Here is a 144,179-nt window from a genome sequence, read left to right on the forward strand (position 1 = left end):
CAAATCAAGTCAGAACCACTCCTTTACTCGAGAAGTCATTTTGGCCCTACAATCTCTCATCTCGGCCTTATATGAGACACATATCCAACTCTTCATCAGCATAAATAGAACGTATTTCTGAAGGAAAAAGGGTCCTGGCGCCAACCAGACTTTAATATTTGTTGTTTCATCTTATACTTTCATTTACACTTAATTTATGTTTATGGCCTTCATTTCAAACTTGTAATATTTATGTTATGTTTAGGAGTACTGAATCGGTGTCTTAGATTTGGAATTAGAGAAATTTTAGTTCAAACTTTGTACTAAATTTCCTCAAATTCCAAACTCAATGTGCTAACATTAATGTAGGTCACTCTTTGTTTTCATGTCCTTCTAACATTAGCGTAAGCTTGTAGCACCTAGCTTGACCTTTCCATGATAGTTATTCCTTGTAAGTAAGGGTGGCAAATGGGCGGGTTAGGTCGGGTTTGAGTTGGATTGAAAATTGATGGGTCCATATGAGTCAAGATCCATATTCAACCCGTTCACAACGGATTAAAAATGGGCAGGGTCAATCAGTTATGACCCGTGGACCCATTAATTATTATTTTTAATTTTTAATTATTATTTTAAAAATTTTAATTACTTTTTTAATTTTTTAATTTATTTTTATTTTTTAATTAAAATTATTTTTTATTTTTAAAATTTTTATTTCGAAAGTTTTTAAAACGAAAAAATTAAAGATGATTGTGCATTTCTTTGTATTAAATTCTTAGATGCTTACATAATTTATTGTTTTTTTTTTATAATAAATTCCTGTAAAATTTTAGAGTGCATGGCTATATGCTATATACGGCTACAAAATGATTTTTTTTTTTTTTACTTACTTACCAAAGATATATATATTTATATATACATACAAAATGGTAAGTAAAAGTAAAAGTGGACTTGTTTTTGTAGGTGCATCCCTTATCTAATCATTTAAGACGTGGAAACTGCAAGATATGGGGGACTAAATACTTCGATATGCATGGTTATCTGGATGAGTCGTCTTATAAGAATTCCATTTTGATAATATAATGCAAAAAGATGGAGAAGGAAATTTATTTAATTAATTGTATTTAAAGTTTCTTGATTAATAAATATTGTGTCAAACTCATACCACGTGTAAGTCCATGTACATATTCAGCACATATTATTTTTATTTATTTTTAATTTTTTATTTATTTTTAATTTTTTTTCTGAAGTTTTTAATTTTTAATTTTTTAATTTTTAAAAATTATTTTTAATTTTTTTAATTATTTATTTTTTTTAGAAGAAATTTTAGAGAGAGGGGATTGATGAGATACAAATTTAGAGAGAGAGAGGATTGTGAATGAGAGAATTTTAGAGAGAGAAATAAGTTGAGTGCAATATAGAATAGATGTGTGTTATGTGTTTATTATGTGATGGGTGAAATATACCATATTCAATCCATTTTGACCCTCAAATTAAGTGATTAAAAATTACCCAACCCATCTTGACCCTCAAATTATATATAGTTCACCCATAACCATTAAGAAGCGGGAGGATATGGACGAGTTGATGGTTTCTGACCCATTTTGTCATCCCTATTTGTAACACTCAGTTGTTTAGGTTATTCTTCCATTACTCAAGCTTATAATTAAGAGTGACAATTCATATTTACAGGTTATAATCATGTCATGTCGGGTTAAATGATATTTTACTAAATAGCTCAATCCGAATATAACCCATTCAATATTCATGTTCGGATTGAACTATTTAATAAAATATCTTTAAATTAACACGAAAAAATTATAACCCGTCACCCCTACTTATAGCCAATAGTAACTAGGAACTTCAGATACTTGTTTGTGTGGTCAATCATCAATATATTACGTTAGTTAAAGAAGAAAAAGCTACATTTTCCTTGAAGGAATTGCAATGCTCTCTTTGTTTTCAATTGACTTGCCTATATTGCTTTCACTAAAAGTCGTACACTTTAAGAGTTGGTCATGGTCCATGCAATAGGACAGAAGTGAACCAACCATAAGGAGGCTCATATCCTGCCCCTCATTGTCAAAGATTGGAATATTTGCTGGGCTTAAAGGCTCTGCTTTAGCTAGTCCACACACAAACTTGATCAACTTTAAACACTGCTGACAGTGCCATCATATAAAGACCTAAAAATACATTTGGATTGAGTCTTGAGCCAAACACTGATGTAGCTTTTCATATCATTATTTCGACGAGCCTAAATCCTCTACGGTGAATTTTGGTATTATATTTTCAACACATTTACTTCTATTTATTTCGATCAGATTTAATATGTTAAAAATAGTATAATAGAATTACAACAGAGAATCCACGCAGTACAATATCATTACAACATGAGGGAATACAGCAGAGAATCCACTCGCTCCTCTCACATCCTTTCTCATACAAGATTCAACATGAGAGATCCACACGCTCCTCTCACATCCTTTCTCATACAAGATTTTGTAGTGTACGTTCCGATGTATCGCAATATCACTTATTTTGAAGATGCAACACGTATACTTTAAAGATATTGTACTTTCAAAATAAGGGTGTCGAGAATTTAACTAAAAGTGTTACACCCTTGTTTTGAATACACAACCACTTCGATTGACAACCCCAAATCTTCGAAATAATAGTATTGCACATTCGATACAAGAGGTGTAACAACACTCTTATTTAGAAGATTTTGTACCGGAGAGGATTCAGATCCTTACTTTTGGCGAAGCAAGTTAACAAACCCTTATGGCCCGCTTGGCAACCACAGTTGCTTTGTGTTTTTGCTTTAACCCGAAGCAGAAACAATATTTCTGCTTTGGAGTGTATTCAACACTATTTCGAAACTTGTTTGATAACGTAAATTTGTTGCAAGATTTTTGAAAGTAAAAATATGAGAGTATGTTTGGTAAAAAGTGTTGCAAGTTTGAAAATTTGAATGATTAGTTAAAAAAGTTAATTTAGATTTTTTGTTTTTTTGTTTTTGAACAATGCTTTGCTACGGTGCGGAAACAAACAAAAACATCATTTTGATGATTTTGATTTTGGCCTCAATTTTGGAAGTGCTTCGATACTATTTAAATGGCAGCAAACATTATGAAACATATTTCATGCTTTTGCTTTACTACAATACACTAGCAAAAGCAAAAAACACGAAACAAAAACATTAACCAAGCATGCCCTTAATTGAAATACATTTTCTTTTATATATATTGATTGCTTGGTACTCCAAATTTTCTTTTAATTTTATATAGACCTCGTTTCTATCTTATTGTCGAATAATCAAATGGAGCAGCTGTTAAATGTTCATTCAAACTCAAAAGTAGCTGGTTCTTTCCAGAATGCGCCAAGGTATAGCAGCTGACAGTTTGGACTTAGGAGTATAAAAGCATTATTTTAGGCTCAGAGAAGAAAAACTTTAAATACTATACATGACCTCGACATAAAATAACATGAGGTCAAATAATGTGACACAAACTACATAAATTAATCAAATAATTAAGTATTGACACAATTTCCTCATGATTAGACAAAACAAATTAATTAATGCATAGAAAAACATATAAATTGCGCGTCTTTCTGATAATATCTCCAAAATCCCCCTCTACACATAAATACTATTTTTTTTTTTCAAGAAAAATAGAAAATTTTATTTATCCACCGGACTCGAGTTGTTTGCTATAACAATTATTAATTCCTAAGAATTTTGTTATTAAATATTAGTCATTCAATACCAATTGTACATCTGAGCTACAAAGATTTGGATGGCCATGAAAAGATCACACAGTAAATATTTTTAGTAGCCAATTTTGTGAGAGTCAGTGTACACAGCAAGAGAGATGTCACAATTGATGAAAGAGTGGCAACCAAGCATGTTCTCTCTCTCTCTCTCTCTCACACACACACACACACAAACACAAGAGGAGGAAAAAGAATTAAGGGGTTAGTCATCAGAAGAGTAATTCCGACTAGCAGACCTTCTCTTGCGTCGATGGGAATGTTTACTGCTTTTGTGTCGCTTGTGAGAGCGTTCTTCTCTCTCCACAGAACTTCTTTTCCTTCTGGGTGGTGATGGAACCTACAGATTTTAAATAACAGATGAAATAATTTGCCAAGTTAAAAAGGGAGGTTCAGAGTTTGGCAAGAAATTAATTTGAAGTTGAAAACTAATGAGAGAACAAAATTTCAAAAAAGCAACAATTAAGGGAAAATTAAGGGACTCTTGAGAAGAGTAATAAGAATCAGAAACGAGTTCGTATGCAACCACCACAATTTGTTCAATGGCAATCTGATAATTTGCCTGCAGACATTTGAATGGTAATAACTTGAAGAGAACGTTACCTGAAAGCGTGATATGTATCTTCCTTCTGGAGGAGGTGGCATGTGTAGCCTTTTCAAATCATCGTATGGAATTGGTCGTCTGGTTACCAGAAGAAAAAAGAAAAACAGTTATCGCTAGTGTGTGTGGCAACCAAAATGCAAGTTGTGGTAGATCAATAGATGTTCAACTAGTTCCAGTTTTTACGAAACAAAGATGGCCTTGATGTATCTTCTGTTTGAAGAACAATGCCTAGGCAGGTACCTACCTATATCCAAAACAAGAAATCTACTAATGCATTGTGTTGGGTGAGAAGACAGAGAAAAAGAAAAGACATATCGGCAATTTTAGTCTTTGAGAAGATGAGACCGACATATTATGGAAATAGCAATGCATTTATTACACTAGAGCTATGAATTGGTCAGGTTCGAGTACAATGAATTCAGTTGAACTGCCAACTCGTGTACGGTAAGACTGCTGCGCCAAGGGAAATACTTCTCTATACAAGTTCTCAGATGAGGTTTTTGAACAGAACTTCGTAAGCAAGAGGTGTAAGCACCATGACATGTGAAGTGATCTCGTACTAAACGAAACTACTTTCACTTTCCATAACCAAAATGAAAGAAAGTTAACCTATTCTTGCAATTACTGTTAGTCTCTCTACCTCTAATAAAGGGTGTTGCCATCTCCCTTGGGGAAAGGACTAATCACTTTGGGTACTTGCTATCGCCCCAAACCACGGTATTAGGTAACCTTTTTAGTAAGCAAATAAAATAACTATAAATAAAAGAAATGCATTCCCTTAATATTTTGTGTAACAAGGTGAAGGAAGAAACTTCAAATTCTTTTTCATTTAATTATATTCATTTCACACAGTCTTTCAACATTCAACTTTTCCATTCATATAAATTTCCAACTTTTCCACCCTAGTTATCCCATGCAGTCCTTCAATTTCATGCAAAACCCTAACACCATATTCCCAACAATGTGAAGTGAAAAATAACAGAAATGAGAACATCAAACTTCTAGGTGATACACATTTCACATAATATTACGCTATTACATCTTGTATGTGGCTTTCAAAATTGATCAGAAATGAAGAAAATATGGCAATTTGTATATGTTATTGCCATCTTTTCTCCAATCATTTAATGTAATATGAAAGTAAAATTTAGAATGTATGCGTAATATGAAACAACAATTTAGAAGGCGGCATGGGACAAAACAACAATTTTATCCAATCATTTAATGTAATATGAAAGTACAGTAAATGCTTACAGGGGAGCTCGAAATGGTCTTTCTCGTCCTCCAAAACGAAGTTGTCCTGATTCCTTCTTACCACCAAGGCCCCCTCCTGTCAAAGAAAATTATATTAAAACTGATCTGAGCAAGCAACAAATCTTCAAGGAGGAGAAAATGTACTTCACCTAATCTTCTTGGAATCCACCCTGGCATCAACTGCTGTCTATTGTAATCAACTATGATTACAGAATCATCTATAAACGAATGATGAGCCTCCTGCACAGCAAAGGTATAAAAGCATAAGCAACTCAATTAACAGTTTGCACCAGTAGATCCTCCACAGGCAGCGGGCAACTAGGATTATCTGATCACAAACCCTAGGGTCAGGGCTAACAGTAAAGTAAATAAATATAAACAGTGTAAATAGACCACAGAATATACATACATATATATATATATATATATATATAGAGAGAGAGAGAGAGAGAGAGAGTGGCGACCTCTCTTAATATTTGTTACGACAAAACTGCCACTGCAACGATAGGATATATTGGATGACAGACACCTCAAAGTTAGAAACTAAATGCATTTAAAAGAGCGTCATATTAGAAGGACTAAGAATCTGATAACTTCTGACACACACGCAGAAAAGGAACCTATATGATTTCATAAGCAAACAAATTACAAGAAGAATGATAACCTCAGTAACTAATTTAAGTTTGCATTATCATATGTGGAAAAGTATCATAATGGAAATAAAAGGAACAAGCACCAACATGCTAGCATATCTGAACTAACTAAAATAATTTTGCATTATCCTATGTGGAAAAGCATATGCTACTATTAGAGGCTTTAAACAAGTATCCCAAGAACAACCTAGTTGACCCAAAGGTTTTGACCTATGGGCAATCTAGTAATTTTGATGATTACAAACCATTCATGGTGTTTATGCAGTAATGTCTATAATGAGTGTTGTGCTAGATGATCACATTTTCAAGATAGCATTTAACAAGGCAAATATGAGCAATGACATGTAACAAGCATTCCAATATACAGGACGAAGATGCAAATGACATGGAAATGACTTGAATTTGCAAATGGTCAAAGCTAGAGCATTCAAAATTGACAAAGTCAAAAATGCACCTCAATGATCAAGAAGGAACCTCAAAGCTCAAAGATCAAATGCCAAGCATGAAGAATGGAGTAGTATATGTTGGTGAGTGTTTAGGATTCAATGTCAAAGTTATTTTGAATCTTTCTTTGAAGCTCACGTCTATAGGATAACTGTTCCAAATACCGAGAGAATGATGATGTAAACATGAAAAAATAGTAATCTGAAGCAAGAATAACCTAAAGGTAAGAACTAGAAGTCTAAGTATCCTAATCAACACAGGGTCTCTTTTTTATTGCCAAGCTTATTTTGCAAAAGAACAGAGATATTCCTTATGATGAAAATGATAAAATGCACATCTTCAGCACCTAATCTTTTACTTCTATGAAGAGATGGAAAAGGAATAAGTAACTCAGATCAGTTTGACAATAATAATCAGAACAGGATCACCTTTCAAATACATAAAATCATCCAAATGGTTGCCAAAACACCCACAAAACTTTCATTTGCATGGTGCATGAATGCTAAATTCAGAAGACTGACACTAAACGTCCGAAAATTTCAACCTTCTCTTTAGTGAAAGCATTATCAATTCTAATCTAGTTGACCAAGGAGCACAATTAGAACGTAATATTTGTATAAAATGTTTGTTAATTATCATCACCTTCATAAAAGGTTTCTTTAACAGTTATAAATTTTCTAGTTAACAGTTCCTTATAATTGGTATGATCTCACATCCTCAAAGAGGCGGTCATAACTTCCAAAAATGCCAGTTTAATGAGCTGGTAAAGTCTTCGTATGCTGTAATGCTTTCTTGAATTTTTTCTAAGTTCTTCCTAAATTTCAGTTTGTATAATACAATGAGGCATGATAATAACCCATTTAAGAAGTGTCACCCTTAAACATTTCATCCTCAAGTAATACTGACTCCCCAGTCCCCACTATAATTGCTTCACCGTGCTTTGAAGTTCAGAAATAAGGATGTAGATTCACACTCCCCATTTAATATTACTGGATATATAGGTAATTAGAGCTTCCTGTGTAAAATACTAAGACTAATGGATAGAGAGGCAAATGCCCTCAATTCTCAATGACAAGATCACCAAATTTGTTCTACGTAGCCTAATTATAGGCAACACAATAATTCAGTAATAGCTTCTTACAAATCCGGAAGCATTTTATCCCTTAGTTCCACGTCATATGCAAGTTTATGTTATAGAGGTTCCCCTAAACTATCTCCAGCTCTCCAAAAGCTTTCATAACATCAACCCACTCTCATATATACACCCTTGCAGATGCATTACAACAACCCGATATTGTTTTATCCACTATAAGGTATAACATGCATCAAAATTCATATATTGTTAAGCTCCAGTAAATCAACTCTTCTATTTTACTTTTGGGAACACATAAAAGCTTCATAATATCAAAAATTTATAATTATTACCTAAACCTTAGTCTCACCTCAAAAACTTGGTCGCCAAGCTCTTAAACTAAGATCACGTGGGAAGCTGACAGAAACCGAGCTACTGCTTGCTCTCTAAACAAGTCTCTTTAATGTCTTCTTCCTCAATTCGAAACATGTTCCAAGACCCTTTTTATTCTTTCTTTTCTTTTCAAGGCCAATAAATATGAATTTAATTCTTATCCCAAAGACATGCAATTTACAGAGCCATGACAGTATTAGGATACTAATTCCAATAACAAGCATGGTTCACAGTCCTGAAAAGGTGAAAGTTGAAATCTGTAAAGCAATGTGTTATTGCTGAGGGAGGGGCCAGATGTCAATCTTTCTTACTTTATGATGAACACGAAACTATTAAGTACTTAACCATCTCACCTCATATGCTCGCCGCATCTCTCTTTCAGTTTCAAACTCAACAAAGGCATAACCACGTGACGCACCAGTTACTGCCAACGAAGCACCAGCCAAATTAGAAAGGCAAGTAATCATATATAAACTCAAATGATAATTTTGCCAATGCAGCTAGTTTGCAGGAATAACATAAAACCAATACAGACTCAGACCAACATGGATGACCACGAGCATAACATCTTATCCTATCTTTGAGACAAATTTCGTACGAGCTACCCAAATTCAAGAAAATAAATATTTAATAACATTATGCATATACTGATAGGGATGCCAATACAAGTATTCATAAGATTGCCACACCTCTGCTAGCACTTGGAGAAAGAAAATTCACACATACTATGTTTGGAGAAAAACACAAAATTTTCTATAGGCATCTGATTGAATTGCATGACCACCTAATCTAATTGGACAGGAATTTCAAAGTTTCTCGAATGCAGATATAAACCTAAAAAAAAAAAATAAAGTCCAAAATTTACAAATTAACGGTTTCATCATAAATCTATTGAAAGCTTCTTGTTCTCAACTACTAAATTCCACAAGGAAAAAAATTTTAAGTTAATTATTTGGCATTCTATAGTAGAATAAATTAAAAATAAACAATACATTATCACACAAATCAAATTCATTAAAGAGTAAGCAAATAAACAGTGAAAATGAATTTACAGAATTCACAATTTGGAAGGAATCTATAGATTTGTTTGACAAGGGACAGCTAAATTCCAACAGGGTTAACAATTCAATTTCGTAAAAGAAAGAAAGAAAAAAAGAAGAGGGATTATAAAATATTGGTTGACTAAAATTTGGTTTCTGAATAAATAATTTCTAGTTATGGTTTTGCTTTACAATAGGGTAGGGTAGGCTCTAGTTAGTCTTTGAATCAATATCCATGTTTTATATATCATATAATAGCTCCAATTTATAACAATTATGTGCATCTTTGGATCTAGCCTGGTACTTTAGTTTATTTAGAAAATTATTTAAACATCTGGTGAGAGACTAATAGTAGGTCATATGGTAAATAATTCTGCAGTGGCAGACTGGCAGTGGCAGTGGCAAGTGAATTCAATGCCCAAAACACACTACAAGATTTTATGTATTGTATTACGTAGAACAGCATAAAAGTGGTTTGTCTTCTTCAAAAACAAATAATTAGATAGACATGTCAATATCTTTGATAAGTAGATAAACATTCACAATCATATAAATGAAATGCACTACCAAAATTGAATATCACCATAAAATAAAAATAAATAAATAAATAAAAGAGATGAACAAGATTCAAAACAATTGATGGTGACTCTAGTGGAGGAGGGAAAAAAAAGAAGAAAAAAAAAAGAAAAAACGAACCGCAAAACAAATTCTAAAAAGAGAATTTATAAAAGCAACAATATTTTACAACCAATATGAGATTTCCAATCATTAACGTCAGCAAGTGCATACGAAATTGAAATTTTACAATGAACACACAAGCATATACCACTTCGTTACCACAAAAGGGAGCAGAAAACAGAAATTACCAATGTGTCTGACCAATCGCAAGTTCTTCACCTTCCCATATTTGCTCATAGCCTGAAATACACAATACCCACATTTCCAATTCACCAGAAAATGCGTTTGGTCGCTGAGAAAAGGAGTGAAAATATCAGAAAACAAAAGAGAGTAGAGAATTATCTTAAGTAATACCTTGTGAAGAGTCTCTTCTGTGGAGAAGTGAGAGAGACGATCTACGAAGATAGTGCAATAAGGATCCCCTGTAACCTTCGGATCACCAAATGGGTCATCTGCAAAACATCAATTTTCCAAGCATATTAAGAAGAAGTCAAGTGGGTTGATAGTGGAATTTGGTTTAGAGAGAGAGAATTATGGGTATTTTACAGAGGCCAGCGGAAGAACAGAGGAGAGCTCTGTAGACGGCGTTGTCGTGAGGATGAATGTCGGTACCGTCGATGCTTCCCGTCTGAATCGGATGGTATGTGTCGGCGTAGAACACAGAGTTTACGTTGCCGCTGCTCTCTCTACTCTCTCTCATTCTCTCTACTTTCTCTCTCTATCCTCATCCACCTCTATGCCAAAAACAATCTCTCTTCAAAGAAGATGTAGCAACAGTAAAAATAAGACTATTTTTATTTTCTTTTTTTGGTCTGTTCGTCTCCTAAATAGAATTTTACAAATGAACCGAGTTGTTGGACTCGGATCCTCTGAAACTAGGTTCGGGTCGTGAAGCCCAATTTGTGCTTTGAGTTAGTAAATGAATTGGCTCGGTATGTTTCGATAAAATATTTTTTTATTTTATTTTTTTTTTTATATTTGGTAAAGATTTACGTCGAGATTGAGGTCGGATTTATCAGATGGATATGTAAAATAACTTGCTGAAAATTTATGAATAAGTTATTTTTGTTAAATTTTAATATATTTTTTCTTCGGAAATATTTTACGCCAACCAAACACCAAAAAAATAAAAAAATATTTTCTAAAATTTATTTTATATATAAACAAACTGAGCAACAATGTTGGATTTGAGTTGCCTAGGCTTGTGAACACTACGTGAGACAGTTATGTATTTCATGAGAAGCTTGTATTTGTTTGTGAACACGTTCAGATGAAAATGTATAAAACATATTGTATATGTTCATAAACATCAATTTACGAATATATATTTAAGAACATAGGCTTTTTGTAGACTTATATGAATTTATGAACAAGCCTAAACCATCTTGAATATGAGTCCAAATCTAGAGACTTTTGTAATTAAATGAGTGAACCCCAAGCTTTTCAAAATAATGACAGGCCAAATCTGAGCCTAAGTAATAACAAATGTAATATTAGGAGATTCACATAACACTCATCTAAATGTTTAGTAAGAAAATATAGATTAATTAATTACATCATATATCTTACTTATTTTACATCATATATAGGCCGTTGGCTTTATTGTAAAATTTGTAATTCAGAAACATTTTGTACAAATAATTCAATAATATTTCACATAACTACCAAAAGTTTCAAATTAGTGAATTTATTAGATTTGTCATTCAAAAAACAGTTTCAAAACAGGCTTATTTCTTAGCTGAGTCTTCAAAAATTGTCAACCAAACGAATTTTTGTATGGTATTCTAGTTGTCAGTTTTCCAAAAACTTAAAATTATTCACAATGTTGTATTTTCTCATGCTTTTATTTCTGTGAATTTTTTTACCACAACACAAACAATTTTAAAAAGCCAACCGCAGATACTTCTGTTGAACAAAATAAATCAGGGGCTGATTGAATCAACCATTATGCCTTCCCTCCAAAACCTGAAAAAAAATGTAGAAGATAGACCAAACAAGCCCACAACTTTTCACTGTACACACACATATGTGAATGACAAAATGACCCTCGTTAAATGGAATGGTTTTGAAAATGCCTCGTACGATTTTGAGGGAGTAAAAGGTAAAAGTGCCCCAGCCAAAAACAATCCTATACTCATACATTATCAACACAATCACATTCTATAGTCACTAATAAATCAAACTACAATAACATCAACTCTTCAAGAGCTCTGGAATATAGATAACTCACTTTGTCAATAATTGTTGCAACCGGGCGGGAAAAGTCACTGCAAAAATATTCTAAGCTCCTTATTGTAAATGGAAAATAATGGACAACCTTTTCAGTGCAAATGCAGGTACACCGCCATGATATTTACACGTGATTCTAAATCATTAATATCTGTATGTATTTTTTTTTTTTTTTTTTGATGGTGAAACAAACACACACATACTTTTTTGCCCACGCCGGGGATCGAACCCCTCTCCTCTTCTTTGAAGATGGGGAGGTTATACCATTGGGCCGAAGGCCCTTTGGTATGTATTTTCCGGAAACTCTGTTCATATAATTATAACCGCTATAATAACAACTATAACCGCTTGCATGTATCCCTTTGGAAATCATGTGTTTCTCTTTGTTTAGCCCCTTCTTTTTGGTTATTCTTCCAAAAAAATAAAGATTTTGAATAATGTAAAACCAGCCAGTGAGATAAAATCACTGCAATACATGTCCTAACAGCACGTCCACTGCAGGCTGCTTTTCAATGCAATCAACCTTAATCTGTAAAAACGCAGGAAAATATCCAGAAACCAAGAAATCAACACTACATTGGAGAGACCAACTTATTTTATTTTCTTATATATATATATATATATATATATATATTGTGGCAAGGGTTAGCAAAGCATTTAAAGTTCCAAGGAAAAAACAAACCTTTCCATTTCCAAGTTGAAACTCCAACTTTAAATTATGGTGTCCCTTGATAGCAAAGCAGGTCTGGCCAATGTGATAATGAATTCTAAATTAGAAATGCTCTTGAAATTCTCCTCACAAAGGATCACCTGCAATTTGCGCAGAAGAATGTATAAATTACAAAGTTGCTTGAAGAACCCGTAAAAATTTGAACAGTAAGTGCAGAAACCAGAAAACCAAAGCAACATACAAAGAGCTGAGAAACCTTTACAATTTGTTCCACATTTTTCTGCGAAGTATAGATTTCCAGATAATCACTTTTAGTGAGATAAAAGTTGGGAGACGAGACTAGGGTACAAGCTAACCCTACAATGAAGGCAATCAGTTGATTATATGATGCAGTACTATGTGGCGACATGGTCTTTGATGTTGTTGATCTATATATGCAAACATATGTATACATGCCTTCACTTCTTGTTAAGGGTTATTGCATGGTGAAATCGAGGTCTCAAGCTATGAAGTGCGAGAATGTGTAATTAAGTCTAATAAGGATCATTTTGACGTGTAACTAGTACACAGTCCACCACTCCAGCCAATTCCAGAGAACACGACCAATTTTGTTATTACAGTCAATTCAGACCAATTTGGCTGCTAAAAAATAAGGAAAATATTGAGTCAATATGGTCATGAAAAGAAAAAGGCCCGGCACCAAACAGACGATTTTTTTATTCTGGCTCACTCAACAAATCTGGAACTCTGAGCTTATACAAAAGAACTCCTTCGGTTTCTCTCTCTCATTTAGCCAATTTCTGAACTACCAATGCCCTCCTATCATATGTTTGTAGGATTATCAAATAGTCTATCAAAGATCAGTGTGAGAAAGGAATGTTTTTGTGCCGTGCTATCTGTTTGGCAAAAAAAAGGACATGCAATAAAACAGACAAACATGTGATTAAAAATAAATTGGCATTTCCCCCCCTAAATGCACTTCATTAAAACAAGAAGAGAGCTACAACCAAACATCAACAAAACAACAAGAGCTGGAAAAACAATTTACAGACAATAACAAAACCAAAGGACCAAAAAAAGAACAGAGCAAAAGGAAAAGCACACCAATGAACAACAGAAAACGGAGCCCACACAACTAAATTAAACATCAAAGCAGTAAAGCCCACAACTAAATCAGGATAAGAGCTTCCCAACAGGTCCTCGAGATGCATCCTAACCGATTGAACAGCATTATTAGAGGCTTCATTGTGAAAGGTCTGGTTCCAGTTCCACCAAATACGCCAGAGGATAGTGGCAACGGAAACTTTAACATACTTGCTTCTAACTGATTTAAGAGAAGATTGGAACACCAGAGAAATCCAGAATCAGTACGTCCCATTCAAATCGGATAAATGAAAGGCTTCCAAATCGATTTGACAAACTATGCTCCAAGTACCACCGTACTGGCAAGGGAAACACTTATAGCTTTCTCTTTTCTTTTTCTTTTTCTTTTTCAACAACCACCTTTATCTGAAGTGGCCATTATTTAGTGCTATCACAAAAATAAATTGCCAAGGATGAGATTGGGCTTTGAGTTTAAAGCAGTCACTTGGTGCAAAATAATGCCAAATGTAGGACAAATACTGCATCTTCAGTCAACCTAGAAAGTTATGCCACAAATTAATTACAAGGTCTTCCTTTGACTTGTACTAACTTGACCATTGGAGTGCACCCAGCTGGCACCACACCGGTCATCCGTTCTCTTGTCTTGCACTCAAGGCCCCCAGTTCCGGATCGTGCTGAATTTTGCATCTATTGCCAAGCATAAGAACATTGGTTCGAACTTGGAATTAAGCATTTTGGTTCATAATAATGTCAAAGGTCACGGGTGGACCCAGAACTTTTTATTTGGGGGGACAAAATTAATTGCATGAATATAAAATTTTAAAAACATAATATATTTTTTCTTCACTATAGAGTTAAAACTCAAAACCCATCTTCACAATACAATAGGTGATGTTAAATAAAAGATCAAAAATAAAAAATCAAAACTAGAAATATAGAACAAAAATCACACTGGCAGTATAAAAGAAAACAAAAATCACACTGGCAGTATAAAAGAAAACAAAAATCACACTGGCTAGCTCAGTTAAAAGAAAACAAAAAAAAAAAAAGGAAAAAATCATACCTATGTTCAGCCCATCTAGCTACTGAATTTGGAGGAGATAGAATGCACTTTTTGTAAATTTAAGATCTGTATTTGGTTCCATATTTTTTCCCAACATTTCTCAAGCTTTCCTAATAGTCAATGTTTCAATTAAATGGGCATGTGTATGAATTGGCAGGTCTGAGTGTTGCAACTTGCAACCACTGTAACAGAGGTAAGGGTTTGGCTTGCCTTGAACGAGTTGTTTAACTTGTTTGGTGAGTAAAATGGTACTTAAATTACCCATTTCGGTAGTGACTAGTGGGTAAAATGGGTGAGTAAAGTGGCTATATTATTAGTAGTGTGTAAAATGGTTATATAGACTTATGTGAGATTTGACTTTTGATAATATATATACAAATATTCAATGGAAATTTGGTATATACAAATATTCAATGGAAATTTGGAAATTTGGGCGGATAGAAAATTACAAAGGAAGGAGTGATGAAGCAACACTCCTTGCTTATCACTCCTTTCCCTTCCCTTCAACCAAACACAAAAAACTTCTTTCATCCCCCTTCTCATCCATCCCTCCTCAATCCTTCCCTCCAACCAAACACAGCAGAACTAGTTTAAAAACTTACTCCATAAGCAACCTGTAAAGTCTTACGGCCAAATTCTATCATTGTTGAATTACTCAACTCGTCACCAACTTAAATGCATCATGATGTGGTAAGGAGGGACACAGTTGAGACTAATACACTCGAACAATTATGAGATGGAAGCTCTAGTGAATTCTCTATAACAGGTAGTAAAAAATTCCTCCAACCATAGAATAATGCCGAGGTAAAGCTACTGGAATTCGGATCTTCCAGGCATTTATTTGAATGCAGTGAGCCACATATGAAAGTTAACTAGGTCCACTAGATGAGTACCTTACACATTTGACTAGAAATCAAAACCATAAGGGTGATTTTGAAAGCAATTCCAGTTTAAATAGCAGGAGGGGACCAAAATTCAGGATTCAATTATTTGACAGAAGCCACTGAAGAAGAAAAATGACAGCTGCTAGCCTAATTTAATAGCATTATTTGAAAGGACTTACAGCATGTGGTGGAATCATGGAAGAAGGAAGCAAAGAAGAACCAATTGCATCCCTAATTTATTGTTCCTGCACAAGAAAAAAAAGAAAGAAAGAAAAGAAATAGTTACTTCTACACATCAAGGTCATAGCTTGAGAACACAGGTTCAAATTTGAAATCCGTAACTTTATGTATCAATAATATCTAAGGTTCAATTCATACCCATTCAAATTCTCCTAGCACCCCACATTAGTGGGACCAACAGTTGGTTTGGCCTTTTTGTTTAGTTTAGTTTTTCTTTTTCCTCATTTTTTTTTATACTTCTAGTTATCACTATTGGTAGTGTAAAAAATTAATAGAATGACTGTAAAAAAATGTTACAATACTGTTAGTGCATATGATATATAGTTTCCGAATGCCCAGGGCAAGTAACATATTGTTTGAAAAAGCATAAAAAATAAAAATAAAAAAAAAAACCCCTCAGTATAGCCTCATCAATGCCCAGATGCAGGAGAACTGCTTTATCTGAGAATTAGGATTTAGGTCCTTTAAGAGAGCCATGTTCATTGTTTACCATTTACAACATATCTAATCTGAGATTCTGAAATTCACCTACAACTCAACTCAGCAAAGGCTGTCACCAGCTACTTGAGGTCGGCTATTCTGAAATCCATCTTACCGTCAACAATTGTTGACAAAGGCAACTTATACATTAGTTTAGCAACACGTATTCTTAAGTATCAACTATGAGATTTCAGCATTATCGACCCAAAAAATACACTAAAATATTAATATTTACAGTCATAAACAAAAAAGAATGAGGACCGGAGTCACCACTCCCTAGTATAAGTGTCACACCCTGATTCCTATCCACTTGAGGGGCGGAAAGCCCTTTCAACAACTGAACCTAGTTGGTTATCCGAGTGAAGGGATATAACTGCCACTTCCAGATCCCTCTCCCAATATGTGAACTCGTCACTTCACCACGCAGTAAATGAAACTAGAAAGAGATGATTTAACCAGCTTCTCTTATTTGAAGATAGCATTTCGTGTCCAGACACGGAGTCAATTAGCATGTATAAGCTACTATTGGCATGGGGTATTCACTTAATGCATATAGCACTAACAATTCAATTAGATTGAAAATATTATCAATAGATATTAACATGATGCTAATCAGTCTAAACCTAAAGACGTTACCTGTGAATCCAAAATTCTTTGTGAGACTGATTTATCTTTATCCAGTGATTTAAAGCAAACCTCCACCATGTCAGTAGGCTCAAGAGCAGCTTTCTTCCGCAACTTCTGGATCCTATTAACAACCTACAACATTAAGTTTAAAGAAAAATTATCAGAAATGCTCATTCTGGTTGGAGTTAGATAACCTAGTCATCAAGGAATGAGTGCAATAACAATATATTTGAGAAGAGGCCCACTACAAATATGTTGCCCCCAAGCTTATCAAAAAATTTGAATATCCACACATTTTTTCTCTCCTTCGAACCCAATAAAAAAAAAAAAAAAAAAAACCTTCTTCCCCCCCCCCCCCCCCCCCCCCCTCTACAAATATGTTGCCCCCAAGCTTATCAAAAAATTTGAATATCCACACATTTTTTCTCTCCTTCGAACCCAATAAAAAAAAAAAAAAAAAAAACCTTTTTCCATATATGATTCTAACCCCCCCCCCCCCCCTCGGATTTGTTGGGCCCAGGAGGATTTGAACCTTATACCCGATGCTTCCTGAGGCACCAGGGCCAAGTTCTCACCCACTTGAGCCCAACCCCTTGGGGTTAAAAAAAAAAAACCCATCCCTACATTCCATAAATGAAATAAACATTTTACAGTTTACCTCACGAGCAACACCAGCCTCAAACAATGACTCGTCAGGACGGAAATCCAAGATCACCAAGACATCACCTAAAACAAGTAATGAGAAGACTGTGAGAGATGACATATCTATATTGTATATGTAATGTCATAATGTTATTACAGATCCTCACCATCTCCTGCCGCATCAAAAAATTTTTTTGATAAGTCTCCTGCCGCATCAATTTCCTCTTCTGTCATTTTTGTTTTTGATAAGTCCTCTTCTGTCCATAGTTGTTAAAGGCACCGGAGGCGCAAGGCGCCACCTTGGCGCCTTGATTGACTTAAGGCGAGGGACTTGATATAGGCGAGCGCCTTTTGGGATAAGGCGCTGGGCTACAAGCGAGATGCAGGCGCGCCTGTTTGAAAAATAATTTTTTTTTTTAATAGTTTGTTATTATTTTGGTTGTGTAACTTGTCTTACTTGTATATTTTATTATTTGTTTATTTCTATTACAAAACCTATATACAACTTGCAAGTTACAAAGCAAAAAAAAAAAAAAAAAAAAAGAAATCAAAAGGCAAAAGGAACGAAGAGACTCCATAGACAGAGAAGAGAGTAGAGACAGAGAAGTACGACTGTACGAAGCGCCGAAGCCTGGACTCTGACTCTCGGATCTGCCGGATCTGCGTCTGCGCCGAAGCCTGGTAAGTTCTCCTTCCCTCTTTCCTTCTTCTCTCCTTCTTGCTTCTTCTTCTCTTGTGTCTCTTCTCGGTACTTTTTTTTTTTTCTCTTTTCTTCTTCTTTTCTTCAGTTCTTCTTCTTCTCTCAGCTCTCTTGAGTCTCTACTCCCTAGTCTCTTTTATTTTTTTCTTCTTTGAGCCGATACCTCTTCTTTTATTTATTTATTTTTTTTTTCCCTCTATTCTTCTTCTCATGTCTCTCTTGCTCTTCTTTTATTTTATTTTATTTTATTTTTCTCTATTCTTCTTCTCTCGACTCTCTCTGCTCTTTTTTTTTTTTTTTTTTTTTATTCTTTTATTTTATTTTATTTTATTCTTCTTTGAGCCAAGTCTCGGCTCTTCTTTTATTTTTTATTTTTTATTTTTTATTTCTCTATTCTTCTTCTCTTGGCTCTCTTGCTCTTCTTTTATTTTTTCTTCTTCTCTCGGCTCTCTCTGCTCTTTTTTTATTTTTTTATTTATTTTTTTAGGCTGGTCCTCTGTTTTTTGTCCTCTATTTGTTTGGTCCTCTGTTTTTGGTCCTATATTTGTTTGGTCCTCTATAATATATAAAAGAATTAATTGATGCATGTGAGATACAATTGGAAGTTGTATATGGACTGTTGGGACTTTAAATTGTGGGCTGTGACCCTTGTGAAGGAAATTGGGCAGTGCTGTTAAATGGAGTAAGGGCTGTGTCTATGTATATAAAAGAGAATTGTTGCATGTTAGGTATTAATTGATGCATGAAACAAAATGCTTATATAGTTATATACATAACATTACTATGTCTCTCTCTCTCTCTCCACTGTTAAAGTCTGAGTGACTCATTCATTTACTATTGCATCTTTAATACTTTATTAGGTGGGTTTTTTTTTTTTTTTTTTAACGTGCGCCTTGCTTCAGTCGGGGCGCGCCTCGCCTTGCGCCTTGCGCCTCAGGCTCCAGGAGGCATTTGCGCTTTTGTGCACCTTGAGCCTTTAACAACTATGCTTCTGTCATATTATCAGGACATTTGAAACTTTGAATAATCTAGAAGTTCAAACAAGGAGACAAATCAGTTATACAAGTAAAATAGCATTTCAAGGTGTCATTTCATAGTTTTATGTCCAATGCTCCAAACATAATTGCACTTAATTAAAAACACGGCTAGTTCCACCCAAAATTAATCAAAGAGTTACCGCCATAATGCCATTAAATAACCATCAACCAATAACAAATCGCAATATATTAGGTGTGATCCAGCACCTTGGTTGAAATTTTCAACAGGAAAGCTTTACTTCTAATACCTGTTAGAATGTTTATGTATATATATATTTATGTTGGGTCATTATGTAATTATCCATAGTTGTTAGGATCATTGTGTAATTAGGTAACCTTGTATAATTAGGTTATTTGTTTTCCTTTATATAAGCCACTGTAGGCTTAAAGGTTAGGTGTGATATATACAAGATACATATAGAGTTTTCTCTCTCTCTCTCTCTCTCTCTCATGAATTTGAACATGGTATCAGAGCTATATGAATTCATGGGTGTGGGAAACGACAATTGTGTTGTCCTTGTATGAGATTGGAATCGCGATCGGAATCGCGAGTGTGTTATTGGTGTCATCGCCGGCAGGTTGAGAGCATCATTCGTCGTCGTCGTTGTCAGATCTGAAGCCTCCTTCATCGTCGTCAGATCTGAAGCCCCGTTGGCCGCTCGTATTGTTGCCGCTTTGGTCGTCAGCAAGCTCGCCAACATCCACCGTTGTTATTTGCAGAGGTGAGGCTTCATCGATTCGTCTTTTCTCTTGGTCGGAAGTTGCAGAGGTTCTGATTCGGGGTGCTGTCGCTGATTTTTTTTGCCGTCGCCGCTGCGTGCTTGCTGGCGTCTGTCAGTGGGTGAAGAAGAACAGCCGTGTTTAGCTATGCGGTTATGCTATTCCAACCCTGGTTTACTAAAACCGGGATGGCAGAGACCTGGTTTTGATCTGGCCCGATTGCCCAGATCCGGCTCGACTGCCGATTCTGCAATTTTTTCCCAGGTTCGCTTTTTTTTTTTTTTTTTTTTTATGTTATCTTCTCCATGGCTGCCAGTCCAGACCTGTTATCTTCTACCTCCTTCAATCCTCCCATGACTTCAATCAAGCTTAATGGCAAAAATTACATTTTATGGGCCAAGTCAGTAGCCATTTTCCTGAAAGCCAAAGGCTTTGGCACTCATTTGGTTAAGGATAAACCCAAAGACAGTGATGCTGATTTCAGTTCATGGGAACAAAGGGATGCTCAGATCATCTCCTCAATGCTGAATTGTATTGAACCTCATACTAGCTCCAACTTGTTATATCTGGACACTGCCAAGGAGATATGGACCCGACTCCAACAGTTATATTCAGGTACTGGTAATAGAACCAGAATTTATGACGTGTGTAGACAATTTTTTGACCTCCAGCAAGGGACTCACAGTTTAGAAGAATACCTCTCACGAGCAATGGGACTTTGTGAAGAAATGAACTTGTATCAACCCATCACCTCTGATGTGAGAAGCATGAAACAACAACGTGAGGATTTTAACGTTATTCGGGTTCTCACAGGATTGTCACAAGAGTATGAACCTATTCGTGCACAGATTTTGGGTAGCCCTGCACTTCCCTCTCTTCCTGATATGTTATCTAGACTCTAGCATGCTACTTTATCTAGTAGCGTTTCCGGGGGTGCTTCAAGTGGTGTCACTACTCCTCCTAGCAGTGAACGTTCTGCCATAGTTGTGAACCAGGGTGGTTTTCAGTCTTCTTGTGGTGGTGGTGGTCGTTTTACTCGTGGTCGTGGCCGTGGCCCTGGCAGAGGCAGAGAATCAAAACTTTGCACTCACTGCGGTCTTACTAATCACACTGTCAATTACTGTTGGGATCTTCTTGGGAAACCACCACCTTCTTCCTATGCACATCAAGTGACTTCTAATGATGGGGATTCTTCTTTCTCTGCCACACCCACTGCTCCACATGTGGCTGTTGAGACTGCTATGGTCATGATTCCCTGCGATGAGTATGCTCAGTTTCTGTCTCAACAACGGCCTTCTACCACATCTTCCATGGGGTCCCTTGCCCAATCAGGCAGTGCCCCTGCATGTCTTTTGTCCTTTAGTTAGAGTCCCTGGATTCTTGACTCTGATGCATCCGATCACATGACTGGTAGTTCTTATCTCTTCTTTGATTTTCAGTATGTTTCTTCCTCTCAAAGTGTTACTCTTGCTAATGGATCATTAACTAAAGTTTTGGGTTTGGGAACTATTCATCTTACCTCTTCTATGTCCTTCTCCTCTATGTTATATGTTCCTCAATTCCCTTTTAATTTGTTGTCCATTAGTAAGCTTACTAAATCTCTTAACTGTTCCGTTCATGTTGTCTTTTTCAGGATCTCAAGAAGAAGAAGAGGATTGGTACGGGACATGAAGTAGGTGGCTTGTATTACTTCGATCTTGCACCATCTCCCACGGCTCTTCAATCATCTTTGTCTTCTTTCCAGTGGCACTGTCGTCTCGGCCACCCATCATTATCAGTTTTGCAGCGTCAAGTCCCCGGTCTTAGTCGTATTGAGTCCATGTCTTGTGAAACATGTCATCTTAGTAAGCATTGTCGTGTATCTTTCAAACCGCGAGATAATAATCGTGTTGCTAGTCCTTTTCAGTTAGTTCATTTAGATGTATGGGGACCAATAAAACATATTTCTATTAATGGACTTTGTTATTTTGTGACTTTTGTGGATGATCATTCTCGGATGACTTGGTTGTTTTTAATGAAAAATCGTTCTGAGTTGTTCTCTATTTTCCAAATATTTCGCAAAGAAATAAAAACTCAATTTGGGTGTTCCATAAAAGTTTTACGTTCTGACAATGCCAAAGAATATTTCTCGGATCCTTTTGAGACTTATTTTCATGCTAAAGGCATCATTCATCAATCATCTTGTACTTATACTCCGCAACAAAACGGAGTAGTTGAACGTAAAAATCGTCATCTCCTAGAAGTCTGTCGTGCCCTTTTATTTCATATGCATGTTCCCAAACGGTTTTGGAGTGATGCTGTTCTTACGGCATGTCATCTTATTAATCGGATGCCCTTGTCAGTGTTAAACAGTAAATCTCCTCATTTTGTTCTATTTTCCGACTCAACTTCGTTTAATCTTACTCCGCAGGTCTTTGGATGTGTGTGTTATGTCCATAACCTTGGACCCGGTCTTGATAAACTCGACCCTCGTGCCACTAATTGTGTTTTTCTTGGGTATTCACGCACTCAGAAGGGCTATCGTTGTTACAGTCCTCATTTTCAATGCTATTTCACTAGTGCTGATGTCACATTTTCTGAGTCTCTCCCTTATTTTTCTGATTCTACTACTCCTCTCGATATTACTTTTGAGCCACCTATGCCAATGGTTCGCTCTCCGTTTCCTGCCTCTGCACCTCCTCACTCTGTTGTCCCATTGTAGGTTTATACTCGGCAACCTCAACCGCCTACTTTGCTCCCTCCATCTCCTTCAGAGTCTTCGGATCTGATGCCTTTACCTGATGATTTGCCCATTGCTCTCGTAAAGGTATTCGGTCGTGTGTTACTGCACATCCCATTTCTAATTATGTCTCCTACCGTCATATTTCATCCTCTTTATCTTGTTTTTTATCCAGTGTCTGCTACTTTTGTTCCCAAGACTTTGTAGGATGCTCTCTCTGATTCGGGTTGGCGACAGGCCATGGTAGATGAAATGGATGCCCTTCATCGTAATCGAACATGGGATCTTGTCCCCTTACCTCCGGGCTCCAAAACGGTTGGTTGTAAGTGGGTCTATATGGTTAAATACCTTCACGATGGGTCTGTTGAGCGGTTGAAGGCTTGTCTAGTGGCAAAGGGGTACACTCAGACTTATGGTGTTGATTATGATGAGACATTTTCCCCTGTTGCTAAGATTTCTTCTATTCAGGTACTTATTTCCATTGCTGCCAATTGTAACTGGCCGTTGTTTCAATTAGATGCCAAAAATGCCTTCTTACATGTTGACTTGGTTGAAGAAGTTTATATGGAGCAACCACCTGGGTTTGTTGCTCGGGGGAGTATCGTCACACTGTTTGTCGCCTTAAAAAGGCCCTGTATGGATTGAAACAATCTCCATGGGCTTGGTTTGGAAAATTCTCTGAGGCGGCATTAGAATTTGGCCTTAATAGATGCCAGACCGATCATTCGGTATTTCACCTGCGCACTATAGCTGGCTTCATTTTTCTTGTGGTGTATGTAGATGATATTGTGATCACAAGTGATGATTCTGAAGGCATTGTAAGTTGAAGTTGTTTCTGCAAAATCGATTCCACACTAAAGACTTGGGTAAACTTAGGTACTTCTTGGGTATTGAAGTTGCTAGATCCAAGAAGGGTATAAGTTTATCTCAACGCAAATATGTGTTGGACTTGCTAGAAGACACGATATGTTAGGTGATCGTCCAGTTGATGCTCCTATGGATTCAAATACAAAACTTGTGTCTGATGAGGGTGATCTATTTAATGACCCGGGCAGATTTCGTCGCCTTGTTGGGAAATTAATTTATCTCACTATCACTCGACCTGATATTTCATATGCAGTTAGTGTTGTAAGTCAGTTCATGGGAGCTCCTAGAATGCCACATTGGATTGCTGTTCTTCGGATTATCCGATATCTCAAGCAAGCTCCAGGTTTGGGGTTACTATATAAATCAAATGGTCATCTCAGGGTGGAAGGTTTTACAGATGCTGACTAGGCTAGTTCTCCTTTAGATAGGAGATCTACTACAAGCTACTGCATATTTGGAGGAGGAAATCTTGTTACATGGAAAAGTAAAAAGCAAACGGTGGTAGCTCGATCTAGTGCTGAAGCTGAGTACAGGGCAATGGCCCATACCACTAGTGAGTTGACATGGATACAACATTTTCTACAAAAACTTGGGTTAACAGTTGAAGCTCCTACTCCATTGTTCTGTGATAATCAAGCAGCTGTTCACATTGCATCGAATCTTGTGTTTCATGAGAGGACCAAACACATTGAGGTTAATTGTCACTTCATTCGGGAACGATTATTAAGTGGGAGCATTTCTACTCCATTTGTGAAGTCTGAAGATCAACTAGCTAATATGTTTACCAAAGCATTAGGTCATAACTGGTTAAGGACTATTTGTTCCAAGCTGGGATTATTTGATATATATTCTCCAGCTTGAGGGGCAGTGTTAGAATGTTTATGTATATATATATTTTGTTGGGTCATTATGTACTTACCCATAGTTGTTAGGATCATTGTGTAATTAGGTAACCTATTAGGTTATTTGTTTTCCTTTATATAAGCCACTGTAGGCTTAAAGGTTAGGTGTGATATATACAAGATACATACAAAGTTTCTCTCTCTCATGAATTTGAACACCAAACATGTGAGCCTAAGGAAGCATTTCATTTTTTCCCTCCAATTCAATATCGTTATCAGATTGTTATTAGAAGATTTAAGGAAGAATTGTATTGCTGCAACGGCTGCAGGTTCTTCAACGAAGGGAATGATGGACTAACCTTGATATTTCCTATTCAGGCAGCTTCAAGCATACCTATTTTTTTCGGAAATTCAAGCATACCTATTGCTGGAAAGAATATCACAGCCTTTGTATCCATAAGTTACCACTTAACTAAACTAAATTCAACTCTACAAAATGGTGGGTACAACTTGTTAAAGATGCTCTTCTAGTTTAAATGAAGCTTTAGTTCTTTCCAAATTGCTCAGAGTATAAGTAATATGTTTATCTTGAGGGGAACTTTCATAAATATCTACGACAGAGTTGCTTTCGCCACTTTTGGCTACCATGAACAAAATCAATTGCCAAACCTTAGCAGTTGACATTTGATGCCAAATTTGACTTGCCTATTCCAACTTCTGTTTATTTTTTCCATTTAAGTTTTTACACACTTATATAACCTTGTTTTGATAAACCAAAAGATTCCACTCCAACAAATCCAGACCCAGACAGTTTTGTTTGAAATAGCATCAAGGTACCAAGGTTGTATAAAAATCACAAAATATATAAATAAAAATAAAATAATATGATATTGGAAATGTAAACAAAAAAAAGTGCTATATTGTCCAGGCAACACAACTATGCACCTTAATCTCAGACAGCTTCAGACAGTGTGTAGCAATAGTAACTTTGCCAGCTTTCTTAAAAGCTAAAATATCTTCTTCTGACATTGCCTTGACTTCCTTGGCAACAACTCCCATTGATTTTCCAAGCCGTTTACCTAACACACTAGTAGAAAACAACCGAGTGATATAGACACAGGGACCAAGCAGGAGCACATGCATGTTAACTTCAGCAGAATGTATAACACATTTACCTGAAATCAGGCTCTGCACGCAAAGAGGAATACTTCAAAACATCATTGCATGGGACAATGGATTTTACATTGAGTTCCTCTAGCACATACTGCAATGCAAATGAAAAACCAAGACAATATATAAAAAATGATATCCAACATAGAGAATCAATATAACAGAGAATATTTGTAATAATTCCAGAATTTTGACTTATTTAAGTGCACAGAACAAATGAAAGAAAACAAGAAATTAAATATGGAAACAACAAAATTACTAGAAAAGTGGATTGAATCTAAAATCAGTAATAAACAAGTATATGTAAATTTGCTCAGGATAGGTTTAGACATGAAGCCACTAACTAAGTGTTCATCCATAACAAATGAAACAAGACATTAATTAAGGAAAAAAACGAGTGTGTGTGTGTGTGTGTTTCTTGCGGATGAAAAAAATAAATAAATAAATTAGCAATACACATGTAAATGTAAATTTGCTCAAGATAGGTTTAGACACGACTAACTTTCTATGTCACTCATCGACAGGAAAGCTCTCTAAGAGACATTTGCCTGAAGATGCAAAACATAATCCATAATTATTAAGAATAGAGTAACACATGTGCAATTTGGCTACGAGATCTTTTTGCTCGATTTTGCAAAATTTCAGAAATAAACAATGAAATTGATTATACCATCTCTTATAGTAGAAAATTTTCATCCTTAAAGTAGAAAATGAGGTAAAAACAAAGAGGTATGAACAACTATAGACAGAATTAAAATAAGTGATTACGATGATAAATAAAACATAATTGATTTAAGATATAACTTTTATTCTAATTCAGAGATTACTATAATCCAACACAGAAGTTTGAGGATAAAATGGGAATGCAGGGATAACGATTTAAAATAGCAAGTGGGAGAAAGCCAGAATATAAGGTGGGATACATTTCTGCTTCTTGAGTTATAGCTGCAATAATACAAGGTGGTCTTGAAAAAGAGGCAAGATATTTTTGGAGATGGTAGAGATATTTCATCGTGTTTCAGTTGATCCCTTACTTTTTGTGATTCTCGTGGGAGTAGCGTGAAAGGATTCTATCCTGAAGCTAGCTTGAAGGCAAAAGATCCAGTAGTCCAAGAGAGCACAAGTTTAAAGTAATCTAAAATTGATAAAACACGAAGATTTTGAGGCAAATGTTGACGGTCATGGGCTCATAAATTTTTCTAAATACTAAACATTTTCATGCAGCAGATTCCGTTTGGACACAGCCAATGCTTGATACTGTGATGGAATTATGCAAAGGATTAAAGGGAGCTAGTGTTTGCAAGGTCTCAAAACCTCTTAAAGAATATGCTGTCAAGACTAGAAAACACAAACATTTTTTTAAAAAATATTGTAACAGAATTACAGTATTTCACAAGTCCATTGAAGCTCTTACATGTTCAGAAGATTGCCAAATATTGTTTTGGGAGCAAAGATACAGTTGTTGATGAAATTGAACAAAACATGGAGCAAATGGTGAGGTTGCAAAAAGAATGCCTTGTTCACTGGGGAAAACAAGTCATTTTACTACAGCACAACCTCAACCATATGACATGCCCTATAATGAATTTGCCGAGCTTTCTGAATTTTGAAAATTTGATACTTTGTCTATTAATTTGATACTGTGCTTTCTGTTTTTTCGTCTCTTGTGATGCTGTTGTTCTTGGAGGTTGCTAGGTTGCCTCGTTTGTTTCAAGGCGGAACTGCAAGATCTGTAAACACTTATCGAGGGCATTCGATTTTTCTGGATAACGACTAGGTTGGAAGGAGAAGAGAGGACCTTCAGTCGTGTATGGTGGGTAAGTTCGACAAGGAAGTGGGTGACAGGGCTCAAATCGCGGCTTGGGCTTCTCGTGTTTGGAAGGTTTCCTCTGGTGTTGTGGTTTCTCCTCTGCCAGATACTTTGCTGCTTTTTCGTTTTCCCTCTTCGGCAGAGGCTTCTCGTGTGCTCAAAGAGGGTCGCCGTGCTGGGGGACGGCCACTTTACGAGTGGACTCCTGGAATTTTAGGGTGGGGTGTTCTGAGGTGTTGAAAGGAAAGGGGCTGAAGATTGTAACGCTGTATGGACTCCCTCTTCACCTTTGGAGTCATGCCCTGTTCGTGACGGTAGGAGATTTGTGTGGTGGGTTTGTTTGGGTGGATGCAGATGAAGCAATTGATGCTGAAAGGGTCTGTATCACAGTGTTAGATGGCAAGGTCTGTCCTCCTTTTGTTTTCATTCACGATGATTGGTTCTGTTACAAAGTGGCGGTGTAGGAAGAGAAGCCTCCTGAACTTGTGCCGACGACGGACAGCTTGGAAGGAGGAGATGGCTCGCACTTGCTGAAGGAGGCAAAATGGTTAAGGTGGGATTCTATGGGGAAGAAGGGTTTGGCTGAGCATCAGAGATGGAAGGAATGGAGGGATGATCTCTGGGTACGCAATTCGGAATGTGTTTGCGACAACTCTTCACTCTGAGAAGGAAGGAGGGCTCTTTGGCTAAGCCTGATCATCGCCGGCAAGAGGGATTCTAGGAGAGGAAAAGGGGCGGAGGTCTCACCGGGCTTGGCCGTCCGGCGTTCTTGCAGATGTGGAAAAGGGGGCGTCACCGTGGTGTTCTTCACGTGAATCAAACGTGTGGGAGGGGGAGCCTTGATGTCCACACACGTGGTTGGCACAAAGGGTTTGGCTGTTCTAAGTGGATGACAGCTGGATCCACTACTTTTTCAAATTCTTGGGCCCCGAAAGATGTGCTGGCCTCTTATGGGGTTGAGTCTGTGGTTGTTCCTATTGATGGGCTGGTGGGTAGGGCATCCGGACTGAGTGCCCCTTCTTCTTGTGGGCTTGCGGTTGGCATGACTGGAATGAGGCCTTTGCCTTTGGATGTGGGCAGGTTGCCATTATGTGGACCGGATGGAGGTGGAGTGGCCCATCCAAAAGAAGTTGTTTGTTTGGCTCCTGGACCTGATGATTTGGGCTGTGGAATGAAGAATGGACCGGGTTCTTCTAATTTTCTTTCTGGCCAGTTTTGGGTAACTGATTTGGGCCTTTATGTGATATTGTAGATGGCGTTGACTCTCAACCATCTGGTGCGTTCTCCGAAGGTTCCAGAGGAGCTCGGCGTTCAAAGGGGCTTGCGCAGGGGCACCGTTTGAAGAAGAAGGTGTTTCTTCCCTCTTTTTGCAAAAGATGGTCGAGAAAGGAGAAGCAGAAGTGGATCCAGAATTCGCAGCTTGACTCTGATTCGGGTAAGTCTTTTGCTTCGCTTGGGCCTTCTCCTTTTCTCCCTTCTTCTTCCTTTTCTTCTCACCCTTATGGGGTGTCGAAGGAGCTTGGGGCTGAAAAAGGGTGTGGTTTCTTCCACTTCAAAATGTTTGTCCCCGGTTTTTGAAAGGGAGCTGGAGCTTGTTTGTGAGGATCGACATGGTGGGAACAGTGGCAACGAGCTGGGAACCTCTCGGCTGTGTGATGTTAACAGTAAAGGAATTACTCTGTGTGTGGGCCGAGATGTGAAGATCAAGATTGATGATGTTTCAACTGCTGTGCTTTTGAATGAATTGCGGGCTCATCTTGCTTCGAAAGGTTTTCAGAATGAGCAGAATGATCATTTGGCTGATGAAGTGTTTGGGACCCCATTATCTAGCTGTTCTCCATGCCCGTCTGCTGTTAAGAATGGGGAGGATGGGTCGTGTTCCTCTTTACATGGGGATTTGGGAATGGTTTTGTGGACGGATGTGAGTCTGATTTGGAATTGCTTACCCCTTTGGTTGTTGTTAGACCGGAAGGGGATTTTGTGGAAGGGACTGGTTTTGTTGCAGGTGTGGCTGACTTGGAGGATGATTGGGTGAGGGAAAAGGGAGTTGAGGTGGGTGGGGGGTTTCTTTTGAGGGTAAGATGGAGGAGGCGACAAGTTTATTCCTTAATGTTCTTAATGCCCAGTTTGCTGATAGAATGGGAAGTAGGGGGAGTATCCCAGTGGAGAGGGAGGAGAGGGGGGTTCCGAGCCCCTCAACTTTCGTCACTTATGAAAGGAGGAGTAGGGGGTCTAGGGAGAGGGCTAGTGGAAGGAGGGGGGAGAATGTCAACTCTACTGTTTCCCTATGAAGCTACAAATTCTTTCTTGGAATGTCCGGGGTCCCAACGACCTGGCTAGAAGATAAGTGGTGAAATCGGTGATTCGGAAAGCGGGTGGTCACGTTGTGTGTCTGCAAGAAACCAACATTGCCTCGATGACGGATGTGATTGTTCGAAGCTTGTGGGGAGGGAGATTTGTGGAGTGGTTTGCTTTGGATGCGATTGGCTCTTCAGGTGGTATCCTGATTATGTGGGATAACTGGTAGATCTCTTTGTTGGACTCTCAGGTTGGGCTTTTCTCGGCTTCCTGCGTTATCTCTATGGTGGAGGATGGTTTTCGTTGGGTTTTTTCTGGAGTCTATGGCCCTTCAGAGGATAGTGTCTGTCATTTGCTCTGGGAGGAATTGGGGGAGATTCGTAAGAGATGGTCGATGCCTTGGTGTATCGGTGGGGATTTCAATGTTGTGTGTTCCCCTTTTAAGAGATCGACAGGGGCAGGTGGACAGCCGACATGGTGTCCTTCTCGGAGTTTATTGACCCTTTTTGTTTGTTTGATTTGCCTTTGGTGGGTGGGCCTTACACTTGGTCCAGTGGTCGCTCTCCTCCTACTCTCTCTCGACTTGACAGATTCCTTTTGTCGAGTGATTGGGAGGAGAAGTTTTCTGATGTTGTTTAGACCACTTTGGCTCGCCCTTTGTCTGACCATGTTCTGTTGATGTTAGATTGTGGTGGGTTGCATAGAAGAAAGTCCCCTTTCAGATTTAAGAATATGTGGCTTCGGGTTGAGGGTTTTCTGGAGCAAGTTTGATCCTGGTGGGTGGGGTATGGAGTGATTGGCTCCCCTAGTCATTCTCTGGTAGGCAAGCTGCGTCTTTTGAAGAATGATCTTAAAGTTTGGAACAAAGAGGTTTTTAGAAATTTGGCTTGGAGGAGGAATCGAGTTCTCTCTAAGATTGCTGACATTGATAGGATGGAGGGTCAGGGTCTTTTGCCGGTTCCCTTGAAGCTTAGGAGGGTGGAGTGTCAGGCAGAGTTTGCTGAGATCGCTGTCATGGAGGAGATTTCGTGGGGACAGAAGTCTAGAGCTTTGTGGCTCAAGGAAGGTGACAATACTACCAAATTTTTTCATAGACTTGCCAATGCTCACAGAAGGGGCAATCATATTGGGAGGATTCAGGTGGATGGGGAGATGTTTTGTAAGGAGAAGGATATTTGTAAGGGTTTTACTGATTACTTTTCGAATTTGTTCACTGAACCAACTGGTTGGCGACCTTTGCTGGGCCTCATTTTGACTCTATTTCGAGTGAGGAGTGCTCTGCTTTGGAAGAGCCATTTACAGAAGAGGAAGTTTTGTCTGCTTTGAAAAACTGTAATGGGGATAAAGCCCCTGGTCAGATGGTTTTTCTATATGATTCCTTTTGGAGTGCTGGGAGGTGGTTCGTGAGGAGGTGATAGGCTTTTTTCACGCTCTTTTGAGAAGAGCTTGAATGCCACTTTTCTTGCTCTTATTCTGAAGAAGGGAGAGGCGATGGATGTTAGGGATTTTTGCCCTATCAGTTTGGTGGGATGTTTTTACAAGTTAATTGCGAAAGTCTTGGCCTCTAGGTTGAGGAAGGTTATGGATGGCGTCATTTCTGACTCTCAGCATGCCTTTGTGGGAGGTCGTCAAATTTTGGATTCAGTTCTTATGGCTAGTGAATGTGTGGACTCCCGTTTGAGTTGTGGGGTTCCGGGTGTTTTATGTAAGTTGGATATTGAGAAGGCGTATGATCATGTGAGCTGGAGCTTCCTCCTCTACTTATTGGAGAGGATGGGGTTTGGCGGGCATTGGAAGAGATGGATTCTTTTCTACATTTCTAGTGCTCGGTTCTCTGTCGTTGTGAATGGAGCTCCCACGGGTTTTTTCTCTTGTTCGAGGGGCTTGAGACAAGGGGATCCGCTTTCTTCATTCTTGTTCCTTTTTGTGATGGAGGGTCTTAGCAGATTGCTAAAAAGGGCTGTGGAGTTGGGTTTTTTTAGAGGTTTTCGGGTGGGCAGGGATGTTGCTAGTCAACTGGAGATTTCCCACTTGATGTTTGCGGATGATACTATAGTGCTTTGTGATGCTGATGCGTCCCAGTTGAGATATTTGAGATGCGTTTTGATTTGGTTCCAAGTTATCTCTGGTCTTAAGGTGTATGTTGGTAAGAACGTTCTTGTTCCTTTTGGGGATGTTCCTGAGATTGAGATGTTTGCTCAGATTCTTGGTTGTCGCACTGGCTCTTTTCCCATTTCTTACTTAGGGTTGCCTTTGGGAGCCCCTTCGAGATGTGTGGGGAGCTGGGATCCGGTTGTGGATAGATTCGAGAGGAGGTTGGCAGGTTGGAAAAAGCAGTACCTCTCGAAGGGGGATCGGGTTACTCTGATTAAGAGCACCCTTTCTAGCTTCCCCACTTATTTCATCTCTCTTTCAGATTCCTTCTTCAGTGGCTGAGAAAATTGAGAGATTGCAGTGCAGCTTTCTTTGCCGGGGAGGGGAGTGGAGAAGAGTTCAAGTATCATTTGGTTCAGTGGAAGCATGTGTGCCGTCCGATTTGGAGTGGAGGCTTGGGGTTAAGGAGGTTGGTGCCTTTCAATAAGGTTCTCCTTGGAAAATGGCTCTGGAGGTTTGGGATTGAGAGGCATTAGCTTTGGAGGAGAGTTATCGGAAGCAAGTTTGGGGAGAGTAGTGGTGGGTGGTGCTCTCTTGAGATGCGTGATCCTAGGGGGGTGGGGGTTTGGACTTTCATTCGGAAGGGGTGGGATGATTTTTGCAAGCATGTTCGTTTCGGATCAAGGATGGTAGGAGGATCAGATTTTGGGAGGATCTTTGGTGTGGGGAGCTTCCTCTTGCTCTCGCTTTCCTACGGCTCTATAGGATTGCTTCTCACATATCTTGAAAGTGCCTCCAAAAACGAACATCCCAAGTTAGTCTCTCACAGACACGCCATGGTGGTTGACTGTTATCACCTTGATAACGAGAGACTGACTTGGGATGTTCGTTTTAAGAAGCACTTTCAAGACTGAGAGATTGAGGAGGTTACTCGCTTTTTGGAAGTTCTGTATCGCCAGGAGATCACAGTTGGGGATTCGGATTGTTGGCTTTGGGATCCTAACTCTCAGGGTTGTTTCGAGGTTATGTCCTTTTTTAGGTGCCTTTCGATTGGTACCGAAGGCCCTTTCCCATGGAAGTCTATTTAGCGTTCAAAGGCTCCTCTTAACGTAGCCTTTTTCGCTTGGACTTCCGTCCTAGGCAAGATTTTAACCCAGGATAATTTGAAGAGGAGGAATCAGGTGGTGGTTAATCATTGTTATATGTGCGTGTGCGATGAGGAGACAGTTGACCACCTTCTTTACACTGTAGCATGGCCAGAGACTATTGGGATTTGATGCTTGGATTTTTTGGGGTCCATTGGGTTATGCCTAGTTCCTCTAGAGGGTTGATTGAGGCTTGGAGAGGTGTCGGTTCTCATTCAGGATGCTTGGAGGGCTACGCCTCTTTGTATTTTGTGGTACATTTGGCTCGAGCGAAATACGAGATATTTTGATGCAAAGAAGAAACCTATTTCTATGCTTAAGTTCTCTATTATTTCCACTCTTTTTTATTGGGTTTCAGGCAGAGATTATAGATCTATAGAGGAGATTATTGTTTTTTTTGCCTCTTTGAAGGTTTAAGGTGCCTTGTGGCCCTTGTGTTTCTTTGGGTTCCGCTCCCCTTTTGAGCGTTTTCAATATAATCTTACTAATAAAAAAAAAAAATTGTAAATGCAAAAAGGGAAGTACTTGAATTGGACAGCTTGTGAAGCAAAAGGTTTTAATCTCATGTTCCAGGGCATGGCTATAAACGGACATGTACCACGGGTTCTCAAGGAAGCTAATCAATAACTAATTTCAATTACACTTCCACTAGGGCTTTGAAATTGATGAAGGAATTTACATATAATAGAGAATTAGTTCATTAACTTCATTCTACTAACCAGATTTGTCAAAAATTTCAAAGCTTGAATATGGTAAGGTATAAACATAGATATTTTATTAGTTAGATTATCATATAAACAGTTGGCAGAAAGTAAGATTAATTGTACATGTTATAAACAAAAAGTCAAAAATAAATAAAAATATATAACCCAAAATATTAGAAATTTTATTCACGGACCTCTTTTAGTTTTCCAGTTATATGATCAAGAAACTCGGTATCCGGATGAACTACAACCATCTCCCTGCAATCCATAGAAATAATGGAAATTCTCTTTTAGAAGAAACAATACAAATGAGTGAATAAAGAAAAAACAGGAGACAAGCTAAAAGCACAACCTAAGTGGAGTTTTAAGAGGCTTGTTATTATGCTCGCGGATATTGCGGGCAAAATCAATAATCGTCATCGTTCTATTAACACTTTGTTCAATATGTTCCCCACCCTGATATGGCATAAACAGTTGTTAGATTTACTTAAATTGTATGGTGGAAAAAACAACAAAAAATTTCAGAAAAATCTCACAACAAATACGCATAAACAACGTAAGACATATTAATACACAAATTAACAATACCTTTCCTTCTTCTTGAGGAAATCTGCAATGGTGGATGCTTTCCTCTAATCCATTGCAAACTTTTCGCAAATTTTGGTACAGAACTTCAGTAAAGAATGGCGTAAATGGAGCCATTGCTTTGCAAGAAGTTAGAAGCACCTTAAACCCAAAACCCGGATTACAAGATGTAAGACAAGTAAAATTGGAATCAAGTATGCAATTCACAGAGGAATAGATAATGACAGATACTAAGTCATATAAAACACAATATTCCCAATAAGAACACATCAAACACTTAGCACCGAAGCAGAAACGATAGCATAATAAGAATATATACACTAGGTGCAAGCAGTTCAAGTTGACCACTGGCAAACATCAAGTCACACAGAGAGGCAGTACTGTCAATACAGCATCAAAACAATGCTCTAAGATATGAAAAGAATAACTTTGGATGATGACATGCAGTATGAACTCAAATGTCTATCTCACCTTCTCAGAACACAACAAGGAGCGAGAATGACACATTAGCAAATAGATATCTTTTAGGATTAGAACTCAGTGTCGACAAATTTCGTAACAAAAACAGTAGTATGTATCTTTATTATTAGCCTTTGATTAGTTTTGCAAAGGTCAGTTTGGATAGTTACATAATGCTATAAAGGACAATGTTTGGACAGAAAGATGATGCTAATTATGCCAAGAAAAGCAAAAATCAAAAAGCACAAAATAATGATGACATAAAAAGTGCACCGAAAAAAAAACAAAAAGGCTTGCAACAAGCAACGGTCTAAACAGTGCAGGACCAATGTTAAAGTCGTCATACCTGATATAAAGTTGAAAGTGCCGTCCTGCAATCTTCTTCTCCCGTCCGGCCTTTAAGTCTCTTACGGTTCAACCGCACATATATATTCGTAAGGTTATCAAGAAATTTCAGGAGATAAGGAACCACCTAAAAAGAAATTGGAGGTATAAATATTTGAATACCTTAGTAACGTAAGAAGTGAATATAGAATAACCTATGTTATATGTACAATATTATGCTTGTCGGCTGAGGGTATGTTTTTAGCTGCCAGTCCAATAAAAACTCAAACCCTACAACAAAATAGCATCAAATTTTCAATATTCTACCAAATAATACATGCCAAAATGCGGTGCTAGGTACAGTAATATAAAAGCTTTACCAAATTTGGAATACACATGTGAATAACTAATATATAAAATGTTTATTTCCAGTAATATATAAAAATTTGCCCCGTGGCCAGAGACAGTTGGGGCTTACTTTTTGTTATGTTTGGGATTCAGTGGGTTATGCCCCAGTCTCCAAGGGGTGTGATTGAGGCTTGGAGAGGCGGTTCATTGGGTTCCCAAGCCCGCGACTTTTGGAGGGAGGCGCCCTTGTGCCTTTGGTGGTAATTGTGGACGGAGCGGAGGGTGACGCCTTTCGAATAAAATTTTACTGATAAAAAAATAAAAAGAAAAAGGAAAAGGAAAAATGTCCATCTATTCCTTCCCATGGATAAATGGTATGGAGAGTAGTCAACAACTGGCACACAGAATGCCCAAAAAATTCCAAATCATGGATAAATTGGCCTTCTTTACTTCTTTCTTTAATGGAATGTTTTAACTTAGTCAATTACAAAGTTGAATTCAAGTCAACCAAAAGTTAATGGCTAGTACATTTTCTGACATATAACATGTTTTTTTGAGAAGTTTGGTAGAGGCTTGGAGAGGATGTACAGTGGGGCCCAAGTCCGTGACTTATGGAGGGTAGCGCCTTTGTGCGTTTGGTGGTGTTTATGGCTTGGAAAAAACAGTAGATCCTTTAAAGGAAAGGAGACATCTATTGGGGCGCTGGAGTTCTCCATTCTTAATACTCTTTTTCATTGGGTTGTAAGGAGAAATTGTAAATCCATGGGGGAGATAGTTGAATTTTTTGACTATTTGAGGGTCTAGAGGCCCTATTTGGTCTTGTGTAGCTTTTGAGGGATGCATTCCCCTTTTGAGGGCTTTCTATTACAATCTTACTTACCAAAACAAAAAATAATAATAAAATCAACTCAAAAAAACATCTTAAATTCTAGATAGTTAGTTCTAAGCCGCTCAATAATTTGACAATCCTTAACAAGCGATCAATGTAGCAAAAACACTACTCAAAAAAGTCTCGTCCGCTCTTTGAAATGCAATGGACACATCCATTATTTACAAACATTTCTTTTAACCAAAATCACAAAACCAAAAAAAAAAAATAAAAACAAAAAACAAAAAAAGAAAAAAGAAAATGAAGATGAAGCTGCCTAACATCGCACGCATGGCTGCCACAATTGCAATTTTAAAAATTCTAAAGCACGTTGTACAATAATATAATTATGTCTCTAATAATTGCCAAGTACTGTATTTCTGAATTATGCAGATATTGACATACAAACATAAAAAATAAATAACAGATTTATCACGATCATATATAATACATATGTTTATCTATGAAAACATCCTTGTACCACTTTGTCCACTTAGAAGCATTACACGAACATAGAAGCATGGATATGCGAACATGACAGGATCTAAACCACTGTTCTTTTTAGTTCAATGCGCTGACGAATGTTATCACAAAAATCAAATAAATAATGCAAACAGTAGTACTACCACAACATATTAAGAAACTAATGCAGTCTTAGGGAGTGGTATTTTATATACTTTTCTGTATTTGTTAGAGATAACTTTGTCTTTTCATCTTCTAGTTAGGCTTTTCATTAAATCTCATCTTTTGTAACTTTATTATTTTGTAATGTAACATATGAAGGCTTTTCTTCTCTCCTTTCCTGTGCAAACTTACAGCAAACTTATAGACTGCAGCTGATGGCACATACCTAAATGAGCTACCAGGTGACTCTTTAGGCCAGCCAATCCGACACCCGTAAATTCCGTCATCAATAAATTATGCTGCTACAACAGAGGACATGAGGCTCATACATATACCATCCCTTCACCACATGAGCTATGTACTTCTTTTTTTATTATTAGTAAAATTGTATCAGAAAGCGTTCAAAAGGGGAACGCGTCCCAAGAGCTATACAAATACCAAAACCAAAAAGGGAGTCCTATTGACCCAAAGAACCCAAAAAGTCGACGAGTTCATCTAAAGATATACAATTTCTCCCCATACACCAACTAAAAAGAGAACAAAAAGTAGAAACCTTCAACGCCCCAATGGAGATCAAAAGATCTTTTATTCCACTCTTTCCGAAGACTCCACCAAACACAAAAGGGGGTCACCCTCCAATAGTCACGAGCATGAACCCCCACCCTTTGGCCCCTCCACACGTCAATCAAATCCCTTGGAGTCCTATATACTGAATGAGCTATATACTTAATGAGAACCCTATAAGAGCTACATTAATAGTCTGACAGGTAAGGAGATTTCAAGCCCCTTTTTCTTACTATAGAAGTATTTTAATCATCTAAAGGCGTCACATTTTCTAACTACAACGTATTTCATTAAAAAGTACTAGATAAGTGATAATGTTTAGCAGAAATCTAACCGTATAGAGTCGATATGCATCCATTTCTTGGCAAACAAAATGAACGAGACTCTGAGTGGCCTAGTTGATCCACTGATCAAGCGCATTAGATGACTTTTGAAGAGTGAACTGTTCAATTGGAACAAATGGTGCAAATCCCTCGATCTCAAGTCTTTTTGCATTCTGAACAAGGAACCTGTATGCATTGTACCACGGCAAAAAAACATCTTTGACCTGCATCGACATCATTATCTGGTATTAATACAAGCAAGTGGAGATCAACCAAGATAAAAGGAAAATACAAAAAAGGAGGAGGAATACTAAAAATCAGCAAACCAAATGAAAAGATCAAATGAAACAAAAATCTTAATATGAAAGAAGAAAATAAAACTTTAGAAAATCACTCACAACACCATAAACTCCGTCCTTTTTGAAACGAAAAGGCTCTGCACGAACAACTGGTGAATTAATAAGGTACAGTCGTAACGCATCCTGTACAACAGACAAGTAAACAAACAAACGAAAAAGACAAGCAAGATCATGAAATGCAATAAAACATCCAAAAAGAAGAGAGATTTGAACAAGAATACTCGAACACCAACAAGAGCGGCAGCAATAATATAACACTGAAAAAAACATAGAACAACAACAATAATTAAATGATCCAAACAATAAGACTTACAGCCCCGTATTCATTAATGACTTCCATACATGGAGGATAGTTTTTCAATCTTTTACTCATCTTTTTACCATCCTCAGCAAGGATAAGCCCATTGCAAATGAGATTCCTAAATGCTGGTTTCCCAAATAATGCAGTAGACAAAACCATGAGAGTATAGAACCTGCAGAATGTAACACGAAGACTTAGTTTCCACTTTTAGTTTATGTTCATCCTTCAAGACAGCACAAGTTCCTCTAGTGTACGACGAGAGAAGGAGAAAAGACCCCATCCCCCGTAACTGTTAAACCATTCAGTACTTAACACAAAAAGGTTGCTTCAAACAACATCTATGAGAAGGGATCAACAAAAGGCTCCAAGAACAAGATAAAGTGATATGTTCACTATACGCTGGATGGAGAGACCAAAAATAATATATAGCCCAACTGTGATATATTATAAATTGTGTGTACATTTATATGTTCCATCCTATTACACACTCAAACACTTTTTAATACAGTATATAATTCTGAGCAGTGAGGTACAATCTATTTCCTAAATGTACAACTCAACTCGACTAAGCCTCTTCCCAACTACTTGCCTACAAGAATTCTATTTTCCCATTCCACACTATCCAACCACATATTAGGCTATTAGCATACCCTTGCAACTCTACCCACGTTAAGTTTGTTCTTCCCCTTCCCAAGATATTCCCTCAATGTGAACCATGTAACTCTTCCTAACTGGTTCAATCAATGATCTTCTTTGCACATGACCAAACCATCATAATCAATTTTCTCTAATTTTACCTCCAATCAGTGCTAGTCCAACTATCTTACGAATGCGTTCATTTCTAATTCGTACTTGCGCAACATTCTGTCCCTCAAAGAATAGCTGGTCTAATAACTGTTTTACAGATCATCCCTTTAAATCTTAGAGGGCACGCTGATACACAAAATGTCATATATACTCAATATTACCCATTGTGCATCCAGTTTATCTCCTTCGTTATGAATAATTGAGCCTAAATACCAGAAATGCTCAATTTGTTTGAACCTCATGACCCTTGATCTGCGCTACATCTCTATCTATATTTCTAAATTAACTAAAGTTACACTCCATCGTCGTATGCCTACCTTTTCTTAAAACATTTCCAGTCGTCTTGGTCAGTGTTATTAAAGGCCCAAGGCGCACCAAGGCGCTAGAGGTCCTTTGGAGCCTAGGCACGAGGCGCGTGCCTGAGTGAAGTGAGGCGCACAATTGAAAATTTAAAATAAATATTCATATCTCATAAGTCATATCAATATTCTAAAAATTAATATCAAATATAAAAAGGTAAATACATCAACTAAACAAGCATCCAACAACCATAAAACAGAGCACAAATTTGTTTTCTTGAAAGGCAAAACATAATTTGTTTTTTTGAATGGCAAAACAAAGCACAAAAAGAAATAAATCTGTTAAAAAAACAAACTGCTAACAAGAAAAGAAAAGAAAAAAACAAAGCCAAAAAAAAAAAAAAGACGTAGAGACGGAAGAAGTAGATGAAGAGAGATAAGTAGACGAGAAGAGAAAGAAAGTGTTAAGGAAAAAAAAGGAGAAAAAACCGAGCCCCACCAAAAAAAAAAGACTAAGAGAGGAGAGAACTAGACGAAGCTAGAGATGTAAACAAAGATAGGAAGAAAGGAATGGAGAAGAGAGGAGAGAGAAGTAGAGGAAAAGATAGATAGGAAGAAGAAAGAACTGACACGGCTTCGTCATTCATCTCTGCAACTAGGGCTTCGTCGTTCGTTTCACGTCTCACTCTTTCTTTGTTCGGTTGACGCTTTGACTCTTGGACTTTCGTATTTGTTTATTCTTTTGAATAAAAGTTTCTTCTCTCAAACGCTTGGGCTTTCTTATTTGTTTATTAAGTTGCCAAAAGTACCATTTTTGGCTTAAGAAATAGAATAATCATAGTTTTTTTTTTTTTTTAATCAGCAAGGCGCGCCTAGGTGCCTAACAAACAAGACGAGGCGCAACCGAGGCGCGCACCTAGTAAACATCAGTGAGCCTGGGAAGACAACAGGCGCTAGACCTGAGCCTCGAGCCTAGGCGCGCCTTTAAAAACATTGGTCTTGGTAGACAGAGATGGAAGTGTTAGAACCGATGTTGACATCTATGGTGTCAACAATGCAATTAAAAGTTGTTGCTAATGCAAAACCACCTTTAAAAAAAAAAGTGCAATTGCAGAGAGCAAGCAAAAAACAAGTCCTTTAATGCAAAAAAAGTTGGGGAATACATATATATATATAAGAAAACATATATATCCCTAAGCCTTATATATCCCTCTAATCCTAGCACACCAAGTATACATTAGTCTAATTGAATATTAAGCCAACAAAATATATGAGCTACATTTCTCCAAGACTAACAATTCCTAGGCCAAAGTCCTAATACCAAATTAATCCAGTCAAGAGCTACTAAAGCACTTACAAAGTACAACACAAGCTTCATGTGACAAATTAATTTGCAAACACAGCTTAGTGTCATAAAAAATTTCAGAGACAAATTTTATCAACAGAAAATGAAACAACAATGTTTAAGAACATGCTAAAAAAGTCCATTACATGCTTCAGAAGGCTTTAAAATATACAATTAATTAATTAATTAAATTAAATTAAAAAACCACTAGAAGGGTGAATACAATAAAGGATAGGTTGAGAAGGCAGTAAGGGAATGGTTAGAAGGAGAAGAGAGGCGAACAGAATTAGAAAAAGAACAAAAAAAATTAGCTCAATTTAACTGCAGTAGAGAAGATTGAGAATAAGATAGAGAAAAAAAGGAGCAAGAAACGGGGTAATACAAAATAAGAACAGGAGATAGAGTGAATTTTTCTTTTTATTATTATTAATATTTTTTTGATAAGAAAGTATTCATTGAAGAGCACCTAAAAGGGAGACGCAGCCCAGAACAAGCTGCGCAAAAACTTATAGCCTCAAGCCATCCCCAAAAGCCAGCAGAATAAAATAAAAAGAACAGAAAATTAAACCCCCAAACCCAAAAGAATAAAATACAAAGAACAGAAAATCTAAACACTCCCCAAGGGGACTCCACCCCATCAAATAATATCCTATTTCTCCCTTTCCATAAAGCCCACCATAGGCAAAGGGGAGCAGTTCTCCACGCATCTCTCGCCATCCCAACCATCCCTAGCTCTGAGGCAATGGGGAAGTAGATGATCCACCGACTCCCCATCCCTCTTTCACATACAGCACCAGTTCACAATAATCAGACGCCGCCTCCTCAGATTGTCATGAGTCAGAATCCTCCCTGGACCCCAGTGCTGCAGTCCAACCAAAAAAGGCCACGCTTATTTGCCAACTTTTCATTTAATCTTAATGACATATCACTGAAGTCAATTAGTTTGTCATTTGATGCATGTGACCCTTTCAGATGAGTACAGCCCCCAAAGCATAGGTTACGAACGCCAAAAATAAAATATTTGAGGAAAGCCCACAAAAAAGGCTAGCAGTAAAGAATATTAAAAGGGAATGATCCTAATACCCTAACCTACACCAAAACTTCATACATAAATAAGAAAATAACAAACAGAAGCTTGGTAGAAGTCTGCTCCAAGTTCCTTTATAGATTCATCCAAGTACTAGAAACAATTATAAGAGAGGCAAATAGTGGCAACACCATTTCCTCGAAACTAAAAAGAATCTTATAATACATTTTTTTTTTTTTTTGATAAGTAAAATATATTAGAAAAGCGTTCAAAAGGGGAACGCGTCCCTAATACAAAAGAACAAAAACCCTAAGGACCAATAAGAATCTTATAATACATCAGGACAATAAAGCAAAAAACTACAGATAGAACCAACGAAAATGTGCTTTACTACATCAAAGAAGTAGCATAAACATACAAATAGACGAAAAACTGACCATCCACGAGTTTGATCCAGCCCCTCTGCCACAAAATGGCCAGGGAAATTGTTCTCAAAAAGTTCAGCATTCTCAAACGGATAATGGATATAAGCGTAAGGCATGGACCCGCTCTCAAACCAACAATCAAACACCTGAAAACAAAAACATGTTTTAATAACAGCAGGCTGGAAAGAATTGAAACAGCCAAAATCTCTCCCTCACCCAAACAAAGACACAAAAGCAAGAAGAGGGAGGGAGAGGGGGGAATGTCCTTACCTATGGCCTTCTCTACTCTATACGTCCCAATAAACAAAAACAGTAAGAAATAACATAAGGGCGTCATTGAAACAGGAACACAGGGTTAGATGTAAGAATCGAGGCGTGGTGATGCAGCAGCAAATTTCTTGAATCACTACATCTCAATATCCATTTTAAGTAAAAATGTGAGCAACAAAAGCCTTACCCATTGAATGTCGCACTTAAATGGGTTGTTGGCAAAAGAAGACAAAAAACAGCCCCAACTTGTGGCAGTATTTTGCAGAAAATGACTACTCGCATACTCAAACCTGTGTCCTCCATGCCTAAATTTTAATTGTACAATGGAAAGATTCCTTGCAATGAAGGTATCTTAATAAAACAAAAAGAAACTCTAAGCTCTGCAATTGTTTTCAAAATAAAAATTCATAACTAAGTAACAAAAATCCGTTTCCCCAATATTTAAGAAGAAGAAAAGACAATGCATGTTTTAGTGTCAATATAGGTATTACTCAAGAAAGATGGTGCACAATAGTCTTACAACTCAGTAGAAAAGTGTGAGGAAAAAATCATCAAAAACCGAAATTCCAACTATATTCCATCTGATAAAAAGTAACTAAAAAATAACTCTGGTCATTTCACTTGCCAACCAGAACTCTGACAGAAGATATAAGGATGGCTTATAATTTTTAGTTGGGAAAAAATACAACATACAAACTTAAATTCCGGATAAACATTAGGATCTTTTGGAGGTCCAGTTTCTCTAATCCATAAAAGAACTTGTATTAAAGTCTTAACTGTCAAAAATATAATATCAGCTACAAGGGTAACAGAAATTCAGAAATCAGCTCACAAGTTTGGATCCCCAGCTTGACATAAACAGTACAAACACTCTGAACTTTACAAAAATGATGGATGATTTAAATTGTCTTCCAAACCTTGAACAGCTCAAGAGTCAACTAGGAGAGGCTCAAACAGTAAAAGAAACATGAAAAGAGCTTGGAGGCCTCAGCTTAACGACTCCAAGATCCATAACCAGGAAGTGTGAAAATAAATTTCAATTTACTCCAAGTAAACTCAAATTACTCTAAGTAAGAATAAGTATGCAAAACAAGAAATTGTAAGCTGACACTCAGAATTGATGGTCTTACATCATCTACACGTCGAAGCATGCCAAAATTAGGACCACGGCCGGAAGGAATAGTGATGTGATCAATATGGTGACGATGCAAGTCAGTCACCTGCAAATTATTTGGAAAAATAATATCATTTAGCAATGCTAACTTAATAGAAAGTTAGGAATCGTGAAATTAAAACAGGAAATTATGGACAAAAGAACTTGGAAACTAAAAGAATAACAAGTATTTACAAATACAAACCAAAGATAGTAAAGGCATGACAATAAATTAAGAAAAAAACTAAATTTCTGAAATTCTAGACATATGATAAGGTTTATGGAATGATGTTCTACATGAATGCAACAAGCTATATCAAATTTTCTTTTCGCATGAACTTCACGCTATATTTGTATTTTAGTCTGCAATAGCTAGTGAATAAAAAGAGCAGTATATAAGCCAAGCACAGGACTTCCATGCGACAAAAGAGAAACGATAACAACAGAGACTGGCAATAATTTCTCTTAAATTGTAAAAATTACGGAAAAAATTAAATGCCACAATGGTCAATATGGTACAAGGCACTCTTTATAAACCAAGGTGAACTACAGCTTTGGTGTTTGGGGACGGCTTGCTTAAAATGCAAGCCTTCAGGAGCATGTTCACAATACCTTCTAAGAAACAATGACAAAATATCAATTGAATCATGAAAGGATTTGCAGCCAAGAATGCCGAGAGAGAGAGAGAGAGAGAGATAGAGAGAGAGAACTTACTTTGACTCCAGAAAGCGTTTCAAGTTTATCAATTGAATCCATAACTATTGTTTCCTCGCCTTCCTCGCTAATCCATAGTGGAAGAGGAGTTCCCCAGAATCTACTTCGACTAACAGCCCAGTCTCTCGCATTTTCTAGCCAATTGTGAAAGCGTTTTTCCTGAAACATGACTTAAAAAAGATAAAAGGCAGCACTGACAAAAATAAATAAATTTAACTGGGGTAGAGGAGAAAAAAGACTAATTTATGTTAAATCCAACAGGTAATAATAATTTATACAATCTTTTTTTTTTTTTTGGATTAGTATGACAATTGTATAGAAGCGCTCAAAAGGGGAGCGAAGCCCAAAAGAACTACACAAGGCCAGAAAGGGCCTCTAAACTTTCAAAGAGTCCAAAAATCAACAATCTCCTCTAAAGATGTATAATTGCTCCCCACAACCCAACAAAAAAGAGTGGAAATAATAGAGAACTTAAGCATAGAAATAGGATTCTCCGCTCCTTCGAATGATCTCCAGTTCCTCGCGAGCCAAATACACCACCAGATACACAAAGGCGTAACCCTCCAAGCATCCCGGACTTGGACCCCCACTGTAAAACCTCTCCAAGCCTCAATTAATCCTCTGGAGGATCTGGGCATGAATAATTTATACAATCTAATTTGTACAATTTATCTTAAACCTAATAGGTAATAATCATAAATAAATAAAACAAACTATGAAACAATATTGGGTTCAATGAGTAGATTATTAAAACTCTAAGAACCTGTATTTTTACTTCTTAGAGACATATAAAGAAACAAAAAATTCTAAGTAAAAAAAAAAAATGTTTGATATGTCCAATAAGACAAACCAATAAAATCCTACATTTATTAACAAAAGGAAATTGGGAGGTTGGGATCCTGTGACTGAGAGATTTGAAAGGAGACTGGCTGGTCAAAAGAAGCAGTATCTTTTGAAGGGTGGGAAGATTACACTTTTGAAGAGTACACAGTCGAGTCTACCAACTTACTTTCTATCCCTTTTCCAAATTCCCGTATCAGTAGTTGAAAGGATTGAAAGACTTCGACGGAACTTCTTTTGGGATGGACGGGGGACGAGTTCAAGTATCATCTTGTTCGTTGGGATCAAGTGTGCAGGCCAACTCCATTAGGAGGTCTGGGTATTAGGAGGTTGGCCCTTTTCAACAGGGCTCTTTTGGGAAAGTGGTTATGGAGATTTGGTAGTGAGCACCATCGTCTTTGGAGGAAGGTTGTGTGTCGCTACGGGGAGGAGAGAGGCGGTTGGTCCTCAAATCCGGTCAGATTCGCTAGAGGTGTGGGTGTTTGGAAATTCATTAGTAAGGGATCGGATGAATTTTCTAAGCATATTAGATTCAGAGCACGGGATGGCAGGGGAGATCGGTTATGGGAAGATTTATGGTGTGGTGATCGCCTATTGGCTCGTTCATTTCCCAGACTTTTCCAGATTGCCGTGGATACACATGCTTTGGTGGCCGACTGTTATCGGCTCGATAACGGTAGGCTTGCGTGGGATGTGCGTTTTCGGCATTCCTTTCAAGATTGGGATTTGGAGGAGGTTCAAGGTTGCAGGTTTGTTGGAGTTGTTGTACGGACAGGAGGTAGATGGTAGTGGCACAGACTCTCTAGTTTGGGTGCCTTCCTCTCAGGGGAGATTCGAGGTTCGTTCCTTATTCCGTTGTCTATCTAATTTTCATAGTTATAATTTACCTTGGAAAACGGTGTGGCGTTCCAAGGCTCCCCTCCGAGTGGCCTTCTTTGTTTGGACTGCTGTTTGGGGCAAAATTTTAACCCTGGATAATTTGAGAAAGAGAAAACAGATTACAATCAATTGGTGTTGTTTTTGCAAGAGAAGTGGCGAGTCTATGGATCACCTTTTTTTGCATTGCCTTGTAGCATTGCCCTGTAGCTCACGACTGTTGGAGCCTTATCTTTGGCATTTTCGACATCCATTGGGTTATGCCTTGGTCCTCGAGGGGTTTGATTGATGCTTGGCAAGGCTGTAGTGTGGGAGCCCACGCCCGTGAGCGTGGGAGGGTGGTTCCCCTTTGTGTCTGGTGGTGCTTTTGGAAGGAACAGAACAAAAGATCTTTTGAAGAGGAGGAATCTTCCTTAGGGGCCTTGAAGTTTCATATTATTAGCTCTCTTTTAGTTGGGTTTTGGGGAGAAATTGTACATCCATTGATGAGTTTATTGATTTTTTGGGTTCGGTGGGTCCTTAGGACCTTGTCTCTAGCTTCGGCCTCTATATAGCTCTTGGGACGTGTTCCCCGTTTGAACGCTTTCTAATACATTTTACTTATAAAAAAAAAAAAAAAAACATTGGGCCTTCTCTAAACAATTCCTTGGCCACTAAAAAATGGGCAGGACTGCAGATTCTAATTTTAGGGACCCAATGAGAAGAACTTACTCCTCTGCTAACCGAGTGGAGATACGATTGAGCAAAGGCAAAGAGGAGTTCTCTGCAGGTCCCTCCGACGGTCAATCTCAAAGATTGAGCAACTTCCATAAGCCTCGATTTAGATCAAAAGGCCAGAGATGGTCCCGAAACCAAAAACAGAAATAGGTAAAGTCCACCAAACTTATGGAGGCGAGTCATTTCCTGTCACTACGGGGAGGGAGAAGGAAGGTGGCAGTAAACGGAGGCGAGAGCTCTAGCGGATATGGGTACTAGGAAACTAATCCGGAAGGAATGGGATGAGTTTTCCAAATGAATCCGGTTGCTTTGGCTCGTAGGTTTCCTTGTCTTTTCAGGATTGCTGTGAAGATACATGCTATGGCTGTTGACTGTCATCAGCTTGATAATGAGAGAGTGACTTTGGATATGCACTTTCGCAGACAGTTCCATTATTGGGAGCTAATGGAGGTCAAAGATTTCCCAGCCTTGATTTATAATCAGGTGGTAGAGGACAGGGTTATTTATGAGATGGTGTGGGAGGGAACCTTAAGAGGGGTGTTTGAGGTTAGATCTTTCTATCAGACTATGATGGAGATCCTTGGCTCCAGTTTCCCTTGGAAAGCTATTTGGAGGACGAAAGCCCCTTTGAAGGTAGCTTTCTTTACTTGGCATGTTGCCCTTGGCAGTATCCTTACTCTTGACAATCTTAGAAGGAGACGTCAGATTGTGGTGAACTGATGTTGCATGTGAAAGAAGTCGGGCTATCTTCTGCTTCACTACCCTGTAATGAGGGATGTTTGGGCTATGTTCTTGGCTGCTTTTGGTTTGACTTAGGATTTTCCAGAATCCACGGAGGACATGTTAAAGGCTTGGAAAAGGTGTATAGTGGAGAGCCAAGACAGAAATGCTTGGAGAGTCACCCCCCACTATTTATGGTGGGGTTTGACATTTGTGGCGCAAGAGAAAAAGGAGATCTTCTGATGGGGAGGAGTCTCATATTTGGTCTCTCAAATACAACATATTGTCTTCTTTATTCTTTGGGGTTAACAGGTGGAATTGTAAATCCATGGATCTTCTTTTGGATTTTGTGGATAGTTTAAAATTGCAGTGTCGCCGTAGGCGGCTTTTGTATTCCTTAGGGAGCGTTCACCTTTAATGAATTCTTACTTATCGAAAAAAAAAAAAAAAAAATTCAATTAACATCTATTCTATCTGTATAACTAAGTTAAACAGGAGCTCTGTCTACATATAAAAGTTTGTTATGAAATGGTCGCCTAGCTGTAGTCGCATATCAGCTGCGCCCAATATGCAGGATTTCTGTTGGATCAGATCATGTGCTTGTACAGAAGCTTTTGGACCTAGTGAAAAGATCAAATCACAAACATTGCCAATAATGTTGCCACTACCACCATTGCAACAGCTACCACCCACCACTATCATGGAATAAATGGTCTCAAAATGTTGCCACCAACCCTACTGCCAAAACACAACTGCCGTAGCCACCATCCCCTTGACCAGATAAATACTTGTATTACATGAACTCTCCCATATGACATGACGTCACCAAGAGTTTGAGATCAGTGTGTGACACATCAACCTGAAATTGGACATCCGATCCTTCGCATCTAATGATTGAACAAGAAGCAAAAACTCAATTTGATGTCAGAGAAGAGTTTCCTATTTATGAGATGAATAGAGACCGCTTTTTATCACATGTCGTGTAACTTAAATAATAATGATTATATTCTCACTCAACAACAACAATCATTACGTTTGTTAAATCAATCATTACACTTTTTATATGACAATCAATCTGTTTAAATGATTAATGCATGTCTATGTAACCATGCGCAACTTCCCATACAATGTGTTAAAGTGATTAATACATGTCGATGTATCCGAGTCCATATAAAATAGAACATCACTATTTATGTCACCATCCATCTGACATATTTTGTTGTAATTACTAAAACACCACTATTTCATTTTTTTCTTCTTTATTGATTTGACTAGGCTAGTTTCAAACCAAACATCTATTTCCAAACTTACTCCATACTTTTACAACATATTCCAAGACCAAGGCACGGCATGCCTTTGTTAAAGCCACCTACATCACCATCTCAACCATCACCATCAAATTGTCATGAACAACATTTCTTCCATCCTGACCACCACTGTCATTGACACTGGCACCACCACCATTGATAAGGCTCATCTATCCATCACCACCACCGCTTCGACATCTCGTTCCAATTTTTCAATAGACTATTAACCAACTCTTAATCAAAACTATCTAAAATTTTGTGCAAATCACAACAGGAAAATTTACATAACGACCATTGAAACAAATAAATAGCTATTATTATAGGATTTATGATTCCGTAAACCCAATGCGCAAACTCTAAATGCCTAAAGCAAACACACAAAATACCTCTAAACTAGAGCTAGGAAAAAATAGGCTAGCATCTCTGGGAAGCTGGATTGAATCAGATGTCAACCTGAGCAACGGCTGAAGAATGGATCAACTACCAATGGTCCAAGGCAACCAAGTTTATCAACTCCTACTCAGTTTGGTAGTTTACACTATTTCAGGATTTAATTGTCGTGTTATATATAAAAAGATGGCAAACCTTTACAAATTCAGGGACCCAGTATGTTTGTTTGTTGTTTTCTAGCAGTTGATCTTTCAACTTCTCCACTGCAACAAACCTACATAGATAAAATAAAAATGCACCTCAATAAGAGTGAAACTACTAAACAAACCAAGGAAAATGTATATTGGCAACCAACAATAAAAGCACCACTAAGATACTAATAGCATCAGAATAAACATGCAGGGAAAAATAAATAACTAAACAACTATGTAAAAAAAGAATAACAGACAAAAACAAAAACTTAACAAGTGAAGGACAGTACTGCTGGTCTGCAACCACTCCAAGCACATTAGCAGCAAACAAAGATTGCAAGCATTACAAAACATACATAACGCACCACAAAGAAACTAATGGGAGAATAAATTTCACTTCCAAGTTATTAAATCGGAATTAAAAATCAGGCCTTTGCAAAAGCTTCCTCAAATATTATGTTACTTTTAAGAAACGCAAAAGAAAAAAAAAAAAAATTTAAATAAAAATAGACCCTCAAGGATTCATGACCTTTGCCAAGAAAAAAAACCCACCACTTTTACACTTCAGCAACATCAGTAAAAGTGGGAAGATCTAGTTACTCCAAATCAGGTCAATCAGAAACAATGGAGATGATTAAGAAACATATTAAGAAGCACAGTTTTAAGTTTCAAAAGAATTACGTGAAAATAGCAAAAGAATAGACAAGCAAAACAGATAAGGTAAAAGAACTTTTCAAAAGTAGCCCCATAAAGAATGGGTCAAAATATTGCAGCAATCAATTTCACAGGGAGAAAAGGAGGTGACCACTTCCTTAAATATATATATATATATATATAAAATTTCACCGACCTTCATAGATCAGACTTACAGAAATAGGAGTATGAAAATTAAATCCAACTAATTATCATATCTTTGGCCAAGTATCCCACAAAGAGACTCCCGAGAGCCAGCTTATCAATAGTCAAGCTGTTGGGAAGAATAACAGAGCAAATACAAGTATTCATCCCTAATACTCTCACTAACAAAACATAATTCCATCGACCTTCATAGTTCAAACTCATCCATACCTATATATATAACCACAACTTCCACACAGGTCTGTACTGTTAAAACTTACCACTATTTCCCTTTTCTCCACCTATTGGGTCTAGTCTCCTCAATCTTCCTGCTTCATTTTCTTGCTCTGGTCCTTCACGCCTTTGCTTATTAGTAAAAAGAGTAGATATGAGCATACAGCACCCAATAAGTAAGTCATAAGCTCTACCCACACTTCTTACTATGTAATTTCATCTCAGAAACACAGCCTATCATTCCCTGGCTTCCATCTCTACAATGGAAGAATCACCACAACAACCAACACTTCAGAGAACTATCAACACAACTCCATCCATTGCATATCATAAGCACCAGTAGCACACGTCACAACATAATAAATCCAACCTTAGTTTCCAGTATTATTTTACTGAACACACCAGATAGCATGAAGAAGAAAAATCAAACTCCATTGGGTTGGTCCCATTATGCGGACAAAACCATCCTAACTGTTCCATTTTTACAAGTGATTTCAGTACTCTCTTATTCAATCTTAATAGTTCTTCATAAATCTAAAGAATTGAGTTGCTCACAGCTAAATCATCATATCAAAAGTTTAATGTTTTCACCTAGTGTAAAGAACCAGTTAATCATGTGCTGTTCCTACCAGCTCAAGATCACGGGCACCAAAACATAATTTGCGGAAGTTAAGAAGGCAAGAACTATCAAATCCAGTGTATGCTCAATACAGCCATTCACAATTAAAACTAGTTGGAAAATGCAATCAACAGCCTACCTTCTTGTGAGGACACTATAATTAAAGTTTGCGACAGAAGCAACTTAGAACTTGTCTCCTCAATCCACTCGAGACTTTAGGTTCCTAGGAAGTGGGTAAAAATTGGGGATTCTATAACCAAAAGAACATGTTTAAGAATGCGTTAAGTTTATATGCGTTACAGTGAATCTATACAAAATTTTGGTCCTAACAACAACCACAGTAATAAAAAATAATAATACAATTAAACCAAAGATCCAAGTGACATTTGGCATGGATATTGAGGAACCCAAGGTTCAAACATTAAGGAAAGAGAATATGTTTATTTCCTATAATTTTTAGTTTAATACAATTGAGTTCAAACGGAAAAAGGAAAAGAAAAAAGCAAGAACAGTGTCAGTGTAGTGACAGCTCAGGTGAAAAACATATAATTTAGGAAAGATGCGCACCAGCTAGGAACTGCCATATAAATAAGAGGAGTATCCGATCTCGGACAAAAAGGATAAGGATGGGTAAAGCTTCCAGATTTGAAGAGCCTGCCATTATCCTGTGCAAAAACAAATTATTTTACACAGAGAAGATTGTAACCATACAAACAAAACTGATGGGGAAATTACAACACGTGTATGTAAATTCTTCTTCAAAGGAAATATATATAATGTAACAACAACATCAACTGTATATTAATAACAAATTGTATTACAGAATGCCAAATGATCATTTTCCACGCGCTTGAAACAAAATCTACTGAGTGATAGACATGACAGTTGTTGTAAATCGTTACAAAGAGATCTGTTCAACGTTATTTCAAATAAGCTATGCATAACAATCCGAACACTTAGATATCAAGTGCCTGTATAAACAATTTTGGAAACATAAAAGATCTATTACTCAAATAAAATTGAAAAGGTTGTAATCATTCTTTCCTTCACCGCTTGAATAATATCTTTATCTGCTTCCTTGATATAGCGCCTACTGAAGTCAGTGATTTTTTCAGTAAAGAGGCCATCATCATCAACTGCTACGATAAGGTTCTCTCCCTACACCAATCAAAAACAAACTCAGATAAAACAGGGCAGATAGATGGAGATGGGGAGAGAGAGAGAGAGGAACAAAAATACCAACTTCTGACAGATGGAAGAAAAAATAATAATACATATAGTTGATGCAAGAACAAACCAAGAATAAAAGGCAATGATATTCCAACTGGACAACAATGAGCATATACTCAGACATGAATATTATAGTAAAAGGCAAGAAAGGGAACAAGACACCAGTTTGGAGGTTAAAATAGCTAGGAAGAAAATAAGTTAATAGAGATTATGAATATATAATCACTGACTTCATAAGTAAAAATTACCAATATATATATATATATATATATATATATATATATATATTTATTTATAAGAAAAATTATCCATATATTTGAAACCAAAATACAGCATTCATATCACCCTAGTAGATAAATTGCCTCATATCCAGCCGTTACTAGAGGGTGGGTCCTTGGTGCAATTGTAAGGTTTCTCTACTGTGACCTGAAGGTCATGGGTTATGAACGAAAAACAGAATCTCCACAGGCAGAGGTAAGCTAACCCTCCGCAGACACCACAATGGGGGAGCCTCATACACTGAGCTAGCCCTTTTATATCCAGCCATTATTAGGTAAAATGATAAGTACATGACAGACATAGCCCCCCATAAAAATGCTACAATTTGTTAAGAGTAGCAAAATCTGGATTAATTGCTGAACTAAGTTCAGTGACATAAGAAGTAGGCTTGTCCTGTTACCAACTTGAGTCTTGGTCAAGATCAAGGCAAAAATCTTACGACCTACAATGAAGAAATGTAATTCAGTAGCAAAGGAAAAAAAACTCAATGGGTGGGTCCATCTTTTCCATATTGAATTTTTCATCACATAAAAAAAAGCCCAATAGAAGCCTTCCAATTCTTCATCAGTAACCAAGAAGATAAGAATGTTGGAGAATAACAGCTATGAAAACCAAAAAAATAATATGCAATGGAGAAGCCAACCTCACAACAACTGCCCTCGCCCATTTTTTAAGCAACTCCATTCCGAGAGGAAGGGGAACCAGAAACAAAAAATATAAAATAAAAACAATGACTCTACTTAAGACTAATCTAATTTTTTTGATAAGTTAAGTCTAATCTAATTTCATGCCTGTCACTGACCCAATTCTCCCTAAATCGTCATATTCCTATTCTCAACGTGCATTTTTTGGGTAAATTATACTGTCCTCTCCTTCAGCAAAAATACACACGTAATTAAAAAAGTACTCTGGCTGATTACTTACCAAAAAAAAAAAAAAAAAAAAAAAAAAAAGGGACTCTGGCTGACGGTCAATGACATAATTAGCTGGCATCACCAAGCAAAACATCACTATATCTGTTTCTAACCACGTAATTAATGTGAAGACAAAACTAGCCTTTCTTTTTGGAATAAAATGACTTTGATGCCCTTAGTTAAAGAAGAGAAAACTCATGCGTTAACTCCTATGTTGCTCCACCGGCAGCAGCATTGCTTAAAATATTTAGTCTTTTTATGAGATGGAAGAGAGATGCGCGCACACACACACACAGAGTGGGGGAAGGAGATAGAGAATCCCCGGATTGGATCACACTACAGTGGCTGCCTACGAGATTCCTGGGGAGGTGATTTTACAGTTGCAGAATCTAGAGAATGGCAACGTGTGATCCTTTGAAGAACTCTGTCATACGATGATCCCTTCTAGTCAAATGGTCTAATTCAATAATTCAAGTAGAAAAACTTGCCCATCACAACTCATCGTGAAACACCACCACTAACAAATACACTTGAAGAGAGACAATTCAAATTTCACTCTCCCAGCACATACCTTCAGTCCACCCACTCATTTGACACAATTTGCTTACAATTACATGGTTAACAGGTCCACTGGCAAATCCCCGTTTGCGGTTGTGTATTGCTGTCCTCTAAAAGTTGCTTTGGATTTGGTATCCATACCAAAGTTTCCAGGGAAGAATGTTGCTGCAGAGAAAATTGCTGATCACATTAAGACCATTCAGGAGAGTGTAAAGAAACATCTAGAGGAAACTTACGCCAAGTACAAGGTTGCAGCTGACAAGAGATGAAGGAAAAGAGTATTTAAAGAAGGGACCTGGTTATGGTGTATCTAAGAAAAGAGAGGTTACCAGTGGGAACATACAACAAGCTGAAGACCAAGAAATATGGTCCGTACCAGATTCTAAAGAAAATCAATGACAACGCCTATGTAATTGATTTACGCCATTTCTTCTACCTTCAATGTGGAAGACATATATGAATATTATCCGCCAGATTCAGGTGACTCGGGGACAAGTTCCTTTTACGCAGGGGAGACTAATGTAGAACAGCTTGCTCACGATTATCTAAGCATACAGGCTCATCGCAAATCAGGGAGGCTTAAAAGGTAAGGAGAATAAAAGAAAATAAATAAATAAATAAGGAAAAGTCAAAAGGAGATTTGGTGTAGTTGCCAACAATAGAAAATATTATTCTCCATTGCAAGAATTAAGGAGGATTCAGAAAATAAATAAGAAGATTTGGTGTAGTTACCAACAATAGAAGATATTATTCTCCATTGCAAGATTTAAGGAGGATTCTGCTCCATCAAATCTCATACATCCCCTTTAATATTATTTCATGCATGCTTTCTTTTTTTTATTTTATTTTTGACTTGCCTATATAAAGGCAAGAGATGTAAGTCTGCAGAGATCATTATTATCAATATAATTTTAGTTTCTCTCTTGTGAGTGTGTTCTTTGTGAATTCCAGGGTTTAACCCTGTTCTTTATCATTTCCGCTACGTTACCACCATGCTGGTAGTAACTTGGAAGTATCATAGTAAGCACCATAGCATAGATTACTTGGGTAGCAAATAGAGGTGGCTTCACTAAACAAAACCCTAACCCCATTGGTTGAGAGTGGACGCAAACTTGCACTGCAATTTTCAGTAAGCAGAGCAAATATTGTAACGAAGGCAAATTAATTACAAAATTACACCTTTTGATGGCTTAAGCCACTTCTTTGGAGTAATCATAGCTAGAGATTCTTAACAAATCTCAGTGACAGCAATGACGGCCATCTCAGCATGCTCCAGCAGCCACCGGAAGGTTTCGCCACTGGAAATTATGTACACATTCTCTTGTTAACAGGGGCATTCAAGTTTTTTCACAAACTCTATACCTTTCAATAAAAACTACATTTTAATTTGAGGGGAAAATACATACTTCAGTTAATGCCGTCCAACGATAAAATCAAGCAAGGGAGATTAGCGTAACCTTTAAGCACATGGGAGAGGTTTATATATTTTTGCTTAACTAAAGGAAAGGTTAGTGTAATTTACCCTTCTTTTTTGTACAAAAAATCTCAATACAAAGCATTAGGAAAAAGGGGCTCATCCATACGCCACGGGCTGTATACAGTATACACCACGAAACAATACATAATGAAATATTCTCAAGATCTCATCTCTCTAGAACATAATCTATTAACAACGAAGAACTTCCTATGATCAGATAATGATACGCGATTGAGCATTCCCACAAGAAACAGAGAGAAGAAAGAGCTAGAGATTAACACACTCTGCTTAACAACCCAAACAGGGGTTCCACCCACTCTAAAGATCTCCTATTATGCTCTCCCCAAATGATCCACCACAGACATAATTGGACCACCTGCCAAAATGAACTCTCTCATAGAAACTCTACAGCCTCTGACAATCCTTCCCTACATAAAGCATAATCCATGAACTCAAAAGAAAGCAAGAAGTAGGGACAATAAATCCCTAATCTTGGGACACAACAGATGGATTTCTTCATCTCTTTTACACATGCAACACAAATTAATGACGACTTGTCTTCTCTTTGATAGATTTGTCTAAGGTTAGAATCATCCAAAAAGTCAATCCATCATCCCAAAAAGAGCAACCTTGGGTGTAGTCTGTGTAGAATTTTGTATAGAAAATATCTTTCCAAGAGAACCCCTGCCTACCCTTTCCCAATGAGCATCATATTAAGGACAACCCTTCTTTACCCCAACTATCCCAGAGCATCCCCCTCCTCTCTATAGCAGTCTAAGCATATAAAATTCCAAAGAAAGCACCAGTCTTTCCCACCACCCAACCATTTTAAAGGCCTACAAGAAAAGATGTCTTCTGGCACCTTTCTATGTGAGATTCAAAGGAAGACCAGCAACCCTATCTCGTCAACCAACTATATCCTGGATAGACTCAAAAGACAGAGAAAAGAGATGATTCAAGGGTTATACCCACACAAATGATCAGGCCAAATAACTCTCTGCCAACTCCCAACTACATAGTGAATGTGCTGTGAAAAATCCCCCAACCTTTCTAGATGCTCCACGCATCAATTACGTAGTACAAAAGAGACCCAGAACCCTAGTATTCACACCTCTCAAATTAAATTCATGCTTAAGTTCCACAACCCTCCAAAAGCTGTCTCTCTAGCTCAAACCTCCACAAGTATTTGCCCAAAATAGGCTTGGCATGACAAACATAATTCTTGCACTCTAAACCCTTCCTATATCAAGAGGCAAACTATATCCCTAACTACCGAATGGTGCCTGAACTCATTTCCATACCACTCCAGAGAAAATCCCTTTGAAGCTTCTCAAGTCACCTCACCAAAGACACTACTAGAAAAGGAAATAAGACAGAGTATGCAGACAAGCTGGAAACTGCTATCAATGAGGGTAATTCTCTCACATTTAAAAAAGATACCAGCCCGAGAGCCTCCTCTCAAATTTCTCTAACACAGCATCCCAAACACAAATTGCTTTAAAGGAGCCAAAGAGAGTAGCCCCAGGTAAGAGCACCAATCCTAAACCCTAGAGGGCCAATGTGCTGAAAATTTAAGCAAATTAAAATTTCGAAACATAGAACTCTAAGTTTTGTCTTGCATTATATCACTACCAAAAAAAAAATTAACCAAGCAAGCCATAGAAAAAGTGTTTAAAAAGTAAACAAAGAGCATACAAAATTATTTAAGGGGAAAATAAGAAAGCATAAAATAAATCTCCAACTAGGTTTATAGTGAATTTGTTTCTCAATGCCAGAATTTCATTTAGTACATTCACCACTAAAGTACAAAAGGAAAATATGTTAAAAAGATCATACAGAAATATATATATATATATATATAGTAAACTAATTGCTTTAAATTTCTTATGGTGGCAGAACTTTGTTAAAAGAATTATTTAAAACCAAAATATTGAAATTAAAAGTTCTAAATTTTCTTTCAAAAGCGAATCATTATGAATTTATTATGTTCAAAATGAGCTCCTTTGAAATGACAATAAAGCATTTCAAATAAATAAAATCCATGTAAATTGTGTGTAGAGCCAAAGAATGAGAATGCAAAATGAAGGTAATCAAGGGTACCTAACACAAACTAACAGATTGCTAATATGAATCTGTTTGTTTTAACAGGGGCTTGACCTTTCAATCAAGATTGTCAAGCACTTGGAAATCTTTGAACACTTAAATTTCAGCAGAACTACCATTGTTCCAGACCAAACACACACCACCAAAGAAGTTTGCAATCATCTCAACAAACACGAGTGTATTACTTCAAATGAAATGTACAAAAAAAATAATAATAATCATTTCATTTTGTTCTGCAGTACCGCAACTCACTATATCATGCATGGTACGTGCAATCCGATGGAAAACTTGTGCACATGAGTTATAGATTATAAGAAAAAATAAGTAAATAAATAAAAAGAAGAAGCCTGGTGGAACATAACAACTGAAAATTACATACGAGAAGGTAATATGCAATCCATTTAAAGAATTTATAAAGGAAAAGAAATCATAGTAGTATCAAAATAATTGAAGGAAATGTCATTAACTAGGCAATGCAAATGGTGAAACTGCAGGCAAACGAAAAATACAGATAGCATTAATTAACAATAAAAGGTGGAAGAGGTTGGTCCAACCAATATGATGCAACCAGTAAATAAAGACATACAAACACAATGAAGTAAAGATATACAACACAACAGATCAAATAATATCAAGCAATAAGGTTAAGCACGGCAACCCTTGCGAACCTTACTAATTATTTGATTTTCAAGACAAACTCGGTAATCATCTTCACCAAATGCAGGAGCGCAGTGAACAACACCAGTCCCACTGTCAGATGTTACATAGTCGTCTGCAACAACTCTAAATGCCACTTCACGAAACTCCATGAAGAAATCAAACAATGGTACATACCTGCAGACATTACAAATTATAAATAGTGATATGATGAGTCGAACACAAAGAAGTTTATCTTCAGTTTACATAAGCAAAAAACAGTTGGTCTATCTTACATCATATTCATTTTCCAAAATTTTAAAGTGTACCAGTGCAACCATCCAACCCTTAAATTGAAAAATGTAAAACAAATATAAAACTTGCAATAAATTCAAAAGAAACTTACAGTAGCTACCATTACAATGGAGCAACGCTACAATTGCTTGGAGCAATACAGCGACATTTGATTCGAGAGTAAGTACTTCTTATACGTACCTTACATAAAAAATTCCATCTTTTCTCTTTCATTTTTTTTGGTAAGCAAACCAAAAGGTCCACCTTACTTACTCAGAAACATTGAGGATACTACACAAGTAACTCATGTTCTCAAAATTCGGTTATGAATTTAGCATCCAGAGAACATTTAGAAGAAACAAATACAATATAACAGTTTTAAAAAGAAAAAGAAAAAATATAATGATATCAACCTCTTGTACCATTTTAAGTTCACTGTTATATGGAAATGCAATTTAGGTAATGGAAGGGTCTTTTGTAGTTTCAGAAGCCCCTCTAATGCAACTCAAGGGCATGTTTGGAATTGCAAGGTAATCAGTTAAAGCCTAAATGTATTTTTGTCAACATAAAAATGTTGAGTTAAAGTTTCATAAGCTCCTCTAAGGTTATTTATGTCTTTCTAACATTAAGGGCATATTTGGTATTGCAAACAACTCTTCTTAATAGGTATGACAGTGAGTTGACAGGAAGCAATCATTAAAATCGTGGACCAATTCTCAGGGGTATCATTGCAAATGAATGAACCTTGACCACGCGTTTGATATTGCCAAACCTCGTGAGGTGTTAAGTGTAATTTATCCTATAGATAAATGTATACTCAAAATATATATTATATATATGGTAAACAAAAGGTAGAAAAAGCAGTTCTCAGTCAAAAGTAGAAAGCAATCTGATTATGATACAACTCATACTAATTAAATAGTGTCCATAAAGAAAGAGTATTTGAAATGCTCACTTTGTTCCAACAAGTGAAGCTCCTAGGAATTTATCCAACACCTCATAAGTATCCCCCTGATTCTTAGTTTTCCCACTAGAGGGTCCCTTGGTCTTTGAATTTTTGGAATCCTCAACAGACCCATTGGGTACGCCTTTTTTTTGTTTCTCGATCGGAAGCTCTGACAGTCGAGACTCAGCAACCACATAGATTTTTCCATTGAACTTGTTGCGAACCTGATTGTTATTTTAATTTAACATAAAATACTCAATCAACATATCAAATAATAGCATAATCATGAAATAAATTAACTAAATATCGATTATTTAGACACTCAGGTATGTTTAGGACCAAATCAATGCAACTGTTTAGACTAATTTTGTAAATTCACATAGATTAACTAAATTTTTTGCTTTTTAGTGATTAAGTGAAACTCACAAATTTATGGTTATCAACCCTTCTTACATGATAAGAACCAAATATTCTAACTCATCAAAGATAACAGAAAATTGAAAGAACATTGACCTAACAGATACCTAGCAGCTATAAGATATGAGCCTCCGAAGACACAACTGCAATACTCAATATGTTATTCTTAAAAGCACACCTTAAGCCAAGATCCAAGATTAAACCTTTGAATGCCTTCAAAACATCTATTTCATAAAACTAAACAAAATGGTCATCTTTAATTTTGTTTCCCCTTTTTGGCAATTAACAAAATGATTGTCATCTAATAACTAGAGAAGAATTACTAAGCAGCTCTCCAAGTAATGTCTTTCGCAACTAATCCAATATAATGATGTTAGACTACACCAATTCAAAGTTCAAACTAGCAATGTAGACAATTTATTGTCTACACAAACATATGCATTGACAGCACAAATAGTTGATTCACCAATTTCAGACTTTTCAAGAAAGACTAACCTTTACATAGACAAAATTTGCATTGACGCAGAGGGCAAGATTACTAGGGAGTGTCCATGGTGTCGTTGTCCATGCTCAAAAGCTGCACTATCTGCTCATCAACTATTGGGAAAGTCGCCATGATTTCAGGATCAGGTACTTCCTGTGTACTCCAGGAGTGTTATAAATATAAGGCTTCAAAAAAATTGAAACTAGACAAATAATAAAAATTATAACAATAATGATGATGAAGAAGCTGCTATAATAAGTATTATTATTATCATTACAACAGCTCCACAAAACAAAACCATAAAAATAAATAAATATATATATATATATATATATAAATAAGAGACAGAGACAGAGAGAGGGGCTACTTTCAAGTTTGTATGTAGATCTATTAGCTACAGAATGTAGAATATCATCATGAAAAACATGAAATTATCATTGAAACTGAAAAAATGCATTATAAAAAAAACATGGGAGAAGGATCTAATCATAAAAATTCCGTCGAGAACTTTGCAAGTAATCTACTCAGTAACAAGGCTGGTGGTAACTACACGGAGCAATGGCCTGCTCTGCTATCAAAAAACAATGTCAATCAGTGGCAATATATGAAGATTATTTGGCAATATATGAAGATTATTTACTACGATTATAATTACTATTAGTAGAAGTAAAATTACTAGTTGCATAACCCAGTAAGGAAAGATCCAGTTTAAACCTTATAGTTCGAATTGGCTTCAAAATTAGACAATGGAGTCTTGCAACCGGTGCTGTATGGCATAACCTGCAAAAAGCAACAGCACACGAACATTTAAGTCCAATTCATCCCAATATACAATCAATCAATAAATAAAACATATAATTCAAGTTTAACTTATCATCTAGTTTCTCAGAATATCCAGTACTCAGTTCAGAATGAACCACAATTAACAAATTGGAAACACCAAACCCATTCTAAATTGCCTTCATCGTTATATTTATCCTAAAACCAGAGAATGAAAAAGGGAAAGAGGAATATACATATATATATTTATGTATAAGTTCAAAGTGAAAAACAAACCTTGAAACCTCTATAGACGAGACCCTTTTCAAATAGCCGAGAAAAGACCCACCAAACACTCTCCATAAACTTCAAGTCCATAGTCTTGTAATCATTCTTGAAATCGATCCACCGACCGGTCCTCCATACAATCTTCTCCCACTCCTCCACGTACCGCGTCACAATACTCCGACACTCCTCGTTGTATTTATCAATCCCCATCTTCAGCACATCCTCTCGGCTCTTAATTCCCAACTTGGTATCGATCTCGAACTCGACGGGCAAGCCATGGCAGTCCCACCCGAATCGCCGGGTCACGTGGTGGCCGGTCATGGTCTGGTACCGGGTCACTATGTCCTTGATCGTGCCGGCGAGAATGTGGCCGTAGTGAGGTAGACCGGTGGCGAATGGTGGGCCGTCGTAGAAAATATACTCTGGGAGGTCCTTTGTTCAGTCGAGCTGGGTCTCGAAGGCATTGTTCTCGGTCCACCATTGGAGGATTCCCTCTTCTTGCTTCGGGAATGAGAAGTGCTTCCCTTCGCATACATATTCCATTACGTGGTTCGGCAAATTGCGCGGGCAAAGAACGAGTAACTTTACTATCGAAATGAGATCTTCGGCAAATTGCGCGGGCAAAAAAATTTGACTTCATTTAAATATGAAGAAGATATAAGTATAATATCGAAATGAGATCTTCTAGTTCTAGCAAGTGCATGACTTCATTTGAGATTGATCAATAATATTCACCCTGCAATCTTGGGCATCTAAAATGTAGTGTATGGTGCACAAAATAGACTAATTTACCTTATATTTATACGAACTTTTTTCACTTTTATGCATTTATAAAAATATACATACATATATATATATATATATGTTGGGACGGAGCCAGCATGGATCCGATGACGCATGCCGGCCTGGCAGTCCCATTCTTGCCTCACTAAAGGACTTAGGCTGATACTTTTGCTTTGTGTTTTTTTTGTTTTTGCTAGTGTACTATATCAAAACAAGCACAAAGCATGTTTGATAACGTTTATTGTGATTTGAATAATAAGAAGTGTTTTCGAAATTGATGCCAAAATCGGAAGCATAAAAATGATATTTTTATTTGCTTCCGTACTGTAGCAAAACAATGTTCAAAAAACTAATAATAAATAAATAAAATTCTAAAATAACATTTTTAACTAGCCATTCAAATTTTCAAATTTACAACATTTTTTACCAAACATGCTTTCATGTTTTTGCTTAAAAAAATCTTGTATCAAATTTACACTACCAAACAAGTTTCGAAATAGTGTTGAACACACTCTAAAACATAAACATTGATTCTACTACAGGTCAAAGCAAAAGCACGAAGTAAAAGTGGTTGCCAAACGAACCCTAATCTTCTTTTATAGATGGTAACCCCAAAATTATCTTATTCTAAAATTTTCTCTTTTCTTTCATTCTTACTCATCTTCTTCAATAGTAAAAAAAAAAAATTATATATATATATATATATATATATATATATATATCTTCAATGTATATATATTTGTATTCTCTAAAAAAAAAAAAAAAAAAAATTTGCATTCCCTTTATTCAATCAAACATTTTTTTCCCCTTCAAGGTCCTTTAATTTTTTTTTTCTTCACTTGTTTTTTTTATTTATTATTTTTATTGTAGTTGAACAACTATAATGAGATTATGTATATATATAAAATGCAAATACCTTTTTTTATTATTATTATTGAATCATCATATAACAAATAAGTTACCAAACATATTTTTGTTTCGGAATAAATCACACACGCAAAATAAATAAATAAATAAAATTTACGTTTTTAGAAAGAAAAAAATAAATAAAACTTGTTGCCAAAAGAACCCTTAATATCCGTATTTTTTGTTTTTGACTTATTTTTTATAACAATTGTTCTTCGAATTATTAAATACCATATGAGTGTTAGTTAATGCACCATACACTGCATTTCTACTTTTCGACTTATTATTTTAGTGCACCGCTAACTGATTTATTATTATTATTATTTGGTGGTGTTTTTTGTATTCACTTTGACGCTAGGATGCCAAAGCTCCAGCTTAAAGACTGGCAATGGATACAACTGACATAAAAAGTACACAAACCTTATCAATTCCATAGGTGAATGTAATCTAAATTATACTGCACAAGTAGAGACTTGTTTCCAAGGAAATACTTTTATGTTAGTGTTTGAAAGCACATAAATTTCTTTTAATTTAAATTTAAACAGGCGATTCGATACTCCCAAATATAACATTGGTGAGTTTATTAAGAATTTGCTCCCAAATGTTAAAGATTACTATTTAGTATGCATTACTACTCCCCCCTTTTTACTTTTTGATTTACCCTTCAAAAACTCTCATTTTACTTGCAGAAGATATGATGATCAAATCACGTTATGTTCGTCTTTTTATCTCATATTTTTTATACTCAAGCAAATATTACCAGAAAAACAACAATTCATTTCCTAGTGACATTTCCCTTCTTTTCAATTTTTCCTTCTTTCATATTAAAGAAATATTCATCACTCCTCGCTCCAACTAGTCCAAAATATGAATAGTAAATGACGTAATTCTCCCATCAAGTAGAGTAGTTTTTATTTATTTATAATGGCAATAAACACACTCATACCGAAGCTCTCCTCTTCTCTTTGAGAACGAAAAAGTTATACTATTGGATCACACGACTGTTGGTATTGAGTAGAGTAGTTGGGTGGGCAAACCCATATCTACATCCGATAAAGGTGAGGCAATGTCTTACTCTTCAAAAGGTGCCAGGCAAGGAATAAAGGCATGTAGTAAAAGAATATTGTCTGCCACTTGGTCCGGGAACGAAGCCACTAAATAGGTCAGACAAGAATTTAAACATATTCTGCAGTGATAATATATATGGTAAAATATATACTTGGGTATTGAATTTTATTTAACAATAATACATATTAGGTACTCTCATTAGAACAATTTTATTTTTTACTTCTCTTTATTTAAGATACGGATGATTTATTAGTTTAATTTAACAATTGAAAGTGAAAATATTAATTACGCATACATATATTTGGCTTAGAAAATGGTCTTTAGGTTTTTGTGAAAGGGCTAAATTTATAGGTAAGTATGGAGTTTGGGAACTATCGAATTATTATTATTATGTTTTTAAATTCAATGTTACCCCATTCTCTATGCCCGAGTAAACACATATGAATGGCAAAATAACCAATGCGTCATGTTCTGAAAAAAGCCTCTGTAGGATTGGTTAACTGAAAAAAGCCTCTGTAAGATTGGGTATTACCCAGTCGACTAGTTAGTAGACAGCCCAACTTCCGGACCAGATGTGCCCTCTCCCCCTAGTTTGCCAGGAACCAAAACAAATAAATAAATAAAAATAATAATAAAATAAAAATGCCTCGTACAATTTTGGGGGAGAAAAAGGGAAAAGAGCCCCAGCCAAAAACAATCCCATACACATACATTATCAACACCATCTCATTCTAGTCACTTGTAAATCAAACTACAATCACATCAACTCACGAGGAGCTCTGGAGTACAGATAACTCCGTCAGGTTCAAGTATTGTTCACTTTGTCAATAATTGGTGCAACCGAGCAGGAAAATTCACAAAAAATATCCTAAGCTCCTTATTGTAAATGGAAAATAATGGACAACCTTTTCAGTGCAAATGCAGGTACACCGCCATGATATTTACACGCGATTCTCAATCATTAATATCTGTATGTATTTTCCGGAAACTCCGTTCATATACAACAAAGCAACAATAACAACTATAACCGCCTGCATGTATCCCTTTGGAAATCATGTGTTTCTCTTTGTTTAGCCCCTTCTTTTTGGTTACTCTTCCAAAAAAATAAAGATTTTGAAGAATGTAAAACCAACCAATGAGATCAAATCACTGAGTTTTTGTGCTCAAGAAGTAATCCCCAACTGTCAAGAATACATGTTGTCCTAACAGCACGTCCACTGCAGGCTGATTTTCAATGCAATCAACCTTAATCTGTAAAAAGGTAGGAAAATATCCAGAAACCAAGAAATCAACACCACATTTGAGAGACCATCTTATTTTATTTTCTCAAATATATATATATATATATTTGGCAAGGGTTAGCAAAGCATTTAAAGTTCCAAGGAAAAAACAAACCTTTCCATTTCCAAGTTGAAACTCCAACTTTAAATTATGGTAATCCCTTGATAGCAAATAGGTCTGTAAACCTTGGGCAAATTTTGTGTCTCCTGCAAGAGAGGAAAAATAAGACTTTGAAACAGAGGAGAAAAGTAAGGCATTAAAACACCCAAGAAAGATTGCTTCAACCGAGGCAACCTTTTTACAAGAGAAAAAGACGCCTCATTACTCAACCTGTATATAGTGCAAGAAGGACATCACAGTTGAACATTAAAGCAGGTCTGGCCAATGTGATGATGAATTCTAAATTAGAAATGCCCTTGAAATTCTCCTCACAAAGGATCACCTGCAATTTGTGCCGAAGAACGTATAAATTATAAAGTTGCTTGAAGAACCCGTATAAATTTGAACAGTAAGTGCAGAAACCAGAAAACCAAAGCAACATACAAAGAACTGAGAAACCTTTACAATTTGCCACTTTTTTCTCCTAAGTATGGATTTCCAGATAATCACTTTTAGCAAGATAAAAGTTGGGAGACGAGAGACTAGGGTACAAGTTAACCATACCATGAAGGCAATCAGTTGATTACATGATGCAGTACTATCTGGCAACATGGTCTTTGATGTTGTTGATCTATATATGCAAACATATGTAAACATGCCTTCACTTCTTGTTAGGGTTATTGAATGGTGAAATCGAGGTCACAAGTTATGAAGTGCGAGAATGTGTAACTAGGGGTGCAACTTGGGTTGGGTAACCCGAACTCAACCCGAGCTCAGCCCGATTTTTTACAGGCTTGGGCAATCATTTTTACAATTAAGGTTGGGCTTGGGTTGAAAAATCTCAACCCGAATTTAATTAGGGTTGGGCTTGGGTTGAAGTGCTAGCAACCCGAGTCAACCCGAACCCGAATTTTAATATTATTTTCATATATATTTTTACTTTTAAATACATTATATATAACATTTAAACTATGATTACATTTTTTTCTTTTCAATTTCTTCTGTTAAATCTTAACTTATTGTATGTTAACATTTAGGAGAATTAATTTTCTAAAAATTTGTTTGTATTTTATTAAAAATTTACAAAAAGTCTTTAAACTTTTCCTTGTTTAAGAGTAATTTAATCTAAAATTAATTCAAGACCATATTAAATTTTCGGTGTAAGGATTAGCCATATGAGTAACCCGAATTAACCCGAAGTTTTTACCTAGAATCTAAGCCCGAATTGGAAGCCTGAATTTAAAAGTAAAAAGATGGGTTGGCCTTGGGTTGAGTGGTTAAGGTTGAGGATAGGATTAGGGTTGGGCTTGGGTTTAGCATTTCATATGGTGGGTTGGGCTCAAGTTATACTTCAAACCCGCCCAACCCGCCCGAATTGCAGCCCTATGTGTAACTAAGTCTAATAAGGATCATTTTGATGTGTAACTACTACCCAGTCCACCACTCCAGCCAATTCCAGAGAACACAGCCGATTTTGTTATTCCAGTCAATTCAGACCAATTTGGCCGCTAAAAAATAAGGCAAATATTGAGTCAATATGGTCATGAAAAGAAAAAAGCCCGGCACCAAACAGACGATTTTTTTTTTTTTATTTTGGCTCACTCAACAAATCTGGAACTTTGAGCATATACAAAAGAACTCCCTCGGTTTCTCTCTCTCATTTAGCCAATTTCTGAACTACCAATGCCCTCCTATCATATGTTTGTAGCACTATCAAATAGTCTATCAAAGATCAGTGTGAGAAAGGAATGTTTTTGTGCCGTGCTATCTGTTTGGCGAAAAAACGGACATGCATTAAAACAGACAAACATGTGATTAAAATAAATTGGCATTTTTACCCCCTAAATGCACTTCATTAAAACAACAAGAGAGCTACAACCAAACACCAACAAAACAACAAGAGCTGGAAAAACAATTTCCAGACAATAACAAAACCAAAGGCAAAGAAAGAACAGAGCAAAAGGAAAAGCACACCAATGAACAACAGAAAACGGAGCCCACACAACCAAATTAAACATCAAAGCAATAAGGCCCACAACTAAATCAGGATAAGAGCATTCCCAACAGGTCCTCGAGATGCACACCCAAACTGTCAGTAACTTCCCAAATGAAATTCCTAACCGATTGAACAGCATTATTAGAGATTTCATTGTGAAAGGTCTGGTTCCAGTTCCACCAAATACGCCAGAGGATAGTGGAAACGGAAACTTTAACATACTTGCTTCTAACTGATTTAAGAGAAGATTGGAACACCAGAGAAATCCAGAATCAGTACGTCCCGTTCAAATCGGATAAATGAAAGGCTTCCAAAATCGATTTGACAAACTATGCTCCAAGCACCACCGTACTAGCAAGGGAAACACTAATAGCTTTCTCTTTTCTTTTTCTTTATCAACCTAAAACCAGCTTTATCCGAAGTGGCCATTATTTAGTGCTATCACAAAAATAAATTGCCAAAGATGAGATTGGGCTTTGAGTTTAAAGCAGTCACTTGGTGCAAAATAATGCCAAATGTAGGACAAATACTGGATCTTCAGTCAACCTAGAAAGGTATGCCACAAATTAATTACACGGTCTTCCTTTGACTTATACTAACTTGACCGTCGGAGTGCTCCCGGCTGGCACCACGCTGGCCATCCGTTCTCGTCTTGCAAGAAAGGCCCCCGGTTCCGGATCGTGCTGAATTTTGCATCCATTGCCAAGCATAAGAACATTGGTTCGAACTTGGAATTAAGCATTTTGGTTCATAATAATGACAAAGGTCATGGGTGGACCCAGAACTTTTTATTTGGGGGGACAAAATTAATTGCATGAATATAAAAATTTTAAAAACATAATATATTTTTTCTTTAATATAAAGTTAAAACTCAAAACCCATCTTCACAATACAATAGGTAATGTTAAAACAAAATCAAAAATCAAAACCAGAAATATAGAACAAAATCACACTGGCAGTATCTGGCTAGCTCAGTTAAAAGAAAACAAGAAAATAGGAAAAAATCATACCTATGGTCAGCCCATCCAGCTACTGAAGTCAGAGAAGATGAATTTACTTTTCGTAAATTTAAGATCTGTATTTGGTTCCAAATTTTTTCCCAACATTTCTCAAGCTTTCCTAATAGTCAATGTTTCAATTAAATGGGCATGTGTATGAATTGGCAGGTATGAGTGTTGCAACTTGCAACCACTGTAACAGAGGTAAGGGTTTGGCTTGCCCTGAAAAAGTTGTTTAACTTGTTTGGTGAGTAAAGTGGTACTTAAATTATCCATTTCGGTAGTGACTAGTGGGTAAAATGGGTGAGTAAAGTGGCTATATTATTTAGTGAGTAGCACGTAAAATGGTTATATAGACTTATGTGAGATTTGACTTTTGATATTATATATACAAATATTCAATGGATATTTGGTATATACAATGTGTAACTAATCTCTAGTCTTTGAAGTCGTTAAAGAAAATCTTCTTGTAGAATACAATGTGTATGTAAAGTTAAAAGTTAGGTGGTTTGGGTTGGATGGGCCAAGTGTAAATTTAACAAAGACTTAATGCGTAGTGGAGCCCACTTAGTGAGTTCTTTTAAATTTTTGGGCAGGTCATGGCCCCCTTTGGCCCCTTTTTGGTCCGCCCCTGAAAGTTCATATCTGTATTCAGTCCACCCCTTCTAGTACCCTATGCAAGCAAGACCAATAATGTCTAGTCACTACTCACTAGTGGCTTTTAGGGACCATTGCTTGGTGTGGTGGTTAAAGGTTGGGCCACCAAACAGAACCAAAGATTCAAATATGAGGTCAGGCACTTCGTAGAAAATGCTTTAAGGCTACTAGATCATGTTGTCTAACCCCAACAAAACTGTGATCAAGTGCAGGTATGTTCTTTTTACTAATCGTTTGGATGGAGGGATGGATAAATAGATGGAAGGGAGAGGGGTAGGGATGAATGAGGCATCCGTAGGGAATGGAATGTGTCTCCCTCATTTTTTTGTTTGGTTGGATGGAATGGATAGCAGAAATGATGGATGTGGTGACTCTTTTGTTTTTTTTTTGTTTGCTTGGAAGGAAGGGAAAGAGAGTTTAATATTGCATTCACTAATATACCCAAATTATAAAAAATTATATATCCATTCCAACTTATGCAACAAGGTTAAAAATGGCAATTAAAAATTTGTTGGTTATTATCCTGTTTCCTCTCTCCTCTTTCCCCCAATTTTGGGCGGATAGAGAATTACAAAGGAAGGAGGGATGAAGCATCCTTCCTTGCTTATCACTCCTTTCCCTTCCCTTCAACTAAACACAAAAAACTTCTTTCATCCCCCTTCTCATCCATCCCTCCTCAATCCTTCCCTCCAACCAAATATAGCAGAACTAGTTTAAAAACTTACACCATAAGCAACCTACAAAGTCTTAGGGCCAAATTCTATCATTGTTGCATTACTCAACCCGTCACCAACTTAAATGCATCATGATGTGGTAAGGAGGGACACAGTTGAGACTAATACACTCGGCCAATTATGAGATGGAAGCTCTACTGAAGTCTCTATAACGGGTAGTAAAAAATTCCACCAACCATAGAATAATGCCGAGGTAAAGCTACTGGAATTCGGATCTTCCATGCATTTATTTGCATGCAGTGAGCCACATATGAAAGTTAACTAGGTCCACTAAACGAGTACCTTACACGTTAGACTAGAAATCGAAACCATAAGGGTGATTTTGAAAGCAATTCTAGTTTAAATAGCAAGAGGGGACCAAAATTCAGGATTCCAATATTTCACAGAAGCCACTGGAGAAGAAAAATGACAGCTGCTAGCCTAATTTAATAGCATTATTTGAAAGGACTTACAGCATGTGGTGGAATCATGGAAGCAGGAAGCAAAGAAGAACCAATTGCATCCCTAATGTATAGTTCCTGCACAAGGAAAAAAAAAACAAAAAAAACAAAAAAAGAAAAAGAAAGAAAGAAAAGAAATAGTTACTTCTACTCATCAAGGTCATAGCTTGAGAACTTATCAAAAAAAAAAAAAAAAAAATGTCATAGCTTGAGAACACAGGTTCAAATTTGAAATCCGTAACTTTATGTATCAATAATATCTAAGGTTCAATTCATACCCATTCAAATTCTCCTAGCACCCCACATTAGTGGGACCAACAGTTGGTTTGGCCTTTTTGTTTAGTCTAGTTTTTCTTTTTCCTTATTCTTTTTATACTTCTAGTTATCACTGTTGGTAAAAAATTAACAGAATGACTGTAAAAAACTGTTACAATACTGTTATTGCATATGATATATAGTTTCCGAATGCCCAGGGCAAGTAACATATTGTTTAAAAAAAAAAAAAAAAACCCTCAGTATAGCCTCGTCAGTGTCCAGATGCAGGAGAACTGCTTTATCTGACAATTAGGATTTAGGTCCTTTAAGAGAGCCATGTTCATTGTTTACCGTTTACAACAACTTTGTAAAGATTAAAGGAACATATCTAATCTGAGATTCTGAAATTCACCTACAACTCAACTCAGCAAAGACTGTCCCCAGCTACTTGAGGTTGGCTATTCTGAAATCCATCTTACCGTCAACAATTGTTGCATGGGCAACTTATACATTAATTTAGCAACACTATGCTCAAGTATCAACAATGAGATTTCAGCATTATCGACCAAAAAAATACATTAAAATATTAATATTTAGAGTCATAAACAAAAAAGAATGAAGACTGGAGTCACCACTCCCTAGAATAAGTGTCACACCCTGATTCCTATCCACTTGAAGGGCGGAAAGCCCTTTCAACAACTGAACCCTAGTTGGTTGGATCCAAGTGAAGGGATATAACTGACACTTCCAGATCCCTCTCTCAATCTGTGAATTCGTCGTCACTTCACCACGCAGTAAAAGAAACTAGACAGAGATGATTTAACCAGCTTCTCTTATTTGAAGATAGCATTTCGCGTCCAGACACAGAGTCATTTAGCATGTATAAGCTACTATTGGCATGGGGTATTCACTTAATGCATGTAGCACTAACAATTCAATTAGATTGAAAATATTATCAATAGATACTAACATGATGCTAATCAGTCTAAACCTAAAGATGCTACCTGTGAATCCAAAATTCTTTGTGAGACGGATTTATCTTTATCCAGTGATCTAAAGTAAACCTCCACCGTGTCAGTAGGCTCAAGAGCAGCTTTCTTCCGCAACTTCTGGATCCTATTAACAACCTACAATATTAAGTTTAAAGAAAAATTATCAGAAATGCTCATTCTGGTTGGAGTTAGATAACCGAGTCATCAAGGAATGAGTGCAATAACAATATATTTGAGAAGAGGCCCACTAAAAATATGTTGCCCTCAAGCTTATCTAAAAATTTGAATATCCGCACGTTTTTTCTCTCCTTTGAACCCAATAAAAAATTCAAAAAAAAAAAACCCTTCTTAATTCCATATATGATACTAAACACCCCCCCCCCCCCCCCCCCTCTCTCTCTCTCTCTCTCTCTCTCCCTCCCTCCCTCCCTCCCTCCCTTCTTTTCTCTCTCTCTCTCTCTCTCTCTCAAGGAATTGTTTGCACCCAAGAGGATTAGAACCTTACACCCGATGCTTCCTGAGGCACAAGGGCCAAGTTCTTACCCACTTGAGCCCAACCCCTTGGGGTTAAAAAAAAAAAAACCATCCCTACATTCAATAAATGAAATAAACATTTTGCAGTTTACCTCACGAGCAACACCAGCCTCAAACAATGACTCGTCAGGACGGAAATCCAAGATCACCAAGACATCACCTAAAACAAGTAATGAGAAGACTGTGAGAGATGACAAAGCTATATTGTGTATGTAATGTCATAATGTTATTACAGATCCTCACCATCTCCTGCCGCATCAATTTCCTCTTCTGTCATATTATCAGGACATTTGAAACTTCGAATAATCTAGAAGTTCAAACAAGGAGACAAATCAGTTATACAAGTAAAATAGCATTTCAAGGTTTTATGTCCAATGCTCCAAACAATAATTGCACTTAATTAAAAACACGGCTAGTTCCACCCAAAATTAATCAAAGAGTTAAAGGCATAATGCCATTAAATAACCATCAATTAATAGCAACACAAAAAGTTGGTTCACAAATATAATCAATAACAAAATGCAATATATTAGGTGTTATCCAGCACCTTGGTTGAAACTTTCAGCAAGCTACCATTGGAAAGCTTTACTTCTAATACCTAAACATGTGCTGAGGCGTAAGGAAGTATTTTCATTTTTTTCCCTCCAAGACAATATCATTATCAGATTGTTATTAGAAGAATTAAGGACGAATTGTACTGCTGCAAGGGCTGCAGTTTCTTCAATGAAGGGAATGATGGACTAACCTTGATATTTCCTATTCAGGCAGATTCAAGTATACCTATTGCTGGAAAGAATATCACAGCCTTTGTATCCATAAGTTACCACTTAACTAAACTAAATTCAACTCTACAAAATGGTGGGTACAACTTGTTCAAGATGCTCTTCTAGTTTAAATGAAGCTTTAGTTCTTTCCAAATTGCTCAGACTATAAGTAATATGTTTATCTTGAGGGGAACTTTCATAAACATCTACGACAAAGTTGCTTTCGCCACTTGTGGCTATGATAATCAATTGCAAAACCTTAGCAGTTGACATTTGATGCCAAATTTGACTTGCCTATTCCAACTTCTGTTTATTTTTTCCATTTAAGTTTTTACACACTTATATATCCTTGTTTTCATAGATCAAAAGATTCCACTCCAACAAATCCTGACAGTTTTGTTTGAAATAGTATCAAGGTACCAAGGTTGTATAAAAATCACAAAATATATAAATAAAAATAAAATATAAGATGATATAGGAAATGTAAACAAAAAAAAGTGCTATATTGTCCAGGCAACACAACTATGCACCTTAATATCAGACAGCTTCAGACAGTGTGTAGCAATAGTAACTTCGCCAGCTTTCTCAAAAGCTAAAATATCTTCTTGTGACATTGCCTTGACTTCCTTGGCAACAACTCCCATTGATTTTCCAAGCCGTTTACCTAACACGCTAGTAGAAAACAACCGAGTGATATAAACAAAGGGACCAAACAGGAACACATGCATATAAACTTCAGCAGAATGTATAACACATTTACCTGAAATCAGGCTCTGCACGTAAAGAGGAATACTTCAAAACATCATTGCATGGGACAATGGATTTTACATTGAGTTCCTCTAGCACATACTGCAATGCAAATGAAAAACCAAGACAATATATTAAAAATGACATCCAACATAGAGAATCAATATAACAGAGAATATTTGTAATAATTCCAGAATTTTGACTTATTCAAGTGCACAGAACAAATGAAAGAAAACGAGAAATTAAATATGGAAACAACAAAATTACTAGAAAAGTGGATTGAATCTAAAATCAGCAATAAACAAGTATATGTAAATTTGCTCAGGATAGGCTTAGACATGAAGCCACTAACTAAGCGTTCATCCATAACAAATGAAACAAGACATAAATTAAGGAAAACAACGTGTGTGTGTTTCTTGCCAATGAAAAAAAAAAAAATTAATTAGCAATAAACATGTAAATGTAAATTTGCTCAAGATAGGTTTAGACATAAACGACTAATTTTCTATGTTGCGTCAACTTCATCAACAGGAAAGCTCTCTAAGAGACATTTGCCTGAGGATGCAAAACATAATCCATAATTATTAAGATTAGAGTAATACATGTACAATTTGGCTACGAGATCTTTTTTCTAGATTTTGCAAAATTTCAGAAATAAGCAATGAAATTGACTATACTATCTCTTATAGTAGAAAATTTTCATCCTTGTAGTAGAAAATGAGGTAAAAACAAAGAGGTATGAACAACTATAGTTGAAGTGGAGGAAGAATAGGGCCCTCGCTGACATTGCTGAGATTGATAGATTGGAAGGGGTGGGTGGTATTGTTGAGTCCCAACATAATAGGAGAGCAGCTTGTCAGGCAGGATGTGTTGAGATTGCGGTTATGGAGGAAATTTCGTGGCGACAAAAATCTCGGGCTTTGTGGCTCAAAGAGGGGGACCGTAATACAAAGTTTTTTCATAGAACTGCTAATGCCCGTAGGAGGGGCAATCATATTGGGCGGATGTGTGTGGACGGAACGGTGTTGAATAGGGAGGAGGAGGTGCGTAGGGGGATCGTTTCTTTCTACCAGAGGCTATACTCTGAGCCTCTACGTTGGAGGCCACGGCTTGATGGTCTTCATTTTTGATTCTATATTAGCTGTGGATAGGGATGTGTTAGAGAGTCCCTTTACAGAGGAGGTTTTGAAGGCTTTGAAGAGTTGTAATGGTGACAAGGCCCCAGGTCCGGATGGCTTCACAATGAGATTTTTATTGGAGAGCTAAAAGGTGGTTAGACAGGAGGTTATGGGCACTTTTCATGAGTTCATTCTAATGGGAGGTTCGAAAAGTCGCTGAATGCATCTTTTATTGCTCTTCTTCCTAAGAAGGGTGGTGCATCTGACATTAAGGATTTTAGACCAATAAGTCTGATTGGGTGTATGCATAAGCTTATCGCTAAAGTCCTTGCGTTAAGATCGAGGGAGGTACCAACGGGCCAGTGGCCTAGCGGTACTATGCTCCTATTTTTCAAAGGGAGGTAAGAGGTTCGAACCTCGGTGGAGGCATGTGTGTGCGAGTACCAATTAGGAAAAAAAAAAAAAAAAAAGATTGAGGGAGGTTCTGGACGGAGTCATCTATGAGTCTTAAAATACGTTCATTGGGGGTATACAGATCCTGGATTCCGCTCTAATTCCCAGTGAATGTGTCGATTATAGGCTCAATAGTGGTGTTCCTTGAGACTGGAGTTCTGTGTAAGCTTGATATTGAGAAAGTCTATGATCATGTTTGTTAGAATTTTTTGTTTTATCTGTTAGAGAGGATGGGTTTCGAAGAGAGATGGAGGAGATGGATCGAAACATGCATTTCCTCTGTCAGATTTTCTGGTGAATGGGTCTCCATCCGGGTCTTTTGGCAGTTCTCGTGGTTTGAGGCAAAGGGACCCACTCTCCCCGTTCCTGTTCATTAATGTTATGGAGGCTCTTAGAAGGTTGATGAGAAGGGCTGTAGATTCGGGATTTATCAGGGGCTTCAAGATTGGTCAAGTTTCAGATGGAGATCTCTCACCTACTTTTCGCGAATGACACTAGTTTTCTGTGAGGCAGAGGTGTCCCAATTAAGATATTTGAGATGTACCTTGATTCGCTTTCAGGCTGTTTCAGGTTTGAAAGTCAACGTAGGCAAGAGTGTGCTTGTCCCTATGGGGAAGGTTCAGGAGGTGGATTCTCTTGCAGCGATTTTTGGGTGTGGGACGAGCTCTTTTCCTATTTCTTACTTGGGCTTGCCATTGGGTGACTCGTCAAGGAGGGTGGGAAGTTGGGACCCGGTGATTGAGCGTTTCGAGAGAAGGTTGGCTGGGTGGAAAAAGTAATATCTTTCGAAGGGAGGCTAAGTTACTTTGGTGAAGAGTACATAATCAATCTTCCAACTTATTTTCTTTCGCTTTTCAGGACCCCCTCCTCTATTGTTAGAAGACTTGAGATGCTTCAACGGAACTTCCTATTGGGCGAATGGGGGGAGGAGTTTAAATTTCATCTTGTCTGGTGGGAGCAGGATTGCAGACCCTTTAAGTTGAGAGGTCTAGGGATTAGGAGATTGGCCCCTTTCAATAGAGCGCTCCTAGGCAAGTGGTTATGGAGATTCGGCAGTGAAAGACATAAGTTATTTATTTATCAAAAAAAAAAAGACATAGGTTATAGAGAAAGGTTGTTTCATGTCGTTTTGGGGAGGAGAGAGGGTGATGGTCATCAAGGCCGGTCAGATCTGTTGTCGGCGTGGGCGCGTGGAAATCCATTTGGAAGGGTTGGGATGAGTTCTCTAAGCATATTAGATTCAGAGTTTGAAAAGGAAGGGACGCCCGGTTTTGGGAGGATACTGGGTGCGAGGATCGCCCATTGTCTTGTTTGTTCCCACGGTTGTTCAGGATTACTGTTGACAGACATGCTTTGGTTGTTGACTGCTATCAACTCGATAGCGGTAGGTTGTCTTGGGATGTGCGGTTCCGGTGATCCTTTCAAAATTGGGAGTTAGATGACATCACTGGCTTGTTGAACCTTTTGTATAGACAGGAGGTGGATGGTACTGGTTCGGATTCTTTGACTCGGGTGCCTTCTTCGCAAGGGACTTTTCAGGTCTGGTCCTTCTTTCTCTGCCTCTCCGGGTTTCACGGTACCAATTTCCCGTGGAAAATGGTTCGGCATTCGAGGGCTCCTCTTAGGGTGGCCTTTTTAGTTTGGACTGCAGCTTGGGGTAGGATCTTGACTCTGGACAATTTGAGAAAGAGAAGACAAATCATAGTCAACCGGTGTTGTCTGTGCAAGAATGATGAAGAGTATGTGGATCACTTTCTTTTGCATTGTCCCGTGACTCATGACTGCTGGAGTCTTATTTTGGGTCTTTTTGGCGTCCAGTGGGTTATGCCCTGGACCTTAAGAGATTTTATTGACATTTGGAGGGGCCAAAGGGTGGGGGCTCATGTTCGCAATTATTGGAGGGTGACCCCCCATTGTGTTTGGTGGACCCTTTGGGAAGAGCGGAATAAAATATCTTTTGATGGGGAGGAATTCTCCATTGGGGGGTTGAAGTTTTCTATTATTTGTTCTCTGTTTAGTTGGGTTATGGGGAGAAATTGTATATCTTTAGATGAAATCGTGGACTTTTTGGGTTCTTTGGGTCCATAGGACTCCCCATTTCTCTTTTTTTTTGTTTTTGAACAGCTCTTGGGACGTGTTCCCCTTTTGAATGCTTTCTAATACATTTTTACTTATCAAAAAAAAAAAACAAAAACAACTATAGACATAATTAAAATAAGTAATTAAGATGATCAATAAAACATAATTGATTTAAGATATAACTTTTATTCTAATTCAAAGATTACTATAATCCAACACAGAAGTTTGAGGATAAAATGGGAATGCAGGGATAGCGATTTAAAATAACAAGTGGGAGCAAGCCAGAATATAAGGTGTGATACATTTTTGCTTCTAGACATATAGCAGCAATAATACAAGGTGGTCTTACCAACAGGCCTGTGGCCTAGTAGTACAAGGCTCCTACTTCCCAAAGGGAGATCAGGGGTTCGATCCTCAGTGGAAGCAGTGTGTGTGTCCCAACTAGGAAAAAAAAAAATACAAGGTGGTCTTGATAAAGAGGCAAGATATTTTTGGAGATGGTAGAGATATTTCATCTTGTTTCAGTTGATCACTTACTTTTTGTGATTCTGGTGGGAGTAGCATGAAAGGATTTTCTCCTGAAGCTAGCTTGAAGGCAAAAGATCCAGTAGTCCAAGAGAGTACAAGTTTAAAGTAATCTAAAATTGATAAAAGACGAAGATTTTGAGGCAGATGTCGACGGTCATGGGTTCAAAAAAATTTCTAAAAACTATACATTTTCATGTAGCAGATTCTGTTTGGACACAGCCAATGCCTGATACTGTGATGGAATTATGCAAAGGATTGAAGGGAGCTAGGTCTCAAAACCTCTTAAAGAATATGCACTTATAAAAAAAAAAAAAAACCTCTTAAAGAATATGCTGTCAAGACAAGAAAACACAAACATTTTTTTTTAAAATATTGCAACAGAATTACAGTATTTCACAAGTCCATTGAAGCACTTAAATGTTCACAGGATTGCCAAATATTGTTTTGTGAGCAAAGATACAGTGGTTGATGAAATTGAACAAAACATGGAGCAAATGGTCAGGTAGCAAGTAAAAATGCTTAAAGCCATGGGTAAATTGTAGATGCAAAAAAAGGAAGTACTTGAATTGGACAGCTTGTGAAGCAAAAGGTTTTAATCTCATGTTCCAAGGCATGGCTATAAACAGACATGTACCACGGGTTATCAAGGAAGCTAATCAATAACAAATTTCAATTACACTTCCACTAGGGCTTTGAAATTGATGAAGGAATTTACATATAATAGGGAAAAAGTTCATTCAATTAACCAGATTTGTCAAAATTTTCAAAGCTTGAATATGGTAAGGTATAAACATAAGATATTGCTTTTGACTATACGATAGCTTGATAAAAACATTCATTTGAGATATAAAGCATGGAATGTATATATCATTATATCAAATGAAAGCTCAGGCTAGCAAGGAAACAAAATTGGGAAAGCGGCCATTTTGTTCAAAAAAATATCAAAGGTTAGAGCCAAAATAGTATTTCCAACCTAACACACCACATAAGCAAGATTATCACTAGGTAATGGCCTACATAGCCTAGATGTGTCGAATGCCACCAGAAAGAGAGTTACCACAAGAAGGAGTAGCATTTCATCAATCAGAATAAAATAAAATATTTATTTTTATATCAGATAAAAAGTTGGACAGGTTTAATTGTATAGGTTAGAATATAAGAAAGAAAAGCCATTATACATATCTAGTAAATGTACCACAAGCAACAATATTTTATTAGTTAGATTATCAAATAAACAGTTGGCAAAAAGTAAGATTAATTGAACATATACATATCTTGTAAATGCCATTATACATATCTTGTAAATATACCACAAGCGACAATATTTTATTAGTTAGATTATCATATAAACAGTTGGCAAAAAGTAAGATTAATTGTACACATACATATCTTGTAAATATACCACAAGCACCAATATTTTATTAGTTAGATTATCATACAAACAGTTGGCAAAAAGTAAAATTAATTGTACATGTTATAAACAAAAAGAAAAAAATAAATAAAAATATATAACCCAAAATATTAGAAATTTTATTCACAGACCTCATTTAGTTTTCCAGTTATATCATCAAGAAACTCGGTATCCGGATGAACTACAACCATCTCCCTGCAATCCATAGAAATAATGGAAATTCACTTTTAGAAGAAACAATACAAATGAGTGGATAAAGAAAAAACAGGAGACAAGCTAAAAGCACAACCTAAGTGGAGTTTTAAGAGGCTTATTATGACGCTCGCGGATATTGCGGGCAACATCAATAATTGTCATCATTCTATTAACACTTTGTTCAATACGTTCCCCGCCCTGATATGGCATAAATAGTTGTTAGATTTATTAAAATTGTTTGGTGGAAAAAACAACGAAAATTTTCAGAAAAGTCTCACAACAAATACACATAAACAACCTAAGACATTAATTCACAAATTAACAATACCTTTCCTTCTTCTTGAGGAAATCTGCAATAGTGGATGCTTTCCTCTAATCCATTGCAAACTTTTCGCAAATTTTGGTACAGAACTTCAGTAAAGAATGGCGTAAATGGAGCCATTGCTTTGCAAGAAGTTAGAAGCACCTTATACCCAAAACCCGGATTACAAGATGTAAGACAAGCAAAATTGGAATCAAGTATGCAATTCATAGTTGAGTGCAAAAATAGCATAGAGGAATAGATAATGACAGATACCAAGTCATATATAACACAATATCCCCAATGAGAAACACACCAAACACTTAGCACCCAAGCAGAAACGATAGCATAATAAGAATATATACCACTACGTGGAAGCAGTTCAAGTTGACCACTGGCAATCATCAAGTCACACAGAGAGGCAGTACTGTCAGTACAGCATCAAAACAATGCTCTAAGACATGAAAAGAGCAACTTTGGATGATGACATGCAGTATGAACTCAAATGTCTAGATTAAATCTCACCTTACTTCTCAGAACACAACGAGGAGCGAGAATGACATATTAGCAGATAGATATCTGTTAGGATTAGAACTCAGTGTAGACAAATTTCGTAACAAAAGCAGTAGCATGTATATTTATTTTTAGCCTTTGATTAGTTTTGCAAAGGTCAGTTTGGATAGCTACATAATGCAATAAAGAACAATGTTTGGACAGAAAGATGATGCTAATTATGCCAAGAAAAGCAAAAATCAAAAGGCACAAAATAATGATGACATAAAAAGTGCACCGAAAAAAAACAAAAAGGGTTGCAACAAGCAACGGTCTAAACAGTGCAGGACCAATGTTAAAGTCATCATACCTGGTATAAAGTTGAAAGTGCTGTCCTGCAATCTTCTTCTCCTGTCCGGCCTTTAAGTCTCTTACGGTTCAACCGCACGTATATATTCGTAAGGTTATCAAGAAATTTCAGGAGATGAGGAACCACCTAAAAAGAAATTGGAGGTATAAATATTTGAACACCTTAGTAACATAAGAAGTGAATATAGAATAACCTATGTTATATGTACAAAATTATGCTCGTCGGCTGAGGGCATGTTTTTAGCTGCCAGTCCAATAAAAACTCAAACCCTACAACATAATAGCATCAAATTTTCAATATTCTACCAAATAACAAATGCAATAATGTGGTGTTAGGCACCGTAACATAGAAGCTTCAACAAATTTGGATTACACATGTGAATAACTAATATATAAAATGTTTTTTTCAGGAAATATAAAAAAATTTGCCCCGTGGCCAGAGACAGTTGGGGCTTACTTTTGGTTATGATTGGGATTCAGTGGGTTATGCCCATGTCTCCAAGGGGTGTGATTGAGGCTTGTAGAGGTGGTTCATTGGGTTCCCAAGCCCGCGACTTTTGGAGGGAGGCGCCCTTGTGCCTTTGGTGGTGATTGTGGACGGAGCGGAGGGTAGAGCCATTCAAACAAAATTTTACAGATAAAAAAATTAAAATAAAATAAAAGAAAAGAAAAAGAAAAAGAAAAAATGTTCATCTATTCCTTCCCATGGATACATGGTATGGAGAGTAGTCAACAATTAGCACACAGAAAGCCCAAAAATTTCCAAATCATGACTAAATTGGCCTTCTTTACTTCTTTCTCTAATGGAATATTTTAACTTGGTCAATCTCAGAGTTGAATTCAAATCAACCAAAAGTTAATGGCTAGTACGTTTTCTGACACATAACATGTGTTTTTGAGAGGTTTGGTAGATGCTTGGACAGGATGTATAGTGGGGGCCCAAGTCCATGACTTACGGAGGGTAGCGCCTTTGTGCGTTTGGTAGTGTTTATGGCTTGGAAAAAACAGCAGATCCTTTGAAGGAAAGGAGACACCTATTGGCGGGCTGGAGTTCTCCATTCTTACTCTTTTTATTGGGTTGTAAGGAGAAATTGTAAATCCATGAGGGAGATACTTGAATTTTTGGACTATTTGAGGGTCTAGAGGCCCTATTTGGTCTTGTGTAGCTTTTGAGGGATGCATTCCCCTTTTGAGGGCTTTCTATTACAATCTTACTTACCAAAACCAAAACCAAAAAAAAAAAAAAAAACAAAAAACAAAAAACAAAATAAAATCAACTCATAAAAACATCTTAAATTCTAGACAGTTAGTTCTAAGCCGCTCAATAATATGACAATCCTCAACAAGCGATCAATGTAGCAAAAACACTACTTCACAAAATTCTCGTCCACTCTTTGAAATGCAATGGACACATCCATTATTTACAAACATTTCTTTTAACCAAAATACAAAACAAAAAAAAACGAAAACAAAAAAAGAAACAGAAAAGAAAAAGGAAAATGAAGATGAAGCAACCTAACATCGCATGCATGTCTGCCACAATTGCAATTTTAAAAATTCTAAAGCACAGTGTACAATAATATAATTATGTCCACAATAATTGCCATGTACTGTATTTCTGAATTATGCAACTATTGGCATACAAACATAAAGAATAAATAACAGATTTATCACGATCATATATACTACATATGTTTATCTATGAAAACATTCTTATACCACTTTGTCCATGCTGTCTAATTGATTACATTTTTAGATCCTGTCATGTTCGCATATCCATGTCTCTATGTTCGTGTAATGCTTCTAAGTCACCACTGTTCTTTTTAGTTCAATGAGCTGACGAATGTTATCACAAAAATCAAATAAATAATGCAACAGTAGTGCTACTACAACAAATTAAGAAACTTATGCAGTCTTAGGGAGTTGTATTTTATATACTTTTCTGTATTTGTTAGAGATAACTTTGTCTTTTCATATTCTAGTTAGGCTTTATATTAAATCTTATCTTCTGTAACATTATTATTTGGTAATGTAATATATGAAGGCTTTTCTTCTCTCCTTTCCTGTGCAAATTTACAGCACACTTATAGACTGCAGCTGATGGCACATACCTAAAACCGGGTGACTCTTTAGGCCAGCCAATCCGACACCCGTAAATTACATCATCAATAAATTATACTGCTACAACAGAGGACATAAGGCTCATACATATACCATCTCTTCACCACATGAGCTATATACTTAATTTTTTTTTTTTTATAAGTAAAATTGTATTAGAAAGCGTTCAAAAGGGGAACGCGTCCCAAGAGCTATACAAATACCGAAACCAAAAAGGGAGTCCAATTGACCGAAAGAACCCAAAAAGTCCACGATTTCATCTAAAGATAGACAATTTCTCCCCATGACCCAACTAAAAAGAGAACAAATAATAGAAACCTTCAACGCCCCAATGGAGGATTCCTCCCCATCAAAAGATCTTTTATTCCACTCTTTCCAAAGACTCCACCAACCACAAAGGGTTGCCCTCCAATAGTCATGAGCATGAACCCCCACAATTTGGCCCTTTGGCCCCTCCACACGTCAATTAAATCCCTTGAAGTCCTATAAACTTACTGAGAACCCTATAAGAGCTATATTAATAATCTGACAGGCAAGGAGATTTCAAGCCCATTTTTCTTGCTATATAAGTATTTGAATCATCTAAAGGCTTCACATTTTCTAACTACAACATATTTCTTTAAAAAGTACTAGATATGTCAAAATGTTTAGCAGAAATCTAACCGTATACAGTCGATATGCATCCATTTCTTGGCAGACAAAATGAACCAGACTCTGAGTGGCCGAGTTGATCCACTGATCAAGCACATTAGACGACTTTTGAAGAGTGAACTGTTCAATAGGAACAAATGGTGCAAATCCCTCGATCTCAAGTCTTTTTGCATTCTGAACAAGGAACCTGTATGCATTGTACCATGGCAAAAAAACATCTTTGACCTGCATCAACATCATTATCCGGTATTAATACAACCAATTGGAGATCAACCAAGATAAAAGGAAAATACAAAAAAGGAGGAATATTAAAAATCAGAAAACCAGATGAAAAGATCAAATCAAACAAAAATATTAATATGAAAGAAGAAAATAAAACTTTAGAAAATCACTCACAACACCATAAACTCCGTCCTTTTTGAAACGAAAAGGCTCTGCACGAACAACTGGTGAATTAATAAGGTACAGTCGTAACGCATCCTGTACAACAGACAAGTAAACAAATGAACGAAAAAGACAAGCAAGATTATGAAATGCAATAAAACAACCAAAAAGAAGAGAGATCTGAACAAGAATACTTGAACACCAACAAGAGCGGCAGCAATAATATAATACTGAAAAGAACATAGAACAACAACAATAATCAACTCATACAAACAATAAGACTTACAGCCCCGTATTCATTAATGACTTCCATACATGGAGGATAGTTCTTCAATCTTTTACTCATCTTTTTACCATCCTCAGCAAGGATAAGCCCATTGCAAATGAGATTCCTAAATGCTGGTTTCCCAAATAATGCAGTAGACAAGACCATGAGAGTATAGAACCTGCAGAATGTAACACAAAGACTTAGTTTCCACTTTTAGTATTTGTTCATCCTTCAAGACAACAAAAGTTCCTCTAGTGTACGACGAGAGAAGGAGAAAGGACCCCATCCCCCGTAACTGTTAAACCATTCAGTACTTAACATAAAAAGGTTGCTCCAAAGAACATCTATGAGAAGGGATCAACAAAAGGCTCCAAGAACGAGATAAAGTGATATTTTCACTATACACTGAATGGAGACACCAAAAATAATATAGCCCAATTGTGATATATTATAAATTGTGTGTACGTTTATATGTTCAATCCTATTACACACACACACACACACAAACTTTTTAGTACAGTATATAATTCTGAGCAGTGAGGTACAATCTATTTCCTAAATGTACAACTCAACTCGACTAAGCCTCTTCCCAACTACTTGCCTACAAGAATCCTATTTTCCCATTCCACACTATCCAACCACATATTAGCATACCCTACCAACTCTACCCACGTTAAGTTTGTACTTCCCCGTCCCCTAGCATATTCCCTAATATGGACCATGTAACTCTTCCTAACTGGAGCAATCAATGATCTTCTTTGCACATTACCTACCAAACCATCATAATCAATTTTCTCTAATTTTACCTCCAATTAGTGCAAGTCCAACTATCTCACGAATGCATTCATTTCTAATTCTTATTCGCCCCACATTCTGTCACTCAAAGAATGGCTGGTTTAATAACTGTTTTACAGATCATCCCTTTAAATCTTAGAGGGCACGCTGAAGCACAAAATGTTATATATACTCATTATTACCCATTGTGCATCCAGTTTATCTCCTTCATTATGAATAATTGAGCCTAAATACCAGAAATGCTCAATTTGATTGTACCTTATGACCCTTGGTCTGCACTACATCTCTATCTAAATTTCTAAATTAACTAAAGTTACACTCCGTCGTATACCTACCTTTTCTTAAAACATTTCCAGTCGATTTGGTAGACGGAGACGAAGTGTCAGAACCGATGTTGACATCTATGGTGTCAACAATGCAATTAAAAGTTGTTGGTAATGCATAACCACCTTTATAAAAAAAAGTGCAGAGAGCAAGCAAAAAACAAGTCCTTTAATGCAAAAAACAAGTCCTTTAATGCAAAAAAAGTTGGGGAATATATATATATATAAGAAAACATATATATCCCTAAGCCTTATATATCCCTCTAATCCTAGCACACCAAGTATACATTAGTCTAATTGAATATTAAGCCAACAAAATATATGAGCTACGTTTCTCCAAGACTAACAATTCCTAGACCAAAGTCCTAATACCAAATTAATCCAGTCAAGAGCTGCTAAAGCACTTACAAAGTACAACACAAGCTTCTTGTGACAAATTAATTTACAAACACAGCTTAATGTCATAAAAATTTCAGAGACAAATTTTATCAACTGAAAATGAAAAAACAATGTTCAAGAACATGCTATCAAGTCAATTACATGCTAGAGAAGGTTTTAAAATATACAATAAATAAATAAATTAAATTAAATTAAAAAACCACTAGAAGGGTGAATACAATAAAGGATAGGTTGAGAAGGCAGTAAGGGAATGGTTAGAAAGGGGAGAGAGGTACACAGAATTAGATAAAGAACAAAAAAAAATTATCTCAATTTAAGTACAGTAGAGAAGATTGAGAATAAGAAAGAGAAAAAAAAACGAGCAAGAAACAGGGTAATACAAAATGAGAACAGGAGATAAAGTGAATTTTTTTATTTTTTTGATAAGAAAGTATTCATTGAAGAGCACCTAAAAGGGAGACGCATCCCAGAACAAGCTGCGCAAAAACCTATAGCCTCAAGCCATACCCAAAAGCCAACAGAATCTCCATAGATTTACAAATTAAACCCCAAACCCAAAAGAATAAAGTACAAAGAATAGAAAATCTAAACACCCCCCAAGGGGACTCCACCCCGTCAATAATATCCTATTTCTCACTTTCCATAAAGCCCACCATAGGCAAAGGGGAGCAGTTCTCCACGCATATCTTGCCATCCCAAAAACCCCTAGCTCTGGGGCAATGGAGAAGCAGATGATCCACCGACTCCCCATCCCTCTTTCACATACAGCACCAGTTGACAATAATCAGATGCCGCCGCCTCCTCAGCTTGTCAAGAGTCAGAATCCTCCCCAGACCCCAGTGCTGCAGTCCAACCAAAAAAGGCCACACTTATTTGCCAACTTTTCATTTAATCTTAATGACATATCAATGAAGTCAATTAATTTGTCATTTCATGCATGTGAACCTTTCGGACGAGTACAGCCCCCAAAGCATAGGTTACGAACACCCAAAATAAAATATTTGAGAAAAGCCCATAAAAAAGACTAGCAGTAAAGAATATTAAAAGGGAATGATACTAATGCCCTAAGCTACACCAAAACTTCATACGTATATAATAAAATTACAAACAGAAGCTTGGTAGAAGTCTTCTCCGTGTTCCATTATAGATTCATCCAAGTACAAGAAACAATTATAACAGAGGCAAATAGTGGCAACATCATTTCCTCGAAACTAAAAAGAATCTTATAATACATCAGGACAACAAAGCAAAAAAACTACAGATAAAACCAACGAAAATGTGCTTTGCTACATCGAAGTAGTAGCATAAACATACAAATAGACAAGAAACTGACCATCCACGAGTTTGATCCAACCCCTCTGCCACAAAATGGCCAGGGAAATTGTGCTCAAAACGTTCAGCATTCTCAAACGGATAATGGATATAAGCGTAAGGCATGGACCCGCTCTCAAACCAACAATCAAACACCTGAAAACAAAAACATGTTTTAATAACAGCAGGCTAGAAAGAATTGAAACAGCCGAAATCTCTCCCTCACCCAAACAAAGACCCAAAAACAAGAAGAGGGAGGGAGAGGGGGGGGGGAACGTCCTTCTCTACTCTATTTTACAGAAAATGACTACTCACATACTCAAACCTGTGTCCTCCATCCCTAAATTTTAACTGTACAACGGAAAGATTCCTTGCAATGAAGGTATCTTATTAAAACAAAAAGACACTCTAAGCTCTGCAGTTGTTTTCAAAATAAAAATTCATAACTAAGCGACAAAAATCCGTTTTCCCAATATTTAAGAAGAAGAAAAGACAATGCATGTTTTAGTGTCAATATAGGTATTACTCAAGAAAGATGGTGCACTAGGAAAGTGTGGGAAAAAAAATCATCAAAAAACCGAAATTCCAACTAAATTCCATCTGATAAAAAGTAACTAAAAAATAACTCTGGTCACATTTCACTTGCCAACCAGAACTCTGACAGAAGATATAAGGATGGCTTATAATTTTTAGTTGGGAAATAATACAATATACAAAATTAAATTCCAGATAAACATTAGGATCTTTTGGAGGTCCAGTTTCTCTAATCCATAAAAGAACTTGTATTAAAGTCTTAACTGTTAATATCAGCTACAAGGGTAACAGATATTCAGAAATCAGCTCACAAGTTTGGATCCCCAGCTTGACATAAACAGGACAAACACTCTGAACTTTACAAAAATGATGGATGATTTAAATTGTCTTCCAAATCTTGAACAGCTCAAGAGTCAACTAGGAGAGGCTCAAACAGTAAAAGAAACAAAAAAAGAGCTTGGAGGCCTCAGCTTAACGACTCCAAGATCCATAACCAGGAAGTGTGAAAATAAATTTCAATTTACTCCAAGTAAACTCAAATTACTCTAAGTAAGAATAAGTATGCAAAACAAGAAATTGTAAGCTGACACTCAGAATTGATGGTCTTACATCATCTACACGTCGAAGCACGCCAAAATTAGGACCACGGCCTGAAGGAATAGTGATGTGATCAATATGGTGACGATGCAAATCAGTCACCTGCAAATTATTTGGAAAAAGAATCATTTAGCAATGCTAACTTAATAGAAAGTTAGCAATCGCGAAATTAAAACAGGAAATTATGGACAAAAGAACTTGGAAACTAAAAGAATAACAAGTATTTACAAATACAAACCAGAGTAGTGTTCTTTCCGTTCTTTTAAATTCACAAAGATGTAATTGGGAAATAAATGATCAAAGAGAAGATAGTAAATGCATGACAATAAATTAAGAAACAAAAACTAAATTTCTGAAATTCTAGACATATGATAAGGTTTATGGAATGATGTTCTGCATGAATGCAACAAGCTATATCAAATATTCTTTTCGCATGAACTTCACGCTATATTTGTATTTTAGTCTGCGATAGCTAGTGAATAAAAAGAGCAGTATATAAGCCAAGCACAGGACTTCCATGCGACAAAAGAGAAACGATAACAACAGAGACTAGCAATAATTTCTCTTAAATGGTAAAAATTACGGAAAAAATTAAATGCCACAATGGTCAATATGGTTCAAGGCACTCTTTATAAACCAAGGTGAACTACAGCTTTGGTGTTTGGGAACGGCTTGCGTAAAATGCGAGCCTTCAGGACCATGTGCACAATACCTTCTAAGAAACAATGACAAAATATCAATTGAATCATGAAAAGATTTGCAGCCAAGAATGCCGAGAGAGAGAGAGAGAGAGAACTTACTTTGACTCCAGAAAGCGTTTCAAGTTTATCAATTGAATCCATAACTATTGTTTCCTCACCATCCTCGCTAATCCATATTGGAAGAGGAGTTCCCCAGAATCTACTTCGACTAACAGCCCAGTCTCTTGCATTTTCTAGCCAATTGTGAAAGCGTTTTTCCTGAAACATGACTTTAAAAAGATAAGAGGCAGCACTGACAAAAATAAATAAATTTAACTGGGGTAGAGGAGAAAAAAAGTCTAATTTATGTTAAATCCAACATTTAATAATAATTTATACAATCCTTTTTTTTTTTCTTTTTTTTTTGATAAGTAAGACAATGGTATAGAAGCGCTCAAAAGGGGAGCGAAGCCCAAAAGAACTACAAAAGGCCAAAAAGGGCCTCTAAACTTTCAAAGAGTCCAAAAAATCAACAATCTCCTCTAAAGATGTATAATTGCTCCCCACAACCCAACAAAAAAGAGTGGAAATAATAGAGAACTTAAGCATAGAAATAGGATTCTCCTTTCCTTCGAAAGATCTCCTGTTCCTCTCGAGCCAAATACACCACCAGATACACAAAGGCGTAACCCTCCAAGCATCCCGCGCTTGAACCCCATTGTACAACCTCTCCAAGCCTCAATTAATCCTTTGGAGGATCTGGGCATGAATAATTTATACAATCTAATTTGTACAATTTATGTTAAATCTAACATGTAATAATCATAAATAAATAAAACAAACTACGAAACAATATTGTGTTCAATGAGTAGATTATTAAAACTCTAAGAACCTGTATTTTAACTTCATAGATACATATAAAGAAACAATAAATTCTAAGAATAAAAACACATGTTTGATATTGTCCAATAAGACAAACCAATAAAATCCTCCAGTTATTAACAAAAGGAAATTAGGAGGCTGAGATCCTGTGATTGAGAGATTTGAAAGGAGACCGGCTGGTTGGAAGAAGCAGAGATTTCAAAGGGTGGGAAGGTTACTCTTTTGAAGAGTACACTGTCGAGTCTACCTACTTACTTTTTATCCTTTTTTCAAATTCCCGTCTCAGTAATTAAAAGGATTGAAAGACTTCAACAGAACTTCCTTTGGGGTGGACGGGGGACGAGTTCAAGTATCATCTTGTGGATCAAGTGTGCAGGCCAATTCCATTAGGAGATCTGGGTATTAGGAAGTTGGCCCTTTTCAGCAGGGCTCTTTGGGGAAAGTGGTTGTGGAGATTTGGTAGTGAGAGCCATTGTCTTTGGAGGAAGGTGGTTTTGCGTCGCTATGGAGAGGAGAGAGGCGTTGGTCCTCAAATCCGGTCAGATTCGTTGGAGGTGTGGGTGTTTGAAAATTCATTCGTAACAGATGGGATGAATTTTCTAAGCATATTAGATTTAGAGCACAGGATGGCAAGGGAGATCGGTTCTGGGAAGATTTATGGTGTGGTGGTCGCCCGTTGGCTCGTTCCTTTCTCAGACTTTTTCGGTTTGCCGTGGATAGGCATGCTTTGATGGCCGATTGTTATCGTCTCGATAACGGTAGGCTTGCGTGGGATGTGTGTTTTCGGCGTTCCTTTCAAGATTGGGAGTTGTAGGAGGTTGCAGGTTCATTGGAGTTGTTGTACGGAGAGGAGGTAGATGGTAGTGGCACGGACTCTCTGGTTTGGGTGTCTTCCTCTTAGGGGAGGTTCAAGGTTCGTTCCTTATTCCGTTGTCTATCTGATTTTCATTGTTCTAATTTCCCTTGGAAAATGGTGTGGCGTTCCAAGGCTCCCTTCCGAGTGGCCTTCTTTGTTTGGACTGCTGTTTGGGACTAAATTTTGACCCAGGATAATTTAAGAAAGAGAAGACATATTACAATCAATTGGTGTTGTTTGTGCAAGAGAAGTGGCGAGTCTGTGGATCACCTTCTTTTGCATTGCCTGTAGCACACGACTGTTGGAGCCTTATCTTTGGCATTTTCGACATCAATTGGGTTGTGCCTCGGTCCTCGAGGGGTTTGATTGACGCTTGGCGAGGCTGTAGTGTGGGAGCAAACGCCCGTGAGTGTTGGAGGGTGGTTACCCTTTGTGTGTGGTGGAGCTTATAGAAGGAACCAAATAGAAGATCTTTTGAAGGGGAGGAATCTTCCTTAGGGGCCTTGAAGTTTCATATTATTAGCTCTCTTTTTAGTTGGGTTTTAGGGAGAAATTGTACATCCATTGATGAGTTTATTGATTTTTTGGGTTCGGTTGGTCCTTAGGACCATGTCTCTGGCTTCGGCCTCTGTATAGCTCTTGGGACGCGTTCCCCGTCTGAACGCTTTCTAATACATTTTACATATAAAAAATAAAATAAAATAAAATAAAATAAAAACAATGGGCCTTCTCTAAATAGTTCCTTGGGCCACCACAAAATGGGTAGGACTTTGCTGATTTTAATTTTGGGGACCCAATGAGAAGAACTTACTCCTCTGCTAACACAGTGTAGATACGAAGCAAAGGCAAAGAGGAGTTCCCTGCAGGTCCCTCCGACGGTCAATCTCAAAGATCGAGCAACTTCCATAAGACTCAATTTAGATCAAAATGCCACAGATGGTCTCGAAAGCATAAACAGAAATAGGTAAAGTCCACCAAACTTATGGAGGCAAGTCATTTCCTGTCACTATGGGGAGGGAGAAAAAAGGGTGGCAGTCAAAGGAGGCGAGAGCTCTAGCGGGTATGGATACTTGGAAACTAATCCAGAAGGAATGGGATGAGTTTTCCAAACGAATCCGGTTGCTTTGGCTCGTAGGTTTCCTCATCTTTTCAGGATTGCTGTGAAGATACATGCTATGGTTGTTGACTGTTATCGGCTTGATAATGAGAGGGTGACTTTGGATATGCACTTTCGCAGAGAGTTCCATTATTGGGAGCTAATGTTGGTCAAAGATTTCCCAGCCTTGATTTATAATCAGGTGGTAGAGGACAGGGTTATGGATGAGATAGTGTGGGAGGGAACCTTAAGAGGGGTGTTTGAGGTTAGATCTTTTTATGAGAGTCGATAGAGATCCTTGGCTCCAGTTTCCCTTGGAAAGCTATTAGGAGGACGAAAGCCCCTTTGAAGGTAGCTTTCTTCACTTGGCATGTTGCCCTTGGCAGTATCCTCACTCTTGACAATCTCAGAAGGAGACATCAGATTGTGGTGAACTGATGTTGCATGTGTAAGAAGTCGGGCTATCTTCTGCTTCACTACCTTGTCACAAGGGATGTTTGGGCTATGTTCTTGGTTGCTTTTGGTTTGACTTGGGATTTTCCACTTGGAAAAGGTGTATAGTGGAGAGCCGAGTGAGAGATGCTTGGAGAGCCACCCCCCATTGTTATGGTGGGGTTTGTGGCGCAAGAGAAAAAGGAGACCTTTTGATGGGGAGGAGTCTCATACTTGGTCTCTCAAATACAACATATTGTCTTCTTTATTCTGTGGGGTTAACGGGTGGAATTGTAAATCCATGCATCTTCTTTTGGATAGTTTAAAATTGCAGTGTCGCGCCGTAGGCAGCTTTTGTATTCCTTTGGGAGCGTTCACCTTTAATGAATTCTTATTATCGAAAAAAAAAAAAATCATTTAACAAATCAATTAGCATCTATTCTATCTGTATAACTGAGTTAAACAGGAGCTTTGTCTACATATAAAAGTTTGTTATGAAATGGTCGCCTAGCTGTAGTCGCATATCAGCTGCGCCCAATATGCAGGACTTCTGTTGGATCAGATCATGTGCTTGTACAGAAGCTTTTGGACCTAATGAAAAGATCAAATCACAAACATTGCCAATAATGTTGCCACCAACCCTACTGCCAAAACACAACTGCCATAGCCACCATCCCCTTGACCAGATAAATACTTGTATTACATGAACTCTCCCATATGACATGACGTCACCAAGAGTATGAGATCAGTGTGTGACATCAACTGAAATTGGACATCTGATCCTTCGCATCTAATGATTGAAGAAGAAGCAAAAACTCAATTTGATGTCAGAGAAGAGTTTCCTATTTATGAGATGAATAGAGACCGCTTTTTATCACGTCATGAAACTTAAATAATAATGATTATATTCTCACTCAACAACAACAATCATTACACTTGTTATATCAATCATTACACTTTTTATATGACAATCAATCTGTTTAAATGATTAATGCATGTCTATGTAACCATGTGCAACTTCCCATACAATGTGTTAAAGTGATTAATACATGTCGATGTATCCGAGTCCATATAAAATAGAACATCACTATTTATGTCACCATCCATCTGACATATTTTGTTGTAATTACTAAAACACCACTATTTCATTTTTTTCTTCTTTATTGATTTGACTAGGCTAGTTTCAAACCAAACATCTATTTCCAAACTTACTCCATACTTTTACAACATATTCCAAGACCAAGGCACGTCATGCCTTTGTTAAAGCCACCTACATCACCATCTCAACCATCACCATCAAATTGTCATTAACAACATTTCTTCCATCCTGACCACCACTGGCACTGGCACTGGCACTGGCACCACCACCATTGATAAGGCTCATCCATCCATCACCATCACCGCTTCTACATCTCGTCCCAACTTGTCATTAGACTATTAACTAACTCTTAATCAAAACTATCTAAAATTTGGAGCAAATCACAACAGGAAGATTTACATGTCAAAACGACCATTGGAACACATAAATAGCTATTATTATAGGATTTATGATTCCGTAAACCCAATGCGCAAACTCTAAATGCCTAAAGCAAATACACAAAATACCTCTAAACTAGAGCTAGGAAAATAATAGGCTAGCATCTCTGGAAAGCTGGATTGAATCAGATGTCAACCTGAGCAACGGCTGAAGAATGGATCAACTACCAATGGTCCAAGGCAACCAAGTTTATCAACTCCTACTCAGTTTGGTAAGTTTACACTATTTCAGGATTTAATTGTCTTGTTATATATAAAAAGATGGCAAACCTTCACAAATTCAGGGACCCAGTACGTTTGTTTGTTGTTTTCTAGCAGTTCATCTTTCAACTTCTCCACTGCAACAAACCTACATAGATAAAATAAAAATGCACCTCAATAAGAGTGAAACTACTAAACAAACCAAGGAAAATATACATTGGCAACCAACAATAAAAGCACCACTAAGTTACTAATAGCATCAGAATAAACATGCAGGGAAAAATAAATAACTAAACAACTATGTAAAAAAAGAATAATAGACAAAAACAAAAACTTAACAAGTGAAGGACAGTACTGCTGGTCTGCAACCACTTCTAGCACATTAGCAGCAAACAAAGATTGCAAGCATTACAAAACATACATAACACACCACTAAGAAACTAATGGGAGAATAAAATTCACTTCCAAGTTATTAAGTCTTCTCTTTGCCAAAGCTTCCTCAAATATATTATGTTACTTTTAAGAAACGCGAAAGAAAAAAATTAAAAAATTAAAAATTAAAAAAATTAAAAAAAGACCCTCAAGGATTCATGACCTTTGCCAAGAAAAAAAAACCCACCACTTGTATACTTCAGCAACATCAGTAGAAGTGGGAAGATCTAGTTAAGCCAAATCAGGTCAATCAGAAACAATGGAGATGATTAAGAAACAAATTAATAAGCGGTTTTAAGTTTCAAAAGAAATACGTGAAAAATAGCAAAAGAATAGACAAGCAAAACAGATAATGTAAAGAAATTTTCAAAAGTAGCCCTATAAAGAATGGGTCAAAATATTGCAGCAATCAATTTCATAGGGAGAAAAGGAGGTGACCACTTAGATCACCTCCTTAAATATATAAATATATATAATTTCGCCGACCTTCATAGATCAGACTTACAGAAATAGGGGTATGAAAATTAAAACCAACTAATCATCATATCTTTGGCCAGGTATCCTACAAATTTTTAAATTTTGAAAAGTTCTTGCATTTATGATAAATACAATGTTATCACATGGGTCATTTTACTCAGGCTTACTTTACGTTGTGCCTTTGACATTAGACCATGGGGGACCCTGTCACCTTAGCACTCCTTGAGCTTTACCCACAATTCCCACCCCTCTGCAAAGCAACTTTTACTATAAAGGCAGGAGTCTCAAAGTTCCTAATGAAAAAACAAATAGATACTGAAAACTATTATCCTTGGAAAATCATAGAATTCTCGTAAGGAACAACAAAAACCTAAATAACGACATCCCTCAAGTCAACCATCAAATCCTACATATTGAGGTTGCACCGTGAATGCTGAACCCTCATCAAAACCTCCACAAACATCTCCATTATCATCAACAAACTAATATTATGTATACAAAAAGACGACAAAAATCACCAACCATACCTTTTTCACTTCACAATTCAAACCACTGCTACTGTTGGCCACTTTCTGTGAAAAATATCCTACCAAACTAATAGAGAAAAAGTCCTTTTAAGATCTTCAACTCTAAATAAAAAGTACTAAACATGTCCCTCTAGTATATAATTGAAAAATCCACCACAACCAACTTCCATTTTTGCAATCATGAAAAATGTCCATAAGAATGTTGCAGTCATTCAACCAAATGAATGGTTGATCAAATCTCTGCAAGCCCATTGTCAATAAATTAATTGCACATTTCGATTACAAGTGTATCACTGTCATACTTTCATTTAATATTTATTAAACATTCAGTTGCAACCCTGTTGATTTTTTATTGTTTTCATAAACTTCCCCAAACCTCAAAATATGCCACTCAATTGAATTTTCTTGTGTGCTTGGTTAAACATAATATCTTTAAGAAAACACTATAATCTTGCCAGATAGCATCAAGAAGAAAAATCAAACTACTTTTGGGTTGGTCCCATTATGTGGACAAAACCATCCTCACTGTTCCATTTTTACAAGTGATTTCAGTACTCTCTTATTCAATTTTAATAGTTCTCCATCAATCTAAAGAATTGAGTTGCTCACAGCTAAATCATCATATCAAAAGTTTAATGTTTTCACCTAGTGTAAAGAACCAGTTAATCATTCCTGTTCCTATCAGCTCAAGATCACGGGCATCAAAACATAATTTGAAGAAGTTAAGAAGGCAAGAACTATAAAATCCAGTGTCTGCTCAATACAGCCATTCACAATTAAAACTAGGTGAAAAATGTAAATTCAACGACCTACCTTCTTGTGAGCACACTATAATTAAAGTTTGCGACAAGAGCAACTTAGAACTTGTCTCCTCAATCCACTCAAGACATTAGGTTCCTAGGAAATGGGTAAAAGTTGGGAATTCTATAACCAAAAGAACATGTTTACGAATTCGTCAAGTTTATATGTGTTACAGCGAATCTATACAAAATTTTGGTCCTAACTACAACCACAGTAATAAAAAAATAATAATACAATTAAACCAAAGATCCAAGTGACATTTGGCATGGATATAAAGGAACTCAAAGTTCAAACATTAAGGAAAGAGAACATGTTCGTTTCCTATAATTTTTAGTTTAATACAATTGAGTTCAAACGGAAAAAGGAAAAGAAAAAAGCAAGAACAGTGTCAGTGTAGTGACAACTCAGGTGAAAAACATATAATTTAGGAAAGATGCGCACCAGCTAGGAACTGCCCTATAAATAAGAGGAGTATCCGATCTCGGACAAAAAGGATAAGGATGGGTAAAGCTTCCAGACTTGACGAGCCTGCCTTTATCCTGTGCAAAAACAAATTATTTTACACAGAGAAGATTGTAACCATACAAACAAAACTGATGGGGAAATTACAACATGTGTATGTAAATTCTCATTGAAAGGAAATATATATAATGTAACAACAACAACATCAATCGTATATTAATAACAAATTGTATTACAGAATCTACTGCGTGATAGACATGACAGTTGTTGTAAATCGTTACAAAGAGATCTGTTCAACATTATTTCAAATAAGCTATGCATAAAAATCCGAACACTTAGATATCAAGTGCCTCTATAAACAATTTTGGAAACATAAAAGATCTATTACTCAAATAAAATTGAAAAGGTTGTAATCATTCTTGCCTTCACCGCTTGAATAATATCTTTATCTGCTTCCTTGATATAGCGCCTACTGAAGTCAGTGATTTTTTCAGTAAAGAGGCCATCATCATCAACTGCTACGATAAGGTTCTCTCCCTACACCAATCAAAAACAAACTCAGATAAAACAGGGCAGACAGACAGATAAAAATACCAACTTCTGACAGATGGAAGTAAAAATAAGAGCATTCTGACAAACAACCATAAAATAATACATATAGTTGATGCAAGAAAAACCAAGAATAAAAACAAAATGACTCAATGATACTCCAACTGGACAACAATGAGCATATACTCAGACAGGAATAACATAGTAAAAGGCGAGAAAGGGAACGAGACACCAGTTTGGAGGTTAAAATAGCTAGGAAGAAAACAAGTTAATAGAGATTATGAATATCATTATATAATCACCGAACTTCATAAGTAAAAAATTATACATATCTTTGAAACTAAAATACAGCATTCATATCACCCTAGTATATAAATTGCCTCATATCCAGCCGTTACTAGAGGGTGGGTCCTTGGTGCAATTGTAAGGTTCCTCTACTGTGACGAGAAGGTCATGGGTTCTGAACAAAAAACAGAATCTCCGCAGGCAGAGGTAAGCTAACCCTCTGCAGACACCACAATGGTGGGAGCCTCATACACTGAGCTAGCCATTTTATATCCAGCCATTTTTAGGTAAAACGATAAGCACATGAAAGACATAGACCCCCATAAAAATGCTACAATTTGTTAAGAGTAGCAAAATCTGGATTAATTGCTGAACTAAGTTCAGTGACATAAGAAGTAGGCTTGTCCTGTTACCAACTTGAGTCTTGGTCAAGATCAAGGAAAAAATCTTATGACCTACAATGAAGAAATGTAATTCAGTAGCAAAGGAAGAAAAAAAAAAACTCAATGGGTGGGTCCATCTTTTCCATATTGACTTTTCCGTCACATAAAAAAAATCCCAATAGAAGCCTTCCAATCCTTCATCAGTAACAAAGAAGATAAGAATGTTGGAGAATAACAGCTCTGAAAACCAAAAAAATAATATGCAATGGAGGAGCCAACCTCACAACAACTGCCCTCGCCCATTTTTTAATCAACTCCATTCTGAGAGGACGGGGAACCAGAAACAACAGAAATAAAATAAAAATAATGACTCAACTTAAGACTAATCTAATTTTTTGATAAGTCAAGTCTAATCTAATTTCATGCCTGTCACTCACCCAATTCTCCCTAAATCGTGTCCTATTCCTATACTCAGCCAGCATTTTTTGGGTAAATTATACTGACCTCTCCTTCAGCAAAAATACACACGCAATTAAAGTAGTAACCTGGCTGACAGTCTATGACATAATTAGCTGGCATCAGCAAGCAAAACAACACTGTATCTGTTTTTGCCCACATAATTAATGGGAAGACAAAACCAGCCTTTCTTTTTGGAACAAAATGACTTTGATGCCCTAAGTTAAAGAAGAGAAAACCCATGTGTTTACTCCTATGTTGCTCCACTGGCAGCAACATTGCTTAAAATATTCAGTCTTTTTTACGAGATGGAAGAGCGCACACACAGAGTGGGGGAAGGAGAGAATCCCCGGTTTGGATCACACTACAGTGGCTGCCTACGAGATTCCCGGGGAGGCGTGGTTTGGCGCTGATTTTACAGTTGCCGAATCTAGAGAACGGCAACGTGTGATCTTTTAATATTATTTCACGCATGCTTTCCTTTTTTATTTTATATTTGACTTGCCTATATAAAGGCAAGATATTGAAGTCTGCAGAGATCATTTTTTTTTATAAGTAAGAATAATTTTATAAAAGCGCTCAAAAGGGGAGTGAAACCCTGAAAATATACACAAGGCCACAAAGGACCTTTAGGCCTTCAAAGAAGCCAAAAAATCGACAATTTCATCTAAAGATCTATGATCTCTCCCATAAACCTAACAAAAAAGGGTAGAAATAATAGAGAATTTAAGAGTAGAAATCGACAACTCCTTCCCATCAAAATATCTTCTATTCCTCTCGAGCCAAATACACCACCACCACACAAAGAGGCGTAGCCCTCCAAGCATCCACAATGTGAGCCCCCACATGGCAACCTCTCCAAGCCTCAATCAACCCTCTAACGGATCCAGGCATAACCCAAAGAATCCCGAACAAGCCAAACATCAAATTCCAGCAGTCTCTAACCATGTTGCAATGGAGGAGAAGGTGATCCACAGATTCCTCATCCCGACGACACATATAGCAGCGATTGACCACCACCTGAATTCTCCTTCTCAAATTATCCTGGGTTAAAATCCGTCCCAGAACAGAGGTCCAAGCAAAAAAAACCCACCTAGAGAGGAGCCTTAGATCGCCAAACAGCCTTCCAAGGGAAGCAAGCCCTATGATCATCCGTGAGGCATCTGAAAAAGGATCTAACCTCAAAGCGCCCATGAGAGGTGGCAGCCCAGGACCAACAATCAGAAATCTCATCCACAATCCTCTGGCGATACAACAACTCCAGAAAACGAATGGCCTCCTCAATCTCCCAATCCTGAAACAACCGCCTGAATCGAACATCCCAAACCAGTGACCCACTGTCAAGATGATAGCAGTTAACCACCATGGCCTGCCTATCCATAGCAATCCTGAAAAGATGAGGAAAAGAGGTGGCGAGTGGAGATTCCCCACACCAAACATCCTCCCAAAAGCTGATCCTCGCGCCATCCCTGATTCGAAAGCGAACGTGTTTGTAAAACTCATCCCAACCCTTCCGAATGACTTTCCAAACCCCCACACCTCGAGGGCCACGCACCTCCAAAGAACACCACCCTCCTCTAGACTCCCCAAAACGACAAGCAACGACCCTCCTCCAAAGCCAATGCCTCTTCACACCAAATCTCCACAACCATTTCCCAAGGAGAGCCTTATTAAAAGGCACCAGTCTTCTAAGACCAAACCTCCGTAACGAATTGGCCTGCACACCTGATCCCAACAAACCAGATGGAACTTAAACTCTTCTTCCCCCCCCCCAAAAAAAAGAAAATTACGCTGCAATCTCTCAATCCTCTCCGCAACTGAAGAGGGATCCTGAAACAGAGAGATAAAATAAGTAGGAAGGCAAGAAAGGGTGCTCTTAATCAAAGTGACCCTACCTCCCTTGGAGAGATACTGCTTCTTCCAACCCGCCAACCTCTTCTCAAACCTATCCACCACAAGGTCCCAAACCCCAACACATCTAGACGAGGCCCCCAAAGGCATCCCTAAGTAAGAGATGGGAAAGGAACCAGTACGACAGCCAAGAATATCAATCAAAAACCCAATCTCAGGGACCTCTCCCACCAGCACCAAAACGCTTTTGCCCACATTTACCTTAAGGCAACTTGGAACCAAATCAGGACACACCTCAAATCTCTAAGCTGGGACACATTCGCATCACAAAGAACCAAAGTGTCATCGGCAAACATTAAATGGGAGACCTCCAACTGGGGAGCAGCATCCCTGCCCACTTAAAAGCCTCTCAGAAACCCTAACTCAATAGCCTTACTCATCAATCTGCTGAGGGCCTCCATCACAAACAGGAACAAGAAAAGGGAAAGCGGATCCCCTTGTCTTAAACCCCTCGAGCTAGAGAAAAAACCGGTAAGAGCACCATTCACAAGAATCGAGAAGCGAGCACTGGAAATACAAAAATAAATCCATCTCCTCCACCGATCACCAAACCCCATCCTCTCCATCAGGTAAAGAAGGAAGTTCCAATTCACATGGTCGTAAGCCTTCTCCAGGTTAAGCTTACACAAAACTCCCGGGACCCCACTGCGTAATCGGGAGTCCACACATTCACTAGCAATAAGAACTGAGTCCAAAATCTGACGACCTCCCACAGAAGCATTCTGAGAATCAGAAATGACACCATCCAGGACTTTCCGCAACCTAGAAGCAAGAACCTTGGCAATCAACTTGTAGAAACACCCCACCAAGCTAATAGGGTGAAAATCCCTAATATCCATCGCCCCTCCTTTCTTCGGAATGAGAGAAATGAAAGTGGCATTCAAACTCTTCTCAAACGAACCCTGAGCATGGAAAGCATGAAATGAACCCATCACCTCCCCTCTAACCACCTCCCAGCACTCTAAAAGAAATCTCATGGTGAAACCGTCGAGACCTGGGGCTTTATCCCCGTTACAACTCTTCAAAGCAAAAAGAACTTCCTCTTCAGAGAAAGGTTCCTCAAGACCCGAGCACTCCTCACTAGAAATAGAGGCAAACTGAAGCCCCTCAAGCAAAGGTCTCCACTCAACAGTCTCAGTGAACAACTTCTCGTAGAACTCTGAGATGCCCTTGCAAATATCCTCCTCCTTGCATAGAAGCTCCCCTTCCACCTGAATCCTCCCAATATGGTTGCCCCTTTTATGAGCATTGGCCAATCTGTGAAAAAATTTCGTGTTACTATCCCCCTCCTTGAGCCACAAAGCTCTAAACTTTTGTCTCCACGAGATCTCCTCCATGATCGCAATCTCAACAAACTCCGCCTTACACTCCGCCCTCCTAACTTTCAAAGCGTCAGCCAAATCCCCTTGACCCTCCATCCTATCAATATCAGCGATCTCAGCCAGAACCCGATTTTTCCTCCACACAAGATTCCCAAAGACTTCTTCGTTCCAAATCTTGATACTTCCCTTCAAACGACGCAAATGATCTGCCAGCAAATGACTTGGGGTGCCAATCACCCCTACCGCCCACCAAGATCAGACCCTTTCCAGAAAACCCTCATCCCGAAGCCACATATTCTTAAAACGAAATGGAGAGCGTCTACTCCGCAACCTGCCACAATCCAGCATCAACGGGACATGGTCAGAGATAGGACGGGCCAAAGTAGCTTGCCCGGCATCAGAAAACTTCTCCTCCCACTCCCCGGACACAAGGAACCTGTCAAGCCGAGAGAGAGTAGGGGGAAAGCGTCCACTAGACCAGGTAAAAGGCCCACCCTCCAGAGGCAGATCAATCAATCTAAACTCATCAATGAAATCTGAGAAAACCTCCATATCAGAAGTCCATCTACCCCCCGTCGATCTCTCGAAAGGAGATTGAACAATATTGAAATCCCCTCCAACACACCAGGGAAGCAACCATCTCCTTCGAACCTCCCCCAATTCCTCCCAAAGCAAATGACGCACTCTATCCTCTGTAGGCCCGTAAACACCAGAAAAAACCCAAGGAAAACCATCCTCCACCAAAGAAAACACGCAGGAGACAGAGAATCTCCCAACATGAGAATCCACCTTAGACACCCGTCTGTTATCCCACATGACCAAAATGCCACCCGAAGAGCCAACAGCGTCCAAAACAACCCACTCCACAAATCTTCCACCCCAAAGACTACGCACCAACCTATCCGACGTCGAAGCGAGTTTGGTTTCTTGAAAACACACCACATGACCTCCCCCTTTACGAATGACCGACTTCACCACTTTCCTTCTGACCGAGTCATTAAGACCCCGGACATTCCATGAAAGAATTTGTAGCTTCATGGGGAAACAACAGAATTGGGGAAACCACCCCTCCTACCACCATCACTCTCCCTGGATCCCCTATTCCTCCTTTCGTAAGTGATAAAACCAGTAGGATTATGCAACACCGAATCACCCACCCCTTCCTGACTTCTATCCCTGCCTCCCACCCTCTCCCTGAGTTGAGAATTGAGAACTCCCTGGAACAACTGCATTGCCTCATCCTCCCTGCCCTCGAAAGAAACTCCCAACAGAGAGCCCACTTCCATCCCATTCTCCCTCACCCACTCCTCCACATCATTCACCTCTTCAGAAACAGAAGAGCCTCTCATCCAATCCTCCTCCGGATCAACAACAGCCAAAGGGACAGCCAAGTTCACTGCTTGCTCAATGTTATTCCATTGAACTAAACCCAAATCCCCATCATGTGCAGAGCCAGCATCACCCTCCCAATCATCAAGGACAGAACAAGAAAGGGAGCAATCAGTCAACAATGAATCAAGTTCCTCCTTAAACTGGACAGATTGGATGCCAAAAGATCCCGAATCTCCTTCAACAGAACAGTGGCAGAAGCATCATTAATCTTCACCCTAACATTCCGTCCCACGCAGACCGTAACACCCTCACCAAAAAACTCTGAAAAACGAGCGAGGCCAAGCCCATTCGCAGATCCACCGTAGTGACCAACATCTGACTCAAACACCGAGTCACTTTTACCAACCGGAGCCAAGGAATTGGACACAGTGACCACCCCACCCTTCTCCAACCCCAACGAACTACTCGAACCCCCAACAGAAGGAGAAGGGGAAGAAGAGAAAGCACGGAGAGAAGAAGACCCAGAAAAAGCTGTTGACTTACCCGGATCAGAACCCGATTGCGAAGACAGCACCCATTTATGCTTGTCCTTTCGACTCCACCTCTTACGAAGAGCAGGAAGGAGGACTTTCTTCTTAGACAGACGATGGTAATGCGCAGAATTACCTCGCCGTTCCTCTCTGACGCTCGCGCTGAAAGAACCAGATGGCTGAGAGCATCTTCCGTCCACTGAGGAAGACAAAGCTAATGGCCCAAATTTGTTACTCAACGCAACCCCAGAGCAAGAAGGGACTGAGCCCAGCCCACTCGTTGACCCAGAAATCCCGTCAACAGAAACATTATTAAGTGGCTGAGAAATAAGACCTCTATCCAGCCCACAAACCTTAGTCCCCTCACTTGGCCCACCAGAAAATTTGAAAACCTCCTTAGTCCCTTTAGACCCTTTAACAACCGAAGCCCCACTCCACAGCCCAAGACCAGGCCCATCATCACGAGAAGGCCTTGGACCCTTCCTAGCCCAAGCGAATGAAACTGAATTTAGAGCAGAATTTGAAAAGAACGTGGGAACAGCTGGATTAGTCATATAACGGCCTTGTCCTAGACGCCAACCACGTGTATGGATAAGGTTCCTCCCCCACCCGCGCGTAGCCGCGTATGCTGCACGTGAATCTCACCGCGATGCCTTTTCTGATCCCAACTCTGCAAAAAAGACTAACGGCCGCTTCCGGTGAAACCTCTATCCCACTGATTCGGCCGGAACCCACCTTGCCGGTGACGATCCATCGTGAAAGAAGGACCTTCCCGCCATTTCTGAGTGAACAGCCGTCTAAAACACTGCATATTCCGGATCCACAACGCATCCCTCCATTCTTTCCATTTTCTAAACTCAGCCATCCCCTTCTCCCCTTCCCACCGCAACCATTCTTTCTCCTTAAGCAGATGAGAACCATCACCCCCTTCCAAACTATCTGTCGTCGGAACAAGCTCCGGAGGCTTCTCCTCCCAAATAGCCACCTTAAAGCAAAGCCGATCATCATGAATAAACACAAACGGAGGACAGACCTTGCCATCCGCCACTGTGATACGAACTCTCTCAGCATCAACAGTTTCATCTGTGTCGACCCAAATAAAATCACCACATAAATCTCCGATCGTCAAGAACAAAGCATGGCTCCAGAGGTGAAGAGGGAGACCGTAAATCGAAACTTTCTTCAGCCCCTTCTCTTTCAGGACCTCTGAACACCCCGCCCTAAAACTCCAAGCATCCACAGTCAGAGTTGCCTTTCCCCAATCACGTCGACCCACTCTTAGAACACGAGAAGCCTCTGCCGGAGAAGGAAGGCAAAAGAGAAACAGAGAATCCGGCAACAACGAAACCCCCACACCAGAGGAGACGTTCCAAACTCTTGATGCCCAAGCAGCAATTTGAGCCCTATCACCCACATCCTTATCAAACTTTCCCACCAAACATGATCGAAGATCATCTCTTCTCCTTCCAACCGAATCGTCATCCAAGAAAATCGAGGGCCCTCGGTACGGATTTGCAAATCTCACAGAGCCACCTTGGAACAACCGTGGCAGCCTAGCAACCTCCAAGAGCGAACGCATCAATGTTGTCTCAGATTTCCATTGTCTGCAGAGATCATTATTATCAATATAATTTCAGTTTCTCTCTTATGAGTATGTTCTTTGTGAATCCAGGGTTTAACCATGTTTTTTATCGTTTTCGCTATGTTAGTTGGTATCAGAGCAAGGTTTAGAATACAAGATTCACCTTAGTATCGATGGCTGGTTCACGAGATGGAAGCAACCCCTCCAGCGACAGTGATCGTGGAGTAGCTCTTTTGAGGGCTGAGTTTACTGTATTCCAGACCAACGTTAATCGAACCTTACTTGATATGCATGAAACTATGCGTCAAGTATTGGCAAGATTGACAACGGTAGAACTTAACCGCGAGAACAACAGGCTGCCCAACAACGGTAATCATGGACATCCTGCTGGCAATCACAACCCAAACCCACCGAATAGGCAACCAGCCTATGAAGAAAATGTCAGTTTTGGTAACAACCGAGCTGTACAGGTGTTTGGAGATAATCAAGGTCGATGGGAAATTGATGATTCCAGGGATTTTCGTTTGAAGATCGACCTACCCACCTTTCAAGGTTATCTTCGTATCGAAGAATTCTTGGACTGGATTAGTGAAGTTAAACGTTTCTTTGACTATATGAAAATCCAGGAGGAGAAGCAAGTTAAGACTCGTGGCCTATAAGTTGAAAGGCGGCGCATCAACATAGTGGGATCAAGTGCAAACTACCCGCGCACGTGAGGGTAAAGCTCCTGTACGTACATGGGTTAAGATGAAGAGCTTGATGAAAGCCCGATTTTTACCCCTGATTACAAACAGGTTCTTTATCAGAAATATCAGTACTGCACGCAGGGAAGTAGAACGATTGCTGAATATGCTAAAGAATTTTATCGGTTGTCATCCCGTAACCTGGTGGAACCCAAATTTAGCATGGTGGCCCGTTTCAAAGGCGGGTTACGATGGGATATTGAAGAGAAAGTGGCATTGCAACCGCTATTCAAACTGTCTGAGATTGTCACGGTGGCAGAGAGAGTAAAAGCGTTCCAGGAGAAGTCGAAGAATCGGTCTCGTGGTTCATATAATACCCCACGTCCTACACATGACATGGGTAAACAGACCACGGTAGCCCTTGTCCCAATGACTTGGCAAAGCATTGGAGATGGTCCAACAAAGGCCAAACCCGCAACACCCATAGGCCCTGCTGGAAGGGGAGCCCCATTTGTGAGAGAAAATCCCTACGCACACCCAAGTATGGGCAAATGTTTTCGATGTGGAGAACTTGGCTATAAATCCAACAATTGCCCCAAGCGACCGACAGTAAATCTGGTCGAGCATGATGAAGACAAGGGTGAGAAAGGTGAGTTCCTTACCTTTGAAGAAAAGGCGACTAAAGGAGACAATGACGAGTTGTTGTGCCACTCTTTAGTCGTGAGGAGGTTGATGCTCACGCCAAAGGAGGAACACCTGCAATGCCATAATGTGTTCCGTACACGTTCGACAGTCAACCATAAGGTATGTGACGTTATTATTGATAGAGGCAGTAGTGGGAACATTGTTTCCTTAACAATAGTTAAAAAATTAAGGCTTAAAACTGAGAAACATCTCTGTCCATACAAAATTGGATGGATCAAGAAAGGCTAAAAAATGCAAGTAACTGAAACCCGCATTGTTCCATTCTCAATTGGGATAGCATATGCAGAGGAGGTGCGTTGCGATGTAGTCGACATGGATGCATGCCATATGATATTAGGCAAACCATGGCAATTTGATGTCAATGCCACTCACCGTGGTAGAGACAATGTGTATATTCTATACAAGAATGATCAAAAGATTGTTTTGGGTCTGCTGAAAGAAGCCAAATTTCCCAAAGGAACTGAGGAATTTCTAGGCAAAGTAACAACTGCCCCTGAAATCTTTGTTGTTATGTGCAAGGGGGAAGTAGTTGAATAACCTCCATTTACAGTACCAGCAATAGTGCAGCCATTACTGCAGGAGTTTAGTGAGTTTGTTGCCAGAAGACTTGCCTGATAGTCTCCCTCCCATGAGGGACATTCAGCATCACATTGACTTGGGGCCCGGGGAGAGCCTGCCAAATCTACCACATTACCGGATGAGTCCCAACGAGAGTCAAATCTTACAAAAGCAAGTGGAAGAGTTACTACAGAAAGGGTTGATTTGGGAGAGCATGAGCCTATGTGTTGTTCCGGCCTTGCTAGTACCGAAGAAAGATGGCAGTTGGAGAATGTGCATTGATAGTTGCGCAATTAACAGAATCACTGCCAAGTACAGATTTCCCATTCCGCGTTTGGATGATATGCTGGATATGTTGGCAGGATCGAAAGTCTTCACCAAAGTGGACCTCAAGAGTGGATACCATCAGATCAAAATCCGCCCTAGGGATGAGTGGAAACGGCGTTCGAGACAAAAGAACGGCTATACGAGTGGTTAGTCATGCCATTCGGATTATCCAACACGCCAAGTACTTTCATGCGGTTGATGAATCAGGTACTCAAACCATTTATTAGTTGATTTGTAGTTGTTTATTTCGACGACATTCTGGTTTATAGTTAAACAAAGGCAGAACACCTTTTGCACCTGAGAGAGGTATTAACAGCTTTGCAGAAGAATAAGTTGTTCATTAATCTGAAGAAGTGTAGCTTTGTGACCCCAAGCCTAGTATTCCTAAGCTATGTGGTTTGTAGTGATGGCATTCGGGTAGATGAGAAGAAGGTGAGGGCCATTCGGGAGTGGCCTATGCCTAAGAATGTGAGAGAAGTACGTAGTTTCCATGGCTTAGCCACATTTTACTGAAGGTTCATCAAGAACTTCAATAGTATTGTGGCTCCCATCACATAATGCATGAAGAAAGGAAAATTCCAATGGGGAGAGTAAGCTGAGATGAGGTTTGCCTTAATCAAGAAAAAACTGTCAACAGCCCCAATATCATACATGGTACGTGCAATCCGACGGAAAACTTGTGCACATGAGTTATAGATTATAAGAAAAAATAAATAAATAACAGAAGCCTGGTGGAACATAACAACTGAAAATTACATACAAGAAGGCTAATATGCAATCCATTAAAAGAATTTATAAAGGAAAAGAAATCATAGTATTATCAAAATAATTGAAGGAAAGATCATTAACTAAGTAATGCAAATTGTGGAACTGCAGGCAAACGAAAAATACAGATAGCATTAATTAACAATAAAAGGTGGAAAAGGTTGGTCCAACCAATATGATGCAACCAGTAAATAAAGACTTACAAACACAATGAAGTAAAGATATACAACACAAGAGATCAAATAATATCAAACAATAAGGTTGAGCATGGCAACTCTTGCGAACCTTACTAATTATTTGATTTTCAAGACAAACTCGGTAATCATCTTCACCAAATGCAGGAGCGCAGTGAACAACACCAGTCCCACTGTCAGATGTTACATAGTCGTCTGCAACAACTCTAAATGCCACATCACAAAACTCCATGAAGAAATCAAACAATGGTACATACCTGCAGACATTCCAAATTATAAATAGTGATATGATGAGTCGAACACCAAGAAGTTTATCTTAAGTTTACATAAGCTAAAAACAGTCGGTCCATGTTACATCACATTCATTTTCCAAAATTTCATAGTGTACCAGTGCAACCATCCAACCCATAAATTGAAAAATGTAAAACAAGTATAAAACTTGCAATAAATTCAAAAGAAACTTACAGTAGCTACTATTGCTTAAACACAACAATGGAGCAACGCTACAATTGCTTGGAGCAATACAGCAACATTTGATTCGAGAGTAAGTAGTTCTCATACGAACCTTACATAAAAAAGTCCATCTTTTCTCTTTTTTGGTAAGTAAACCAAAAGGTCCACCTTACTCAGAAACTTGGAGGATACTACACAAGTCTAAAGGGTACGCGTAAACCAGATGTTGTATGTCAATTAGTCCTTCCACTCTTTCATTAACTTTCAGTTTACTAGCTTTACCAGGATGAGAAAGCATTAGTTGATAAAAACACAAGGCATGAATTAACAATATATGAGTAAACCACCCCCCCCCCCCCCCCCCCCCGCGGGGTGCCCCCCGCGGAAAACATATATAACTTAACACTTTTAGTTGACATTTCTTCAGTTTCTTTTTTCAACTGTGGTACACTTTTAGTTGACACTTCGGTGCTTAAATTCTCGATTATTTCCACTCTTTTTTGTTGGGTTTTAGGGAGAGATCATAAATCTTTGGAGGAAATTGTTGATTTTTTGGCCTCTTTGAAGGATTGAGTGGCTTTTTGTATTGTTCTTGGGTTCCGCTCCCCCTTGGAGTGTTTTTTTATAAAAATTTTTATTTATTTATCAAAAAAAAAAAAAACTGTGGTACAGTATTAAACAAAAAAACCTTCCAAGAGGAAGACTGATAACTTATTCTACATAAAACTTTCAACAAATTAAAATACAATGACGTTGGCATAAACCCTAGCCATTTGAAGAGGGAGCCAGTCGGCAAATGGATTGACCGAAATTCTACAAAAGGGCCTCTAACAGCGACAGCTACCGCTGACGGCAGTGCAGTGACAATGGCGTTGGTACAATAGTTGTTATGGCTTTTGTATCTCTCATTGTTGCTATCACAAAAGGGAGTGTAGAGCCCCAAGAAAATGCAACTGAGGATGAGGCATAAAGTTGTTGATGATGCATGAAATAATGGGAGAGAAATGAGGAGACATAGCGAGTGGAGGAGGGAGGAGAGGATTCAGATGATGGATTGCAGAGGCCTTACCACCATCAAAAGGGGGGCTTTTTTTTTTGTTTTCATTTTCAATTTGAGTTTAATTTTCCAGAGAAATGTTTGGGCAAATACTGAATAAGAGGGAAAATGTTTTACAGGTAAAAAAGTTTACATAAAAACATTCTGCAATGAAAATATCAGACATCAAAACAAAAGGAAAGCTAAACTGCTGCTTTGGCAAATGATGTGATTGTTCTTTGATATCCTGACTGTATCTTTCCTTTTTCTTTTTTTTCTATTTTCCTTTTGGCTAAAAATCCTGACTGTATGTTACACATGCTATTAAGTCAAATTCTGGAGCACATCTGTTCAACAACTGATTAAGATGTTAAATTTCTCACATCTAATATTCTAAGCAACATCTATGCTTCTCAATTGATAAGAAAGTTCAAACATGAATCTCATTCAAAAACAACAGAATTTCCAAGACAACTAATACAGGAGTGTATATATAGAGAGTAAGTCTATCAAGAGAGCCCTCTAACGACAAGAGCCATGAGCTCTCTTTATTAACTATTGGGTTGAGAAGGTTTTTGAGATCTATGAAAAGTCCAATGAATTTTTAAAATTAATCCCTCTATCCAACGGTCAACAAGGAGAACTCAGCGGGCTCTCTTGATAGCCTTCCTCATATACATATATAAAACAATATATAATAGGATAATTTACAACGACACCCCCTGAGGTTTGGCAATTCTTTATGTGGGCGACCATATTCAATTATTACAAAGACACCCTCTTTAATCATTGGTCAACAAACGGATGCTTAGATCCTCCTACTATTTAATACCTATTTAATGGGAAAAAATAGGTGTGAAAACTGAAAAGACAAAATCGCCACTCCACTCTATCTCATCTCAGACATCTTGCACTCTCTCTCTCTCTCTCTCTCTCTCTCACTCGACAAACTCTCACTCGCGATCTCCTCTCACAAGCAGAACATTCTCTCTGCACAGGCAACCTGGTGTCAAGCCCTGGCTAAACATACAGACAAGTATATATATACACACACAAACACATACCTGTAATTGATCATACCATATATCTAAGCCAAACTATACATAGACACACAGGGGCAGTATATTCCCACCCTCTCCACCACCCCCCTAAACTGCACTGCCATGCTATACACCACAAACCCACCGTAATCCAGAGTTTCCCATGTCTTTAGCCAGTCAGTTCGACCGCGTTGCCTTTGTTGCTAAGAATTTAGCCCGTACTATTGCCATTAGGCATTCATCCATCCTATCTTAACAACAGATTTGGTGGCGTATTTGGAAAGAGAGGAACTACAGATTTTTTGAAGGAAAGGAGTCGTCCACAGCAACTCTGAAACTTTATATTCTTCGTTCTATTTTTAGCTGGGTGAAGGGGAGCTACTGTTCTTCTAATGATGATTTCGTAGATTTCTTGGACTTGTTGGGTCCTTAGGTTTCGGTTTTGTGTTTGTATAAGGGACGCGTTCCCCTTTTGAACGCTCTTTTCTTTTCTATTCTATATTTACTTATCAAAAAAAAAAAAGAATTTGCCTCCATCACTTGCATCACGCACTGAGCCAGGAACGACATGACCATTTCAGCAGTAATTGTGGATCGGGGACCCAATTCTGAGAAAAATGGTACGTAGCACCAGTTTCTCAATGTGATTAAGCTAATAGCATCTCGACATTTAGTTTCTCTCTATATCTACATGTGTATATATAGATATACAAATTCAAGGCAGAGACTAGAAAGAAGTTATGGTATAGGTTGATCTGATGTATGGGGTTGGCTAGTTGAGATTGATGGAGGTGAAATGTGTTTTGGTTTTCTCTATGGTTATAAATAAATATAAATTGTGTAATTCTTCGAGCTATTCAGATATTAAATCAAAATCTACTAAATAATGGAATTAAGTAGCTCATGTTCTCAAAATTCGGTTATGAATTTAGCATCCAGAGAACATTTAGAAGAAACAAATACGATATAACAGTTTTATGAAGAAAAAGAAAAAATATAATGATATCAACCTCTTGTACCATTTTAAGTTCACTATCATATGGAAATGCAATTTAGGTAATGGAAGGGTCTTTTGTAGTTTCAGAAGCCCCTCTAATGCAACTCAAGGGCAAATTTGGTATTGCAAGGTAGTCAGTTAAAGCCTAAAGGTATTTTTGTCAACATAAAAATGTTGAGTTAAAGTTTCATAAGCCCCTCTAAGGTTATTTATGTCTTTCTAGCATTAAGGGCATATTTGGTATTGCAAAAAACTCTTCTTAATAGGTATGACAGTGAGTTGACAGGAAGCAATCATTAAAATCGTAGACCAATTCTCAGCGGTATCTTTGCAAATGAATGAACCTTGACCCCGCGTTTGATATTGCCAAACCTCGTGAGGTGTTAAGTGTAATTTATCCTATAGATAAATGTATACTCAAAATATATATTATATATATATTTTTTTTTTTTGATAAGTAATAATCAATTAAAAAGCGTTCAAAAGGGGAACGCATCCCGGGTACAGAACCAAAAAAACCTAAGGACTCATGGAGTCCAAAAGCTCAACAATGTCAACGGAAGGGAAAAATATATATTATATATATAGTAAACAAAAGGTAGAAAAAGCAGTTCTAGGTCAAAAGTAGAAAGCAATCTGATTATGATACTACTCATACTAATTAAATAGCGTCCATAAAGAAAGAGTATTTGAAATGCTCACTTTGTTCCAACAAGTGAAGCTCCCGGGAATTTGTCCAACACCTCGTAAGTATCCCCCTGATTCTTAGTTTTCCCACTAGAAGGTCCCTTGGTCTTTGAATTTTTGGAATCCTGAACAGACCCATTGGGTACGCCTTTTTTTTGTTTCTCGATCGGAAGCTCTGACAGTCGAGACTCAGCAACCACATAGATTTTTCCATTGAACTTGTTGCGAACCTGATTGTTATTTTAATTTAACATAAAATACTAGATCAACATATAAAATAATAGCACAATCATGATAAAATTAACTAAATATTGATTATTTAGACACTCAGGATGTTTAGGACCAAATCATTGCAACTGTTTAGACTAATTTTGTAAATTCAAATATGTTAAATAAAACCAAGTATAATGAATAATTTTTTGCTTCACAGTTTATTTAATGAGTAAGTGAAACTCACAAATTTATGGTTTTCAAGCCTTCTTACATGATAAGAAGCAAATATTCTAACTCATCAAAGATAATAGAAAATTGAAAGAACATTGACCTAACAATTACCTCACAGCTTTAAGATATGAGCCTCCGACTACACAACTGCAATACTCAATATGTTATTCTTAAAAGCACACCTTAAGCCAAGATCCAAGATGGAACCTTTGGATGCCTTCAAAACATCTATTTCAATACAACTAAACAAAATGGCCATCTTTAATTTTGTTTTCCTTTTTTGGCGATTAACAAAATGATTGTCATCTATTAACTAGAGAAGAATTACTAAGCAGCTCTCCAATTAATGTCTTTCATAACTAATCCAATATAATGACGTTAGACTACACCAATTCAAAGTTCAAACTAGCAATGTAGACAATTTATTGTCTACACAAACATATGCATTGACAGCACAAATAGTTGATTCACCAATTCAGACTTTTCAAGAAAGACTGACCTTTACATAGACAAAATTTGCATTGACGCAGAGGGCAAGATTACTAGGGAGTGTCCATGGTGTCGTTGTCCACGCTACAAAAGCTGCACTATCTGGATCATCAACTATTGGGAAAGTCGCCATGATTTCAGGATCAGGTACTTCCTGTGTACTCCGGAGTGTTAGAAATATAAGGCTTCAAAAAAATTGAAACTAGACAAATAATAAAAATTATTACAATAATGATGATGAAGAAGTTGCTATAATAAGTATTATTATTATCATCACAACAGCTCTACAAAACAAAACCATAAAAATAAATATATATAAAAAAGAGACAGAGACACACAGAGGGGCTACTTTCAAGTTTGTATGTAGATCTATTAGCTACAGAATGTAGAATATAAGCATGAAAAACATGAAATTATCATTGAAACTGAAAAAATGCACTATAAACAGTCATGGGATCAGAAAGATCTAATCATAAAAATTCCTTCGAGAACTCTGCAAGTAATCTAGTTCGGTAACAAGGCTGGTGGTAACTACACCGAGCAATGGCCTGCTCTGCTATCAAAAACAATGACAATCAGTGGCAATATATGAAGATTATTTACTACCATTATAATTACTATTAGTAGAAGTAAAATTACTAGTTGCATAACCCATTAAGGAAAGATCCAGTTTAAACCTTATAGTTCGAATTGGCTTCAAAATTAGACAATGGAGTCTTGCAACCGGTGCTGTATGGCATAACCTGCAAAAAGCAACCACAGCACACGAACATTTAACTCCAATTCATCCCACTATATAATCAATAAATAAATAAAAACATACAGTTCAAGTTTAAATTATCATCTAGTTTCTCAGAATATCCAGTACCCAGTTCAGAATGAACCACAATTAACAAATTGGAAACACCATTCAAAAATTGCCTTCATCATTATCTTTTCTTCTATCCTAAAACCAGAGAATGAAAAAGGGAAAGAGGAATACACATACATATATTTATGCAAGTTCAACGTGAAAAACAAACCTTGAAACCTCTATAGACGAGACCCTTTTCAAATAGCTGAGAAAATACCCACCAAACACTCTCCATAAACTTCAAGTCCATAGTCTTGTAATCATTCTTGAAATCGATCCACCGACCGGTCCTGCTTACAATCTTCTCCCACTCGTCCACGTACCGCGTCACAATACTCCGACACTCCTCATTGTATTTATCAATCCCCATCTTCAGCACATCCTCTCTGCTCTTAATTCCCAACTTGGTATCGATCTCGAACTCGACGGGCAAGCCATGGCAGTCCCATCCGAATCGCCGGGTCACGTGGTGGCCCGTCATGGTCTGGTACCGGGTCACTATGTCCTTGATCGTGCCGGCGAGAATGTGGCCGTAGTGAGGAAGACCGGTGGCAAATGGTGGTCCGTCGTAGAAAATATACTCTGGGAGGTCCTTTGTTCTGTCGAGCTGGGTCTCGAAGGCATTGTTTTCGGTCCACCATTGGAGGATTCCCTCTTCTTGCTTCGGGAACGAGAAGTCCTTGCCTTCGCATACATCGTCCATGCCCGCCACTTAGAGAGTCTAGAGAGAATGTATGAAACGTATGTAGGGAGAGAGGAAGGTGAAGTGGGCGGACTGGAGTTTGGGAGAGTATCGGTGTATCAGTCTATCAAAAACCCTAGATTGAAAGAAATTTTAGTCTATCAAAAACGTGGAATATTTTAGTGTCGAACCGGGAAATGAGCGGGTCGAGGACAAACGGTTCAACGGCTTTTTTTTTTCTGTTTTTTTCTTTAAAAACTTGTCCACGCCACCCAATATATACAATAACGATCACATCGTTTTCATTTTCAAGTGTTTTTGGATCCAAAAAATCTATAAGCTATTAGATTGTCTTTAACACCCAGTTTTATATGTTCAAAGCCATTCCTATTCATACCCCACGTAGAATAATAATTCATGACATTCTCTCCGACTCAAATTCACATCACTCTCTGAAGATGCAAGAAACTCCTTCTATTCTTTCTCTCTCTCTCTAGAATTCTTACACTTCAACCCGAAAAGATCCCTCTCCTCTTCATTCCAACTCCTATTTATAGATATTTACAAGATATTTACAAGATATTTACTGATTGCTGGATCTGGGCCTATTCCTCTGTAAGACCTGGTCACCCTTGATGGGCTTACTCCCGTTCGGCCCATATGGCAGTGTCTTTTTATGGGCTGACCCAGCTGTTCGGACTGAATGTTGTGTTTTGCGAGTCGGACCTGGCCCATGTCATCCGGGGCCTCCTCAACTGCCCCCATAATTGCCCCTTATTTAATAAGGGGTAATTATTGATGGCGTCTCATCATGACGCTGACGGCTCGAGATAACCACGTGGGGGAGCGGACGGTCAGATCCAGAATCAATGTTCCGGGGCTCGAGGGATTTCTCGCCTTCCCGACGCTTCGGCCCTCGGGCCCCCTCGCCTTTATAATGCTCTAGAATTCCACTTCACTTCCCTTTACCGTCTCCATCATCAGCCAAGTCTCTCTCTTTCTAGAACAGTGCTAAGCTTTTTCCGGTGAAATCCTTCGAGAGTCATTCTTCCAGCGATCTTGCAGTCCTCCGAGGTTAGTTTCGTTCTTTTTACTTTCGGCAGGCTTCCATTTTCCCACTTTTAGATTCTTCTAGCACTTCCACCATGGTTGTAGATCTGGATGTTCTTCGTATGAGACTTAGACTTCCTGACAACATCGAAGTTAGGGTTTGCCCCCAAGACGTTAATATCACGACCGGCGCCGGCCTCCTGCGTGGTCGTGGGTTCGATTCCCACAGACGGCGCCAATTGAAGATGCAAGAAACTCCTTCTATTCTTTCTCTCTCTCTCTAGAATTCTTACACTTCAACCCGAAAAGATCCCTCTCCTCTTCATTCCAACTCCTATTTATAGATATTTACAAGATATTTACAAGATATTTACTGATTGCTGGATCTGGGCCTATTCCTCTGTAAGACCTGGTCACCCTTGATGGGCTTACTCCCGTTCGGCCCATATGGCAGTGTCTTTTTATGGGCTGACCCAGCTGTTCGGACTGAATGTTGTGTTTTGCGAGTCGGACCTGGCCCATGTCATCCGGGGCCTCCTCACTCTCGTTATAATTGGTTCACCCTAATGACGAAAGACTTAGTACCTGACCCGAACACCTCCATGTGGGTGTTTGATGTGATATTAAATCAATGGTTGAACATATTCTTATACTACTTGTCACAAATCGAATATTTCGTAATCCAACTTTAAAAGTTAAACTATTAAGTAGTGTTAACACTCAATCTCATGTACCCAAAACCCTACCCATATAGATTCGTGGGACAAGAATCCATTATACTGGGCTCTATTTGATAACTTTGCCATTTTCAATTTCCTACTACCATTTTCAAAAGAAAAAATGAGAAGTAAAAATCAGATTTGATAATCACGTTTTGTTTTCTAAATTGTTACAAAACAATTATACTCCGTAATAAAACTTGTCAATTTCTTTATATTTTCTAAAGCACCAATTTGATGCTACATGATTCATGAATGTATTTTCGTTTTAAGTTGCACTGTAGCTGCTCCGTTTTTCAAAAGTTGCAAAGTAAAATGTTTACTTCCATTTTTCACATAAATGACAGCACAACACCCAAAATAAAATTTTAAATAAAGAAAATGTAGCCTTAACATATATTCTCTAAAGAGGTGACTTTGATATTCTAGTATTTTCAGTAAACTTGCTTAAACCAACTACATTTTCTTGTTTCTAAGGTAGAAAGTTGAGGGTGTAAATGAATGGATGATTGTGTTTTTTGTCAATATTAATAAAAATAATAATAATAATAATAAAATAATTTGTTGAATAGTAATATATCTTTTGCTTCTTAATAAGTAATCCCTAATTCAACTCCCCCTCCCCACAATCATTTTTATTAGGAAAATAATGTTTGCATTGAAACCAATTGGCTCGAGCCAACCCATTTTGTTTAGAAACAGGCATTTCTATTAAGAATTGGTTGGCTCGGTTGTGAATTTCAAACTCATCAATAAGTCGGTATCTCAATAACTATAGAAAAGTATTTCGCTGTTAATCAGTTAATTCGGCAAACTACGAATTGACACTGGCCAATTTTATCATGTAATACACATCGTTATGTCTGGACTATAAAAATTGTTATGATGATAAACATTTTAGAATATATGAAGGCCTGGCTTGTTATAATTTGAGGTCTTAGGAAAAAAATATAGAAGTAATCTTATCATGTTTAATATATTAACTTAAAAATGAAATACTAATTTCAAATCTTGGAATTTTACGTGTGAGAGAGAGAGAGAGAAGAAAAAAAAAAAAAAAAGAACATTGAGTGAGATAATATCAACCATCCTTTGTACAAGACTAATTAAATTGTATTGACTGCTGCCTAAGAATGTAAGATAAATTCAAATTTTAGAAGCATAATACTAATACATTCTATTGGTTGGGAATATATATGTACTTTAAAGAAGTGAAAGTGTAAATAAAATTGTATCTTTTTAAAAGGAAAAAAAAAAAAAAAAAAATTTGACTTCATTTAAATATGAAGAAAATATAAGTATAAATGTCCAAATGAGATCTTCTAGCCAGTGCATGACTTCATTTGAGATTGATAAATAATATTCACCCTGCAATCTTAGGCATCTAAAAGGCAGTGTATGGTGCACAAAATAGACTAATTTACCTTATATCTATAGAAACTTTTCCACTTTTATGCACTTATAAATATATATATATATATATAGGGACAGAGCCAGCATAGACCCGAAGACGCATGCCGCCCCGCAGTCCCATTCTTGCCCCACGAAGGGTCTGTTAGGCTAATGTTTTTGCTTCGTGTGTTTTTGTTTTTGTTTTTGCTAGTATACTGTAGCGAAGCAACTACAAAGCATGTTTGGTAACCTTTGTTATCATTTGAATAGTATCAACGTGCTTCCGAAATTGAGGCCAAAATCGGAAGCATAAAAATGATTTTTTTTTTTTTGCTTCCGCACTATAACAAAACAATGTTCAAAAAATAATAATAAATAAAATTCGAAAATAACTTTTTAACTTGCAATTCAAATTTTAAAATTTGCAGCATTTTTTACCAAACATGCTTTCATTTTTTGCTTCAAAGAATCTTGCATCAAATTTACGTTACTAAACAAGTTTTGAAATAGCATTGAACATGCTCTAAAACATAAAAGTTACTTCTACTTCGGGTCAAAGCAAAAGTACAAAGCAAAAGCGATTGTCAAACAAGCATTTATACTTTTCGACTTATTATTTTACTGCACCGTTAATTGATTTATTATTATTATTTGTTTACTTTGATGCTAGGATGTCAAAGCTCCAGCTTAAAGACTGGCAATGGATACAACTGACATAAAAACTACACGTAGAGTCTTGTTTTGAAGGAAATATTTTTATGTTGTGTTTGGGAGCACATAATTGACTAAATTTTTTTCAATTTAAATTTAAATAGCCGATTCAATGCTCCAAAATATAACATTGGTGAGTTTATTAAAGATTGCTCCCAAATGTTAAAGATTACTATCTAGTATGCATCCCCATTGCCCTTTTTTTCACTTTTTGATTTACCTTTCAAAAACTTTCATTTTACTTGCAGAAGATATGATGATCAAATCATGTTATACTCGTCTTTTTATCTCGTCTATTTTCTACTTAAGCAAATAATACAAAAAAACGACCATTCATTTCCTAGTGACATTTTCTACCCCTTTTACCTTCCCATCTTTCCAATTTTCCTTCTTTCATGTTAAAGGAATATTCATCACTCCTCGCTCCAACCAGTCCAAAATATGAATAGTGAATGACGGAATTCTCCCATTGAGTAGAGTAGTTTTTATTTATTTATAATGGCAATAAACACACACAATTTATCTTTGAGAACGAAAAAGTTATACTATTGAATCAGATGATTATTGGTATCGAGTATAGTAGTTGGGTGGGCAAACCCATATCTACATCTGATAGATATGGTGAGGTATTGTCTTACTCTTCAATAGGTGCAGGGCACAAACCCAACATAGGACCAGTGGGGCACAGGCCCCTACTGGATTTTTTATATTTTCTTTTTATATCTCAATTTTTTTAGAATTTACAAAGATGGCCCACTAAAATTACATTCCGCCCCCATTAGATTTTATGAAGATTATATTTTCATTTTATACTTCAATTTTTTTAGAATTTATGAAGATGCCCTCACTAAAATTACATTTCGCCCCCACTGATTTTATTTTATTTTATTTTTACATTTTATACTTCAAATGTTTAAGAATTTATGAAGATACCCCCACTAAAATTATAATTCGGCCCCCACTAATTTTTTTTTTCTTTTCATTTTATACTTTGATTTTTTAAAAATTTATGAACAAAATCGCATTAAAATTACAAAAATAGACCCACCATATAAGTTTTTCCCTACAAATTAAAAGGCAGCCCCCCTAGTAAATTTTCTGGTTCGTCACTGACAGGTGCTATGTAGTTTGGTTGATGTCTTATACAGGGACCGAGCCAATGAAGAGTAAGAAAGGGCACACGTCCCCCTGGCCTGGCCCCGCCCTCTATAATATATATAGTATTTTTATATATATATGAAAATTTGTATACAGTACCCCCTAAATTTTGTGATTTCTAAAATTATTGCTTTATTTTATCTTTTACTCTTTAAATTCATTAAATTTCCTTAAAATAACAAGTTAAATTTTCCTTTCTCAATTGAAACTCTTAACTTTTTCCTTTTAAAGTTCTCTCATTTTTCTCTCCCTTTTCAATTTATACTTCTTAAAATTAATCTTTTTAATGTGCATATTTGATTTTTTTTTTTCTTTTTTCTTCTTTCTTTTGTATTTTATATTTGTAATGTTTATATATATATATTGCACGGTGCTCCTGACTTAAAATTCTGAATCCGTCGCTGTGTCTACATCATTTATATTATAGAGTTGATCATGGCGAATATGAGAAAACCGGAACAAAGGCTGCATGGTAAAACCAATTTAATATTTGCATCTCATTCCTATAAATTTCCCAAACAAAGGAATAAAGGTATGTAGTAAAAGAATATTGTCTGCCACTTGGTCAGGGAACGAAGCCACTAACTAGGTCAGACAAGAATTTATACATATTCTGCATTGATAGCATATACTGTAGCATATAGATTTAGGTATTTTGATAAAATTTAAAATTATTTATTTTACTTGATAATAAATACACATTTTTGTTCCTGCTCGAATTTGAATGTACTCATTATAACAATTTTCTTTTTTGCTTCTCTTTATTTAAGATACGTGCGTGATTTATTAATTTAATTTAACAATTGAAAGTGGTAATATTAATTATATAAACATATATTTGCAGTTTTATCAAATATTGCGTTGACGTGCTTGCTTAATTTATAAGTATGGAGTTGTGGAACTATCGAATTATTATTCTTATGTTTTTTGTCATTGCCAAGAAATTTACACACTACTTACACATCTACTTTATTCATTTTGAAACTCAAACTCTTACCATCTATTTTGGAAAGTACAACAAATATCACTGGGCCACAAAACCATTGGTAACGATTGAATTATTCATATAGCTTATGTTAATAAGCTTACATAGTTGTTTTTTATATTTTTGACATTTCATGAAAACATAAGTAGGAAAAAAAAAAAATTTAATTTTTTCTTCAACGAACTAGTTTGAGGATTGGGCATCCCAAATCTATAATACTACGTATATTGTATGGGTGGTGTTGTATGGTTGTGGTATGAGTATTACATTTTATAATATAAATGTAACGTGTATAGTTTTTTTTTTTTTTTTTTTTGATAGGTAACGTGTATAGTTTTGTTGCACAAGTGTTTCCCATGAACTCCTAGGTTTGACTCGAAACTTGCCTGCCCACACATAAATAAATGTTATATGTATATTTATTTGTTTTATAATTTATGCACGCATTTTAGTTTGCTCCATTTAGGACTTGAACCGTGTGGAGGAAGAAAAAAAAATCAATGAACCAATGATACCAACGAGTTTTATTGACTGATTAAACGATGTCATGAAAAATTTTATAATCTAATGATACTTTTCAAATTTTAAAGAACAAAGCATGAGAGTTCAAGTTTAATAAGAACAAAAATAAATATGTAAATAAATAAATTATTATTCATCTGTTAATAACACGAATAGCATAACATATGTCTCAGGTATACGCGGAGGTCATAATACTCAAACCACCTCAGGTCTCGTGGTACACCAATAAATGACACTCATGGGGCTTCTGTGTCCTTACTATGGTTGTTACAAAATTTTGAATCTGTAGGCCCATTAGGTTGATTTGCTCGTGTTATTTTCAGATTACATTAATTTTTTTGTTTTAAATGGCAACCACCAATATGCCCAACTACCTCGTGAACATTAATGAAACAATTTCACCATCAGCCTCCGGTACCTTATACTTTGGGGGAATAGGTTAGGGGTGTAAAATTACGATACGATCCGTCAATATGATTTGAATACGAAATGAGATAAGTAGATTTAAATTAACCTTAAACGTGTTTGGGTCATAATCCGGTTAATACGATTAATTCATTTACTTAACCGTGTCGGATTAGGATTGAGGAGTTTAACTCGTTTAACTTAACATGTTATAGTCGTGAATATGACTTATGTAATATGTTACCTGTTTAAACCCAATTATTATGGATGGTTGAGTCATTTCAACATAAACCTTATTTACACTTTATGATTTTTCTTTTCATTTTGAATATTTTTGTTAATTTTGACAAAAATTTTCTATTATTTATTATTTGATTAAATATTAAATGTCTCGTTTTGATAAACAAGTCATTAAATGGGTTAACACGTTTACCTGTTTAATAAACAAGTCGGGTTAGTGTTGAGAGTTCTTGACACGATTATTAAATTGATCGACTTTTTAGTTACTTATTTAGTACAATACCATTATACTGGCACGACATAATTATGAACTACGAACGCAAATGGTCACCCTTAGAATAAGTATAGAATGAGCATGGCACATCATGTCATTACTATACTCGATCAATTAAAATATAATAAATCAGTCTATACAAAATAATTTTGAACAATTTTTCAAATGTTGAGAACTATTTCTCTGTATAATGAATTTTCTTTCGCGGGTAACCCAATATATTTTCCAAATATGGATAGTATATATGAACCATGCACATGCACGTTACCAATCTATATCCATACACACGACACACGTGTCCCACACCATATCAGCAAAAACAAGTTTCCTGTTACAATTTTCATATAGAATAACCAAAAACTCCCTTCTCACAAGGACTATAAATTCCATCGACAGAGAGGAGCACGAGTCAAAAATATCTCGACATTTTGTATACATATAAATAAATAAAAAAGGAATAGTAAATATATCGAACATTTTTTAATAGAAAATACTAATACAATCTCGAGATTTATTTGTCACAATTATGTATAAATATTGAGATGTATGTATAATATTTTGAGCAATTTCAGCAAGAATTACATAAAATGATTAAACGGTCAAAATTTGATACTAAAAAGGTAATTTATTATTTTATATTCAAAAGTTAAGATTTAATTCATGCATAAATTTTTTACACACCAATAAATAGGTGAATCTCATGGGATCGATGTGAGGCCCCCCCCCCCCAAGCATCTTGTTGAATGATTTCATTATTTGTTACTTCACACTTTATATGTTTTGAAACGAATTAGCGATTATTTCGGGATGAAATGACTAAATTTAATACCATTCATTAAGGCACACCAATAAACGGTTATTTGGTTGTCAAAAATAATTGCAATATAGATACTCCCTTCTGATGAAGTATATGTTGAATGAGTCGGACGTATCAGTTATTAATATTATCCGGTCAATCAGTATTTACTATTTTAATTTAGTGAAACTTTATGTGAATAAAACACGTTTAACCAAATACGTCTTTTAAGGGAGGAAAGTATCTTGCAAACGTTTCAACCATTAATAGGGAGCAAATTTCAATTCAGTAGATAACTTGCAAAGCTTGTATATGGTTAATGGGGAGCAAAATTCAATCAAGGAGATAACTTTTAAAACTTGTATATTATAAATTAGGGTGAATAATTTGAGAAAGTAAAAATCGCATTTGATAGTCACGTTTTGTTTTATGAATTGGTACAAAACAATTATACTCGGGAATAATAAGTTGTCAATTTTTTTATATTTTTTAAAGCACCAATTTTTTTATTTTAGTTAGTACCAGGAACTCATTTAAGCAGGGCCCCTTCGGAACCCACCCTAGTGTCACACCCCGCAACCAAGAGGCTATGCCACGCAGACGCCACGCAGACGCCCAGCAGACGATGACATGGAGCCTGCATGGACTGGAGCTTTCTAGACTTCTCTACACAAGTATGGAACTTTCCGGAATTCTCTAGATTAGTGTGGAGTTGTCTAGCCTTTTCTAGACTTGTCTAGAGTTGTATAGAATTCTCTAGAATTCTCTAGACTTGTCTTGTACATAGTAGATAGTTCTAGAGTTGTGTAGATATTTTTGGAGGATTCTAGACACTAAATCTAGGCCACACATTTGTACACATCTATAATGTTCTTGTAAGGCCAAAGGCCTATAAATAGGAGGTGGGAGTTCATTTGCACCTCACCAAGCAACCAAGTTGTAATCTCTCCTCTCAAGTAATACAAGTTCTATACATTCCCAAACTCTCTTGCTCACTTGCCTAACCTCTTCCTACACACCCAAGTAAGCAAAACACTTGTCTAGCCTTAGTCTTCACTAAGCTAGCACACTCGGGTAGGCTGACTTAGCGCTTCAAGGGGGCTTGAAAGTGTCTAAGGCCGCACGGGAGCTTGAAAAGGTTCAAGTCCGTGACACTAGGCTACAAACATGGGAGTGCAGAGTTTAAAGCACCAATTTGATACTACACGAATCTATTTTTGTTTTAAGTTGAACTGCAGCAGCTGCGTTTTTGACGAGTTGCATGGTAAAATCATTGCTTACATTTTTCACATAAATGACAGGACAACACCCAAAATAAAAATTTAAATAAAGAAAATGTAGCCCTTACCATATATGCTCTAAAAGAGGTGAGTTTGATAATCCAGTGTTTTTAGTAAACTTGTTGAAACCAACTATATTTTCTTGTTTTTAAAGTAGAAAGTTGAGGGTGTAAATCTCCGCAGAAGTAAAGTAGATAAGTGATTGTATTTCTTGTCAATGTTAATAAAAATAATTTTTTAAAAAAGTACACTTGTTGAATATTAATGTATCTTTTGCTTCTTAATAAGTAATTCCTAATTCAACACCCCCTCCCCACAATCATTTTTATTAGTAAAATAATGTTTGCATTGAAACCAATGGGCCCGAGCCAACCCATTTTGTTTAGAAACAGGCATTTATATTAAGAATTGGTTGGTTCGGTTGTAAATTTCAAACTCATCAATAAGTCGGTATCTCAATAACTATAGGAAAGTATTTCGTTGTTAATCAGTTAATTTGGCAAACTGCGAATTGACACGGGCCAATTTTATCATGTAATACACATCATTATGTCGACTATAAAAATTGTTATGATGATAAACATTTTAGAATATATGAAGGGCTGGCTTGTTATAATTTGAGTTCTTAGGAAAAAAAATATAAAAGTAATCTTATTCATGTTTAATATATTAACTTAAAAATGAAATACTAATTTCAAATCTTGGAATTTTACATTGAAGGTTTGCGAGGAAATAAATATAAAATAATCCAAAAAATATGAAAACAAGTGAGTGAGAGAGATAGAGAGAGACAGAAAAAAAAAAAAAAAAAAAAAACATTGAGTGAGATAGTGAGAATATTTTACTTCAATGGATAAACAAGTAATGATAAGAAGGAGGGAAAAAAGTGAGGAGAGATGAGGATAAAAAATAAAATTAAAAAATAGGAGATTAATAAAAAAAGATTGGAAGGGGGGGAAAAATTAGGAGATGGAAAGTTAAATATCAACCATCCTTTGTATAAGATTAATTAAATTATATTGACTGTGCTGCCTAAGAATGTAAGATAAATTCAAATTTTAGAAGCATAATACTAATACACTCTATTGGTTGGGAATATATGTGTACTTTAAAGAAGTGAAAGTGTAAATAAAATTGTATCTTTTTAAAAAGAAAAAAATAAAATAAAAATTTGACTTCATTTAAATACGAAGAAGATACAAGTATAATATCGAAATGAGATCTTCTAGCCAGTGCATGACTTCATTTGAGATTGATAAATAATATTTTATATATATATATAAATTAGTCTATTTTGTGCACCATACACTGCCTTTTAGATGATGTCTAAGATTGCAAAATATATATATATATAAGTCTATTTTGTGCACCATACACTGCCTTTTAGATGCCTAAGATTGCAATATATATTAGTCTATTTTGTGCACCATACACCGCCTTTTAGATTACTAAGATTGCAATATATATATATATATATATATATATATATATATATATATATAAGGACAGAGCCAACATGGACCCGAAGATGCATGCCACCCCCACAGTCCCATTCTTGCCCTCATTAAGGGATTGTTAGGCGAATGCTTTTGCTTCGTGTTTTTTGTTTTTACTAATGTACTGTAGCGAAGCAAGCACAAAATATGTTTGGTAACATTTGTTATCATTTAAATAGTATCGAAGTGCTTCCGAAATTGAGGCCAAAATTGGAAGCATAAAAATGATTTTTTTTTTTTTTTTGCTTCCGCACTATAGCAAAACAATGTTAAAAAAATAATAAAAAATAAATAAATAAAATTCTAAAATAACTTTTTAACTTGCAATTCAAATTTGCAACACTTTTTACCAAACATGCTTTCATTTTTTGCTTCAAAAAATCTTGCATCAAATTTACGTTACCAAACAAGTTTTGAAATAGTGTTGAACACACTCTAAAATGTAAACATTGCTTTTACTTCGGGTCAAAGCAAAAACAGAAAACAAAAAACGGTTGTTAAACAAGCATTTATACTTTTCGACTTATTATTTTATTGCACCGTTAATTGATTTATTATTATTATTATTTGTTTAATACAATGCCCCTAAAACGAATTTTGGCTCCATCCCTTTCTATATCAACGGAAGATAGCATAAGAATCAAATTGGTGCTATTGTTTGTATTCACTTTGACACTAGGATGTCAAGGCTCAAGCTTAAAGACTGGTAATGGATACAACTGACATAAAAACTACACGTAAAGTCTTGTTTTGAAGGAAATATTTTTATGTTGTGTTTGGGGGCACATAATCGCCTGTTTGGATTTTGACTAAATTTCCTTCAATTTAAATTTAAACAGCCGATTCAATGCTCCCAAATATAACATTGGTGAGTTTATCAAGGATTGCTTCCAAATTTTAAAGATTGCTATCTAGTATGCATCCCTGCTCCCCCTTTTTTCACTTTTTGATTTACCCTTCAAAAACTTTCATTTTACCTGCAGAAGATATGATGATCAAATCATGTTATACTTGTTTTTATATCTCGTCTATTTTCTACTTAAGCAAATAATACAAAAAAACGACCATTCATATCCTAGTGACATTTTCTACCCCTTTTACCTACCCATCTTTTCAATTTTCCTTCTTTCATATTAAAGGAATATTCTTCACTCCTCGCTCCAACTAGTCCAAAATATGAATAATGAATGACGGAATTCTCCCATTGAGTAGAGTAGTTTTTATTTATTTATAATGGCAATAAACACACACAATTTATCTCTGAGAACGAAAAAGTTATACTATTGGATCAGATGACTAATGGTATCGAATATAGTAGTTGGGTGGGCAAACCCATATTTACATCTAATAAATATGGTGAGTCATTGTCTTACTCTTCAATAGGTGCCGGGCATGGACCCAACATAGGACCAGTGGGGCGCGGGCCCTTACTGGATTTTTTATATTTTCATTTTATACCTCAATTTTTTTAGAATTTACGAAGATGGCCCGCAAAAATTACATTCCACCCCCACTAGATTTTTTATATTTCTATTTTATACCTCATTTTTTTTAAAATTTATGAAGATGCCCTCACTAAAATTACATTTCGCCCCCACTGAATTCTTCTACTTTTTTTAAAAAAAATTTATACTTCGAATGTTTAAGAATTTATGAAGATGCCCCCACAAAAATTACAATTCGCCCCCACTAATTTTTTTTCTTTTCATTTTATACTTTGAATTTTTAAAATTTTATGAAGAAAATCACATTAAAATTATAAAAATAGACCCACCATATAAGTTTTTCCCTACGAATTAAAAGGCCCCTAGTAAAATTTCCTGGTCCGTCTCTGAGAGGTGCCATGTAGTAATTATATATATATTTTCTATATATCTGAAAATTTTTATACACCCCCCCCCCCCCAAAATTTTGTGGTTTCTAAAATTATCGCTTTATTTTATCTTTTATTCTTCAAATTCCTTAAATTTCCTTAAAAGAGCAAGTTAAAATTTTCTTCCTCAATTGAAACTTTTAACTTTTTTCTTTTAAAGTTCTCTCATTTTTCTTTCATTTTTCAATCTATACTTCTTAAAATTCATCTTTTTAATGTGAATATTTGAAATTTTTTTTTTCCTTTTTTCTTCTTCTTTTGTATTTTATATTTGTAATGTTTATATATATATATATATATATATATATTGCACGGTGCCCCTAACTTAAAATTGTGAATCCGTCACTGTGTCTGCATCATTTATATTCTAGAGTTGATCGTGGCGAATATGAGAAGACCGAAACAAAGGCTACATAGTAAAACCAATTTAACATTTGCATCTCATTCCTATAAATTTCCCAAACAAAGGAATAAAGGTATGTAGTAAAAGAATATTGTCTGCCACTTGGTCCCGGAACGAAGCCACTAACTAGGTCAGACAAGAATTTGTACATATTCTGCATTGATAGTATATACTGTAACATATAGATTTATGTATTGTTTGATAAAATTTAAAATTATTTATTTTACTTGATAATAAATACACATTTTTGTTAATGCTCGAATTTGAATGTACTCATTATAGTAATTTTGCTTTTTACTTCTCTTTATTTAAGATACGTACGTGATTTATTAATTTAATTTAACAATTGAAAGTGGAAATATTAATTATATAAACATATATTTGCAGTTTTATCAAATATTGTGTTGACATGCTTGATTAATTTATAAGTAAGTATGGAGTTGTGGAACTATCGAATTATAATTCTTATGTTTTTTTGTCATTGTCAAGAAACTCACACACTATTTACATATTTACTTTACTCATTTTGAAACTCAAATTCTCACCATCCACTTTGAAAGGTACAACAAATATCATTGGGCAACAAAACCATTAGTAACGATTGAATTATTCACATAGCTTATGTTAATTAGCTTACATAGTTGTTTTTTATATTTTTGACATTTCATGAAAACATAAGTAGGACAAAAAAAAAAACATTAAATTTTTTCTAACGAACTAGTTTGAGAATTGGGCATCCCAAATCTATAATATATTGTATGGGTGGTGTTGTATGGTTGTGGTACGAGTATTACATTTTATAATATAAATGTAACGTGTATAGTTATGTTTTTTTTTTTTTTTTGAAAGCTAACGTGTATAATCATGTTGCACAAGTGTTAAGAGAGGATTCAATTCTCCCATGAACTCCTAGGTTTGACTCGAAACTTGCCTGCCCACACATTAATAAATGTTATAACTTATATGTATATTTATTTGTTTTATAATCAATGCACGCATTTTAATTTGCTCTTTTTAGGACTTGAACCATGTGGAGGGAAAAAAAAAATCAATGCACCAATGATACCAACGAGTTTTATTGACTGATTAAACGATATCATGAAAAATTTTATAGTCTAATGATACTTTTTCAAATTTTAAAAAACAAAACATGAGAGTTCAAGTTTAATAAGAACAAAAATAAATATGTAAATAAATAAATTATTATTCATCTGTTAATAACACGAATAGCATAACATATGTCTAAGGTATACGTGGAGGTCATAACACTCAAACCACCTCAGGTCTCGTGGTACACCAATAAATGACACTCATGCGGCTTCCGTGTCCTTACTATGGTTGTTACAAAATTTTGAATCTGTAGGCCCATTAGGATGATTTGCTCGTGTTATTTTCAGATTACATTAATTTATTTGTTTTAAATGGCAACCATATGCCCAACTACCTCATGAAAACAATTTCACCATCAGCCTCCGGTATCTTATACTTTGGGGGAATAAGTTAGGGGTGTAAAATTACGATACGATTCGTCAATGTGATTTGAATACGAAATAAGATAAGTAGATTTAAATTAACTTTAAACGTGTTTGGGTCATAATCCAGTTAATACGATTAATTCATTTACTTCACCGTGTCGGATTAGGATTGAGGAGTTTAACCCGTTTATGATCCGTTTAACTCAACATGTTATAGTCGTGAATATGACTTATGTAATATATTACCTGTTTAAACCCAATTATTATAAATAGTTGAGTCATTTTAACATGAACCTTATTTACGCTTTATGATTTTTCTTTTCATTTTGAATATTTTGGTTAATTTTGACAAATTTTTTTATTATTTATTATTTGATTAAATATTAAATGTCTCGTTTTGATAAAAAAGTCATTAAATGAGTTAACACGTTTATCCGTTTAATAAATAGGTCAGGTTAGTGTTAAGGGTTCTTGACACGATTATTAAATGGATCGACTTTTTAATTAATTGTTTAGTACAATACCTTTACACCGACACGACATAATTATGACCCACGAACATGAATATTCACCCCTACAGTAAGTATAGAATGAGCAGGGCACATCATGTTATTATTATACTCGATCAATTAAAATATAATAAATCAGTCTATACAAAATAATTTTGAACAAATTTTCAAATGTTGAGAACTACAATATTTCTCTGTATAATGAATTTTCTTTCGCGGGTAACCCAATATATTTTCCAAATATGGATAGTGTATATGAACCATGCACATGCACGTTACCAATCTATATCCATACACACGACACACGTGTCCCACACCATATCAGCAAAAACAAGTTTCCTGTTACCATTTTCATATGGAATAACCAAAAACTCCCTTCTCACAAGGACTATAAATTCCATCGACAGAGAGTATGGGTCAATAATATCTCGACATTTTGTATATATATAAATAAATAAAAAGGAATAGTAAATATATCGAACATTTTTAATATAAAATACTAATACAATCACGAGATTTATTTGTCATAATTATGTATAAATATTGAGATGTATATATAATATTTTGAGCAATTTCAGCAAGAATTACATAAAATGATTAAACGGTCAAAATTTGATACTAAAAAGGTAATTTATTATTTTATATTCAAAAATTAAGATTTAATTAATGTATAAATTTCTTACACACCAATAAATAAGTGAATAGTCTCATGGGATCAACGTGAAGGGGCAGGGATGGCTATATTTCTGCCCCCCCCCCTCCCTCCCCCCAAAGCATCTTGTTACATGACTTCATTGTTTGTTACTTCACACTTTATATGTTTTGAAGCCAATTAGCAATTATTTTGGGATGAAATGACTAAATTTAATACCATTCATTAAGGCACACCAATAAACGGTTCTGCGGTTGTCAAAAATAATTGCAATTCTCCCTTCCGATGAAGTATATATTGAATGAGTTTGACATACCAGTTATTAATATTATTCGGTCAATGAGTATTTACTATTTTAATTTAGTGCGTTTAAACCATTAATAGGGAGCAAATTTCAATTCAGTAGATAACTTGCAAAGCTTGTATATGGTTAATGGGGAGCAAAATTCAATCAAGGAGATAACTTTTAAAACTTGTATATTATAAATTAGGGTGAACAAAATTAATCCCCCTTTTTTATTTATGTTTTGCACTAAGTTTCTCTTTTTTATTTTTTATTTTTAATCAAAAAATCCCCTCAACTATCTAAGGGGTGAATTAATAAATGGAAGTTAATTGAAAGAAAAATAAAATAATTATTGACTAAAATACCCATTAGGCCTGTTTGGAAATCTACTCATGGAAACAGTGCAATTTGATTGTTCTTTTTATTTTTGCACAGTATTGTTTTTCTTAGGATTAATATTACTTTTTTTTTTCTTTTAATTATTTAAAATTTGAAGTTGCATTTGATTTTATTGGAGTTTTTTTTATAAAAAAAATATATATATGAATTAGGGTCCTTGTGAGATTTTATGTAAGAAATAATGTCCCATCTTTCCCTTTCTGCCCTATTGTGTTGTTGGTATTGTGGTAATGGCTCAAGTTTACACCAAAAAAAGAAAAGAAAAGAAGAAGAGGTGTGTTCATCCCAATGAACGAAACCTGAAACATTATATTTACAACAGTAGATCAAGATGTGTTTATAGCAATTTGGGGACATCTTGGTGGGATATTAGAGACTCGTTAAGGTGGGGCCAAAGAAGGGAAACCATCTCTTTTAGGGTCAGTTTGGTAGAGTGAAAATGGGAGGAAAGGGAAGGGAAGGTGATGGAGTGGGAATAAAAATTTGTGTTTGGCAAAAATTGTTGGAAGGAAAGAAAAGGGAAGGGAAGAGTTTGGAGGGTTAACTTGTGCCTTAAACAGTGAATTTCTTAACCTCTAAAAAATGGAAGGAAATGAAGGGAAAGGGAAGGAGAGGCTTGGTGTGTGATTACAAATGTCAATTTTACCCTTAGTTGATGTAGTAGTTGCACAAAGAGAAAGGGGGGGGGGGGGAAGCTTGAACGGCGAAGCTTGACGGCGAACCCGAATTGGAACAGCAGGCGATGGAAACTGATATAGGTTTTGATTTTTTGAACAATCTGATATAGGTGTTGATCGATATGGGTTTTGATTTTTTGAACGATCTGAAATTGAGTTTTGATTTTTTGAACAATCTGAAATGATGCCGAAATGGGTTTGAAGTTTTGATTCTTGCAGTAATTTGTAGTTGGAGAAAGAGAGAGAGAGATAGAGAAAAAAGTTCGGCGTTGAGAACGAGAACAGACAGATCTTGTAAAAAGCAATCGACCAAAGGAAACCCAAATCAGCGATCGACCAAAGGAAGTGTAATGACCCGGTCATTTTCATTTATTTCTCTTTCTTCAAATTTTGAGGATAAATTTTTTTCATTGTCTTTTCCTTTTCGGGTTCGATTTCCCGCTTCTTAGTATCGTCTCGAGTGCTCGGAAATGGTTTCTGAAACTCTTTCCTTTGAATTGACAACTTCCTTTGAGGACCGAGTCATTTCCACATTTTTTTGTTTTTTTGACACTATTCATTTTTTCTTCTTTTCCTTATTTTGTCATCTTCTCGTTTTTCGCTTTTACTTGCATAACCTCATTTTTTGTACTCGGATTTGATTCCGATTTTGCATACGTCCATGATATTTAAATTCCATGACATCTACATTTTTACTTTTGTAGAAATGCATATTAAATGCTTACTTTCTTTGTAAAAGTTATGAAAACAAGACTTTTTGTAATTATCTTTAACTTGAGGGGTTTTTGGGTAATTAAGTAAAGTAATTATTTTTCGTCTTAGGGACCATTTTGCAAATTAAATTGGAAGATATTTTCAAAAAGTACCTTTTTGTAATTTCCGAAAAATGTGACAAGTGTCACATTCCTATGATGCCACTTGTTGATTTTGTGGTGGAACCACTTGGAGGCTTAATCTCATGACACATGGAGGATGAAGATTCATCCACTTGTTGACCTAGGATTGGACCACTAGTTGGCTTTGATGGTTGACAAGTGTATGCTTAGGATTAATTCTAGAAGGGAACCTTAGGATGATGACAAGTGTAGGGCTCACAATTAGTCTTGCATTTTGTGTGTGTGTTGACCATGGTGTAGGTTCACTTAGTGAGTGGAGGACCTCTAAATCCTCCACTCACATTTCATCTTTTTCATTTTCACATTATCCTACACATAAGAAGTAAGAACCCTAGACTCCATTGAAGAAAGCTTAAAACCTTAAGCTTTGACTTTAAATTTTGAGGCCCTTCTTCTACAAAACCTTTGTTTGGTTTTCCATTTTTAAGCTTGTTTCCCTTGGATTCAAGAGGAACAATCCTCTTGTGAGGTAGGGGGTGTTATCATTTATTTTTCAAGTGATTTTATTTGTTCCTATAGTGATATCTAAGTTATATGCTTGTCTTGTATTAAAATGAGAAATAAATGATTAATTGTAACTTGTATGTAATTCACTTTAGACTTGATAAATAAGATGACCATGGCTTGATTCATAACTTATGTTAATTTGAGGTCATTTAGAGTTGTTTTAAAATCTAGAGGGATTAGTGAATTAATTTAATTAATTTTTATTTATATGCTCCTATGACTTAAATTAAGTTTTGAAGTGATTTATATAATAACCATGACATGTACTACAACATATATTAAATTTGGAGCATTTGGATAAGAATTGCAAAATTTATTTAATATTTATCTTTTGTAAAAGTTTAATTCACATGGTGATAGCAAGCATGAAATCATGATGTAATGTGATATTTGGATAGGCCTTGGCATGTTATCTAACATAGATTAAATTGAGGGCATTTGGAATTGTTTAAAAATCTAGAGGGAATTAATTAATTAGTTTGATTAATTTTGTTTTAAATGTTTTAATTACTTAACTTGTCATTTGATGTTATATATGTGATGACCATGACATGTCCTTCAATATATATTAAATTGACGTTATTTGGGATTAACTTGGAATTTAGAGAATTTAACTATTTATGTTTAATTAAATTCTATTTTATTACTCCATGGATTTAATTGCATTTTGGAAGTTGTTTTTATATTTAAATCATGGATTTGGATTTGGATTTAGTGTATGCTCACTTGATTACTTTTGAGCATTGGATAACATAGTTGTTATTTTTATATTCATGAGAATATGTTTTTCCTTATTGAATATATTGTTGTTATGTGTAAGTAATTGCACACTTTGTATTTTACATCTTTCATGCCACAGTAGTTGTAGACTTTAAACATGTATTGTATAAGTTTCCAAAATTGGATTGTACTTGGTAAATAGTTGATATCTTGTATATACATGTTGATATATATACGTTGTTGCACAATTTGTTGATTTTGGAAACTTGGGGATGTCGTTGTTTGGCTACGGCTAGAACTTGGTTCTAGTACGGGGGATTGTCCCTTTATATTGTTTAATGCGCACATAGGGAGGTAACCCATGAGCTAGTAACCCTAAAGTAACCACATTGTCAGTTTGATCCGGCGTGACGTCCAAGTAACCACTTTAGTTTGATTTCGCATTTAAATTCCAAGTTATTAGCTTTGTGAAATTACATCCCATTGTATCATGTTGAAAGTTCTATTGTTACTTAATAGCATGAATTAAATGGTATTGGATTGTAACTTGGTACACAAATAAACCCATGCATTTCCTACGAGTAAACTTGTTTACTCACCCCTGAGTTAATGGGTGTTTTGCAGGTAAAGAAGCCTTAGTGTGGGATGCACAATATTCTTAGACTTACTAGAGTTCTTGAAGTATTTTGATGACATAGAATATGCACATGTCAGAATACCTTGTCCTACTTTTGCTTACTTTGATAAAACTTGTACTTATTGTCTAAGTTATGTAATGTGTACTTAAGTGCACCTTTTGACACTCTTGGAATGTGGTTGTAATGAGGCCAAGGGCCAAAGACACTTATGTGAAATGTATGATAATTTTGAACTTCATTGTTGCCTATGGAAGATATGTGGATTAATGCATTGAAGGGTTATATTTTTGCATATGACATACCATGGGGTTATCACTAACGCACCGGGTTTACAAAACTTGGGCCGTCACAGGAAGCCCAATATGTCGGTTTGTAGTTGCAGAGAGAGAGAGAAAGAGGGGGTCAGTTTGTAGTTGCAGAGAGAGAGAGAGAAGGTCGGCGTTGAGCAAAGAGATGGAGTTGAGAACGAATATATATATATATATATATATATATATATATATATATATATATATATATATTTTAAAATATCAAAAGGAGACAAATATATATTTTAAAATATAAAAGGGCATAATAGTAAATTTATTAAAATAATTCTCCTTCTTATCCTTCCCTTTCTTTTCCTAAACATAATTATTCTCCTTCCCTTTCTTTTCCTTCCTTAGTCAACCAAATATAATACCAAATTAAAATTATCATTCACTTCCCTTCCATTCCATTTCCTTCATAACTATATATATATATATATATATTTTAAAATATCAAAAGGAGACAAATATATATTTTAAAATATAAAAGGGCATAATAGTAAATTTATTAAAATAATTCTCCTTCTTATCCTTCTCTTTCTTTCCCTAAACATAATTATTCTCCTTCCCTTTCTTTTCCTTCCTTAGTCAACCAAATATAATACCAAATTAAAATTATCATTCCCTTCCCTTCCATTCCATTTCCTTCATAACTAATATTATCCTTTCCCTTTAAACCCACCCTACCAAACATAGCCTTAACATCACGTTGCCCTCGGAGAATATGTAATTATTATTTTCGTTAGTTGTAAAAGATAAATAAATTTAATAAATCCGTATAAAATGGAAATTAATAAAAACCAAAGTAATGAATCTACAATATAATTCTAAAAATAAATAAATTAGCAGATAAATTTTAAAGAAAGATCCAGATTCCTATGGGTCTCCAAGTTAGTTGAAAATGCAAAGATAGTGTAACTAATATTTAATAGTATATATTATATATAATATTATAATGATATATATAATAATATAATATCTAAATATAAATTATATATATATATATCATGGCTAAACAAAAGAAACTTAGCAAGAAGAAGAATGATGCATAACGTATACATAAAATAGGTACATTGGCAATTTCGTTTTAAAAAATCTGAAAAAACTCAATATCCAAATAATGTCTGTCAGCTAAATCACTGCTCGGATAGTTAAGGGGGTATTTTTGACGGAAAAAAAAAAAAGGAGAGTTCATTACAAAAGATAAATAGAAAATGGGTTTAATGAGGCTTACCCTATAAATTATAAACATGACGTTAATATATTTGCAACAAAATCCACCAATAAAAGCCTTTATTTTAAAAAATGTAGATGAAAAGATATTACAATCGGACAATATATCTTGTGATTATTACATATAAATGGTGCTAATATCTTGTATTTATCATTTAGTGGAGTCATAATCTTATAGTTTAAAAAAAAATGAAGTTAACTAAAATGCTGAGATGGACATGAAAAAATATTATTTACCTTTACTAAAATACCGCTTTGAGTAGGTATTACTTTTTGTGCATTACATGTCACTTTTATTTTGGTCACAACAATACCACTTTTATCACGTATGTATAACTTTTTTTTTTTTTTTTTTTTTTTTTGTATATAAGTATTATTTTTTGTGCAACACAAAAAAGTGATATATATGTACCTAAAAGATCTCATTGAGGATAAACGATATTTTTTCATGTTTTAATTTTTTCAAAACTAAAAGACTTTAACTCAATCTAATAATAAATATGAGGGCCATTTATATATTATAATCACATGTATCTTCTAGAAGGCTTAACCTCTATTTTTTTAAATTACTTAAAGCAGATGGTTGAAATTTTTTTTTTTTTTTTCAAACATAATCTTCCATATTTCTATTTACATATTAATAGCTGTCACATCACAATCCCTCTCAAATCGACGTATTTTATCAATGTGGTACTTTGACGTATTTTGTACTTATGGGATTCGTTGAGAGTTGGGACAGATTTCACATAAATGTTCATTCAATAAAAAAAAAAATTTATTTTTGTTAGTTTCCTTACACACCCATCATGTATAAATGACGATATCGTGTCGGGATCATATGTTTACGTCTGCATATAAAATAAAATATTAATTTAATAAGAGTGTCGGTATTGGATTAAATTCGACTATGATCTTAGATAACTTTGACATATTTTTGTGAATCTGTTTTTTAGTTTTATGGGCTGATTTGTTTTATTATTTTATTCAAAAATTGAAGAACCAAAAAAATTCTTAAAAGTTGTAAAAACTATTATCCAATAACTTAAACAAACCATTTTGTTCAACAATTTTGTACAAATTATTTTATAAAAACTTTTAGCTATACAAGAAAGCATTTAATATTCCAATTATTTTGTCACATAATGTCCAGGTGGCCACATATCGGTGTTAAACAAGTATTAATATTTTTGGTTGTACAATTTTGAAAAAATAAAAAAACTTCCATTTCAAATAAGAAAGCTTTGCTTCTATTTTCTACTCTAGAATTTGCTCCACTCATGTGAAATTTGTCTAAATTTTAAGGATGGTAAGTATAATTTACCCTTTTTAAAATTGAGATTCCGTTTTTATATTTCAGTTAATTATCACATTCTCATTAATTATGGAAAAGATGTAGTAATTTGACATCTTTTGTATTTATGAGAGTAGTTAACAGGAACACAGATTTCACATAAATGTTTATCCAATAAAATAATAAAAAAATTATTTTCCTTATGTAGTGTGGTAATGGACTTTTGTTATTATAATCTATATTTTTTATTGAAAAGAATAATGCACACACTACTTACACACTTTATTTTATATTTTTTGAGACTCAAACTCCTGTAATCCATTTTAAGATACGAATGACAAGGCCCCTTAGAATTAGAATTACCTATTTGATTCACTTCTCAATAAAAAAATTATTTATTTGACAGTTTTTGAAAAAAATGAGTTAAAAATTGCTTATTTAAAATAAGTTTATTTATTTGTAATTTTGTGAATCTGTTTTTCAGTTTTATGGGCTTATTTGTTTTAATTTTCTATTCAAAAATTGAAAAACAAAAATAGTTCTTAAAAAATGTAAAAACTATTATATAACTAATTCAAACGATTTGTTGAACAACTTGTTGAAAATTATTCTACAAAAATTATTAGTCGAGCTTCACACTCTAAAATTCACAATAAGCTATCCAGACATTAGCAGAAAATTAGAATCCTTTATTATGAAAAATGAGTGCATGAGGAGTTTTCTGCGAGTAATATTTTTTTTTTCAAAGTCTCTTGATTACGTGGCATTAACTGATTGGATTTTGACAATATCTATGAAACAGCTTGTTCCTCCAGTGCCACCACCCTGTTTTAATTAGCATTTAGCAGCCACCTGATCTCATATTGATGGAAAAATATACTCCATGTTAATTGTCAAATTCAAACTTCCATTTCAAACAAACAAGCAAACTTTGCTTGTATTCTTTTCTCTAGAAATTTCTCCAATAGAATAAATGAATTAAATTTTTTTTTTTTTTTTTTTTGACTATATATACCTGTTTTATATGGTGGGGATATACACCAACAGGGCATCACCTGCTTCTGGGCTTTGCTTTGGTGTTATTGTACTGATACCCCCATCTCCTTTTTTCTCAAAAATATGGCTGAAGAAACCCCCAAATCCATTTATGATTTCACTGTTAAGGTATTATTTTTTTATGTTTTCTTTTTTAATTCTCATTTATTCTGAAATGCACTCATGAATATTTGTTTCTTTTGCTTTGATTTTTGAGTTCATCTTTAGCTTATAAATTAGGTTTCTCACCAGTTAATGTCAATTTTTTTTGGTTATATGTATATATCTGTCTTTAGATCTTTCATTCTTTAGTTTTTTGTTTTGTGATGTTAGTGATGGCTCTAGTTGATGCTTTTATTCCCTCTCTCTCTCTCTATATATATATATGTGTGTGTGTGTGTGTGTGTATGTGTGAAGAGTTAGGGGATATTACTTTTGAGTTCTCTTGCCTCTTTCTTATTTGTGCTTTGTTTGGATTCTGAGAATAAAAAAGAAAAGAAAGAAAGTTTGATGTGTTGTGTCTGCCCCTACATGGTGCTTGTTTGGATTTAGAGAATAAAGGGAAGAAAAATATAAATCTTGTGGAACATGTTCCGAATTCTCCTCTTCCCTTCATCTTCTAGTATTCCTCTTTTACTGTCTCAAATTCTTTCTACTTTTTACTCCTTGGTCCTGTTGGGACACTTCACTTTTTCCTTTTTTTTTTTTTTTTAGTTAGGTAAATACTCCCACAGTCACAAACACTCAGAAATGCGCACTATGGGACTTTAACCCCACTTGTTCCTGTTTTTTTTTTTTTTTTGGTTGGTTCCATATGCACTTGTTGACTAATTGAAGTGCAGGACATTCGCGGAAATGATGTGCCCCTGGGCAATTACGGTGGGAAGGTGCTTCTAATAGTGAATGTTGCTTCGAAATGGTTTGTTTCGATCTCTCAATCCATCTCCAATTTATTTTGATCATCAAATACACAATTTCCGAATTTTGTATTTTTTTCAGTTGCTTTGTTTGCTTACCATATCCATTCATGGAATTACATGATACACTAGATGCTGGTTGTTTGATCTTGCAAGGTCACCAAGGAACACTAACAGTACCTTTTGGAATCTTTAGGACAACCCCATATGGAAACTTTAAAGCCGTAAATGGGGGGGCGGGGGTGGAGGATGTTCTGTCATAATAATAAATTGTGAATCCCTAATGGCTTAATTAATCCTAATGTAGATTATTCAACTCTATGTCAGTGTTATCAAAGGCCGATGGGGCACACTACGGCGCGAGCCGAGGCATGCGCCTAAGTGAAGCAAGGCACACAATTGAAAAATTAAGTTATTGTTAAAGCATCGGTTTTCCATATTAAAGGCACACCTGGGCAAGTGTCGTGCCTGTATGAGCCTGGAGCCTAGAGACGCGCCTTTGACAACACTGCTCTTAGGTAGTTGGTGAAGGAATTAGAACAAAGTTAGTGATGCTTTCTCACATTGGTTGTAATGATGATGAATGTTAGGGACAGAGAAAAATAAAAAGAAAGAAAGTTGCATTGAAGTTCTCGATTTTGTACTTGATTGTAAGAGCTTATTGATGGAATTTCATAATCCAGAAATGGATTTTGAGGTGTGAAGTTAAAATGTACATAGGAGGCATTGTAGATGTCACACACGAATATGTTTCCGATTATTGTATTTATGTGGCATTTTAAGATGCAAAAGCCATCCTTTAGACCGATCCCTGATAGAAGATAATTCCATTGTCATAGGGACTAGTAAAATGTATAAAAAAGACACTTTATGTAATCTTCAAACTGATAATGAACCATTATGGGGCTGATGATTTAGTTTCATTGAAAATCCATGTCTTTAAGATTACGAGGGGTTCTGAACTTTTTCAGAAGCCAACAACTCTAAACATAGCACAAGTTACGTTTGATACGGTGAATATTATTGAGCCATTAAAAAGGAAAAACCCACGACAACTATGTATATTGATTGGTTTTCTTTCTGCTTGAGGCTTTGTTTTGTAGTAAATTATAATGTTCTCTATTTTGAAATTGACAAAGTGACATTAACAAGGCCGACCAGCGTGATGTTTTTCCCAAGTAGCGTAACTGAGATATTTGAACCAACTTTTATAGGAACAATTCCTCTAAAACGGTCGATGACTGCACTACACAGCTTGTGTAAAGCTTTGACAACTTCATAATTAGTATATTCCTAGTCATTTCCTTTGGCTGTGGAAGTTCTATAGGGAAATGATTCTACCATATAAATTGAACCTTCGAATTAACAAACTACTAGTGCCAACTGAGGTGAGGTATGCCCATTACGCTGGGTAAAGTTGCCAATGCAAGTCATGGGCAGAGTTAGAACACCGTATTTTTAAGTGTGATGCTGATATGTCCATTCAGCAATATACAACACCCGGATCCGATGGTTGAATATACATTTCTAGATCCTCACTTCTGAACGCCAGGAGTGAGAAATGCTGCATAATTCTCAAAATTTACTTGGTTACTTGGGGTATAAGTAGCTTTTTTGTCTGTTTGATCTTACTAGATTACATTGTACTAGATATCCATTATATACCCGTAGTTTCAAACTTTAGGAGTGCAAATGCTACTTATTTCTTCAAGCCTACTTATTACTTGGGGTATAATTTACATTGAGAAGTAAATTCCCCTTCCATATTTAAGCTGTTCAAACTATCTTTTCACTTTCTGGCTTTTGGTCCTTCTTTTGCAGTGGTTTAACACAATCAAACTACAAAGAATTGAACATTTTATATGAAAAATACAAAGACCAAGGTCAGTAATCGTTCTTTAGATTCACTGATGTGTATGTTTCCATTTATATATCCGTGTGTTTCCTTCTACTCCTGAGAGATTAATTGAGATTCGTAATGCCGTGCCTGGTATTTCTGTGGCAGGTTTGGAGATCTTGGCATTTCCTTGCAACCAGTTTGGTTGGCAAGAGCCAGGAACTAATGAGGAGATTCAGGAAACTGCCTGCACTATGTTCAAAGCCGAGTTCCCAATATTTGATAAGGTAATCATTTTTAGTAAGATTTTATAAAATATATGAGAAGTGGATCATATAAAATAGTGATTCAGACCAGAGTAGCGGAGCTTGCTCACTTTTTTCTTGTTCGACTTTTAATCTTAAAAATAGAACAGGTATTGTGCCACATAAAGCTTCTAAGCATGTTCTTGAAACAGAACAATGTGTTATTGTCTGATGCAACATGTCCTTGCAACATAAAAAAAGCTCTTGTAAAAATACATGTATGCACGCACAAAATTGAGAACATTGATTTTATTACAAATTGGAACTCTTAATGTACATAATATAAAAAGTAACACTAAAACTGAAACCTTGGATTTTTCATGTATATCTTTCTGTAGAAAATGACATCTCAGAAACAGTCAATTTGTTAAGGTGAGTAAATAAACTCGGACTTAATCAACATGCTACTTGTAATTCGTAAATATGTAAGTGCACGGTATGTAGGCATCATTAGGGAAGAACACTGGGAATCCACCCCCTTGCTTGTGCCAGATATTTTGCTAGATATGTATGGAGGCCCTGAAATCCACAATTCATACACATTTCACCTTAGAGATCCTTGAGCATAAGAAAAGCCCGTGATCCCATGGACGTGGACATGTATTGTGTTCTGCAGTGGAAATGGATAGCAGAACAAGTATGTATAAAAATGTAACGGTAAAAACCTTGTATTGTTGCTCTTTTAGTACCTTCATTATCACCTGTATTTGCTAAAATAATGTGATTAAAACTGTTAAATTTGTTTGTTTGATTTAATACATAGAAAATAATAGTCAACAGCCTAACTACAATGTGAATATTAAGCGGTTGGAATTTATACTGTGTGACTGTCAATTTCAACAATGTAGAAAGTATATTAGCATTGAAGTATCATAGAAGTCATTAAGTCAATATGGCACGAATATTGTTTTGAACGAAGATGCTATATACACATATATGGTTCCTTTTTCTGTTTATAAAGATTAAATAATGATGAAAATGGTAATTATATTGAGTTCCATCTCGAAATTGGCTCAATGGCCTTGTGACTCCTCCTCAAATATATAAACATGGGCTACTTCAATTGTTCAGTCCAAACAAGTTTTGGATGCAGGCATGTATGGTGGAAGTCCTGTTTATCTAGGAGACCGAAATGATATTTATTCCTACGAAGTTACAAAATTTGGATTGTTTGTTCTTGTTATCTTTCTGGTCATTGTATAAGCTAGGGATCAAAGAGTATATTGAAAATGTAATTTTCTTACAAGAACTTTTTTGGGATGTTGTAGATTGATGTGAATGGAAAGAATGCAGCACCCCTCTACAAGTACCTAAAATCAGAGAAAGGTGGGCTGCTCGTAGACGGCATCAAATGGAACTTCACTAAGTTTTTGGTGAACAAAGAAGGGAAGGTTGTAGAGAGATATGGTCCTAGGACATCACCTTTACAAATTGAGGTTTGTGCGATATATATATATATATATTGGTAATGATCTATGGTTCTTAGGACGTGTAAGAATTGCAATTGATCGATGTTCTATTTCTTTTCCTTTTTGCAGAAAGACATACAAAATTTGTTGGGTTCTTCTTGAACATGAAGGTTTGATGTGGTACTCTACCTTGTTATAACTAATTTATCACTTTAAATTGCAAATGGGGTAATATTCAAAAGAAGTACACATTCATAATTGGCACTTGGAAATTTTACTTTGTAAGCTTTTGTTTTCACAAAAATCAGACTGGACAAATTGAACCAAAAAAATGTCTACTGTTTTGTTACCTCTTTCATATTCTAAACTGGACCACATTGAAAATTAGATTTGTTTATTTTATACTATATTCTTTCTAGGGAAAAAAAAAAAAAAAAAGAACATAAAATTTTGTGTGAATTATCTGTTCTAAAACTAGTATTGTCAGTTTAAAAGCTTCATCAGGCTCTTTATAAATTTCTATTTACAAATGATGTGACCCCAACCACAGTAAATTCTTAGTTAGTCATTATGAAATCAATAATCTAAAAATATTTTAAAGCTACTGAAATTACCTGGAATTTATATAATCTGACTACTCTTTTTTTTTTTTTTTTTTGACCTTGCAGGACTTGCAAAAGCAAACTGGTGTTGCTTTTGGATTCCAGGGATT

The 144,179-nt window shown here is 36.4% G+C and overlaps 3 protein-coding genes and 1 pseudogene across 4 annotated transcripts in view; 1 reads left to right on the forward strand and 3 right to left on the reverse strand.

Moving 5' to 3' along the window:
• Nucleotides 1-3,777: 3,777 nt before the first annotated feature.
• Nucleotides 3,778-10,684, reverse strand: LOC132300993 (U11/U12 small nuclear ribonucleoprotein 35 kDa protein-like). The gene is made up of 8 exons (XM_059798297.1): nucleotides 10,435-10,684; nucleotides 10,243-10,340; nucleotides 10,077-10,128; nucleotides 8,524-8,594; nucleotides 5,758-5,848; nucleotides 5,609-5,684; nucleotides 4,354-4,432; nucleotides 3,778-4,090 (listed from the first exon to the last, which is right to left on the reverse strand). Exons 1-8 carry the CDS (start codon nucleotides 10,586-10,588, stop codon nucleotides 3,956-3,958), a joined length of 756 nt encoding a protein of 251 aa, XP_059654280.1. The 5' UTR covers nucleotides 10,589-10,684; the 3' UTR covers nucleotides 3,778-3,955.
• Nucleotides 10,685-11,571: 887 nt separating this feature from the next.
• On the reverse strand, nucleotides 11,572-62,551 carry LOC132301002 (isoleucine--tRNA ligase, cytoplasmic-like; annotated as a pseudogene).
• A 2,705-nt stretch (nucleotides 62,552-65,256) lies between these two features.
• On the reverse strand, nucleotides 65,257-115,220 carry LOC132300983 (isoleucine--tRNA ligase, cytoplasmic-like). Its single transcript, XM_059798287.1, has 27 exons — nucleotides 114,557-115,220; nucleotides 114,212-114,277; nucleotides 113,545-113,688; nucleotides 112,617-112,831; nucleotides 108,480-108,645; nucleotides 97,230-97,343; nucleotides 96,786-96,883; nucleotides 94,177-94,255; nucleotides 89,225-89,383; nucleotides 88,437-88,526; nucleotides 87,316-87,449; nucleotides 84,484-84,643; nucleotides 84,210-84,293; nucleotides 83,826-84,038; nucleotides 81,046-81,171; nucleotides 80,211-80,348; nucleotides 79,977-80,080; nucleotides 79,819-79,882; nucleotides 74,112-74,200; nucleotides 73,882-74,023; nucleotides 72,831-72,894; nucleotides 72,680-72,747; nucleotides 72,066-72,188; nucleotides 70,819-70,884; nucleotides 66,213-66,324; nucleotides 65,997-66,088; nucleotides 65,257-65,852 (listed from the first exon to the last, which is right to left on the reverse strand). The coding sequence occupies exons 1-27, from the start codon at nucleotides 115,088-115,090 to the stop codon at nucleotides 65,748-65,750; spliced, it is 3,549 nt and encodes a 1,182-aa protein (XP_059654270.1). The 5' UTR covers nucleotides 115,091-115,220; the 3' UTR covers nucleotides 65,257-65,747.
• A 23,633-nt stretch (nucleotides 115,221-138,853) lies between these two features.
• The window catches only part of LOC132301012 (probable glutathione peroxidase 2), a 5,489-nt gene continuing 163 nt past the window's right edge, over nucleotides 138,854-144,179 (forward strand). Inside the window, exons 1-7 of one of the 2 annotated variants that reach the window (XM_059798314.1) lie at nucleotides 138,854-139,128; nucleotides 139,842-139,918; nucleotides 141,738-141,799; nucleotides 141,922-142,040; nucleotides 143,327-143,494; nucleotides 143,597-143,647; nucleotides 144,136-144,179. The exon at nucleotides 144,136-144,179 is cut by the window's right edge and continues 163 nt beyond it. In XM_059798314.1, the coding sequence (XP_059654297.1) occupies nucleotides 139,084-139,128; nucleotides 139,842-139,918; nucleotides 141,738-141,799; nucleotides 141,922-142,040; nucleotides 143,327-143,494; nucleotides 143,597-143,629 (504 nt within the window). In that variant the 5' untranslated portion in view covers nucleotides 138,854-139,083 and the 3' untranslated portion in view covers nucleotides 143,630-143,647; nucleotides 144,136-144,179. The remainder of the gene's footprint in view (nucleotides 139,129-139,841; nucleotides 139,919-141,737; nucleotides 141,800-141,921; nucleotides 142,041-143,326; nucleotides 143,495-143,596; nucleotides 143,648-144,135) is intronic. The other variant, XM_059798310.1, reaches the window with a different exon arrangement.

This window comes from Cornus florida, unplaced genomic scaffold (assembly GCF_030987335.1).
Source record: "Cornus florida cultivar Cherokee Brave unplaced genomic scaffold, ASM3098733v1 CherokeeBrave_3.0.0_Hap2_Chr01, whole genome shotgun sequence".
NCBI lineage: Eukaryota > Viridiplantae > Streptophyta > Magnoliopsida > Cornales > Cornaceae > Cornus > Cornus florida.

Excerpts from the sequence above, each read along its gene's own strand:
- LOC132300993 (XM_059798297.1), bottom strand. The coding sequence starts at position 10,588 with ATGAGAGAGAGTAGAGAGAGCAGCGGCAACGTAAACTCTGTGTTCTAC. Across the intron at positions 10,129-10,242 it reads CAGAAGAGACTCTTCACAAG|GCTATGAGCAAATATGGGAA; the intron begins GTATTACTTAAG and ends TGTGTATTTCAG. Across the intron at positions 4,091-4,353 it reads GATACATATCACGCTTTCAG|GTTCCATCACCACCCAGAAG; the intron begins GTAACGTTCTCT and ends TAAAATCTGTAG.
- LOC132300983 (XM_059798287.1), bottom strand. The coding sequence starts at position 115,090 with ATGGACGATGTATGCGAAGGCAAGGACTTCTCGTTCCCGAAGCAAGAA. Across the intron at positions 112,832-113,544 it reads CAAATTTTGTCTATGTAAAG|GTTCGCAACAAGTTCAATGG; the intron begins GTCAGTCTTTCT and ends AATAACAATCAG. Across the intron at positions 87,450-88,436 it reads TGCTTCGACGTGTAGATGAT|GTGTTTGATTGTTGGTTTGA; the intron begins GTAAGACCATCA and ends TTTTGTTTTCAG.